The sequence below is a fragment of the Mustelus asterias genome, chromosome 8 (assembly GCF_964213995.1).
Source record: "Mustelus asterias chromosome 8, sMusAst1.hap1.1, whole genome shotgun sequence".
Classification (NCBI taxonomy): Eukaryota; Metazoa; Chordata; class Chondrichthyes; order Carcharhiniformes; family Triakidae; genus Mustelus; species Mustelus asterias.
The window spans coordinates 8,789,494-8,918,703 of NC_135808.1; the positions used below are offsets into that span (position 1 = coordinate 8,789,494).

Genomic DNA, 129,210 nt, shown 5'->3' on the forward strand with positions numbered 1-129,210 from the left:
GTCCAAAGATGTGCGGGTTAGGGGGATTAGCCATGCTAAATTGCCCCTTAGTGTCCAAAGATGTGCAGGTTAGGGGGATTAGCCATGCTAAATTGCCCCTTAATGTCCAAAGATGCGCAGGTTAGGGGGATTAGCCATGCTAAATTGCCCCTTAGTGTCAGGGGGATTAGTAGGGTAAATGAGGCTTACGGGAATAGGGTCTGGGTGGGATTGTGGTCGGTGCAGACTCGATGGGCCGAATGGCCTCCATCTGTACTGTAGGGATTCTATGAATTTAGCACAGCCAATCCACCTAACCTCCACATTTTTGGAAACTAAGGTGCAAATTAACATGGCCAATCTACGTAACCTGCACATCTTTGGACACTAAGGTGCAATTTAGCATGGCCAATCCATCTAACCTGAATATTTTAGGACACTAAGGGGCAATTTAGCATGGCCAATCCACCTCACCCGCACATCTTTGGACACTAAGGGGCAACTTAACATGGCCAATCCACCTAACTTGAACCTCTTTGGAGCGTGGGAGGAAATTCCACTTGTTAGTCACGTAATGAAAGGACAGATTGTTTAATTGTGTGACTAATTTACCAACAGATTGTTTAATGTCGAACTAACTTTTATACAGATAACAATCTTTGTGTTATGGGGCCAAGGAATGGGGTGGGGATCCGTGTGGTTTTCCGCAATGTGGGAGGAGGTTAAAATGATGTGGTGAGCCCCTTGCTGATAGAGCGTGCAATCTGAGGGACAAGTGTCGGCACGCAGAAGTTATCATGTTTATGGGCATCCAGTTACATGTTGTGAAACTTGACGGTAAACATGCACATTTTTGTACAATGGGAGAAGATGAACTTGAGCAAGAACTCAAAGCTCCCCAAAGCGCTTGGTAATCAAGTTGTTTCCACTGTTGGCGTGTGGTCGAACGTGACAACTGACTTTAGCACAGCGAGAGCCTACAATCAAGATTAGTGACCAGTTTCAAAGTTTATTTATTATTGTCACAAGGAGGCTTACATTAACACTGCAATGAAGTTACTGTGAAAATCCCCCAGTCGCCACACTCCAGCGCCTGTTTGGATACACTGAGGGAGAATTTAGCACGGCCAATGCACCTAACCAGTACATCTTTCGGACTGTGGGAGGAAACCGGAGCATTCGGAGGAAACCCACGCAGACACGGGGAGAACGTGCAGTCTCCGCACAGACAGTGACCCAAGCCAGGAATTGAACCCGGGTCCCTGGCGCTGTGAGGCAGCAGTGCTAACCACTGTGCCACCGTGCCATTTTCGAGATAGTTTAGGAACTTTGCAGAAAGTCCTTTGAACTGATTTGAAAAGTATCATAATATCCTTAATGCCCACTTGAACGGGTGAATGGGGCTAAAATATGGTAGTTCCACCGATGGCATGCTGCCTGGCTTTTCATAGAATCCCTACAGTGCAGAAGAAGGCCATTCGGCCCATCGAGTCTGCACCAACAACAATCCCACCCAGGCCCTATCCCCTTAACCCCATGCATTTACCCTAGCTAGTACCCCTGACACTAAGGGGCAACTTAGCATGGCCAATCCACCTAACCCGCACATCTTTGGAGTGTGGGAGGAAACTGGAGCACCCGGAGGAAACCCACGCAGACACGGGGGGAACATGCAAACTCCACACAGACAGTGACCCGAGGCCGGAATCGAACCCAGTTCCCTGGCGCCGTGGGGCAGTGCTAACCACTGTGCCACCGTGCCGAATGTGGAAGTTGAATCCTTGATCTACTGACTTCAAGGCACAGTTACCAGATTTTTAGTGGGTAGGGATATTGACGGATACGGAATCAAGGCAGATAAATGGATTCCAGATATATAGGTGGCAGAACAGGCTCAAGGGAATGAAATTGTAAAGGGTGCAAATAAAGATTTACAAGGATTTTACCGGGACTGGAAGGTTTGATTTATAAAGGAGAGGCTGGATAGGCTGTGGCTTTTTTTTCCCTGGAGCGTAGGAGGATTGGGGGGTGACCTTATAGAGGTTTATAAAATCATCAGGGGCATAGATAAGGTGAACAGCCCAGGTCTTTTCCCCAGGGTAGGGGGAAACTAGAGGGCATAGGTTTAAGGTGAGAGGGGAAAGATATAAAAGGGACCTGAGGGGCAACCTTTTCACACAGAGGGTAGTGCGTGTATTGAAGGAGTTGCCGGAGGGGGTGGTAGAAGTGGGTACAATTACAGCATATTTCCTAAACTGAACTAGTCCCATTTGCCCCGCGTTTGGCCCACATCCCTCTAAACCTTTCCTATCCATGTACCTTGTCCAAATGTCTCTCAAATGTTGTAATTTGAAAAGACCTGATCTATTCACCTTATCTGTGCCCCTCATGATTTTATCGACCTCTACAAGTTCACCCCCTCATCCTCCTACGCTCCAGGAAAATAGTCCCAGCCTTTCCAGCCTCTCCTTATAATTCAAACCATCCGGTCCCAGTAACATCTTTGTAAATCTTTTTTGCACCATTTCCAGTTTAATAATATCCTTTCTACAGCAGGGAGATCAGAATTGTACTCAGTACTCCAAATGTGGCCTTACTGATGTCTTGGACAGATGTAACATAATTTCCCAACTCCTGTACGAGAATGATCCCAGGAATGAAGAGCTTGTCGTATGAGGAGTGGTTGAGGAGTCTGGGTCTGTACTCGTTGGAGTTTAGAAGGATGATGGGGGGATCTAATTGAAACTTACAGAATACTGAGGGGTCTGGGGAGAGTGGACATGGAGAGGATGTTTCCACTAGTGGGAGAGACTAGAACTCGAGGGCACAACCTCAGAGTGAAGGGATGATCCTTTAAAACTGAGATGAGGAGGAATTCTTTCAGCCCGAGAGTGGTGAATCTGTGGAACTCATTGCCACAGAGGACTGTGGAGGCCAGGTCATTGAGTGTCTTTAAGACAGAGATAGGTAGGTCTTGATCAATAAGGGTCAAGGATTCCGGGGAGAAGACAGGAGAATGGGGATGAGAATCACATCAGCCATGATTGAATGGCAGAGCAGACTCGATGGGCCGAATGGCCTAATTCTGCTCCTATATCTTATGGTCAATGCTCTGACCAATGAAGGAACTCTTGCCTTCAAGGCAAGTGTGCCAAACGCCTTCTCCACCACCCTGTAATGCCCCTTTCAAGGTGTACCAGCAGCCTTAGGTCTCTCTGGGGATAGTGGGGGGAGGTGGCGGTAATGTCACAAGATCAAGGGAGGTTGAAGTTGAGGGTTCAGACTTAACAGCAGCAATAATAACCACGTAGATCGCCAACAATCTACTCAAAAACATTCAGCTTGGGGAACGGCTTCACATATCGTGTTGTTGCCTGCTCGGCATAGCTTACATTCTATTCCAATAGCTGAAGACATCTTTGAAACAAAGATAATCATTGTGGAATTTAAAACAGGGAGCGACGCCATAAAAGTTTGGCAATTAAGTGTCCCGACGGCAAACAGATCCACATACCTGATCTTCAAATATTTAATGTTTGGGGGAACTCATCCAGAAAGTGAGAGTATTAACTCTGGAACTCTGGAAAGCCGTCCTGTGAAGGTTTATTAGTGTATATGCGGAGTGTGTTATTTGCATCTGTGCATTTTAGACAATTGTATTAACCAGGAATTGTAATGGTGGCACAGTGGTTAGCACTGCTGCCTCACAGCGCCAGGGACCCGGATTCGATTCCAGCCTCAGGTCACTGTCTGTGTGGAGCTTGCACGTTCTCCCCGTGTCTGAGGAGTCTGGGTCTGTACTCGTTGGAGTTTAGAAGGATGATGGGGGGATCTCCGGTTTCCTCCTCCACTCCAAAGATGTGTGGGTTAGGTGGATTGGCCAAGCTAAATTGTCCCTTAGTTTCCAAAGATGTGCGGGTTAGGTGGATTGGCCATGCTAAATTTCCCCTTAGTGTCCAAAAGATGTGTAGGTTAGGTGGATTGGACATGCTAAATTGCCCCTTAGTGTCCAAAAGATGTGTAGGTTAGGTGGATTGGACATGCTAAATTGCCCCTTAGTGTCCAAAGATGTGCAGGTTAGGTTGATTAAGGGACAATTTAACATGGCCAATCAACCTAACCTGCACATCTTTGGACACTAAGGGGCAATTTAGCATGGCCAGTGTCGGGGAATTAGCAGGGTAAATACGTGGGGTTATGGGAATAGGGCCTGGGTGGGAGTGTGGTGGGTGCAGACTCGATGGGCCAAATGGCCTCCTTCTGCACTGTAGGACACCTCCAAAGATGTGCAGGTTAGGTGGATTGGCCATGCTAAATTGCTAATCAGGGGTGATCTTACAGAGGGTTATAAAATCGTAAGGGGCATAGATAAGGTGAATAGCCCAGGTCTTTTCAAATTACAACATTTGAAAAACATTTGGACAGATACATAGATGGGAAAGGTGTAGAGGGATCTGAGCCAATTAGTGTCAGGGGATTAGCAGGGTAAATATGTGGGGTTACGCGGATAGGGCCAGGGTGGGATTGTTGTTGGCGCAAACTCGATGGGCTGAATGGCCTCCTCTGTACTGGAGTGATTCTATTCTATGAAAAAAGTTTGACAATGAAGTCTGTATGAAGCTTCAAAGGCCCTCCTGTAATATTGTAAATTTTCTCTACCAAGAGATGTTAGTTCTCATAAAGTCGCAACCTCACTCTATATATATATAAATAGCACCTTTAACCTCATAGAATGCCCCAAAGAACTTAATGGGAGCACTCAACCATATCAGACGCTGAACAACACAAGGAAGTATTGGCGCAGGCGAACAAGGGCTTCATCTGAAATGTCAGATGTGTCCGAAAGGAGGGAATTGAGGTGGAGAGGTTGAGGGAGGGGATTCCAGCGGAGAGTGAAACCAATGGTACAACCAATAACACAAGTGGAAATGGTTGAAAGTTTCAAGTTTCTAGGTGTCCAGATCACCAACAACCTGCCCTGGTCCCCCCATGCTGACACTATAGTTAAGAAAGCCCACCAAAGCCTCTACTTTCTCAGGAAGCTAAGGAAATTTGGCATGCAGTTACGACTCTCACTAATTTTAACAGATGCACCCATAGAAAGCATTCTTTCTGGATGTATCAGAACTTGGTATGGCTCCTGCTCTGCCCAAGACCGCAAGTAACCACAAAGGATCGTGAAACAAAGTCAGAAAATGCTGGAAAATCCCAGCAGGTCTGACAGCATCTGTGGAGAGAGAATAGAGCCAACGTTTTGTGTCTGGGTGACCCTTTGTCAGAGCTGATGAGAAGGAAAATCGGACAAGGTTTATACCATGAGGGTTGGGGAGTGGGGGCTGTGATTGGACAAAAAGAATGTAAATAGTGATGATAAAGGCTGAGAAAGGTGCTAATAGCGGTCATTAAATGATGTGTGAATGGCAGAACAGAGGTACAGATTGTTATGGGACTACCTGAGGAATGTGGCAGTTGGCCCTGGTCGTGGTGGGAGAGGGGGGAAGGGGGGGGGGTGGTTTGAGACAAGGGGTGAGCGAGATTTCAGAAGTGCCAAAAGAAAAGTAAGGATAAAAAGTGATAAAGGTGGATGAATGAAACAAGAAGAAGAAATGAAACAAAGTAAATGGAAATGGGGTGAAGGTGGAAGAGGGAGTTCAGGCTCTGAAGTTGTTGAACTCAATGTTCAGTCCGGAAGGATGTAAAATGCCCATTTGGGTGGTGAATGTAGTCCAGTCCATCACGCAAACCAGCCTCCCATCCATTGACTCTGTCTATACTTCCCACTGCCTCGGCAAAGCAACCACATAATCAAGGACTCCATTTACCCCGGACACTCTCTCTTCCAGTTTCTTCCGTCGGGAAAAAGATACAAAAGTCCAAGGTCACGTACCAACTGACTCAAGAACAGCTTCTTCCCTGCTGCTGTCAGACTTTTGAATGGACCGACCTTATATTAAGTTGATCTTACTCTACACTGTAGCTATGACTGTAACACGACATTCTGCACCTTCTTTCCTTCTCCGCTATGTACTCTATGAACGGTATGCTTTATCTATATAGCGCGCAAGCGGCATAGTGGTACAGTGGTTAGCACTACCGCCTCACAGCGCCAGGGTCCCGGTTTCGATTCCCGGTTTGGGTCACTGTCTTGTGGAGTCTGCACGTTCTCCCCGTGTCTGCGTGGGTTTCCTCCGGGTGCTCCAGTTTCCAACCACAGTCCGAAGGACGTGCTGGTTAGGGTGCATTGGTCATGCTAAATTCTCCCTCAGTGTATCCGAACAGGCGCTGGAGTGTGGCAACTCGGGGATTTTCATAGTAACTTCATTGCAGTGTTAATGTAAACCTACTTGTGACACTAATAAATAAATAATAGAAACAATACTTTTCACTATGTCCCAATACATGTGACAATAATAAATTAAATCCATGATTTCATAGAATCCCTACAGTGCAGAAGGAGGCCATTCGGCCCATCAAGTCTGCACTGACCACAGTTGCAGCAAGACCTCCCTGCTTTTATATTCTATCCCCCTTGCGATAAAGGCCAACACTCCATTCGCCTTCTTGATCACCTGCTGCATCTGCAGACTGAGTTATAAAAGCAGGGAGGTTTTGCTGCAACTGTACAAGGCACTGGTGAGGCAGCAACTGGAGTACTGTGTGCAGTTTTGGTCCCCTTATTTGCGAAGGATATATTGGCCTTGGAGGGAGTGCAGAGAAGGTTCACCAGGTTGATTCCGGAGATGAGGGGTGTAGCTTATGAGGAGAGATTAAACAGATTGGGTCTGTACTCGTTGGAGTTTAGAAGGATGAGGGGTGATCTTATAGAGACATATAAGATAATGAAGGGGCTGGATAGGGTAGAGGTGGAGAGATTCTTTCCACTTAGAAGGGAAACCAGAACTAGAGGGCACAGCCTCAAAATAAGGGGGGGCCGGTTCAGAACAGAGTTGAGGGGGAACTTCTTCTCTCAGCGGGTAGTGAATCTCTGGAATTCTCTGCCCATTGAAGTGGTGGAGGCTTCCTCGTTGAATATGTTTAAATCACATGTTTAAATCACGGGTAGATAGTTTTCTGATCGATAAGGGATTTAGGGGTTATGGGGAGCAGGCGGGTAAGTGGAACTGATTCGCTTCAGATCAGCCATGATCTTGTTGAGTGGCAGGGCAGGCTCGAGGGGCCAGATGGCCTACTCCTGCTCCTATTTCTTATGTTCTTATGTTCTTATTATCAGAAATCACTTTAAATCAAAACATAACAGACAAGCCATTTCTTCATCACAGACAGTGATTCAGAGCAAACAAACACCTCAGGAAGCCAAGCCAAGGGTCAAGGCAGCTTTTAAGATAAGGAAAACCCGAAACAAAGGGAATAGATTAGCCTTAGGAAGAGCGGGAAAATATGAATGCGAGGAAACCAATTAACACCCGAATGAGCCGAAACCAACCATTGATAGATACAGACATGAGGAAATGTACCCATTCATTAGAACAATACTATGTTAAATGTCTATATCTGTTTGTACTTGCTTAAACGATGTGATAATGTTCGAATCACCGGTTTACCCATTGTGTAAAGCGTATAAAAATGGACCGCTCCCGACATTCTCAGGAGAAAAGGTATTCTACGAACTTGTGCCTTAACTCCCGGAGCTCTGTTAAATAAATCGTATTTTCTGAATCTCGAAGTCTGACTACTAGTGGATTTTTCCCACAACACAGCTCTCTGGAGCGAGCAACAAGATCTTCCGCAACTCCAACCCAAGGGGAGATCTTGAGACCCCCGCCACTGCTACCTGCCCTGTTGGCACTGAGTTCGGATCCCAGAGCAGGAGAGGCAGCCAACCCAGTAGCGGACGACACTGTTATCGAAGAGTCCGAGTGGACGGCCATCCACCAGAAAATGTGACCTTTGTAACAACACAAACCTTCTATAAGAAGAAATATCGTGTTTCCAACAAGGGAACGGAAACTCCGGCCAATGAAACGGCAGGTGACACAAATGGAAAAACATCCGAGACGACCACCTTCATGGGAGGGGTCACTGTCGAGCCGACTTCTGACAGCATCAGTCAGAGAGGTGATCACCCATTACCCCATTGATTGGTTGTTCTGCAGCTCCTGTAACACCCTCCTCCCCATGATCGGCTTCTCCAACATCCACATGGCCAAAGTGCCCCAGGTTATAAACATCAGAACCGGGTGTTGGCGCTGCGGCAAAACAGGAGAATATCAATCCATTCTAAGCCGGGGAGCTGTGCCAGTCAGTGGACCCCGGAACAAATTCCACAACTCCCGAGGGAACTCGAGCCGAGATTTCCAGGATGCCGGTACACCAATAAGGAAATTGGAAGCATCCTTCAAACTAAAACACTCAAACAAACCTCAGACACATAAATAAATACAGCATTCCAAATGAAATCATCTCGCCTCATTCGCAACTTACTTTGTCGAAGTAAGCTCTATCCCACAAGTTCGTCCCTAACAAGGGGGCGATATCAAACGCTATCAAATCATATCAGTGATGCGAGGCAGCAAACAAAACCATCGCCCACATTTCTGGTTGCTGCTCGTTTGTAAAGAACGCAATAATTAAACACCACAGCAAGGGATTCCAACAACTACATCTGTATGTGAGTAAGTACTGCTGAACATCTTACAATGAGCCAAGACTAGTGGCCAAGGACGGCTCCTTATGGAAACCTGACAAAATACTCACGGGAGATCAGAGAGTTGCAGTGGTGGGTGTCACAGTACGGTACGAAGACGACTGCAAGGCACTTGAGTTGTGTGGGACGAAAAACGGCACAAATACAGCCATCTGGGATCGGAGGTGAAGGAATTGCCGGGAGGTTCTGAGCCTGAGTACTTGGGCTTTGTGCTGAGCGCGAGAGGGAAATGGCTGGAAATGAACAACGCCTTACTTACATTTCTCAATATCAAGAAATACAAATCATTCGCCCAGGGAATATCCAGGCTCACAACATCCTTGACACTTGAAATGGTGCCATTTTTTAGCGACCAGTGAGTGAACTGGAGTTCCATTCTCAAGCCCACCATTTGGCTGGGGGAAGATGCCGACCCTTTGTGCAGGGCGCGGCTCCAAAAGAAGACAAGTATGGTGGGCACCGTCACAGGGTGCAGAAAATGGTGACAGAAAGAGAGGAATAAAATGTACATAAATATAAAAAGCGAAATCAAAATGATGGCGGATAATTCACAGAGCATGGTGATAATTTCCCAAGCTGTGCAGGAATTAATATGTCTGATGGGTGCAGTGAACACATGGTGGTGGGAACTACAACTTCACACATATCAAATGATGAATTAAAGGGAAATGTTCCCAGACTCCAACAAGAACTTTCCCTCGGACTCTGACAAGAACTTTTCCCAGTCTTACGCTTCTCCGAATTGGAAGTCGCCCGTGATAACTGACAGGAGCCACCCCGAAAACAAGATGGATATTCCCAATTAACTGGCTGCTCCTCAGTGAACTCCCCGCTTCAATTAACATCCGCACGGACCAGCCCTAGGCCGGTGGCAATGCTCGAGAATTCAAAATGTCGATGAGAGACGTAAAGACTCGGATAAAGCACTCGCCAGAGTGTTTCAAAACAGCAAATTAGAATTGACTTGTCCAAACCAGAGGCGGAACACCAAGACTGACAGTGATCCTGTTTATTTCCTGAGTTCTCCAATCACTTGACTCCACCATTACTGAACTGAAATTGTTCTATTAGAACTACACCACCTTGATGTCAATCATATTCTTGCAGCTGAAATCAAGTCCAGTTAAATGTTGCAGCATATATCAAAGCTTACACATTAAAATAAAATCATACTGCTTGTATATGTCCTCCATAATTGTAGATTTCAGTGTGGAGCTTTCCAGTTCATCTTTCCCAAGTGCACGGGAAGTTTCAACAACGGGATTGAATGAAATCAGTTTTCGAAGGGGAATTGATTAGGTCCCAGTAGCAGAATGTATTAAAATCATTGGATGGTCCAGCACAGGAGAAGACCATTTGGCTCAGAGTGTCCGTGAACCTTCAGAGACAGTCCCCACTTCTTGGGCCGTTTTCAATGGGGAATTCTTTCCTGCAGCACCGAGATTCTGTCAGCAGGTGGCAGCGGTGAACTCTGTAACAGTCAAAGACTTGAGTTCACACAGAGTCTCAACCCACCCCAGAAACTTACTGCACCCGCAATGAATCACTCGGAGCAGCAGCACCACCCTTCCTTCACAGTTAAATCCCACAGAATGTCCTCTGATAACGGCACTCATTTATCATCTTCATTAATCCTGCAAATAAAATGACACTATGAATTCACAATGAACAGTGCAGATATTTTCTCCGGTAAATACTGCAACAGATGAAGCGGGTTAAGTTGTTCTTGATGGTGCCGAATTTCATGTGTATTGTTGGAGCTGCACTTTACCAGGCCAATGGAAAATATCACTTCACAATCCTGGCTTGTGCCTTTTATAGGGGGAAAACTTTGGCTGATGAGTTCCCTACTGCAGAATTCCCAGCCTCTGATCTTGTCCAGCAGTTTTTATATGATCCATCCAGCTAAGTTTCTGGTCAATGCCACCACAGGTTGTTGGCGGTGAGGGACTCAGCGCCGGCGATGCTGCTGAATAACAAAGCTGGTTAGATTCTCTCTTGTTGAAGACGGCATTTGAGTGACACGAATGTTACTGACAACTTATCATCCCAAGTCAGAATGTGGTCCAGACACAGACTGTTTCAGTATCTGAGGAGCTGTGAATGGTACTCAGCACTGTGCAATCATCAGCGAACATCCCCACTTCAAACCTAATGTCGGAGAGAAGTTCAGTGAAACTCTCCACCTGGAGTCTGGAAGCCATGGGGAGTTTCAGCGCTTTCTCATTCAAATTGCTGAGGTCACATTTCTGTGGGTGAATCTCGCCCCAGTTCTCTTCAGCTCCCTGCTGTGTTACTGTATTTACTCTGCAGTGAGTGAAAGTTATATATCAGACATTAACAGACCCAATCCTTAATAGAAATATCAAATACAGGAAGCACTCAACATGTCAGGCAGCATCAATGGAGAGAGCAACAGAATTCACTTTTCAAGTGGATGGCTTTTCATTGCAACTGGAATATTTTACAGAGTAAAGAATTTCTCAGCTAGGACAGTGTCAGGGAAAAGGGCGGAGAGTAACAACGGGGAAAGCTCTATGAAATGGTGGAAGACAGGAGAGGTTAAATGTCTGAAGGTGTAACGGTACAAAGTAGAAGAGAATGGGGAATGGGACTGGTGAAGAAGCATAAAATGGTTCCAGAGCAGTGTCAATAGTTGCAGCAGAATTGGAACGGTGGTTAGAATCTGAACTTCCTGAATTCAATGCTGAGGCTGAAAGGCTGGAAAGGGCAGAATGAAAATATTCCTAATTCCTGTCAGGAACAACTAACACTGCATTACCAGAGCTGTGCATAAGCGGCTTTTGGAAAGACAGAAGTGTCGATGTCCTTTTAGAAACAGTAAATCAGTTAACAGTGAACTCAGTAAATGAGGAATAATCATTATATAAGAACGAACTTTAGATGGAACATATCGAGATCACAGTCGATTTTATTGTGTTCAGTGACTCTCCGTTCATCTGGGATGTCTGACTGAGATTCGTGGAGAGTTCAGTGTCCAACATTTCATCCAGCAGAATGAAACCCATTGCGACATTCATCAGACGAACAGACAAACCAGGAGTGCAGTAGATTGGAGTTGACTTGCACAAGGCAGAGACTTGATACCAGGTCTGCAGCGATCCTGTTCTCCAAACACTTGTGCTCCACGACTCCTGTTGTTAAATCCCCCTGTCAGCAGAACAATTTATAATTAAATGATTTTCATTGCGGGTTTCTAAGCCAACTAAATATAGCAGCATAAATTGAGTTATTGCAGAATTTTAATGCGGAAGTCCTTCTCGCAGAATGGTGAATATTAATATGACATTCTCCTGATAATCTTTCTCACTAATAGTCAGGGAACATCTCACAAAACAATGGGATTTACTGAATGTGATTTGTTAATCTGGATTTGATCAGATCCAAGTTTATGAATAAATAACAATCCCAGTCTGATACAACACAGAAAGAGGTTATTCGGTCCATCGAATCTGTGAACTTTCAGAGACAGTCCCCACTTCTTGGGCCGTTTTTAATGGGGAATTCTTTCCTGCAGCACTGTGATTCCGTCAGCAGGTGGCAGCGGTGAGCTTTGTAACAATGAAAGACTTGAATTCACACAGAGTCTGAATCCATCCCAGAAACTTACTGCACCCGCAATGAATTACTCACAAGAACAGGAGCAGCCGTCAAGTGGAGAGATTGTCACAAATGACAGAAACTTCCCAGATTTTTATTGGGTGGAAATGATTGTCAGTAAATTCCACTGGGCTCCGCACCTTGTCACCTGGAAAGTTACAATGTTCCCAATATCTATCCCCAGAGAGAATTCACATTTTCCGACACTTTAATGTATAAAATTGCTGTATGATTTCACACCTGAATGTCTCCGGTCAGGTTTTAACGATGAAAACAGAACTCCCCCCAGAGCTGATGATGGGTGAGAGAATTTCCCAAAATCGAGGAGAATTCCATCCGGCGGGAGGATTGTCGCCAATGACACAAACTTCCCAGATTTGCCGTGTGTTGAAATGAATGTCAGTGAATTCCGCTGGGCTGTGTAAGGGGTGTCCATGTCCCCCAGGACAGATTGTTTTTCCTGTTCTCCACACAGGAGCTGTTTAACACCTAGGCAGTAACAATAAAACCCAATGTTCAACATTATCAGATTTATGAAACATTTTACACCAGAATCACAGACAATATCTCTGCAATAAAACAAGACATTGATTTCCAATCCACATTGATCTCTGTACCTCCACCTGCCATTTTCCCAACTTTACAAAAATGCCTGTTAATGAATCTGATCCACCGGAAAACTTCGCAGCCTGTGGTTTTTCTTGCTGGAATAGCGCGAGTGTTGGGGGAAACTATTCAAATTCAATCCCAACAGGATGTCGTTTTACCCCCTCTCATTTCCATTGGTCTGTCCCACAGTCCTGCCCCCACACCCTGTGAAGTGCTTCCTCTTTATCAGGGACTGGGAGGGCAGCACTGTCAATGTCTCAACTCTCTCCCTCAACCACTCCATGTGACAGCGAGTTCCACATTCTCCCCACTCTGTGTGGGAAGAAACTCCGCCCAATATTGGAGGAGAGATTCCACTTCAAATGTTCCCTCATCAGTTAAAAGCAAATTACTGCGGATGCTGGAATCTGACGAAGAGACATCCAGACTCGAAACGTTAGCTCTGTTCTCTCTCCACGGATGCTGTCAGACCTGCTGAGATTTTCCAGCATTTTCTGCTTTTGCTCCGTCATCAGTTGATGTTTCTCTGGATCAGGGTCCCCGGGAGGGATTCATAAACATTTATGAAGCCGCAAGTTTTTCTTTCTCGAAATTAAACCAAACTTCACAGATCGAACCCTCTAAATATCTTCCCGATACCTGCTGTGTAAAATATCTCCTTGACATTTATAGTCCTTGATGTTTTAATGTGAGCGGCTGCAGTGATGAACACAATTCAGTTTCTGGATCTGGATCTCACACCGAGTTTCACCAGAGTGGTTTTAATCGGCAGTGGGTTCAGACTGGAGAAAAATTCATTGGAATCTCGATTCCTCCCGTCTGCACCTCTTTTCCCCATTCTATCTCTCCGGCTCTTTCTCTCTCTTTCCATTGTCAACATCCCCAGGAGCCCAACCCGCCCCCGACAGAGTTCAATGATTTCCCTCCGTTATCCTTCAGACTGCGCCAGTTTTTATCTCGAGTGTGAAAGTGGCGGGGACATGGCCCAGTCTGTAATAATAATTCCCTGACTATTGCAGTGAACTTCATTGGCAAATAGCTGAACTGAGGAGGTGCGGCAATAACATCGAAACTGAAAGCAGTTTGAATCAGGAAGTGCTGAGTGTGAACATGGCTTCCAGACAGCAGCTCCAGAGTTTGACCGAGGAGGCAATTTGTCCCATTTGTCTCGATTTCTTCACTGATCCGGTAACACTGGATTGTGGACACAACTTCTGTCGCTCCTGTATCACGCAGTGTTGGGAAAAGAAAGAGATAAATTCCTGTCCGGAATGTAGAGAGGAGTTTCCGCAAGAAAACCTTAGATTCAGCTGGGCCTTAGCGAATCTGGCCGAGAAAGCTCGACAATTAAACCTGAATCCGAAAGAGAAGGGAAGTAAACTTCACTGTGAGGAACATCAGGAAGAACTGAAGCTGTTTTGTGAAACTGACAAGAAATTGATCTGTCTGATTTGTAGAGATTCGCGGGAACACAAATCTCATAATTTCATGCCCATTAAAGAAGCTGTTGAAATCTACAAGGTAAAAGGGAAATATTATTTACCTGATAGTTTTATCACATTTTCAACATCCAGCACTTTCATTCTGTGACATTCTCTCCCAATCCCAGGATCAGCTGAAATCTTCCTTAGATTCTCTCACAAAGAAGAAATCGGCGGTTCGAGAAACGGAACAGAAACAGAAAGGGAAGATTTCTGAAGTTCGGGTAAGGTCTCCCTGCGCTGGTTTTCTGGGATCTCGGTTAGTTTTGTTCCCTTTATCGCGGGACATTAATTATGTTTCACATTTCATTGGGTAGGAACAGTCGAGCAGTCTGCACACCCACATCACATCCGAGTTCACTAAAATGCGCCAGATTCTCGCTGAGAAAGAGCAGCGTTTACTCAGAGATCTCAGGGAAGAAGAGGAGAGGATTCTAGAACCAATGGAGAAAAACCTTCGAGAGATTCAGGAGAATTTAAATTCTGTTGAGCAGAAACTCTCAAAGTTGCAGAAACAGATGGAGCGAAAAGACGAGCTGATATTTCTGAAGGTGAGGGAATATATTGCGGCTCAGTTCAGGGAAACTTCACACAGTCACTAAATAACTGATGCTAACTGTGAAATTAATATAGAATTTACTGAAAAATACTAACCGAATTGAACAGAATTTTGTGTCCCTTCCTGCACGGTTTTCCTGTTGTATCGGATCTAACGGCTCCCACACTGTCTGTAGATTCCCGGGAATACCTGTAACCTCCTGAGAATTAGTTTTCTTGATCTTCACACTTGCTTTGTGATTATTTCCGTGTTTCCCGAGTTTAATTTACTCCTGGAACTCCCATTGTAATCCAGTTCCAGTTCCATGTTGTGAGTGTGTGGGTGTGTCTGGTCCGGTGTGTGAGAGTCACTGGGGCCGATTCTCCCAAAACAATTCGAAGTGCTGAATTTGCATAAAAACTGGAGTAACTCCCGCTGGGTTTTTTATAGTGGGATTTTCAAAATGAATCGCCCAAACTCTGAGTATTGTCGAGTGCCTCAGCGAGATTCACGCTGAAAATCAGGGAGCGGGCCCCATTCCCGTTGGAGAGGCCGGCAGCATAGCGCTGAGTGGGCCACTGCACATGCACCGTTCTGTCAGAGCGGAGATCGCTGGCCAGCCCCGTGACCCCGCATCGCTGCCCCTTTGACCCCCCCCCAATCCCCCGATTGCTGGCCTCCTGGGCCTCTCCGGGCATGCGCCGATGTCTCCCCCCCACCCCCGCCAATTTCCCCATCAGCCCCGATCTCCTTGAACCCCAATCCTGCCAGCCACCCGCCCCCTCCCCCCCCCCCCCGAAACTGGATGGCCAGTCCTGACCACCCTCTTCCCTTTCTCTGCCACAGATCCCGATGCAGAGTGGCAGTGGGACCCATCCACCTCCCCCCCCAGCCCCACCCCCACTCCCACTGATCGCCCTTACAACAGGCCCCACCCTCATTGCCCTGCCCCCTCTGTCCCGCCCCATCGGCACTGCCCGATGGCCAGTGGGCATTGCCACTTTGCCCCTTGGGCATTGCCAGGGGGCCAGGCTGGCGCTGCCAAGCTGTCACTGCCCAGGGTGCACCCCCCTTTCCCCTGACCTCCTGGAGGGGCCTCCATGGTCTCTGTTCCCTCCAGTGGGGTCTGGCCGCCTGTTCCCGTTAGTGGGGGCTATTGTAAACCCCGCTGTCAGGGGGTGACACACTAGCCGGTCCGGAGACTATAGTCCCAGACCCACTAATTAGAAGTAAGCAGTAATTTTAATATGGAAATAAGCTCGGCGGAGCTGATGGCGCCACAAATCATCTTCTGGGAGACGCGTGGAGGCCGTGGCGCCGAGCGGGGAGGCCGCTAAATGACCTCCGCTGATGTCCAGCCCGTTGCATTGCTCGAGCATCGCAGTGGGCTGGGAGAATAACCCCCACTGTCTGTCAGCAGGACTGATATCCAGTTCCAGTTCCATGTTGTGAGTGTGTGGGTGTGTCTGGTACGGTGTGTGAGAGTCACTGTGTCTGTGAGTGGGACTGATGTTCAATTCCAGTTTATTTGACTCTCCACAATCTTCCTTCCAAAATGCATCACTTTACATTTCCGTGTGAAATCTCATCTGCTCTGAGTCTGCTCATTTCACCAGCCTGTCTCACTGCTCCTGAAATCTGTTACTGTCACCCTCACTGTTCCTGATTCATTTCTTTCAGGAGGAAGCTTGTCGGAAGAGAAGGTAGGACATGTTCTTTACTGAAACTCTGCCGTTTGGTAAAATAACTCGGTATAGTGTTATGATGTATTTATTTATTGGTTGTAGTCACAACTTTAAATGGTTGGTCATTGTTACCAAGACATCACACACAGCAGGAAATGATAAGCTCCGCGTATACACACTGATGAGAGCTTTATGATAACTCACTTTATTACAGTGATTTTACATCACTGTTCTATGATATTGTAATAAATAACCGGGATGTGTAAATAATACAATCTGGTTCCCAGGCCGGAAGTGATCACTTGCCCGATGTTGGCTGTTAGTGTCTGTGACCTTCCCACTGACCCTGAGAGAACCGCATGGTCCATGTTTCCAAGGAGTGGGTCACCCACGTCCCTGTATGGAGTCTGACCAACCCGAGAAAGTCTCACGTTAAAGGGGGGAACGGATTCTAATTTTATACTAAATACAAACTGGCTCTGTGTCCTTAACAAACACAACAGTAAACACTTGTATTCATATAAAACCTTTATTGTAAATTAATATCCTAAGGAGTTTCACAGGACCGTAATGAAGTAAATTGACACAGAATCAAATAAGGAAATATTAATCCGGGTGACAGAGGTGGAGAGCGTCTTAAAGGAAGAAAGAGAGTTAGAGAAATAGAGGTGATCAGGGAGGGATTCCAGAGCTCAGGACCTCGGCAGCTGAAGGTCCAGCTCCCAATGGGGGAGTGACTGAAATTAGAGATGTCCAAGGTGCTGGAAGTAGAGGAGAGCAGGATTCTGGGAGAGCTGTGGGCCCAGGGATTGCAGAATTGGATATTCAGCTTTGGGTTGTTTTTTTTGTTCTACAAACTTTGTTTATAATGCAGCAAACAGACAGGCTAAATGTTCATCATTTCCTGCAGTGTGTGGTGTCTGTCTATCAGGTTTTGAACCTTTTTCAGGACATGGGTGTTTCCATTCTCTGCCCTTGAATTTCCAAATTAACCGTTTTTCAGTTAGAGAAACTAGATTAACATTTCACTTTGTACATTTTCTCTATCATCAAAAATGCTGAAAACTTGACCATTTAAATACGTTCTAAAATCTTCTAACAAAGACAAATTCATAGCATCATTTTTACCATTTACAGGATTAGTGATGATCATCAAACACTCTCAGTATCTGCTGTCGCCCTGTCTATCGGAAAGTACAAAGGTGTTTTACAGTACCGAGTGTGCAGAGAAATGATAAACTTCATTAACCCCGGTAAATCTCATTAATTTTCCTGGTTATAAATCCAGTTGTGAATAAACTAAACAGGCTCCAAGGTTCCAGATTAAATATTCACATTTCCGGTTGTTAATATCTCGATTCTCCCCCTTCTCATATTTCTCTTTCTGTTGGTTCCTCTGGGTAAGTGTCTGAAGCCAGCAGCACTGTGCTTCAAAGCAGTGAAGGGATCTGTATAACCAGAGGAATAGAGCACCAATCTCAGGATGTGAAATGGAATTGCTCCAGGAGACTGGACTGGTCTCGTCTGTCATTCTGGGAAACATGTTTTTATCATCATTTATCAGGAAGACACACAGACATTAGAGAGCAAGTGTTAAACGGCAGATAATCTGTTTGGTGGAATTGGACATCATAATCAAGAACAGGGACATCAGGAACTGCCAGTCTGCACTGGATAAGGGAGGGAGTGTGGTGATCTTATTGAAATGTTCAAGGTTCGCAATAAAAGGGAGGTTATCAACATCCACAGGTTTAACACAGTCACAGAGTCTAGATCAAAGTAGGTATAGCTTTAAATCTAGAATAGGGAGGGTGACAGGGCAGTTTGGATTGAGGTTGAGTTTTTGAGTGACTCCATTGAGGTCGTGAACCAGTGAACCCACCGCTCACTCTATGAATTTGATCAGAGGCCCAATCCATTCTGAGGGCTGACCTTCAGAACAATATCACTGTCCAGTTTCCCAGTGGTTTGCAGTGTGGGGAAAGGTTCTGTTGTTCCTGAAGAGGGGATAGGGGACAAGAAATCCTCATGAAAAACAATGGGGGGTGAGAGAGAGAAAGGAGCAGCAAGCAACAGTAAGGAAAATAACTCACCTCTAGTCACAGAGAAATAATCAAATGCTGCCTTCATTCCCGCAGTGTTTGAATGTAGAAAATGAGAAAACCAATTTCCAAACAACAAGATCACAGGAACAGCATTGTGATAATGATAGTTTTCTGTTTTGATGATGCCATTAGGCAGGAAACAGAGCAAATAAACTCCTTACATCATTTCCAATGGGGTTTTCAGTGGTCCCTTTGAGACCAATGATTAAACCATTGTATAGATTGTTCCTCTGGGTGGGGCATCACTATCCAGTGGAAGATCAAGATTGTATTGAGTTTCCTGGTATGCCAAGTGCCTCCAGTTTGTACAGAGAATGTGACTTCTCCTTATGTTTAGTGTGGGAACACTGGATACCTATTTTGCTGCTGCTACATTATTGTGGGGGTTTGATCTCTGCTGTTCTTTATATTCTGATCAGTCATCTGACCTGCCATTCATCTTTGCTCAGTTATATGCTTTTAAATTTGAGTTTTTCCTTAAATTCTTTAGTGAACCACAGATGGTGGGTCCTCCCATTGGGGATTTTCTTTACAGTAGGAATATATTTATTACGAATATTCTGAAATATTGTCTTAAATATCTGCCATTGCTTCTCTATCGATATATCCCCAAGCCTGGGGACCCAGTTCACTACAACTAGCTTCGCTTTCATGACCAGATAGTTGCTTCTATTTAAGTTTAAAATACCGATCTTAGACCCTCTCTTTGCCCTTTCAAACTGGATTTCAACTTCAATCATATTGTAGTGGCTGCTACCAAGTGTGGCCTTCATTCTGATTTCACTGATTATTCCTGTCACATTACACAAAGCTAAGTCTAATATAACCTCCTCTCTGGTTAGTTCCAGGATGTGCTGCGATGAGAAACTCTCTCGAAAGCATTTTGTGAACTCCCCATCTAGGCATTGACAGCCTGATTTTTCCAGTTTATCTTCAGATTAAAATCACCCATGATTATTACTGTCCCTTTATCTGTGACCCACATTGTAGCGACTGTTGCAAGGATTGTAGACCACTCCCACTATTGACTTCTTTCCCCTGCTATTCCTCCTCTCCAAACCAATCTTATATCCGGATCTCCTGAACCAAGGTCTCCAGCTATTGCACCAATGAGTTCCTTGATAAACAGTGCTTACCGAGCTTCCGATCCTTCTTGAATGTCATTAAATGTTATCCTTTACTCCTGCAGCAATGTCTCTGTAAAGTTATCAGTTCATATTCATTTACTTCAATATGTGTTGTCAATTTGTTTACTTTGTTATGAATGTTGTGTGCGTTCAGATACAGAGCCTTTAGTTTCATCTTTTTATTATCTTTGTACCATCTAGTCTTGACTATTGGTGCATTCTTCGGTTTTATCTCTTTGTCCATTCCTGCTATTCTATGATCCTCATTTCCCATATTATTATGATGGTTTCTTGACTTGAATCAACCCCTGATTTACCCCAGATATATTCAAGGTAGCTAACCCTCCGTTTTTAGTTTGGAGCCGTTTTTACTTCCCGAGTTATGCAATTTGCGAGAACACTCATTCTAGCAGTTCAGGTGTAGACAGTCCCAACAATCAGGCAGCAAGCGGGGCGGCAAGGTAGCACAGTGGGTAGCACTGCTGCTTCACAGCGCCAGGGACCTGGGTTCGATTCCCGGCTTGGGTCACTGTCTGTGTGGAGTTTGCACATTCTCCGTGTGTTAGAATGGGTTTCCTCCGGGTGCTCCGGTTTCCTCCCACATTCTGAAAGACGTGCTGGTTAGGTGCATTGAACCGAACAGCTGCCAGACTGTGGTGATTAGGGGAATTTCACAGTAACTTCATTGCAGTGTTAATGTAAGCCTGACTTGTGACTAATAAATAAACTAACTTGACTACTGTCCGGTGGTTCTAATATCCATCATTATGAAATGCTTTGAAAGGTTAGTCATAGCATGAATCAATTCCAGCCTCCCAGATTGCCTTGATCCACGACAGTTCGCCTATCACCGCAAAAGGTCCCCTATCCTACATTCAAACCTGGATCACCTAGATAACAAAGACACATATGTCAGACTCCTATTTATTGGCTACAGCTCAGCCTTCAACACCATTATTCCGACAAAACTCATCTCCAAATTCCGTGGCCTATGGCTTGGCTCCTCCCTCTGCGACTGGATCCGAGACTTCCTTTTGTACAGACCACAATCAGTAAGGACAGGTAACGACATCTCCTCAATGATCATCCTCAACTCCAGTGCTCCACAAGGCTGTGTTCTCAGTTCCCTACGATACTCCTTATACACCTATGACCACGTGGCCAAATTCCCCTCCAGCACGATATTCAAGTTTGCTGATGACACTACCATAGTGGGTCAAATCTCAAACAACGATGAGAGGGGCTACAGGAAAGAGATAGAGAATCTGGTAAAATGGTGTGACAACAATCTCCCTCAATGTCAGTAAAACGAACGAGAGTCATTGACTTCAGGAAACGTATTAGAGGACATGCCCCTGTCCACAAAAACAGTGAGGAAGTGGAAATGGTCGAGAGCTTCAAGTTTAAATGTGTTCAGATCACCAACAACCTGTCCTGGTCCCTCCATGCCAATGCTATAGTTAAGAAAGTCCACCAATGCCTCTACTTTCTCAGGAGGGTTAGGAAATTCAGCATGACCAGCATGACTCTCACCAACCTTTATAGATGCACCATAGAAAGCATTCTTTCTGGTTGTATCACAGCTTGGAATGGCTCCTGCTCTGACCAAGACTGCAAGAAACTGCAAAGGGTTGTGAATGTAGCGTAATCCACCACGCAAACCAGCCCCCATCCATTGACTCTGTCTACACTTCCCGCTGCCTCAGGAAAAGCAGCCAGCATAATCAAGGACCCCGTGCACCTCTCATACTCTCTTCCACCTTCTTCTATCGGGAAAATGATACTAAAGTCTGAGAACACGTACCACCAACTCAAGAACAGCTTCTTCCCTGCTGCCATCAGACTTTTGATTGGTGCTTTCATATATTAAGCTGAGCTTTCTCTTCACCCTATCTGTAACTGGAACACTATATTCTGCATCCTATCCTTTCCTTCTCTCATATGTACTCTATGAACAGTACGTTTCATCTGTATAGCCTGCAAGACACAATATTTTTCACAGTACAAATGTGACAATAATAAATCAAATCAAACCAACCCCACCATCCCCAATACTGGTGCCAATGCCCATGATCCAGAGCCCATTTCTCTCACAGCAGCCTTTGAGCATTCATCTTTGTCATCTCATTTTCCCTCCGCCAGTTTACATGTAGCTCAGGTAATGATCCAGAGATTATTAACTTTGAGGTTCTGCCTCTTAATTGTTACCGAGCCTCTCATGGTGACGATGCCCTTTACAGACATCCCAAATATCCCTGCTTCCGTGACCACTTCCCTCCAACCTCAGTGTCCCCACCCAGCCCACAATATCACCCTGATTGAACATTAGTGGAGTGGACCAGGACAATTTTCTTTGCTTGTCCTGTCTATGTCTTTGGTACCTACACGGACCATGCCAACTGGATCCTCCCACATACAATGAAAATTCCTCTTCAGCTCTGAGCACATGCTCTGGTACTGGTCAAGCAACACAGCTGTCTGGGCTCTCGCTTTTGCTGCAGAGAACAATGTCTGTGCCCTGCACTATAGTGTCCCGTACTGCCACCACATTCCTGTTTGCTATCCTCCACTTGATAGGCTTCCTGTATCATGGTGCCATGGTTAGACTGCTTATTCACTTTGCAGCCTTTGCTTTCATCCACACAGATTGTAAGCACCTCAAATCTTTTCAACAACTGCAAAGTCTGAGGCTCCTCCATTAATCTCTGCTCAGTCCCTTTACCTGTCTCACTCTCGGTCACATCCTCCTGTCACTCACTGCTGACCAAAACAGAAAAGATTTGCCAGGATGTTGCCTGGTATGGAGGGCATTCGATATGATGAGAGGTTGGAGAAGAGGTGTGACCATATTCCGGAACAAATTGTCCAGGTATTTCTCCCATTCCCTTACATTGTGCAGTGTCTGCAGTTCAGCCTCTAACTCACTAATTCTGATCTGGAAGTCCTCCAGCTGCTGACACTTGCTGCAGATGTGTTTGTCATGGAACACCTGGACATCCAAAATCACACATTCCTCAGCTGCAACATAACACCTGTCTTGCATTGTTCCTCATGTTATCTCGTTAAATTTAATTAAATTACTCATTTAATTATCTTCGAATAATTCCAATGATAACCACATTTCTTTCCCCTGTGCATTTCATTCCCACATGAACCTAATTCGCCGCTCACTCAGTCTCCATCCCAGTGCAGCGCAGTCACCTGTCTCATGCACCTGTTACTGGCCATGCATTTTGAAAGGTGTGTCTTATTTATAGACCCTCTGATGAGTCGCTTGCTAGTTTTACTTCCTGCTTCACTGATTAACACTCATGAACCAACTGCTTTCAGGTGATTGACAGATAACTGCCACTCCAGATAGTTCTCCAGTTAACATAGAAACTCGAAGCAGGAGGAGGCCATTTGGCCCTTCGAACATGCTTTGCTTTTTATTTTGATCATGGCTGATCATCAAATTCAATATCCTGATCTCCCCCCTTCTTCCCATATCCCTTGATCCATTAGCCCCAAGAGCTATATCTTATTTCTTTTTGAAATCACACAACATTGTGACCTCAACTACATTCAGTGGTAGTGAATTCCACAGATTCACCACCCTTTGAGTGAAGAAATTTCTCCTCACCTCAGTTCTAATAGGTTTACCCCTTATCCTCAAACTATGACCCCTCGTTCCGGACTCCTCCACAATTGGGAACATTCTTTATGAATCTACCCTGTCTAACCCTGTTTGAATTTTATAAGTTTCTATGAGATCCCCTCTCACCCTTCTAAACTCCAGTGGATATAATCCTAACCGACTTAGTCTCTCCTCATATGACAGACGTGTCATCGCAGGAATCAGCCTGGTAAACCTTCGCTGTACTCCCTCTATAGCAAGGACATCCTTCCTCAGATAAGGACACCAAAACTGCATACAATATTCCAGGTGTGGCCTCACCAATGCCCTATACAATTGCAGCAAAACATCCCTATTCCGATACTCAAATCCTCTTGCGATGAAGGTCAACATATCAAAGAACAAAGAAAATAACAGGAACAGGCCCATCGGCCCTCCAAGGCTGCATCGACCATGCTGCCCGACTGAACAAAAACCCCCTACCCTTCCGGGGACCGTATCCCTCCATTCCCACCCTATTCATGTATTTGTCAAGATGCCCCTTAAAAGCCACTATCGTATCTCCTTCCACCTCTCCCGGCAGAGAGTTCCAGGCACCTATCAACCTCTGTGTACAAAAACTTGCCTCGTACGTCTCCTATAAACCTTGTCCCTCGCACCTTCAACTTATGCCCCCTCGTAATTGACTCTTCCACCCTGGGAAAAAGCTTCTGACTATCCACTCTGTCTATGCCCCTCATAATCTATCAGTTCGCCCCTCAACCTCCGTCGTTCCAGTGAGAACAAACCAAGTTTCTCCAACCTCTCGTCATATCAAATGCCTTCCATACCAGGCAACATCCTGGCAAATCTTTTCTGTACCCTCTCCAAAGTCTCCACATCCTTCTGGTAGTGTGGCGACCAGAATTGAACACTGTATTCCAAGTGCGGCCTCACTAAGGTTCAATAAAGCTGCAACATGACTTGCCAATTTTTAAACTCAATGCCCCGGCCGATGAAGGCAAGCATGCTGTATGCCTTCTTGACTACCTTCTCCACCTGCATTGCCACTTTGAGTGACCTGTGTATCTGTACACCCAGATCCCTCTGCCTATCAATACTCTTAAGGGTTCTGCCATTTACTGTATATTTCCCATCTGTATTAGACCTTCCAAAATGCATTACCTCATACCTCCACCCAAGTCTCCAACCGATCTATAGCCTGCTGTATCCTCTGATGGTCTTCACCACTATCTGCAAATCCACCAACCTTTGTGTCGTCCGCAAACTCACTCATCAAACCAGTTACATTTGGCTTCTTTACTGCCTGCTGTACCTGCACGCTTACATTCAGCAACTAATGTACGAGGAGACCAAGTTCTCACTGAGTATCCGCCTCTCTCAATTTACACTCACTCAAGTAATAATCTGTCTTCCTATTATTGCTACCAAAGTGGATGGCATGGTAGCACAGTGATTAATACTGCTGCTTCACAGCTCCAGGGACCTGGGTTCGATTCCCGGCTTGGGTCACTGTCTGTGTGGAGTTTGCACATTCTCCTCGTGTCTGCGTGGGTTTTCTCTGGGTGCTCCGGTTTCCTCCCACAGTCCAAAGATGTGCGGGTTAGGTTGATTGGCCATGCGAAAATTGCCTCTCGGTGTCCTGAGATGCGTAGGTTTGAGGGGTTAGCGGGTAAATATGTCGGGATATGGGTGTCGGGCCTGGGTGGGATTGTGGTCGGTGCAGACTCGATGGGCCAAATGGCCTCTTTCTGCATTGTAGGGTTTCGATTATTTTATGGATAAGTGCACATTTATCCACATTATACTGCATCTACCATGCATATGCCCACACACTCAGCCTGTCCAAATCACGCTGAAGCATTTCTGCATCCTCCTCACAGCTGGGCCTACATTCATTTTTGTGAATCTTTTTCTCTTCACATATCTATAGAAACTTTTACAGTCAGTTTTTATATTCCCCGTTAGTTTACTCCCCTACTCTATTTTACCCTTCTTAATCAATCCCTTGGTCCTCCTGTGCTGAATTTTAAACTGCTCCCAATCCTCAGGCCTATTGCTTTTTCTTGTCAATTTGTATGCATCTTCCTTGCGTCTGATATATCTCTAATTTCCCTTGTAAGCCATGGTTTGGGCACAATTCCCTTACCATGTCTTGCACCAAACAGGAATAAACAACTTCTGGAGTTCACCTATTTGTTCTTTAAATGCCTGCCATTGCCTGTCCACTGTCGTTCCTTTCAGTAATGTTCCCAGTCCATCATAGCCAATTCATCCCTCATACCATCATGGACACCTTTATTGAGATTCAGAACCCTGGTCTCAGAATCAACAATATCACTATCCACCTTGACAAAGAATTCAACCATATTATGGCCACTCGTCCTCAAGGGTTCTCTCACAACTAGATTGCCAACTAATCCTTTCTCATTGCACAACACCCAGTCCAAGATAGCTTGTTCCCTTGTTGGTTCTACAAGTTATAAGCCAGTTGTACAAGCCAGTATACCTTATTGAAGGTTGGTATCACATCCTATTTTGATTCTTAATCTATAGTTAAAAATGAAAAGGTGTTACCAGAACTTACCATGTGAATTTAATTTGCTACTCTCACACAGTTGCCGTCTCCATGAGACCACTGGAAATAGGAACAGGAGTAGGCCATTCAGCCTCTCAAGCTTGCTCTGCCGTTCAATATGATCCTGGCTGAGCCGACATTCCTCACGTCCACTTTCCTGCCCTTTCCCCAAAGCCCTTGTTTCGATTCCTGATCAAGAATCCATCTATCTCAGCCTTATATATACACAAGGACTCTGTCCCCACAGCTGTCTGTGGCAAGGTGTTCCAAAGACTCACACCCTCAACTCCACTTTCCCACCTTAACGCCATAACCCTTGCTTCCTTCTCTGATTAATAATCTGTCTATCTCAGCCTTGAACATGCTGTTCGACTCAGAATCTACAACTCTCTGCAGTTAAGAATTCAGATATTCATTACCCTCTGAGAAAAGAAATTCCTCTTCATCTTAGTCTGAAGCTGATGCCTCTTTTTCTGAGACTATGCCCTCGGTCCTAGACTCTCCCATGAGGGGGAACATCCTCTCAGCATTTACCCTGTCAAGCCCCTTAATAATCCTCTATGCTTCATTGAGATTACATCGCATTCTTCTAAATTCCAATGAGTAGAGTCCCAAATTGTTTCAACTTTCCTCATGATAATCCCTCCGTACCGGGGATCATCCTAGTCAGCTTTCTCTGAACTGCCTCCAATGGAATAATAACTTTCCTTAAATAAGGGGAACCAAAACTGCTCACAGTGCTCCAGATATGGTCTCACTAGTACCTTGTACAGTAGCAGCAAGTTGTCCCTACTCTTATATTCCATCCCCCTTGAAATTAGCCCAACATTCCATCAGCCTTCCTGATTTCTTGCTGCCGCTGTGTGTTAGCTTTCTGTGTTTCGTGCACAAGAACCCGCAAGTCACTTTGTGTTGCAAATTTCTTCCATTTTTCTCCATTTAAATAATACTCTGTTCATTTGTTCTCCCTTCCAAATTGAACAACTTCACATTTTCCCACATTCTGCTCCATTTGCCAACTTTTTGCTCACTTACTTAACCTATCAAGATCTCTCTGCAAACTGTTTCCCTCTTGCAACTTGCCTTTCCACCTATTTTTGTCATCTGCAAATTTGTTTATAGTACATTTGCTTCCTTTGTCCAAGTCACAGTAAGAAATCTCACAACACTGAGGAAACGGGCATGGAGTCTACGGAAATAGGGCAAACATGTAGGGAGGTCATGGAACTTTTACAGATTAAAGGGGAGGAGGTGCTTGCTGTCTTGAGGCAAATCAGAGTGGATAAATCCCCAGGACCGGACAGGGTATTCCCACGGACCTTGAGGGAAGCTAGTGATGAACTTGCAGGGGCACTGGCAGACATATTTAAAATGTCAGTATTCACGGGGGAGGTGCCGGGTGATTGGAGGGTGGCTCATGTTGTTCCGTTGTTTAAAAAAAGTTCCAAAAGAAATCTGGGAAATTAGAGCCCAGTAAGTTTGACGTCAGTGGTGTGCAAGTTATTGGAAGGTGTGATAAGGGCTAGGATCTACAAATATTTGGATAGACAGGGCCTTATTAGGGAGAGTCACCATTGCTTTATGCATGGTAGGTCATGTTTGACCAATCTATTAGAGTTTTTCGAGGAGGTTACCAGGAAAATGGATGAAAGGAAGGCGGTGGATGTTGTCAACCTGGATTTCAGCAAGGCCTTTGATAAGGTCCCTTGTGGGAGGTTAGTTAGGAAGGTTCAGTCGCTGGTTATACATAGTAAATTTGATCTGGCTCAATGGAAGAAGCCAGAGAGTGGTTGTGGAGGATTGCTTCTCTGAGTGGAGGCCTGTGACTAGTGGTGTGCCGCAGGGATCGGTGTTGGGTCCATTGTTGTTTGTCATCTATATCAATGATCTGGATGATAATGTGGTAAATTGGATCAGCAAATTTGCTGATGAGACAAAGATTGGAGGTGTAGTGGACAGTGAGGAAGGTTTTCAAAGCTTGCAGAGGGATTTGGACCAACTAGAAAAATGAGCTGAAAAATGGCAAATGGAATTTAACACAGACAAGTGTGAGATATTGCACTTTGGAAGGAGAAACCAAAGTAGAACGTACAGGGTAAATGGTAGGAATCTGAAGAGTGCAGTTGAACAGAGGGATCTGGGAATACAGGTACAGAATTCCTTAAAAGTGACGTCACAGGTGGATAGGTTCGTAAAGAGTGCCTTTGGTACGTTTATAAATTATAAATCGGAGTATCGAGTATAAAAGTTGGAGTGTTATGGTAAGGTTATATAAGGCATTGGTGAGGCCGAATTTAGAGTATTGTGTACAGTTTTGGTCACCTCGTTACAGGAAGGATGTAAATAAGGTTGAAAGAGTGCAGAGAAGGTTCACAAGGATGTTGCCGGGACTTGAGAAGCTGAGTTACAGAGAGAGATTGAATAGGTTGGGACTTTATTCTCTGGAGCGTAGAAGAATGAGGGGAGATTTGATAGAGGTGTATAAGATTTTGATGGGTATAGTTAGAGTGAATGCAAGCAGGCTTTTTCCATTGAGGCTCGGGGAGAAAAAAACTAGAGGGCATGGGTTAAGGGTGAAAGGAGAAAAGTTTCAAGGGAATATTAGGGGGGCTTCTTCACGCAGAAAGTGGTAGGAGTATGGAATGAGCTGCTGGATAAAGTAGTAAATGCTTTTAACATTTAAGAAAAACTTGGATGGGTTCATGGATGAGAGGGGTGTGGAGGGATATGGTCCAAGTGCAGGTCAGTGGGACGAGGCAAAAAATGGTTCGGCGCAGACAAGAGGGGCCAAAAGGCCTGTTTCTGAGCTGTCATTTTCTATGGTTCTAACACCAGTTTAAAGTCCAACAGGTTTATTTGGTATCACCAGCTTTCGGAGTGTTGCTCCTTCATCAAGTTCATACATTCGCTCCCTTCATCCAAGTCATTCATATATATTATAAACAGTTGCGGTCCCAGCACTGATCCCTGTGGAACCCCACACGTTAGAGGTTGCCAACCTGAAAATGAACCCCTTATCCCCAATCGCTGTTCCCTGTCCCTTTGACAATTCTCTACCCATGCCAATATACCACTTCCAACACCATGGACTTAACCATCTTATGACTTAACCTCCTGTGAGGTATCTTGTCAAATGCCTTCTGGAAGTCAAAATACAACACATCTACTGGTTCCCTTCTATCCACACTGCTGACTCAGCTTGATTAGATTATGATTTTATAAATGTGCCCCAATTACTTCCTTAATTGATAACAACATTTTTTCAACAATAGATGTTAGGTCAATCGGCCAATAGTTACCTGCTTTTTGCCTCTTTCCCTCTTTGTATAGCGGTGTCACATTGGCAGTTTTCCAATCCTCCGATACTTCTTCAGAATCAGAAGGGATGTTTGGAAAATTACAACCAATGAATCCACTATCTGTGCAGCTACTTCCTTTAGGATCACTCCGGTGCAGTCACCTCCCAGTCTCCAGCTGCACCAACAACTTGTTTCTGTGGCCATGAGAAAGCTTCTGTCCATTGTACTTTCAGAGAATACAACAAAGTCTCCAGGCTGGACCCAGAATTCCAAGCTGATGTGGGCAAACCATACAGAAGATCCCACATAACATTGTCTCCTCTCTCTGACTCTCTCTCACACCATCCTATTCTTCCTCCCACACTCCTGCTCTCATCAACTATCCTCGTTTCTTTTTCTCACACTCTCCCACTTTTGTATTCATGCTCTCTCTCACTCTCTCTGCCACCCTGAGTTCTGAACCCCTTCACCTTGATCTCACAGCCTCCCACACTACCTGCCTTCCAGATGCTCTCTCTACTCTGCCCTTTCTTTCTCACCCACTCTCCCAATCCCTGTCATCTGCTCTGCCGTTCTCTCTCCTGCTCCCACACTCAAAACGTCCCACTCTGACTTGCCCTCTTCCTCATCCCACTCTCTCTCTCCCTCTTTACACTCCTGCTCCCTCCAGTCCCTCTCATTACTGCCTGTTTTCTCTCTTCCCAACTGCACCCCTCCACCTATTTTCTCATTCCCCCTCCCTATCTCTCTGTCACTCACTCTCTCCCCTCTTCCCTGCCTCTCCTTCCTGGTCTATTCCCACTCCTCTCCCCTCCCTCTGGGGCTCCATGTTGCCATCCCATTCATGCTCCCACTCTCCCCTACCCCTCATTCTCCCCTCCCCCTCACAAACCTCTCTCCTCTCTTCCTCACTCCTCACACTCTCTCCCCTCCCCACCCCCTCTCTCTAAATCACTGACTGTGTTATTGTAACTTTCCCCCAGCTCCAGCCTCTCTGACTCTGGATCCGAACACAGCGAATCCCCAGCTCATCCTGTCTGAGGACCGGACCAGTGTGAGACTCGGAGACAAACGGCAGCCGCTCCCTGACACCCCGGAGAGGTTTGATTACTGGGAATGTGTCCTGGGATCAGAGGGATTCACATCAGGGAGACATTACTGGGAGGTGGAGGTGGCGGGGACAGAGTGGATTCTGGGAGTGGCCCGAGAGTCTGTGAACAGGAAAGGGGGAATCGACCCGAGCCCTGAGTCCGGATTCTGGATTGTGTGGCTGAGTCTCGGAAGAGGTTATTTAGCCCTCACCTCCCCCTCAGAGACCCCCCTCACCCCGAGTGTGAATCCCCGGAAGATCGGGGTTTTCCTGGACTATGAGGGTGGACAGGTGTCATTTTACAATGCGGACAACATGTCCCATCTCCACACTTTCACCCACACTTTCACTGAGAGAATCTTTCCCATCTTCAGACCGGGATGGAATATCTGGGAAAACTCGGAGCCGCTGACAATCTGCGGGGTTAAAGGTCACTAACAGATCCATCCCATAATTTCACACCGTCTCCCTGCCTCCTGCCAGCTGTAAACTGATGGAACCTGTTCATATTGTGGTTATTATATAGAATTATAATTTACATTGGGGGCTCCATGGTTACATTTGTAAAATGATTCTTCAAACAAAACAATCTGAGAATCACTGGAATAGAAACAGTTTTTCTCAAAGATTCCACAGCTCATCATTAAATCCAAGAAGCAGAAACTCTACATGTTGTTTGTGTCGTCACTGAGTGAGGGGGCGGGGTTCCGGGGACTGGAGAAGCCGATTGGCCGGAGCTTCTGTCACTCTGACTGAGGGAGGCGGGATTCCGGGGAATGGAGAAGTCGATTGGTCGGAGCTCCTGTCACTCCGAGTGGGTGGGGCGGGATTCTGGGGAATGGAGAGGCCGATTGGCCGGAGCTCCTGTCACTCTGAGTGAAGGAGGCGGGATTCCGGGGATTGCCGAAGCCGATTGGCGGGAGCTCCTGTCACTGAGTGAGGGAGGCGGGATTCCGGGGAATGGAGACGCCGATTGGCCGGAGCACCTGTCACTCTGCGTGAGGGAGGCGGGATACCGGGGATTGGGGAAGCCGATTGGTCGGAGCTCCTGTCACCCCGAGTGGGGGGGCGGGATTCTGGGGAATGGAGAAGCCGATTGGCCGGAGCCCCTGTCACTCCGAGTGGGGGGGCGGGATTCTGGGGAATGGAGAGGCCGATTGGCCGGAGCTCCTGTCACTCTGGGTGAGGGAGGCGGGATTCCGGGGAGTGGGGAAGCCGATTGGCCGGAGCTCCTGTCACTGAGTGAGGGAGGCGGGATTCCGGGGAATGGAGAGGCCGATTGGCCGGAGCTCCTGTCACTCTGAGTGAGGGAGGTGGGATTCCGGGGATTGGGGAAGCCGATTGGCCGGAGCTCCTGTCACTGAGTGAGGGAGGCAGGATTCCGGGGAATGGAGACGCCGATTGGCCGGAGCACCTGTCACTCTGAGTGAGGGAGGCGGGATTCCGGGGATCGGGGAAGCCGATTGGCCGGAGCTCCTGTCACTCTGAGGGACGGAGGCGGGCTTCCAGATCCTTGGAAGGTGATTGGCCTGAACTTCGTCGCGAAGAAAACCGGTTTCCGGGGAGTCTGAAAGCCGATTGGTCAAAGCGCCTGTCAGGAAAGTGAGGGAGGCCCATTTTCGGGGAATCCGGAAAGGTGATTGGTCAGGGCGCCTGTCATTCAGAGTGAAGGGGCGGGGTTCGCAGGCCCCGGAAACGGATTGGTCAGAACTCCTGTCACTCTCTGTCTGTCTCTCTGTCTGTGTCTCTGTTTCTCTCCTGTCACTCTCTCACTCTGTGTGCCTGTCTGTTCTCTCTGTCTCTCTGTCTGTGTCTTCATCTCTCGATCCTTCTGTCTGCATCTGTCTGTCTGTCTTTCAATACTATCCAGGTAGTTACAGGCCGGTGAGCCTTACATCAGTGGTGGGGAAATTATTGGAGAGGATTCTTCGAGAAAGGATTTATTCCCACTTGGAAATAAGTGGACATATTAGCGAGAGGCAACATGGTTTTGTGAAGGGGAGGTCGTGTCTCACGAACTTGATCGAGTTTTTCGAGGAAGTGACAAAGATGATTGACGAGGGTAGGGCAATGGATGTCTGCATGGACTTCAGTAAGGCCTTTGACAAGGTCCCTCATGGCAGACTGGTGCAGAAGGTGAAGTCGCATGGGATCAGAGATGAGCTGGCAAGGTGGATACAAAACTGGCTCGATCAAAGAAGACAGAGGGTAGCAGTGGAAGGGTGCGTTTCTGAATGGAGGGCTGTGACAAGTGGTGTTCCTCAGGGATCAGTGCTGGGACCTTTGCTGTTTGTAATATATATCAATGATTTGGAGGAAAATGTAACTGGATTGATTAATAAGTTTGCGGACGTCACAAAGGTTGGTGGATTTGCGGAAAGCGATGAGGACCATCAGAGGATACAGCAGGATATAGATCAGTTGGAGACTTGGGTGGAGAGATGGCAGATGGAATTTAATCCGGACAAATGTGAGGTAATGCATTTTGGAAGGTCTAATACAGATAGGAAATATACAGTAAATGGTAGAACCCTTAAGAGTACTGATAGGCAAAGGGATCTGGGTGTACAGGTACACAGGTCACTGAAAGTGGCAATGCAGGGTGAGAAGGTAGTCAAGAAGGCATACGGCATGCTTGCCTTCATCGGCCGGGGTATTGAGTTTAAAAATTGGCAAGTCATGTTGCAGCTTTATGGAACCTTAGTTCGGCCGCACTTGGAATATAGTGTTCAATTCTGGTCGCCACACTGCCAGAAGGATGTGGAGGCTTTGGAGAGGGTACAGAAAAGATTTACCAGGATGTTGCCTGGTATGGACGGCATTAGCTATGAGGAGAGTTGGAGAAACTTGGTTTGTTCTCACTGGAGCGACGGAGATTGAGAGGAGACCTGACAGAAGTCTGCAAGATTATGAGAAGCATGGACAGAGTGGATAGTCAGAAGCTTTTTCCCAGGGTGGAAGAGTCAATTACTGGGGGGCATAGGTTTAAGGTGCGAGGGGCAAGGTTTAAAGGAGACGTACGAGGCAGATCTTTTGCACAGTGAGTAGTAGCCTGGAACTCGTTGCCGGGGAAGATAGTGGAAGCAGATACGGTAGTGACTTTTAAGGGGCATCGTGACACGTACATGAATAGGATGGGAATAGAGAGATATGGTCCCCGGAAGGGTCGGGGGTTTTAGTTAAGTCAGCCAGTATGGTTGGTGCAGGCTTGGAGGGCCGAAGGGCCTGTTCCTGTGCTGTAATTTTCTTTGTTCTATCTCCATGTCCGTGTATCTCTCCAGTATTTGTGAATATTTGATCATTGTAATTAACAAATACACTTCTTTCATTTTAGGACGATGCAGAAAATCAGCATCTGAATGGTACCAATCTCAACCGAGATGAGAAGCAAAATCATTCCAGCTCTCTTCCAATGGACATCACGTCAGTCTGACTTGTCCCTGCCAATGAAAAGCTTTGCCTTTGAACAGGGTAAACTGGAACTGTCTTCACTGGATCTCAGATACTGGCTGACTGGATTGTTTCCTTTAAAATACTTCATTTCTTCTGCCTTTCTGATTGTATCAGACTCCAGAGAGCACTGTTTACGACAAAGATTGACAACACAAGTCTCTGGCACAAGGAACAGCCACGTCAGTCTGCGAACTTCTTGGTGTGAAGTGGATCGAGCGTCATCCCCTGTGGCTGGATTTTGCTGAGATGGGCAAATGAATGGAGTGAGTTGTCTGCTGACTTTCCATTGCTCATTGACATGTCACGTGATGAGTTTGTGTCAGTGGGATCCCCAAACAAGACGCCACCCTCGACCTGACATGGGGCAACTGGGAAAACAGAGCAAGCAATTGGGTGTCTCCGTAACCAATTGGCAGTAAACTGTTGCAAGTTGCTGATTAGGGTAATGGGACACTTGGGATCTTGAGGAATGATTTGGTTAACACTCCATGTTCCTGATCAAACAAGATCACAAGTATTAATTTTGAGATGTTGACAACAACTTACTGTCTCCGAGAGAGAAGTCACACTTTCACTTATTCCTTTTCCGAGTTGTACCTGATAAAGGCCACTGCTGGAATATAAATCTCCTCGATGAAAGGTACTTCTATTATTAAGTAGCAACTCTAACTTTCTGTTGTGAGTTTAGTAGGTGATTAACACGCAAAATACAGCAATTTCTTGAAATGGACAGGGAGAGAGTATCCTAAGAAAAAAAGATTTGCATTCTAATTAGTATTCTGTAACTTGATTTCTGTGTCTCTGTGCACTGTTGGAGAACAGATATCCACTCCATCTGACGAAGGGGCAGCGCTCCGAAAGCTTATGGTATTTGCTACCAACTAAACCTGTTGGACTTTAACCTGGTGTTGTGAGACTTCTTACTGTATCAGCCTCTGCTCAGCGACTCTGCGCTGTCGTGTGTTGTGAAGGCCGCCTTGGAGAACGCTTACCCGAAGATCAGAGGCCGAATGCCCGTGACCGCTGAAGTGTTCCCCCAACAGAAAGGGAACGGTCCTGCCTGGTGATTGTCGAGCGGTGTTCATTCATCTGTTGTTGTCGCATCCTTTCCTTCAGGTCCGCACTGCCCACATCCACTCTTTCAAGTCCGCACTACACACATCCACTCTGTCAGGTCCGCATCCTCGCATCCTCTTTCAGGTCCGCAGTTAAATCCTGTTTCAGTTTTTGCACCGGGATTCTGGTCAGTCTGCCTCCACTCTTTCAGGTCCGCATTTACCATCCACTCTTTCAGGTCTGCATCCCCTCCGCTCTTTCCGCTCCCTTTCCCTCCCTTGGTTCTTTCTGGTCCGCATTTCCTTCTACTTTTGTCAGTCCGGTTTCTCTACCTGGACTCTTTCAGGTCGGCATTTTCCCCTCTCAGCTCTTACAGCTCCTCATCTCCTTGATAAAGTGTCCTTAACCTTTCCTTCGGGAATCCCGTGACCGAGGTGGGCGATGAAGAAAAAATGCAAATTACTGCGGATGCTGGAATCTGAAACCAGAAGAGAAAACGCTGGAAAATCTCAACAGGTCTGGCAGCATCTGTGGGGAGAGAATGGAGCCAACGTTTCGTGTCTGGATGACCTTTTATCAAAGCTTTGACATCTGGACTCGAAACGTCAGCTCTTTTCCTTACAGATGCTGCCATACCTGCTGAGATTTCCAGCATTTTCTCTTTTGGTGGGAGATGGAGATATGGAGAGGCAGGTGGGGTGGGGAAGGGCGGGGGGGAGAGGGAAGAGGTAGAGTCTGACTTAACCCTGTCCTATTCTGCCCCACCTTCTCCACCCGCCTCTCCCACTGAATTCATCGCAATTCCACCCCTCTTCAGTTCTGTAGAAGGGTCATACCGACTCGAAACATTAACTCTGTTTCTCCCTCCACAGATGCTGCCAGGCCTGCTGAACTTGTCCAGCATTTCCTACTTTTATTAAATGTTGAGAGTTTCCACATGTTGAACAAGACAAACAGAACCTCTATTTTTTGACTTGAAACTGAGGGGAGAGCGTGAACACCCTCCTCCACAAACCACAAGTTTTTCGGTCGAGTATCCCACATTTGGGGACTTTGACATTCAGCCTACTGGAAGTGCAACCAGCTAGACTCGTCCAGATGAACCTTTTTTTCAAAAAAACTTTATTCCTTTCTCAGAGTTACAAAGCCAATGCGCAGAGTGAACTGGGCAAGCCCTTATTCCAACTCCTTGCTTCTTCCAAAAACAAATTCAAGTTCAAATTGAATCCAAATCCAATTATCTGGGAACAGTGTTCTTGCAGTCAGTGTCATCAGTGATTTGTACAATCTGTATCATTTTCCAAAGCATACAAGGCTCCGGGCCAAATGTCGGAAAATGGGATTAGAATGTTTAGGTGGTTTGTCATAGAGTCATAGAGGTTTACAGCATGGAAGCAGGCCCTTCGGCCCAACTTGTCCATGCCGTCCCCTTTTTTTTTAAACCCCAAAGCTGGTCCCAAATGCCTGCATTTGGCCCACATCCCTCCATACTCATCATACCCATGTAACTGTCTTTGACCAATGCAGATACAACAGGCTGAATGGCCTTTTTCTGTGCTGTACACACCTATGACTCATTTTCTCCAAGCTGACAAGAACAGACATTATTACATCAAATCTGGGGCTTGATCTCAGCCAAAAGACTGAGAAGCAAAAATGAGGAACTACAGATTGTTAGCCTTACATTAGTATTGGTGAAATGCTGGAATCTGTTATAAAGGTTCTGCCAAATGGGCACTTGAATAATAATGATCTGATTGAGCATACTTAATATAGATTAATGAATGGGAAATCATGATTGACAAACCTTTTGGAGTTCATAGATCATTGAATAGATCATAGAATCCCTGCAGTACAGAGGGAGGCCATTCGGCCCATTGAGTCTTTACCAACCACAATTCTGCCGCCCCCCCCCCCCCCCAGGCCCTAATCCCGCAACCAACATTTAGCGTACTAATCCCCCTGACACTTGGGGCAATTTATCATGGCCAATCAACCTCACCCACACATCTTTAGACTGTGAGATGAAACTGGAGCTTACTGCATCTGCATGAAAACTAACATGTAGACACAGTAAGCTATGAGGAAGGCTAATGGTATGACAGCCTATTTTGCCATTTGAGTACAGGAGTAGTAAATTATTGCTTCAATTGTACACGACCTTGGTTAGATCATACTTGGGATCACTGTGTGCAGTTTTGTCAAGTTACCTTAGGAAGGGTTATTACCCTAGAGGTGAGTGAAACAAAGATTAACCTAGGTTACAGGGTGGCATGGTGGCACAGTGGTTACCAGTGCTGCCTCACCAGAGACCCAGGTTCGGTTCCTGGCTCGGGTCACTGTCTGTGTGAAGTTTGAACATTCTCCCCGTGTCTGCATGGGTTTCGTCCGGGTGCTCCGCTTTCCCCCCACACTCCAAAGATGTATAGGTTAGGTTGATTGGGCATGCTAAATTGCCCGTTCGGTTAGGGGGGCTAGTTAGCGTAAATGCATGGGGTTAGGGCCTGGGTGGGATTATGGTTGGTGCAGACATGATGGGCTGAATGTCCTCCTTCTGCACTGTAGGAGTCTATGGATTCAGGTGGGACTGTCCTATGAAGAGATTTTGGTATTTGATTTGATTTATTATCGTCACATGTATTGGTTTACAGTGAAAAGTATTGCTTCTTGTGCGCTCTCCAGACAAAGCATACAGTTCATAGAGAAAGAAACAAGAGAGTGCAGAATGTAGTGTTACAAGTCATAGCTAGGGTGCAGAGAAAGATGAAGTTAATGCAAGGTAGGTCCATTCAAAAGTCTGGCAGCAACAGGGAAGAAGCTGTTTTGAGTTGGATGGTACGTGACCTCAGAATTTTGCATCTTTTTCCCGACAGAAGGTGGAAGAGAGAACAACCGGGGTGCGTGGGGTCCTTAATTCTGCTGGCTGCTTTGGCGAGGCAGCGGGAAGTGTAGACAGAGTCACTGGATGGGAAGCTGGTTTGCGTGATGGATTGAGCTACATTCACGACTTGGGCAGAGCAGGAGCTGTATTAAGCTGTGATACAGCCAGAAAGAATGCTTTCTATGGTGCATCTGTAAAAGTTGGTGAGAGTCATAGCTGACATGCCAGATTTCCTTAGTCTTCTGAGAAAGTAGAGGCATTGGGTATTCTCTGGAATTTCAAAGAATGAGTGGTGATCTCATTGAAACCTCCAAAGTACTGAAGGAATAGATAGGTTAGATGCAGATAAGATGTTTTCCCTGTCTTGGAGAGTCTAGACCTGTTGGACTTTAACCTGGTGTTGTGAAACTTCTTACTGTGTTTACTCCAGTCCAACGCCGGCATCTCCACATCTTGGAGAGTCTAGAACCAGGGGACAGAGTTTCAAAATAAGGACGAAGCCACTTAGAACCGAGACAAGGATTTGCACAGGGGGTTGTGGATCTTTGGAATTCTCTTTCAGCTCACAGAGAGCCGAGTAGTTAAAAAGATTTCTAAATACTGAAGCCTAAAGAGGGAAAGGTACCTCTTATCGGGGTCTGGGGAAAAGTCATTGAAATAAATGATCAATGGTTGTATTGAATGACTGAGCAGGCTCCATGGGCTGAATGTCTGTTCCTGCTCCGACGTAAGGAACCTTCAGTATCGTGTTCCAGTGATGAGTTTTGTCCCCGATTTCTTCTTTTGCTGTTCCTGGTATGGAATTCCTTCGCTTCTGCGAAGGATGTGTCTGTTGCTGCATGCCAGTAGTTTTCATCCTGGGATGCACTAATCCCTCCACTCTATCAGGTTTGCACTCCGAAACTCCTCTCTTTCAAGTCCGCATTCCCACATCCATATTTTTAGGTCCGCATTCCTCACATCCACTCTTTCAGGTCCGCACTCTAGGCATATGTTCCTTGAGGTCCGCATTCCCAAACTCCACTCTTTCACGACCGCATTCCTCAATTCTGCTCTTTCAGGTCCGCACCCCACTTATACATTCTTCCAGGCTCACACTCTGTCCACACTCTCTGAGGTCCGCCCTCTGTAGATCCACTCTTTCAGGTCCGCACTCCATACATACACTCGGGTCCACAGTCGGCACATACTTCTTCCAGGTCCGCACGATGTGCAGACACTCTTTCAGGTCCGCATTCTGTACAGCCACTCTTTCAAGTCCGCACTCCATACACACACTCTTCCAGGTCCGCATTCGGTGCGTTAACTCTTGCCGGTCCGCGTTCGCATACTCCATTCTTTCACGTCCGCATTCTCAGTGTCCTCTCTTTTAGGTCCGCCTTTTTCCTTTCTGCTTGTACTTGGGTTCATCCGCCAGCAGGAGGTGATATTGTACCATTTCATCAGAAACAAGGGAAAATCAAAGCAAAAATACTGCAGATGTAAACATTAATATTGCTTTGTACGAAACCTGTTCAGACCAATACTGCCTCCCTCAGCATAACAAGCAAGTTCTATTAATATTCTATTGCAAGAACTTTACAAATATTCCTACATGGCCATCACACAAAAAGGTTCTTTACATACATTTAGTCCGAAGTCTCACAACACCAGGTTAAAGTCCAACAGGTTTATTTGGAATCACGAGCTTTCGGAGCACTGCTTCTTCATCAGGTGAGTGAAGGAAACATTAGAACATAGAACATAGAAAAGTACAGCACAGGACCGGCCCTTCGGCCCACGATGTTGTGCCGAGCTTTGTCCGAAACCAAGATCAAGCTATCCCACTCCCTATCATTCTAGTGTGCTCCATGTGCCTATCCAATAACATCTTGAAAGTTCCTAAAGTGTCCGACTCCACTATCACAGCAGGCAGTCCATTCCACACCCCAACCACTCTCTGAGTAAAGAACCTACCTCGGACATCCCTCCTATATCTTCCACCATGAACCCTATAGTTATGCCCCCAAGTAACAGCTACATCCACCCGAGGAAATAGTCTCTGAACATCCACTCTATCTATTACCCTCATCATCTCATAAACCTCTATTAAGTTGCCTCTCCACCTCCTCCGCTCTAATGAGAAAAGCCCGAGCTCCCTCAACCTTTCCTCATAAGACCTACCCTCCAAACCAGGCAGCATCCTGGTAAATCTCCTTTGCACTCTTTCCAGTGCTTCCACATCCTTCTTATAGTGAGGTGACCAGAACTGCACACAAGATTCCAAATGTGGTCTCACCAAGGTCCTGTACAGTTGCAGCATAACCCCACGGCTCTTAAACTCCAACCCCCTGTTAATAAACACTAACATACAAGTGGTCTTCTTCACGGCTCTGTCCACTTGAGTGGCAACCTTCAGAGATCTGTGGATATGAACCCAAAATCTATCTGTTCCTCCACATTCCTCAGAACCCTACCTTTGACCCTGTAATCTGCATTCAAATTTGTCCTACCAAAATGAATCACCTCGCACTTATCAGGGTTAAACTCCATCTGCCATTTTTCGGCCCAGCTCTCCATCCTATCAATGTCACTTTGCAGCCTACAACAGCCCTCCACCTCATCCACTACTCCACCAATCTTGGTGTCATCAGCAAATTTACTGATCCACCCTTCAGCCCCCCTCCTCCAAGTAATTAATAAAAATCACAAAGAGCAAAGGACCAAGCACTGATCCTTGTGGTACACCGCTGGTAACTGGTCTCCAGTCTGAAAATTTTCCATCCACCACCACCCTCTGTCTTTTATGAGATAGCCAGTTATTAGAGAAATTTAACAATGTTGCAAAGTTATTTTACAGGTTGTCTATATAGAAAAAGTTGCACTCCGAGCTTAATATTCACTGTCTGCATTCGGTGAGTCATTCAGCCCAAGGGGGTTCTGCACCCCTCAGTTTACTGTGGGTGAAAGGTCTTAGACAGTGACCTTCCCCATTGCGCCTTGGGGCAGCAGCTGTCCCAAGCTTTAGTGCATCCCTCAGCACGTAATCCTTGGCTCTGGAAAAGTGCCAGTTTGTTTTTATTCATTCATGGGGCATGGGTGTCGCAAGCTGGCCAGCATTTATTGCCCATCCCTAGTTGCCCTTGGAGGACGGTTGAGAGTCAACCACATTGCTGTGGCTCTGGAGTCACATGTAGGCCAGACCAGGTAAGGACAGCAGATTTCCCTCCCTTGTTGGAGTAAAATCAAAATTAAAGGATACAAGATGGTTACCTGGCACAAAATGGACAATGGGAAAAGACATTAAGATGTGCTGACTTGGGCACAGACATTGCACAGTGAGTTAAAAAGCCTGTTAGTGTTTAAATTACTGCAGGAAATAGATCAGACCTTGAGGCACCTTAGCTTGAGATAAAGCAGAACCAAAACAACGAGTTCTGGTAATGAGATCAGTCATTGATGGGGACATAAATGCATAAATGTATCTACTCAATGTATAACGATGTGATAATTGCCAATGTCCATCCTTGTCTACTCAATGTGTAACGATGCGATAACGGCTAATGTCCGTACTGGACCATTATTTGAAAATGTATAAAGATGCTGAACTGCTATTGTAAAGTTGAGAAGGTGACTGCGCGCGCTGCGGACAGCCCAGCGCTTCTCCCAAAGCTTTGTCCAATAAAACTGCGTGTTGAATCTTTAGATCTGACTCCGAGTGGTGATTTTCCCACAACAAGCTGCAATTGGGTGCACTTCCTGCAGATATAGTCGTCCGAGACGCTGGAAGCGTCACGGATCTCCCACATCTTGCACGTGCAGCACTGAACCCCACTGACTGACATTTTGAGCACAATTAAATTATTTGAAAAAATGTATAAAACTCTTACCATCACTTTTACCTTCCCTTTTTTTTGGTTAGAGGAGAAGGAGAGTGGGAGGGAAACACTAATGTAGTGTTTCGGGCTTACCACTCCTTGAGACCAGATCTTCTGCTTCCCACTTCTTGGGAAATGTTGCTGCTCCGACTTCTCCCAGAATGCACCAGTGAAGTCCCTCAGCTGCTCCGACCAGATGGTTAGGTGCATTGGCCATGCTAAATTCTCCCTCAGTGTACCTGAAAGGCGCCAGAGTGTGGCGACGAGGGGATTTTCACTGTAACTTCTTTGCAGTGTTCTTGTAAGCCTTACTTGTGACACCAATAAATAATCTTTAAACTTTATCATTTGAAAGAATAAAAATATGGTTTTGAGTTACCATCCAGAGTTCCGAACATGTACCAGGCTAACACTTGGTGCAGTACTGAGGACGTGCCGCACTGCCAGAGGTGCTGTCTTTTAGCTGAAACGTTACCCCGAGGAACTTGCCAACAATCAAGGGCCTTAAAAATGATACATAACAGCATATTAGATAGGAGCAGGAGTAGTCCATTCAGCCCTTCGAGCCTGCTCTGTCATAGAGCAATACAGCACGAAAACAGGCCCTTCGGTCCAACTGATCCATGGTGCCCGCCCAGCTAGTCCCAACTGCCCTTATTTGGTCCATATCATAGAATTACATAGAATCCCGACAGTGCAGAAGGAGGCCATTTGGCCCATCAAGTCTGCACCGACCACGATCCCACCCAGACCCTACCCCCATAACCCCATGCATTTACCCTAGCTAGTCCCCCTGAGACTAAGGGGCAATTTAGCATGGCCAATCCACCTAACCCGCACATCTTGCGACTGTGGGAGGAAACTGGAGCTCCTGGAGGAAACCCACACAGACACGGGGAGAACGTGCAAACTCCACACAGAAAGTGACCCGAGGTCGGAATTGAACCCGGGTCCCTGGTGCTGTCAGGCAGCAGTGCTAAACCACCGTGCCACCGTGCCACTGTATTCCGCCTGGCAAATTTTCATCCACTCGCTTAGCCTCTCCAAGTCCCTTTGCAGCTTCTTTGTATCCTCCTCACAGCTCACACCGAGTTTTGTGTCATGTTGGAAATACCACATTTAATCCCCACATCCAAAACATTGTGAATAGCTGAAGCCCAGGTACTGATCCTTACAGGCCCAAACCCATCACAGCCGACCCACCTGAAAAAAGACCCATTTATTCCTGCTCTCTGTTTTGTGTCCCAGATTTCTCAACCCAAGACAGTGTGTTACACCCCCCCCAACCCCCCCCAGCCCCCGCCCCCCCAGCCTCCCCCCGCTCCCCCCAATCCCATGTATGCCAATTTTGCTTACTTTTGAGTGTGATGTCTCCAACAAAATGCCAGGAAGTGCGAGAAAGTAAGGTACATTTCTTAATCGTCACAGAGTATAGAGCCTTGGTGAGACCACACCTGAGGAATTGCCATAGAGGGAGTGCAATGAAGGTTTACCAGACTGATTCACAATCCCTTGATTCCCTATTATTTCTGGGGAGTTTTTAGCATTTCCTCTTTTTTTATTCATTGGACCAGCGCTGCCCTTGAATTAATTAGCTTGCTAAGCTATTTCAGAGGGTATTTCAGAGTCATCCACATTGCTGTGGCTCTGGAGTCACATGTAGGCTGGACCAGGTAAGGATGGCGGATTTCCTTCCCTGAAGAACATTGGTGAATCAGATGGGTTTTTCCGATCATCAACAATGGTTATCATTAGACTTTTAATTCCAGACTCAAGTTTCACCATTTGCTGTGGTGGGATTTGAACCCGGGACCCCAGGACATTACGCCGGGTCTCTGGATTGCTAGCCCAATGACGATACCTCGAAGCCACGGCCTCTGATGAAACAAGAACACATGAGAACCACCTCAGTAAATCAAACATTGCATGCGAGCAACACAATGTAATCTCGTCAGTCCAAACCAAACAGTGTCTTAAATCAACATTTAACAATTCGATTCATAGGACACCTTTGTGCCATTGGAACGGGCAACAAAGAAAATTTTTTTAAAAGCCCAGTGATTGGACACGCAGCAAACCCCATTACCAAATAGTCTGAATCAAACGTAAAGAACGAGATTCTTTGATTTGATTTGATTTATTATTGTTACATGTTTGAGTATACAGTGAAAAATATTGTTTCTTGCTTTCGATACAGACAAAGCATACCGTTCATAGGGAAAGAAATGACAGAGTGCAGAATGTAGTGTTACAGTCATAGCTAGGGTGTAGCGAAAGATCAACTTTATCCAAGGTATTTCCATTCAAAAGTCTGATGGCAGCAGGGAAGAAGCTGTTCTTGAGTCGGTTGGTATGTGACCTCAGACCTTTGTAGCTTTTTCCCGACGGAAGAAGCTGGAAGAGAGAATGTCTGAGGTGTGTGGGGTCCTTGATTATGCTGGCTTCTTTTCTGAGGCAGCGGGAAGTGTAGACAGAATCAATGGATGGGAGACTGGTTTGCATGATGGACTGGGCTACATCCATGACCCTTCAGTTTATTGCGGTCTTGGACAGAGCAGGAGCCATACCAAGGTGTGATACAACCAGAAAGAAGCTTTCTGTGGTGCATCTGTAAAAGTTGGAGAGAGTCATAGCAGACATGCCAAATTTCCTTAGTTTCCAGAGAAAGTAGAGGTGCTTGTGGGCTTTCTTAACTATAGTGTCAGCATGGGGGGATCAGGACAGGTTGTTGGTGATCTGGACACCTAAAAACCTGAAGCTCACCTGCCTCCAAGCCCCTTGTTTCCCGCAGGCGGGAGGTGGTGTGTTGTTTGTCAGCGGGATTCTCTGGTTCCCGCCGCTGTCAATGGGAATTCCCATTGATGTCACCCCATCCCAGCGGGAAACCCACGGATGGGGATGTGCTGCCAGCGAGACTGGCAGCGGGACTGGAGAATCTCGCTGGCGTGAATGGCCAGAGAATTCTGGCCATAATAGGGAAACTCAACCAAGCGAAACACCAACAAAATCCAGCGACCAACATTTTCATTGAGCTCATATATACAAATATAGATTGCGATAGATGCCAATCCTAAACCCTAAGTAACCCACACTACTCACTCAAACCCTAAGTCTGGCCATAAACCGAACCCTAAATCTCATCTTAACCCTAAATCTAACCGGAAAACTAACCCTAAACACAAACATAATCCTAAACCTAACCCTATATCTAATCTTAACCCTAACTCTAACCTGAAACCTAACGTTAAATGCAAATTTAATCCTAAATCTAACCTTATAAGGCCATAAGATGTAGGAGCATAGGTAGGCCATTCAGCCCATCATGTCTGCTCCACCATTCAATGGGGCGGCACGGTGGCACAGTGGTTGGCACTGCTGCCTCACAGCGCCAGGGACTGCTGTTCAATTTCTGGCTTGCGTCACTGTCTGTGTGGAGTTTGCATGTTCTCCACGTATCTGCGTAGGTTTCCTCCCGGTCTTCCGGTTTCAAAGATGTGCGGGTTAGGTGGATTGGCCATGCTAAATTGTCCCTTAGTGTCCAAAGATGTGCGGGTTAGGTGGATTGGCCATGCTAAATTGCCCCTTAGTGTCCAAGGATCTGCAGGTTAGGTGGATTGGTCATGCTAAATTGTCCCTTACAGTCCAAAGATGTGCGGGTTAGGTGGATTGGCCATGCTAAATTGTCCCTTACAGTCCAAAGATGTGCGGGTTAGGTGGATTGGCCATGCTAAATTGTCCCTTACAGTCCAAAGATGTGCAGGCTAGGTGGATTGGCCATGCTAAATTGTCCCTTAGTGTCCAAAGATGTGCGGGTTAGGTGGATTGGTCATGCTAAATTGCCCCTTAGTGTCCAAGGATCTGTCCTTAATGTCCAAGGATCTGTAGGTCAGGTGGATTGGTCATGCTAAATGTGCAGGGTTTTGTTGGGATAAGGGTAAAATTAATCTGGTTTATTCAACATGGGCTGGGGACACACATCCAGAGGGCGATGGTCCAAAGGTACAAGTGACCACAGCTATTTTGTGGGGCAAAGGGCACATTGATCTGTGCAGGTTTCATTCACCTATTTACAGATATAACAAACTTTTATTCTGAGCCTGTTATCACTGTTAGCATTAAACCACATTAACCAACAGATTACATCAGCAGCAATTGTTACTATTTATCTCGTTCCCAGCGGGAAGCTTTCCACCACCACCGCCCACCCCCACTCCTCCTAACACCCCCCCCCACTCCCCCCTCCCCCCAGCCCCCTCCCCCTCCCCAACCCCCACCCCCACCCAAGAACAGACACACACATCATCCTGATTTGGAATTTCGGGGAGGAATTTTCCATTCTGGGAACTAAGTCTGGTGGCGGGAGTGGGAAGTCTTCGAATCCCTACAGTGCAGAAGGAGGCCATTTGGCCCATCGAGCCTGCACCGACCACAATCCCACCCAGGCCCTATCCCCGTAACCCCATGTATTTACCTCAGCTAATCCTCCTGATGCTAAGGGGCAATTTAGCATGGCCAATCCATTTAACCTACCCATCTTTGGATACGAAGTGGCAATTTAGCATGGCCAATCCACCGAACCCACACTTCTTTGGACTCCAAGGGACAATTTAGTCTGGCCAATCCCCTTAACCTCCACATCTTGAGACTGCAGGAGGAAACTAGAGATTTTTGTCAAATCCCTTAAAGGCATTTTCTGCGGGGCTATGTCGGGAATCCCACTTTCATCCAGTAAATCCTCATTAATATTCCAACATGCCAGAATCTTGTGCAGCCGCACCGCCCCCCCTCCCCCCCCCCCCCCCCCCCCACCTCCCCTCACCTCCCCCCCCCCCCCACAGCCCAGTGACGGTGTACGTAATAATTGGCGCGTACACCTGGTGGGACAGACTTCTTCTGTGCCTTTGAGATTGGCAAACGTTGCTTCTGCCTTCCTGTTCTGGGGTTGGGTGCAGCAGGGGGATGGAGTGGGGTTGGGGTGGGGGGTGAGGTGCTGTTAGTGCAGAGATGGTGAGGGAGTCAGAGAGCAGAGTGGAAGAGCAATTCCTTGTGTGGGGCCGTTCAAATATGGCCCCTTAATGTCTAAAGATGTTCAAGTTAGGTGGATTGGCCACGCTAAATTGCCACTTAATGTCCCAGGATGTGTAGGTGAGGTGGATTGGCCATGTAAATTGTCTCTTAGTGTCCAAAGATGTGCAGGTTAGGTAGTTTGGCCATGCTAAATTGCCCTTTAGTGGCCAAAGATGTGTCGGTTCGGTGGATTGGCCATGCTAAATTGCCCCTTCTTGTCCAAAGATGTGCAGGTTAGGTGGATTGACCATGCTAAATCGCCCCTTAATGTCCAAAGATGTGCAGGTTAGGTGGATTGGCCATGCTAAATTGCACCTTAGTGTCCAAAGATGTGCGAGTTCGGTGGATTGTCTATGCTAAATTGCCCCTCAGTGTCCAAAGATGTGCAGGTTTGGTGGATTGGCCATGGAATGTCAGGAGAACAAAATTCTGAACTAATTTGCCGCCATCGGGAAATTCATGACAGCTACGACTCTCACCAACTTTTACAGATGCACCATAGAAAGCATTCTTTCTGGTTGTATCACAGCTTGGTATGGTTCCTGCTCTGGCCCAGACCACAAGAAACAACAAAAGGTTGTGAATGCAGCCCAATCCATCACGCAAACCAGCCTCCCATCCATTGACTCTGTCTACACTTCTTGCTGCCTCAGGAAAGCAGCCAGAGTAATTAGGGACCCCACACATCCCGGACATTCTCTCTTCCACCTTCTTTCTTCGGGAAAAAGATATAAAAGTCTGAGGTCACATACCAACTGACTCAAGAACAGCTTCTTCCCTCCTGCCATCAGACTTTTGAATGGACCTACCTCGCATTGAGTTGATCTTTCTCTACTCCCTCGCTATGACTGTCACACTACATTCTGCGCGCCCTTCTTTCCTTCTCTATGAATGGTATGCTTTGTCTGTATAGTGCACAAGAAACAATACTTTTCACTGTATACTAATACATGTGACAATAATAAATTGAATCAAATAAAATGGGGCGGTACAGTGGTTAGCACTGCTGCCTCACAGCTCCAAGGACCTGGGTTCAATTCCTGACTTGGGCCACTGTCTGTGTGGAGTCTGCAAGTTCTCCCCGTGTCTGCATGGGTTTCCCCCGGGTGCTCTGGTTTCCTCCCACAGTCTGAAAGACACGCTGGTGAGGTAGTTTGGCTATGCTAAATTGCCCCTTTGTGACCTGGGAGAGAGAAGGGAAGCAAAGAGAGAGAGGGAGAGAGAGGGGAAGTAGAGAGAGAGAGCGAACGCAGACAGAGGGGGAGGCAGAGAAAGAGAGAGAGTGAGAGGGGGAAGCAGAGCGGGGGAGAGAGAGAGAGGGGAAGCAGAGAGAGAGGGGGAGGCAGAGGGGAAGGCAGACAGAGGGGGAGGCAGAGGGGAAGGCAGACAGAGGGGGAGGCAGAGGGGAAGCAGAGAGAGGGGGGAAGCAGAGAGAGAGAGCGAGGGGAAGGCAGACAGAGGGGGAGGCAGAGATAGACGGAGAGAGAGGGCATTAGAGGGATTAGTGGCATAAATGTGTGGGGTTATGGGGAAAGAGCCGAGGTGGGATTCTTTGCACATTCTCCCCGTGTCTGCGTGGGTTTCTCCGGCTGCTCCGGTTTCCTCCCATAGTCTGAAAGACCTGCTGGTTCGGTGCAGTGATGTAGAGATGCTGGCGTTGGACTGGAGTGAACACAGCAAGAAGTCTCACAACACCAGGTTGAAGTCCAACAGCTTTATTTGGTGGCAAAAGCCACGAGCTTTCGGAGCGAGTGGCTTTTGCTACCAAATAAAGCTGTTGGACTTTAACCTGGTGTTGTTAAACTTCCACCTGCAACTCCACAGAGCAGAGTTAATGCAGGAAGTGTTACGTATACAGACTTTCCCCTTCTCCCAGCTGTCTGAGGGGAATCGAAACTTTGACCAGCTGCTCGGTGCTGGGGAGAGGCAGCAGCTGAGGAGATGGGGAGCATCCTGGATGGAACTATCTGTCCCGTCTGCCTGCAACTCTACGGGCACCCAGTGAGTCTGCCCTGCGGCCACACCGTCTGCCGGGGCTGCCTCCCCACCCTCCCTCTCCGGCCGGAGGAGGACGGCTTCCCGCTGCCCCAGCCTCTCCCCTGCCCCCTGTGCTGCCAGGAATTCACCCCCCCTGCCGTCCGACCCAACCGCATCGCCAGGAGGAAGGTGGCCAGGGCTCGGAAACAGCTGGGCAGCCTGGCCGGGGAGCGGGGAACCTCACCCGGCAGGGGAGACACTGGGGGGGCAGTGGGTCAGCCAGTGCCCAGGGCAGTTCCTGCAACCGTGCCAGCGAGAAGAGGTGCACGCAGAACCCGCCCAATCACCACCTCGATAAAGGAGATCACCGAGATTTACAAGGTACGGGGGGAGAGTGGGGGAGAGGGAGAGAGGGAGAGAGGGGCGGGGGGGAGGGCGGAGGGAGAGAGAGAGAGGGGTGGGGGGAGGCAGAGAGAGCGGGGGGAGGGAGGCAGAGAGAGAGAGAGAGGGGGGAGGCAGAGAGGGAGAGGAGAGAGAGAGGGGGAAGCAGAGGGAGAAGGGAGAGCAGGGAGAGAGAGAGAGGAAGCAGAGAGAGAGAGGGAGACGCCGATGGAGAGGGAAGAGGGGGAAGGAAGAGAGAGAGAGAGAGAGAGAAGGGAAGGCAGAGGGAGAGAGAGAGGAAGGGGGGGAGGCACAGAGAGAGAGATAAAGAAAGAAGTAAGGAGAGAAACAAATGGGAGAGAAAGAAATGAGTGAGAAAACAATAAGTGAAAGAGAGGGGAATATGGGTGAGGAAACGGTCAGGTTTTTATATTGAAGGTGTGAGGTGAAGGTTATAATGTGTGTCAGGTTTGATTCCATGTATCTTAGTCTCTCCCTGTGGCTAGTTTCACCTCGTACGAGGCCTTGCGAAGGCAGTGGCTCAGTGGTATTATCACTGAACGAGTAATCCAGAGACCCAGTGTAATGTTCTGGGGACCCGGGTTCGAATCCCGCCACGGCAGACGGTGGAATTTGAATTCAATAAAAAAAATCTGGAATGAAGAATCTTCTGATGACCGTGAAACCATTGTCGATTGTCGGAAAAACCCATCTGGCTCACTCATGTCCTTTAGGGAAGGAAATCTGCTGTCTTTACCCGGTCTGGCCTACATGTGAGTCTTAAATATCCCAGCAAGCCACTCGGTTCAGGGGCAATTAGGGATGGGCAATAAAAAATACTGGGTCAGCCAGCGACCCACAGATGGAATAAAAAATGAATCTGTGTTCATCCTGATCCAGGAAATGCTGCGGAATAAACTGGAATCTCTTCAGAAGCGGAAGGATTACCTTCACCAGTGCCGAGGTATAGAGGAGGCTAACCGAGACGAAGTAAAGGTAATATGCTGCACTGTCCCTCAGCGACCGAGATCTCACCATCGTTTATTTATTAGTGTCATTTATTTATTAGTGTCATTAATAGGCTTACATTAGTTACACTTCAACTTCCTTGCAGTGTTAATGTCAGCCTATTTGTGACTAATCCCCTAATCACCACACTCTGGCGCCTGTTCTGGTTCACTGAGGGAGAACTGAACAAGGCCAATGCACCCTAACCAGCAGGTCTTTCAGACTGTGGGAGGAAACCGGAGCACCCGGAGGAAACCCACGCAGACATGGGGAGAACGTGCAGACTCCACACAGACAGTGACCCAAGCCGTGGGCGGCACGATGGCACAGTGGTTAGCACTGCTGCCTCACAGCGCCAGGGACCCGGGTCAGATTCCTGGCTTGGGTCACTGTCTGAGTGGAGTTTGCACGTTCTCCCCGTGTCTGCGTGGGTTTCCTCTGAGTGCTCCAATTTCCTCCCACAGTCTGAAAGACGTGCTGGTTAGGGTGCAATGGCCGTGCTAAATTCTCCCTCAGTGTACCCGAACAGGCGCCGGAGTGTGGCAACTATGGGATTTTCACAGTAACTTCATTGTAGTGTTAATGTAAGCCTGCTTGTGACTAATAAATAATAAATCAAACCGGAATTAAACCCTGGTCCGTGGCGCTGTGAGGCAGCAGCGCTAACCACTGTGCCACCGTGCTGCCCCTAAATTTAGCTGGCCACCAAACTCTCCGACCTGGCTGCAGTGGAAGCGTGACGCAGACAGGCGGTAAGATCACTGCCCGGTGAGTTGGTATATAACGGGCGCAATCACCATGGCTGCCTGTCTCTGTTCCATCCAATACTCAGGCACACCAACTGGAGTAAAACCCAGTGTGGAACAGGGCGGCAAAAGACGACTTAATATTCTGTGTCGCTGTGCACCAGACCCCAATGTCAGTGACGCATTAAGTGAAGGAAAAGGCTACAATAATGTAATTTGTATTAAAAAGATCAGGCCCAGGAAACCATTGTCGTAAAAACACATCTGGTTCACTAACGTCCTTGAGAGAAGGAAATCTGCCGTCCTTACCTGGTCTGGCTGACATGTGACTCCAGAGCCACTGCAATGTTTAAGTTTATTTATTAGTGTCGCAAGTAGGCTGACATTAACACCGCAATGAAGTTACTGTGAAAATCCCATGTGGTTGATTCTTAACTGCTCCTCAGAAATGGTCGAGCCAGACATTCGATTCAAGGGCAATTAGGAATGGACAATAAATGCTGGCCCAGCCAGCGACGCCCATGTCCCATCAATTAACTTTTCAAAAATAATCTTATGATCTAACAGAGGTAATTAAGACAGGGTTTTGATAGCGTGGACATAGATAGTGTATTTCGGTGGCACAGTGGGTTAGCGCTGCTGCGTCACAGCAACAGGGACCCGGGTTCAATTCCCGGCTTGAGTCACTGTCATTATGGAGTCTACACATTCTCCCCGTGTGTGCGTGAGTTTCCTCTGAGTGCTCCGGTTTCCTCCCACACTCCAAAGATGTGCGGGTTAGGTACATTGGCCATGCTAAATTGCCCCTTAGTGTCAGGGGGACTAGCAGGGTAAATATGTGGGGTTACGGGAATAGGGCCTGGGTGGGATTGTTGTCGGTGTGGACTTGATGGACCGAATGGCCTCCTCTGCTCTGTAGGGATTCTATGATTCCTGAACAGGCACTGGAGTGTGGTGACTGGGGGATTTTCACAGTAACTTCATTGCAGTGTTAATGTAAGCCTACTTGTAACAATAAATAAACTTTAGACTATAAACTGAATCAGCCACTCAGTCCTGCAGCTCCCTTTCTAACAGCATGGTGGGTGTACCTACATCGCATGGACCGTCGCGATTCCTTGAGGGTGGCTCACCCACCGCCTTCTCCGGGGCAATTAGTCATCTCCAACCAGAAAGGATTTCGCCATTGCCCCTTGACATTCAATGGCATCTCCATCACTTAAATTCCCACTGCCATCATCCTGGGGGGTTACCATTGACCAGAAACTCAACTGGACCAGCCATATAAATACTATGGCTACCAGAGCAGGTCAAAGGCTGGGAATCCTGTGGTGAGTAACTCACTTCCTGACTCCCCAAAGCCTGTCCACCGTCGACAAGGCCCAAGTTAGGAGTGTGATGGAATACACCTCTCTTGCCTGGATGGGTGCAGCTCCAACACTACTCGAGAAACTCAACACAACCCAGGACAAAGTAGCCCCGCTTGATTGGCACCACATCCACAAACATTCATTTCATCCACAACCAACGAACAGTGGCAGCAGCTTGGGGCGGGGTCTGGAGCGGCTCTGAACCCTGAGGGATGAGACCTTGGGTGGGGCCATCCCACATCCAGCTTGGGTTTCCATGGTTTCTGTAATGACCGTTGAGTCCAATTCCTCCACCTTCCAAACCCACGACTGCTCCAAGGACGAGGGCATCAGATACATGGGAACACCTGGAGGTTCCCCTCCAAGCCACTCACCATCCTGACTTGGAAATATATCGGCCGTTCCTTCACTGGCGCTGGGTCAAAATCCTGAAGCTCCCTCCCTAACAGCACTGTGGGTGTACCGAAACCTCAGGGACTGCAGTGGTTCTAGAATGCGGCTCACCACCATCTTCTCAGGGGCAATTAGAGATGGGCAATAAAGGCGGGTCTGGCCAGCGATGTTCAAATACTAAATTCCAATTGGATTGGCTGGCAGCTCCCGAGGGCGGGGCTTCCTCCCCAGTGAGGGCCAGAAGGCCAACTGAGTGCCTCTCTGGACTGTTCATGTGGGATTCCCCCAGGTGGGTTTCCTCACCTCAGTCCTAAAAATTTAACCCCTTATCCTCAAACTATGACCCTTTCTGTGGGAGTGAATCCCACACATCCACCACTCTCTCGGTGAAGAAATTTCTCCTCACCTCAGCCCTAAAAGGTTTGCCCCTTATCCTCAAACTATGACCCCCTAGTTCTAGACTCCCCCACTATCTGGAACATTCCTTCTAAATCCACCCTAACCCTGTTAGAATTTTATAAGTTTTTACGAGATCCCCTCTCACTCTTCTAAACTCCAGTGAATATAAGCCGAACCGACTTAATCTCTCCTCATATGACAGACCTGCCATCCCAGGAATCAGCCTGGTAAACCTTCACTCCAGTCGCTCCATAGCAAGGACATCCTTCCTCGGATCAGGAGACCAAAACCGCGCACAATACTCCAGGTGTGGCCTCACCAACGCCCTGTACAATTGTAGCAAAACATCCCCTATTCCTATACTCAAATGCTCTCGCTATGCAGGCCAAGATGCCATTTGCCTTCTTTGCTGCCTGCTGTACCTGCGCACTTACTTTCAGAATAGAATGGCAAGTTGATAAATAGGAAGGGTTCATATGGGGAATTAACATGGTATCCCTGCAGTGCAGAAGGAGGCCATTGGGCCCATCAGGTTTGCACTGACTCTCCATCAGAGCACGTTATCCAGGCCCTGCCAAACCCTTCCATGGCCCAGAATGTGATTCCCGCCCTCTGCCCACCCTGCGTGCTTGACAGGCGAAGAATTGGGCAGCATGGTGGCACAGTGGTTAGCACAGCTGCCTCACAGCGCCAGGGAGCCAAGTTCGATTCCCGGCTTGGGTCACTGTCTGTGCGGAGTCTGCACGTTCTCCCCGTGTCTGTGTGGGTTTCCTCCGGGTGCTCCGGTTTCCTCCCACAGTCCAAAGATGTGTGGGTTTGTAGGGGGGAGGGGGGAATAAAATGAATCGAGCCTTGGAGACTATGTTGAACTTCAAGGAAAGTTTTTATTCTACATGCACGAGGGAGAGATGAAGTCAGGTCTGCAGTCCCAGGTTGCCTGCGAGTTCTCTCTGCCCATCGTAGATTCGTACAGGCTATTCAACATTTTCGAGTCGCCAAGCTTTACATTACCACATTAATTCCCCGTGTTGGATACGAGATGGTTCTTTTAATCTCATCGTGCAAATACATTGTTCAGTCCATCCCGCTAATCATTTAGAACAAAGAACAAAGGAAATTACAGCACAGGAACAGGCCCTTCGGCCCTCCAAGCCTGCACCGACCATGCTGTCTGACTGAACTAAAACCCCCTCCCCTTCCGGGGACCATATCTCTCTATTCCCATCCTATTCATGTATTTATCCAGATGCTCCTTAAAAGTCACTACCGTATCTGCTTCCACTACCTCCCCCAGCAGTGAGTTCCAGGCACCCACCACCCTGTGTAAAAAAACTTGCTTCGTACATCTCCTTTAAACCTTGCCCCTCGCACCTTAAACCTACACCCCCGAGTAATTGACTTTTCCACCCTGGGAAAAAGCTTGTGACTACCCACTCTGTCCACGCCCCTCATAATCTTGTAGACTTCTATCAGGTCACCCCTCAACCTCTGTTGTTCCAGTGAGAACAAACCAAGTTTCTCCAATCCCTCCTCCATAGCTAATGCCCTCTGTACCAGGCAACATCCTGGTAAATCTTTTCTGTAGCCTCTCCAAAGCCTCCACATCCTTCTGGTAGTGTAGGGCCCAGAATTGAACACTATATTCCAAGTGCAGCCTAACTAAGGTTCTATAAAGCTGCACCATGACTTGCCAATTTTTAAACTCAATGCCCCAGCTGATGAAGGCTTCTCCAGAAATTTATCTGGAAATTTCCGTTTACCCGATTAAAGTCAAAGCCTTGTGTTTGCCCAACCGATCAACAACAATGTGTTAGTTGCTCCCCCCACCCCTCTGCTCAGTGATCATGTCTTACAGAGGCCTATGACCTCCCTGGACTGTCTGGAGCCTGGCTGGTTCTCCCATTGTCGTAGTAATTCAGAAAGATCTCCTGCACATTACTGTTGTTTGAAGTTGATAGCATGCGTCAATCATTATCTGTCGGCAGAGTAAGCCTCTAGCTATCTGCGTTAACCCTTTCCTTTCCTCTGGTGAGGCCTGCCTCTCTGGGCTTGCTCTATATAAGTCTGCATATTAGACTGAAATCAAACAAAATATGAGCGGACGTATAAATTAAAATATAAAAGACACAATCCCTGATATTGCCCTGCAACAGTGTTAGGTTGATTGGCCATGATAAATTGCTCTTTGGTGTCGGGGAATTAGGAGGGTAACTATGTGGGTTTACGGGGATGGGACCTGGGTGGGATTGTGGTCTGTACAGATTCGATGGGCCAAATGGCCTCCTTCTGCGCTGTAGATTCTATGAATTAAGGCCCCAGGCCTGAGTTCGAGTTTGAACGAAACCTCGCGCTGACGGAACTCAAAACCCTAACTCCCCCAGAAATACGTCGAGGATCTCCGAGAGAATATCGTGTCCGAGTTTGCGGAATTGCTGCAGTTTGTCAGGAGCGAGGAGGAGGCCATGCTGGCGAGACTCGAAGAAAGGCACAAGGTGGTGTCGCGCAAGATAGAGGACAACGCGAGAAAGATTACGCAGGACACGGCCGCCATTAATCAAACGATACTGAACGTGGAGAAGGTGCTGGCTCTGCAAGAAACAGAGTTGCTTCAGGTATCAACACGATAAATAACCCACTCATCACACAGGCTTTCAGAGCTTTAACAATGTGGATGGAGGCTTTGGAGAGGGTGCAGAAAATTTGATTTGATTTGATTTATTATCGTCACATTTATTGGGATACAATGAAAAAGTATTGTTCCTTGCGCGCTATACAGACAAAGCATACTCTTCAAAGAGAGAGTGCAGAGAGAGTCTTACAGTCATAGTTAGGGTGTAGAGAAAGGTCAGCTTAATGCAAGGTAGGTCCATTCATAAGTCTGACGGCAGCAGGGAAGAAGCTGTTCTTCAGTCATGACCTCAGACTTTTGTATCTGGAAGAGAGAATGTCCGGGGTGAGTGGGGTCCTTAATTATGTTGGCTGCTTTGCCGAGGCAGCGGGACGTGTCAACAGAGTCAATGGATGGGAGGCTGGTTTGCGTGATGGATTGGGTTACATTCATGACCTTTTGTAGTTTCTTGCGGTCTTGGCTAGAGCAGAAACCATACCAAGCTGTGATACAACCAGAAAGAATGCTTTCTATGGTGCATCTGCCAAAATTGGTGAGAGTCATAGTTTACCATGAGGATGCTGCCTGGATTAGAGGGAATGAGCTATAAGAAGAAGCTGTATAAAACTGGGGTTGTTTTCTCAGGAGCAGCGGGGCTGAGGGGAGACCTGAGGAGGTGGATTTGAGACCAGGGAGAGAGCAGCCATGATCTGGTTGAATGGCGGAGCGAGCTCGAAGGGTTGAAAGGCCTACTTCTGCTCCTAATTCCTGATTAAAATCTATAAAACTGAGAGGCATTGAGAGGGTTGACAAAGAACATGGCAGCACAGTGGTCAGCACTGCTGCCTCACAGCACCAGGGTCCTGGGTTCGATTCCCGGACTCGGGTCACTGTCTGTGTGGAGTTTGCACGTTCTCCCAGTGTCTGCGTGGGTTTCCTCCGGGTGCTCCGCTTTCCTCCCACACTCCAAAGATGCGCGGGTTAGGTGGATTGGTCATGATAAATTGCCCCTTAGAGTCAGGGAGATTAGCAGGGTAAATATGTGGGGTTATGGGGATAGGGTCTGGGTGGGATTGTGGTCGGTGCAGACTCAATGAGCCGAATGGTTTCCTTCTGCACTGTCGGGTGTCTATGCTTCCAACAAAGTACAGCACAGGAACAGGCCCTTTGGCCCTCCAAGCCCGTGCCGATCATGATGCCCTAACCAAGCTGGAAAAAACCTTCTGCCCTTACTCGGTCGATATCCCTCTATTCCCTCCCTATTCATGTACCCATCCAGATGCCTCTTAAATGTGCCTGCTTCCACCACCTCCTCTGGCAGCACGTTCCGGGACCCACCACTCTCTGCGTGAAAAACCTCCCCCGCACATAAGAACATAAGAACATAAGAAATAGGAGCAGGAGTAGGCCATCTAGCCCCTCGAGCCTGCCCCGCCATTCAATAAGATCATGGCTGATCTGACGTGGATCAGTACCACTTACCCGCCTGATCCCCATAACCCTTAATTCCCTTACCGCTCAGGAATCCATCCATCCGCGCTTTAAACATATTCAGCGAGGTAGCCTCCACCACCTCAGTGGGCAGAGAATTCCAGAGATTCACCACCCTCTGGGAGAAGAAGTTCCTCCTCAACTCTGTCTTAAACCGACCCCCCTTTATTTTGAGGCTGTGTCCTCTAGTTTTAACTTCCTTACTAAGTGGAAAGAATCTCTCCGCCTCCACCCTATCCAGCCCCCGCATTATCTTATAAGTCTCCATAAGATCCCCCCTCATCCTTCTAAACTCCAACGAGTACAAACCCAATCTCCTCAGCCTCTCCTCATAATCCAAACCCCTCATCTCCGGTATCAACCTGGTGAACCTCTGCACTCCCTCCAATGCCAATATATCCTTCCTCATATAAGGGGACCAATACTGCACACAGTATTCCAGCTGCGGCCTCACCAATGCCCTGTACAGGTGCATCAAGACATCCCTGCTTTTATATTCTATCCCCCTCGCAATATAGGCCAACATCCCATTTGCCTTCTTGATCACCTGTTGTACCTGCAGACTGGGCTTTTGCGTCTCATGCACAAGGACCCCCAGGTCCCTTTGCACGGTAGCATGTTTTAATTTGTTTCCATTGAGATAGTAATCCCATTTGTTATTATTTCCTCCAAAGTGTATAACCTCGCATTTCTCAACGTTATACTCCATTTGCCATATCCTCGCCCACTCACTCAGCCTGTCCAAATCTCTCTGCAGATCTTCTCCGTCCTCCACACGATTCACTTTTCCACTTATCTTTGTGTCGTCTGCAAACTTCGTTACCCTACACTCCGTCCCCTCCTCCAGATCATCTATATAAATGGTAAACAGTTGCGGCCCGAGTACCGATCCCTGCGGCACGCCACTAGTTACCTTCCTCCAACCAGAAAAACACCCATTTATTCCGACTCTTTGCTTCCTGTCGGATAGCCAGTCCCCAATCCACTTTAACACACTACCCCCAACTCCGTGTGCCCTAATCTTCTTCAGCAGCCTTTTATGGGGCACCTTATCAAACGCCTTTTGGAAATCCAAAAACACCGCATCCACCGGTTCTCCTCCATCAACCGCCCTCGTCACATCTTCATAAAAATCCAACATGTTCGTCAAGCACGACTTTCCCCTCATGAATCCATGCTGCGTCTGATTGATCGAACCATTTCTATCCAGATGCCCTGCTATCTCCTCTTTAATAATGGATTCCAGCATTTTCCCTACTACAGACGTTAAGCTGACATCTCCCTTAAACTTGCCCTCTCTCACCTTGAACCTGCGCCCCCTTGTAATTGACACCTCCGCCCTGGGAAAAAGCCTCTGACTATCCATCCACTATCTGTGTCTCTCATAATTTTGTTGACTTCTATCGGGTTTCCCCTCAGCCTCTGTCTTTCCAGTGAAAACAATCCTCGTTTATTCAACCTCTCCTCATAGCCAACACCCTCGAAACCAGGCAACTTCCTGGTGAACCTTCTTTGCAATATCTCCCAAGCTTCCATGCCCTTCCTGTAGTGTGGTGACCAGAACTGCACGCAATACAGTCAGAATCTTTCACCCACAGTTGAAACGTCTAATATTAGGGGCGTGTGCGCTTAAGGTGAGAGGGGGAAAGTTCAAAGGAGATGTGAGCGGCAGCTTTTTTACACAGAGTGGTAGGTGTCTGGAATGCACTGCCGGGGGGGGGGGGGGGGGGGGGGGCGTTGGAGGCAGATATGATAGGGGCGTTTAAGGGGCTTTTCGATAAACACATGGGCAGCACGGTGACACAGTGTTTCGCACTGCTGCCTCACAGCGCCAGGGACCTGGGTTCGATTCCCAGCTTGGGTCACTGTCTGTGTGGAGTCTGTACGTTCTCCCCGTGTCTGTGTGGGTTTCCTCCGGGTGCTCTGGTTTCCTCCCACAGTCTGAAAGACGTGCTGGTTAGGGTGCATTGGCCATGCTAAATTCTCCCTCAGTGTACCCGAACAGGCCCCGGAGTGTGGCGACGAGGGGATTTTCACAATAACTTCATTGCAGTGTTAATGTAAGCCTTACTTTTGGCACTAATAAATAAATTTAAAATTTAAAGTTCAAAAATGAATATGGGATATGGACAGGCAGAAGGAATTAGTTTAATTTGGCGTCATGTTTGGGATGACATTGTGGGCTGAAGGGCCAGTTCTTGTGCTGTACTGTTCTATGTTCTCACAAGAATATTAACTGCTCAACTTGATAAAGCAGTGTGTGTACACAACCTGTGGTTAGACCCCAGCCTCCTTCACTGAATCAGTTCTATTGAACTGTCAGACAGAAGGATCTGGGTTCAAGTTGCACTCCTTGTGGACGAAATCCTGACTGACATTTCAGTACGGCTGTTGGGGGAGGGAGGGGGTTGGGGTTGGGGACCCTACCGTTCTGAGGAGAGGGGTGATTGCCTCCATCCTGCTGGCTGTCTCACCTGTGACAGGAAAGGTCACACAAACCCTTCACGTGTCCAAGTTGTCAGTTCACGGTGGTTCAGCAGGTTAGCACTGCTGCTCTCAGCGCCAGGTTCCCGGGTTCGATTCCCGGCTCGGGTCACTGTCTGTGCGGAGTCTGCACGTTCTCCCCGTGGGTTTCCTCCGGGTGCTCCGGTTTCCTCCCACAGTCCGAAAGATGTGCTGGTTAGGTGCATTGGCCGTGCTAAATTCTCCCTCAGTGTTCCCGAATAAGCGACGGAGTGCAGCGACTCGGGGATTTTTGCGGTAACTTCATTGCAGTGTTAATGCAAGCCTATTTGCGACAATAATAAATAAACTTTAAACTCACTGGCTTAGACACCCAGTCCTGCAGCTCCCTCACTAACAGCACGGTGGGTGTACCTACACCGCGCGGAACGTCGCGGTTCCAGGAGGGTGCCTCCTCCGGGGCAATTGGCCATCGCCAACCAGAAAGGATCTCACCATCACCCCTTGACACTCAGTGGCATCACCATCGCTGAATCCACCACTGTCAACATCCTGTGGGGGACGGGGGGGTTACCACTAACCAGAAACTAAATTGGACTGGCCATATATAAATACAGGTCAAAAAGTAGCAACCCTGCGGTGAGTAACTCACCTCCTGAGTCCCCAAAGTCTGTCCACCATCTTCAAGGCACAAGTCAGGAGTGTGATGGAACTCTCCCCTCTTGCCTGGATGGGTGCAGCTCCATCAACACTCAAGAAGCTCAACATCATCCAGGACAAAGCAGCCCCGCTTGATTGGCACTACATCCACAAACATCCACTCCCTCCACCACCAGCGCTCAGTAGCACTGCAAGAACTCACCAAGGCTCCTTAGACAGCACCTTCCAAACCCACAACCACTTCCATCGAGAAGGACTAAGGGCAGCAGATACCTGGGAACACCACCACCTGGACATTCCCCTCCAAGCCACTCACCATCCTGACTTGGAAATATATCGGCCGTTCCTTCACTGTCGCTGGGTCAAAATCCCGGAACTCCCTCCCGAACAGCACTGTGGGTGTGTCTACACCTCAGGGAGTGCAGTGGTTCGAGAAGACAGCTCACCACCACCTTCTCAAGGGGCAACCAGGGATGGGCAACGTTGAGATACTAAATGCTAATTCGATTGGCCGGCAGCTCCCAAGGATGGGGCTTCCTTCCCAGTGAGGACCAGAAGGTCCACTGGGTAAAAGCAAATTCGGATGCTGGAATCCAAAATCAAAAGAGAAAATACTGGAAAATCTGAGCAGGTCTGGCAGCATCTGTAAGGAGAGAAAAGAGCTGACGTTTCGAGTCCAGATGCCCCTTTGTCAAAGCTAAAAGGCGTAGAAAGTGGGAGACATTTATACTGCAGGGGGAGGGAATGAAAGATGAGTCATCGCTACAGAAGTAAGGGGAAAAGCTGCTAATGGCAGCCCATAGAGAGAATAAAGGGTGTGAATGGCCAAACAGCAGAGAAGCTAACATCAGAGGGTAAGCTGTGACAGATGAAGATGTGGGGATTGGCCGGGAGGTGGGGGGGGGGGGGGGGTGGTGGGCAGGAGATGGGTGGGAGAGAAGTAACATTGAGAAAAAGGGAGCGGGAAAGGGAAGCAAATGGGGAGAAAAGGTAAGAAGAGGGGGAAAAAAGGGGGGGGGTGGAAAGAGTGGGGGAGTGGGAAAAAGAAAGACCCACCTTCTATTCTCTCTATGGACGGCCATTAGTCCATTGGCTGTCTGTTTCGATTGCCTGTCCACACGCAGAGTTGTGGAGTGGGCTGGCGTCCAGTGAGTCTGTTCCATGCCAATGTTCCTTCCAACTTTCTCACCTCCAATATGGCCGCTTGAAATAACTCCTTACAGGCCGGTGTCCCTTCACCAGATTCCCTTTATTTACTCATGCGGTTCCACTCCTAAGGGAGCTTCAGGTACACAGTCAGAATCTGGAGTGCCAGTGGACCTGACATTCCCATTTTTTAGATATAGTGAGGCTCCCTGATTATGACCACAATCAGGGAGCTCATACTCGAAGATGTCAGCCTCGTGAACCTCGTGGAAGTCCTTACACTGCTCAGGCTGATGATTTGTCAGCAGATTTCAAGGCTGGGAGTTTCCAATGCAAATCTTTGCTGGTGGGACGGAATATCTGATGGACCAGCCAGAGGTCCGTTGATTAGGAATGCAACTTTCCTGCTCCCGAGTCCCGACTGTTAACTCCATCCCTCTCTCCACAGATGATTAGCTGCGGAGTATTTCCGGAATTTTCCGCTTTTAATTTCAGATTCCCACCTTCCGCGGTATTGCTGCTTTTTCAGTTTCGTTCTCATGTTGGCTCCTGTTTTTATTGCAGGATATGAGGTCCAATATCAGATGGTAAGTCCTATTTTTTGGTGCCCTTCACTAATCCACGCGTCCTTCTTCCATCCCTCTCCACTCCCCCAACCCGAAACCCCTCGGAATCTTTGCATTCTTCTGATTCCGGCTTCTTGGATAATCAGTTGCTCCCTCCCTGCTCTCCCACCACCCGCCCCCGGGGATAGCTATGTCCAAAATCAAATCTTGCTCTCTCCCTCCATCTCTCGCTTTCTTTCTCTCACTCTCACTCTCATTCTCTCTCTTTCTCTCACTCTTTTTCTCTCACCCTCTGTCTCCCATTCTCTCTTGGGCAACACAGTGGCACAGTGGTTAGCACTACTGCCTCACAGCACCAGGGACCCGGGTTCAATTCCCGGCTTGGGTCACTGTCTGTGTGGAGTTTGCATGTTCTCCCCATGTCTGTATGGGTTTCCTCCAGGTGCTCCGGTTTCCCCCCACAGTCTGAAAGACGTGCTGGTTAGGGTGCATTGGCCGTGCTAAATTCTCCCTCAGTGTTCCCGAACAGGCGCCGGAGTGTGGCGACTAGGGGATTTTCACAATTGCAGTGTGAATGTAAGTCTACTTAAAGTCATAGATTCATAGAGGTTTACAGCTTGGAAACAGACCCTTCAGCCCAACTTGTTCATGCCGCCCTTTTTTTTAAACCCCGAAGCTAATCCCAATTGCTCGCATTTGGCCCATATCCCTCTGTACCCATCGTACCCATGTAACTGTCTAAATGCTTTTTAAAGGACAAAATTGTACCCGCCTCGACTACGACCTCCAGCAGCTTGTTCCAGACACACACCCTGTGTGAAAAAATTGCCCCTCTGGACTGTAATGTATCTCTCCCCCCTCACCTTAAATCTATGCCCTCTAGTTTTTGACTCCCCTACCTTTGGGAAAAGATATTGAATGTCTTGCTGATCTCTGCCCCTCATTATTTTATAGACCTCTATAAGATCACCCCTCAGCCTTCTACGCTCCAGAGAAACAAGTCCCAGTCTATCCAGCCTCTCCTTATAACTCAAACCATCAAATCCCGGTAGCATCCCAGTAAATCTTTTCTGCACTCTTTCCAGTTTAATAATATTCTTTCTATAATAGGGTGACAAGAACTGTACACTTGTGACACGAACAAATAAATAAACAAACTTTATTTTACTTTGCACTCTCTTTCACTCTCGCTCTCTCTCTCTCTCTCTCCTCCTTCCCTTGATCGTCTCTCTGTCCTGTCCTGCCTCGGGATTCAGTAATGTCCCTGGATTCTCCTCCGATCACACCTCAGCACCCACAGATCCAGCGTCACTTTACGGATCTGCACCTTCTCACCCGCTCACCGCTGACAAATGTGCGTCTGCAAGGATTGGCAACGGGGTGGGCACAGATGTGAATACGCGAGGGGAGGGAGTGTCTGTTACCCGCCTCACTGGGGGATTGCCCCTTCAATGTAAAGCAAATTTGGGCCGTCCCCAGATTGACACTCATCGAACCCACTATTCCCAACCCCCCGCCCCTCCGCCCCCGCCAATTGTCCCACACTCAACATTTAATCACTTGAAAATGAATCAATTTCCACTGTTTGCTCAGGTCGGGTGTTGATTATCAGAGTCCCACACGACTTCCCGTGGATCTGACCCTGGGGGAGTTCAGCGGACCTCTGCAGTACGGAGTATGGAGACGCATGCTCAAGAAAATCAAGACAGGTAACATTGAGCCTCGAGGTTGCGAGTACAGGAGCAGGGATGTGTTGCTGCAATTATACAGGGCCTTGGTGAGACGACTAGGGGAGTTTTACAGTAACTTCATTGCAGCGTTAATGTAAGCCTTACTTGTGACACTAATAAATAAACTTTACTTTTTACACCAAGAATATTGTGAGCAGTTTTGGTCTCCTCTTCTGAGGAAGGATGTTCTTGCTCTTGAGGGAGTACAGCGAAGGTTTACCAGACTGATTCCAGGTTGATGTATGAGGAGAGATTGACTAGATTAGGATTGTTTTCACTGGAGTTCAGACGAATGAGTGGGGGGATCTCACAAAGAATTATAAAATTCCAGCAGGTCTGGACAGGGTAGATGCAGGGAAGATGTTCCCGATGGTGGGGGAGTCCAGAACCAGGGGTCATAGCTATGGCTTCCAATGCATTTACATTTTTCCTTAAATAAGGAGACCAAAACTGTGCATTGCTGGATATCACTCAATGACGTCTGTAGTATTTAGTAGTTGAACTCTATGTATGGATTAACTACAAGAGCTAGGTACATATGGGCAGCCTGGTGGCACAGTGGTTAGCACTGCTGCCTCACAGCGCCAGGGACCCGGGTTCAATTCTGGCCTCGGGTGACTGTCTGGGTGTTCTCCCCGTGTCTGCGTGGATTTCCTCCTGGTGCTCCAGTTTCCTCCCACAGTCCAAAGATGTGTGGGTTAGGTGGATTGGTCATGCTAAATTGCCCCTTAGTGTCAGGGGAATTAGCAGGGTAAATACATGGGGTTAGGGGGCTCGGGCCTGGGTGGGATTGTGGTCAGTGCAGGCTCAATGGTACGAATGGCCTCTTTCTGCACTGTAGGGATTCTGTGATGCACAGTTCAAGCTAGGAGCTGTCCCCATGCTGGCGTGCGTACACATCTCTGTCCAACACTAAAGTTACCCCTCGGTGTGGGTCATGTGTTCTCTTACATCGGTGTGTGGGTGGTGCGACCCACATTAACCCCATATGTGCCAGGCATCATAGTAACTATTAACGGTATCCCTGCAGCAAAGGGACTGGGGGTCATTTTAACCTAATTGGCTGGATGGGCATCACACACAATGCCAGCTTTGCCCAACGTTTACTTTAATGGGTGGGGGCAGGGGTGAGTGGGGTTCAAGTGCCACATCCACATTGCACCCGATTGCATGATTCTGCCCCCTGGGGCTTCAGTTAAGAATGGCGGCCAAAGTTGCCGGATAAGGACATCAGATTTCACTCCCCGAAGAACAGTCAGGAACCAGTTGTGTTTTTCATAGCAATCGAACAACCTCACTTTCATCGAATCATAGAACCCCTGCACTGCATTCAGCCCATCGGGTTTGCACTGACTCTCTGACAGAGCACCTTGTCTCCCGGCCGTGCGGCCAATTCTAACCGTCATCTGTTTCAGTTCCAGCGCCGCTGATTCTCAACGCCAAGACAGCGCACCCGCACCTCAGCCTGTCCGCCGACTGCAGGCACCTGCGCGCTGGGAGCGGGAAGCAGCGTACGAGGCGCCCGGCCCGGTTCGGCCACTGCCTCTGCGCGCTGGGCTCGGAGGGATTCGCGTCGGGGAGGATCTACTGGGAAGTGAGGGTGAGGATGAACTGGGAGTGGGCGCTGGGGGTGGCCACTGCGTCCGTCATCAGGAGGGAGAATGTCAAGCCGGAGCCCGAGGCCAGTGTCTGGGCCCTGAGGCGGTCCGGCGAGGAATATGCTGCCCTCACCTCGCCTCACACCCCTCTGCGTCTGAGCGTCAGGCCCCACAGGATCGGAGTTTACCTGGATTATGAGGCAGGACAGGTGTCCTTTTACATTGCCGAGGACATGTCTCACCTCTTCACTTTCACTGACTCTTTCACTGAGGAACTGTATCCTTATTTCTACACCGGTTGCAAAATGGACCCTCTGAAACTGGTTACCCTGCATGTTTGAGATAGGAACAGGAGATTCCTCGAGGCCCTTCAGCCCATCGAGTCTGCACCGACACATGAGAAACATGTGACCTCCCACCTAATCCCATCTACCAGCACTTGGCCCATAGCCTTCATGTGATGACGTGTCAAGTGCTCATCCAGGCACTCTTTAAAGGATGTGAGGCAACCCGCCTTCACCACCTTCCCAGGCAGCACATTCCAGACCCTCACCACCCTCTGGGTAAAACATTTTTTCCTCACATTCCCCCCTAAACCTCCTGCCCCTCACCTTGAACCCATGTCCCCTCCTGACTGACCCTTCAACTAAGGGGAACAGTTGCTCCTTATCCACTCTGTCCATGTCTCTCATAATCTTGTTCACCTCGATCAGTTCGCCCCCTCAGTCTTCTCTGCTCCAACGGAAACAGCCTAAGGCTATCAAATTTCTCTTCGTAACTTAAATGCTCCATCCCAGGCAGCATCCTGGTGAATCTCCTCTGCACCCCCTCCAGTACAATCACATCCTTCTAATAATGTGGTGACCAGAACTGCACACACAGTTCTGGCCTGGTGGCCTCACCAAAGTTCTCTACAACTCCAACATGACTTCGCTGCTTTTGTAATCTACGCCTTGATTGACAAAGGCAACTGTCCCATATGCCTTTTTCACCATCCTACCAACGTGCCTTCGCGTTCAGAGATCTGTGGACAAACACGCCAAGGTCCCTTTGTTCCACAGACCTTCCTAGTGTCCTACCATTCATTGAATACTTCCTTGTCAAATTACTCCTTTCAAAGTGTATCCCCTCACACTTTTCGGGATTAAATTCCAGCAGACGTGGCCATTCAGCCCCTCCAGAAACTCGGCGAATGGGATCCGGGTTCGAATCTCGCCACGGTAGATGGTGGAATTTGAATTCAATAATTAAAAAATACCAGGAATTAAGAATCTACTGATGACCTTGAAACCATTGTTGGAAAAAAATCCATATATATTACACAGAAAGTTGTGTATATTTTAGGGACCACATCAGAAACTCCAAGGTACTTTATGAAGTCAGCCCAGACCCTAACTTTTGCATTTGATTTTGGCATCAGGGTGAGCAGAATGGGTTTCCCTCCAGGTATGATCCAAGTGACCCACTCAGGAGCTTTTATCAAAACAAACTTTATTTAAGAACACAATTGGAATATAACAAAAAGAATTAGCATAACTTTTACCAATTAAAATACTCAAATAAGACAAGTTATAATTCTTAACAGCTAGCTATCTCTGTTGTTCCAATTGTAAGAAGAGTCCCACAGACATAACTCCCTTCTTCAGAACCAGTTAGCACCAAAAACCAATATGCTCCTGTTAATTTTTAAAAATGGTTTATTAGTGTCACAAGTAGGCTTACATTAACACTGCAATGAAGTTACTGTGAAATTCCCCCAGTTGCCTCACTCTGGCACCTGTTTGGATACTGAGGGAGAATTTAGCACCTAACCAACACGTCGTTCGGACTCTGGAGCACCTGGAGGAAACCCAGACGCAGGGAGGAGGTGCAAACTCCACACAGACAGTGACCTGAGCCGGGAATCGAACCCGGATCCCTGGCGCTGTGAGGCAGCAGTGCGAACCATTGTCCCTCCCATGTGGATGCTTGATTTCCAGTCTTTTAACAGCTCTGGACTGAGATCCAATCAGACACCTGCCTTTTGACTCTCATACAGGAGATTCTCAGAGAGACTTATTTCCTGGCTGATTTCAGTCTCCAGCTTCAAAGAGAGAAAAGAGAAGCACTGCTCTCTCACAACTCCAAGCAGCATCACATTTGATTTTTCCGTGTAAGCCTAGCTCCACCCAGTCATATAACCTGACTTATCAACCAACCCAATCTAGGCCTACTCTGTAAAATCCCAGGGGAAATCACGAAAAACAACAGAACAGCATTGGTTCAGATTGAAACAAACATTCTTGCAATTAGGAACAATTATGCTGCTGCAGTAACAACACAGGCTACTGGTTGCAGACCGAGTAGCACCGGTTACAATAGACTGTTAAAACAGATCCGACACAAAAATATTCCTTAAATACACAGTATCGTCACAATATATGTACATATATACACACATGTACTGATGTTGTCAGCTGTAATTATATTGATAAATTTCAGTATCAAGATTAGAAATGGAAATTGTAACATTTGCAAGAAAGAACATTTCAGCTTTGCAAATGAGTCATAGTTCACTTATGATTGGGAATCTTAGCTTGCCTTGCAAACTTTACTGCCCTTGTTAGACAAAGGATCATAGAATCCCTACAGTACAGAAGGAAGCCATTCGGCCCACCGTGCCTGCACTGACTCTCCAACAGAGCATCTTTCCCAAAACCTATACCCGTAACCTTACATATTTACGCCGCTAATCCTCCTAATCTACACATCTTTGGACATTAAGGGGCAATTTAGCCTGGCCAATACAACTAATCATCTTTGGAGTGTGGGAGGAAACCCACGCAGACACGGGGGGAGGAATATGCAGACTCCACACAGACAGTGACCCGAGGCTGGAATTGAACCCGGGTCCCTGGCAGCAGTGCTAACCTCTGTGCCACCCTGCCACCACAATTGTCAATATTGGACTGAGTATAAAACTGGCATCCCATAAGATCCACACACAAGGATGGCCTCAACTGGGAACTTGGGTTCATGTCACACTATCTGTAACCCCCACGACTTGCCTGGGCTTGCAAAATCTCTAACTGTCCTGGCTGGAGACAGTACACATCTCTTGATTACCTGTAAAGACTCATATTCCAACCATTATTTTGTAAATTGAGTTTGTGTCTTTATATGCCCTGTTTGTGAACAGAACTCCCACTTACCTGATGAAGGAGCATCGCTCTGAAAGCTTGTGGCTTGTGCTCCCAAATAAACCTGTTGGACTTTAATCTGGTTAAAGTGCAACAGATTTATTTGGGAGCACAAGGTGTTGTGAGACTTCTTACTGTGCTTACCCCAGTCCAACGCTGGCATCTCCACATCATGGATCCCACAAGATTCCATGGGATTCCCACCCTGAGAGTTGGGTTATATTTGCCACCAGGTACAGCAGTTCAATCAGATAATTTTAACATTGGAAGTCATTCGATCGATTCATAGAGGTTTACAGCATGGAAACAGGCCTTTCAGCCCAATTTGTCCATGCCACCCAGCATTTTACAATATTACAAACACCAATCTACAATTTTTCTACCCAACTTCGCAACACAAGATACTTATTGAGAAAGAGAAACTTTGGTACAGGAGACACTGAGGCTGCCTGGGGCTGAGTTCGAGTTCTCACATCTTTCTTACACATTTCCAGAACTAACACCACCCAAAAGAGAACTCCCTCTCTCTGGTGATCACTCACTCTTGGTTCCCATTGGTCCCTCAAGTCAGGTGACCCTCTTATGCTGTAGTGTCTTAAAAAGACAGGCACCACCTACACAACACATTTCAAAAGTGTTTCATGTGTTATAAGCAGCTTTAGGTTGTGCTGAGATCATGAAATGTTGTTAAAGCAATGCAGATCCTTTTTACTTTTTCTGAATCATTGTTCCTGTCCTGGATGTCCTGCCCCTTTAACTCAGATCAGCAGACAAGTCCTGAGTGTTCTGCCCCTTTAAATTGGAGCAGCAGAAAGGATCTGAGTGTAATACCCCTTTAAATCAAATCAGCAGACAAGTCCTGAGTGTAATACCCTTTTAAATTGGATCAGCAAAATAATCCTGAGTGTCTTGTCCCTTTAAATTGGATCAGCAGACAAGTCCTGAGTGTCCTGATTCTTTAAGTCGGAGCAGCGGACAAGTCCTGAGTGTCCTGCCCCTTTAAATTTGATAAGCGGACAAGGTCTGAGTGTAATATCCTTTTAAATTGGAGCAGTGGACAAGTCCTGAGTGTCCTGCTCCTTTAAATCAGATCAGCAGACAAGTCCTGGGTGTAATACCTGTTTAAATCGGAGCCGTGGACAAGATCTGAGTCTTCTGTCCCTTTAAATCGGAGCAGCAGACAAGATCTAAGTGTAATACCGCTTTAAATCAGATCAGCGGACAAGTCCTAAATGTAATACCCCTTTAAATTGGAGCAGCGGACAAGTCCTGAGTGTCCTGCCCCTTTATATTTGATCAATGGATAAGATCTGAGTGCAATGTCCCTTTAAATCGGATCAGTGGACAAGTCCTTTAAGTTGAATGAGCAAATTAAAACTTCCTGCTTCAGGTGAAAGTGAAACGACAGCAAAAGACGGAGAGAGAGTGAGAGAGTCAGAGAGAGAGACAGAGAGAGACAGAAAGAGAGAGAGAGAGAGACAGAAAGAGAGAGAGAGAGAGACAGAGAGTGAGACAGAGAGAGAGACACACAGAGAGAGACAGAGAGAGAGACAGAGAGAGACAGAGAGAGAGACAGAGAGAGACAGAGAGAGAGAGACAGAGAGAGAGTGAGCAGAGACAGACAGAGAGAGAGAGAGTGAGCAAAGACAGAGAGAGTGAGCAGAGACAGAGAGAGCAATGACAGATAGAGACACAGAGACAAAGACAGACGCAGAGACAGACGCAGAGACAGACACAGAGACAGACACAGAGACAGACACAGACACAGAGACAGAGACAGAGACGGGAGCCGCTGCATTAACCATGGAGCAGGAGCTGGAGAAGATGAGGAAGGAATCCCTCTGCTCCCTCTGCCTGGAATTCTATCGGGATCCGGTGACAGTGGAATGCGGGCACATCTTCTGCCGGCCCTGCATCCTCAGGCAGTGGGTGAGGGAGTCCGGCACTGTCCCCTGCCCTCAGTGCGGTGTGCAGCTCACCAGTGGGACTCTCTGGGATAACCGCTTGGCCACCAGCATGGTGGCCAGTGTGCGCAGACTGGTGGAGGGAAGGGGGGTGGTGGGGATGGGGTGGAGATGGGGGTGGGATCCCAGGGGGTGGGCTCCCTCTGCCCAGAGCATGACGAGATCCTGAAGCTCTTCTGCTGGGACCACCAGCGTGCCATCTGCGTGGTCTGTGCCAAGTCCGAAGCTCACCAGAACCATACCGTCAGACCCATGAAGGAGGCGGCTGAATTCTACAGGGTGAGGAGGAGGGAGGGGGAGGGGGGCGTGGCGGGAGGGGCGGGGGGGGGGGTCATAGGTATATGGGCAAGAGTTGGCACTGTTTGCCCAACCCTGACTGTCCCTTGAACGGTGTGGCTTCATTACAACACTAGTTGCACGTTCTCCCGTGTCTGCATGGGTTTCCTCCAGGTGCTCCGGTTTCCTCCCACAGTCCAAAGATATGCGAGTGAGCTGGATTGGCCATGTTAAATTGACCCTAGTGTTGAGGTAAATATGTGGGGTTATGGGAATAGGAGCTGTGTGGGATTGTGGTCGGTGCAGATTCGATGGGCCGAATGGCCTCCTTCTGCACTGAAGGGATCCTATGATTCTATGGATTTTATGAATCTTACAGTCAGAGCAAGGGTGTAGAAAAAGATCAACTTAATATGAGGTAGGTCCATTCAAAAGGATGAAGTGGAAATGGTCAAAAGCTTCAAGTTTTTAGGTGTCCAGAACAACCTGTCCTGGTCCCCCCATGCCGACACTATAGTTAAGAAAGCCCACCAACGCCTCTACTTTCTCAGAAGACTAAGGAAATTTGGCATGTCAGCGAAGACTCTCACCAATTTTTACAGGTGCACCATAGAAAGCATTCTTTCTGGTTGTATCACAGCTTGGTATGGCTCCTGCTCTGCCCAAGACCGCAAGAAACTTCAAAGGGTGGTGAATGTAGCCCAATCCATCACACAAACCAACCTCCCATCCATTGACTCTGTCTACACTTCCCGCTGCCTCGGCAAAGCAGCCAGCATAATTAAGGATCCCACGCACCCCAGGCATTCTCTCTTCCACCTTCTTCCTTCAGGAAAAAGATACAAAAGTCAGGTCACGTACCAACCGACTCAAGAACAGCTTCTTCCCGAGGGATTCTCTGTCAGAGGGCAGTTTAGAGTGAATCCCGTAGTCTGCAGTCACATAAGGGGGCAGACCGGGTACTGTTGTCAGACTAAGTCTTCCCTGAAGGACATTTTGTGTATCGATGGGTCTTGCTGTTCTATCCGTTATTTTTTCTCTGGAGCGACGGAGGCTGAGGGGAGACCGGATAGAAGTCTATAAAACTATGAGCGTCATAGACAGTCAGAATCTTTTTCCCAGAGTTGAAATGTCTAAGACTCGGGGGCGTGCAAGAAAGTTCAAAGGAGATGTGAGGGGCAGGTTTTTTACACAAAGAGTGGTAGGTATCTGGAATGCGCCGCCAGGGATGGTGGAGGCAGATACGATGGGGGTGTTTCTGGGGCTTTTAGATAAGCACAAGAATATGCCAGGAACAGAGGGATATGGATCAAGGGCAGGCAGAAGGGTTTAGTTTAATTTGACCTCATGTTCAGCACAACATTGTGGGCCGAATGGCCTGTTCCTGTGCTGTTCTGTTCTATGTTCTGTGAGGGTCTCTGCCTCCACTACCCTTTCAGGCAGTGAGTTCCCGATTCCCACCACCCCCTGGGTGCAAGTGTTTTCCCTCACATGGCCTCTGATTCTTTGCCATTCACCCGACGTCAGTGCCCTCGGTCTTGGCACTTTTCCCAGCCCAAACCGTTTCTCCCTCCCTGCTTCAGGGGCTAGATGGCCTACTCCTGCTCGAGGGGCTAGATGGCCTACTCCTGCTCCTATTTCTTATGTTCTTATGTAAACCGTTTCTCCCTCCCTGCTTCGTTTAAGCCCTTCATGCTTTCGCATGTCCGTGTCCAATCTCCTTCTGCTCGAAGGAGAATAGCCACAGTCCGTCCACATAACTGGGATGTTCCTCATCCCTGGAACGGTTCCCAGGAATCTTTTTCTCCAATGGCATCACGTCCTCCTGTTGGGTGACAGTGGATCCATTCAATGGTGATCTCTGTTTCAGGGCAAGCTGCGGGAAGCGATGGTTTCTCGAGAGAAGGAACTGGAAGCGATACGGATTGCAAAGGATGAAGATGTGAAGAGTCTCCAGCAGCTGAAGGTGGGGTGTTTGGATGTTCTGCGGTGATATCTCATCAGAAGAGACAAACTGTTCTAAAAGCAGGTGCCTGTTCGAAGAGTTACGTGAATTTTAGTTACATATCCGCTCCAACTCATCATTAATTCTTCTTTATTTATTCAAATTTATCTATTCAATTTCATTCATTCATTCATTCAGTCAATCGTCCCTCCCTCCATCCTTCCCTCCGTCCCTCGCTCAGTCCCTCTGCACGTCCGTCCCTCTATCCATCCATTAGGCATCGCTGGCTAATCCAGCATTTATTGCCCGCCCCTGGTTGCCCCTTGAGAAGGTGTTGGTGAGCTGCCTTCTTGAACCACTGCACTCCCTGAGGTGTAGGTATATCCACAGTGTTGTTAGGGAGAGTGCTCCAGGATTTTGACCCAGCGACAGTGAAGGAACGCCAATATATTTCCAAGTCAGGATGGTGAGTGGCTTGGAGGGGAACTTGCAGGTGGTGGTGTTCCCATTTATCTGCTGCCCTTGTTCCTCTCGATGGAAGTGATCGTGGGTTTGGAATGTGCTGTCTAAGGATCTTTGGTGAATTGCTGCAGTGCATCTTGTAGATAGTACACACTGCTGCTACTGAGCGTCGGTGTGAAGGGAGTAAATGTTTGTGGATGTGGTGCCAATCAAGCGGGCTGCTTTGTCCTGGATGGTGTCGAGCTTCTTGAGTGTTGTTGGAGCTGCACCCATCCAGGCAAGAGGGGCGTATTGCATCACATTCCTGACTTGTGCCTTGTAGATGATGGACAGGCTTTGGGGAGTCAGGAGGTGAGTTACTCACCACAGGATTCCTAGCCTTTGACCTGCTCTTGTGGCCACAGTATAGCAGACAGTCCAGTTTCGTTTCTTGGCCCTAAGCTCCTTCTAACCTATTATGTTGACCAAGGTTTGCCTTGTTTTAGATCTTCCCAAAACTATGGTCCGAGAAAGGTTTGTGAAGCACCGCCTTATTGTGGCCAATTGTCATCTTTTGTTCATGCAAAGCCCCTTGGGACATTGAGATCAGAGGTGCTATTTCAAGGCAAGCTCTTGTCATTAACAGGAGCGTGTCTGTAGACTGCGGACCAGAATTGAGGCTGAATTTGATGAGATGCTGCAGTTTCTGATCAATGAGAAGGCCACGCTGATAACCAGGCTGGACGAGAAGGAAAAGGCCACAAACAAGACTTCTATCAGGTCTCCCCTCAACCTCCGTCGTTCCAGTGAGAACAAACCAAGTTTCTCCAACCTCTCCTCATAGCTAATGCCCTCCATACCAGGCAACATCCTGGTAAATCTTTTTTGTACCCTCTCTAAAGCCTCCACATCTGCCAGCACTTGGCCCATAACCCTGAATATTATGATGTGCTGATCCAGATACTTTTTAAAGGATGTGAGGCAATCCGCCTCTACCACCATCCCAGGCAATGCATTCCAGACCATTACTATCCTTTGGGTAAAAAAGTGTTTCCTCACATCCCCACGAAACGTCCTGCCCCTCAACACGAGTGGGACATTCAGCCCATTTTTTCTTTCCATTCAAATACAGTAAGATTGCCACTGTGCGGCCACTCCATTTACCCGCCTTAATTACAGAATCGCCTTATACCCTGGATGTTCGACAAGAAGAAGTTCCACATTTCCATTCCCTTTTTTATGGGATGTGTACATCGATGACTGCACCAGCGTTGGTTGCCCATTCCTAATTACCATTGAACTGAGTGGTTTGCTGGACCATTACACAGGACAGTTAATAGTCAAACATATAGCGGTGGGGCTGGTGAAGATGGCAAATTTTCTTCCCTATGAGGTTGCGACAAATGGCTTTGGTTGGGGTGGTATGGTGGCACAGTGGTTAGCACTGCTGCCTCACAGCACCAGGAACCCAGGTTCAATTGCAGCCTTGGGTCACTGTCTGTGCGGAGTCTGCACGTTCTCCCCGTGTCTGCATGGGTTTCCTCCCACAGTCCAAAAGATGTGCTGGTTAGGTGCAATGGCCAGACTAAATTCTCCCTCAGTGCACCCAAACAGGTGCTGGAGTGTGGCGACTGGGGGATTTTCACAGTAACTTCATTGCAGTGTTAATGGAAGCCTACTTGTGACATTAATAAATAAAATAAAAATCTATACTCCAGATTTATTTATGTAATTCTGTGGTGGGATTTGAACCTCTGTCCTGAGATTATTATCCTGGGTTTCTCTGTGTCAGCTCTGGTGACATTACCACCATCTCCCCCCACGTACCAAAGAGGTTCCTGATTTCTCTCCTGAACACAGTCAGAAGTCTTACAGGTTGGAGTCCAACAGGTTTATTTGGGAGCAAAAGCCACCAATGACAGAGAGACAAAAGAAGATACAAATGACAGAGCTCTCATTCCGAAGATGATTCCCACTTATTCTGGACATGGCCCATGTCATCTATCGCCACCTGCCGCCTCTAGAGCAACATTACAGGCAGGAAGGTCACCGGGTTCCTGCAGTTCAGAGCTCATTCGACCCAGTAACTTCCTCTCTACAATTGAGCTTCTATTTGTCTTTCCTCCCCTTCCTTCTTTCCCCCAGCCCTGAGGGGTCCTTGCTGATCTTTCAATTCTCAGTTCCCATACAGGGTTTATACCCGGAATGTTAACCTGGCTTCTCTCTTACCCGTGACTGAGTCTCACACTCATCAATTTACAGCTGGCAGGAGGCAGGGAGACGGTGTGAAATTATGCGATGGATCTGTTAGAGAACTTTAACCCCGCAGCGGGGACCGAGGTTATCCCATCGCCATTCAGTTCCGGGACTGAAGATGGGAAAGATTCTCTCAGTGAAAGTGTGGGTGAAAGTGTGGAGATGGGACATGTTGTCCGCATTGTAAAATGACACCTGTCCACCCTCATAGTCCAGGAAAACCCCGATCTTCCGGGGATTCACACTCGGGGTGAGGGGGGTCAGTGAGGGGGAGGTGAGGGCAAAATAAACTCTTCCGGGAAACAGCTCCACAATCCAGAATCCGGACTCAGGGCTCAGGGAGATTCTCTCTTTCCTCTTCACAGACTCTCGGGCCACTCCCAGACCCCGCTCTGTCTCCCCCACCTCCACCTCCCAGTCATGTCTCCCTGATGTGAATCCCTCTGATCCCAGGACACAGAACCAGAGATCAAAGCGCTCGGGGTGTCAGGGAGCGGCTGCCGTCTGTCTCCGTCTCTCGCACTGGTCCGGTCCTCAGACAGAATGAGCTAGGGATTCACTGTGTTCGGATCCAGAGTCAGAGAGGCTGGAGCTGGGGGAAAGTTACAATAACACAGTCAGTGATTTAATTTCTTGCTGTGATTTATTCAAAATCTTTTTCCTTTTTTAACATGCTCACTCGGGTTCTGAATTGCTGCCACTCGAGGGTTCAAACACAAGAGATCCGGATTTACACCCGAGATTCACTGGAAATAGGAACAGGGTGAGGTGGATTGATGTTAATCACAGAGTGAGGAAGGAAGAGTTCAGTGTGGAGTGAGCGTGAGAGAGCACAAGAGGAGAGTGGAAAGTTTAGGAGAGGTGGTGGAGAGAGAGAGTGAGACAGAAGGAGGAGGCTGCCATTTCTCTGGAGATTGTTTTGTGTTTGTAATGTCCCTGGGTCAGTCATCCAGAGGCCCAGGCTAATGTTCTGGGGTCAAAAAACAAAGAACAAAGAAAATTACAGCTGCCCGACTGAACTAAAACCCCTCCATTCCCATCCAATATTAATATAATATAATATTCATGGGTTGAACGCCCCACCACAATGCTGTTTGAATTTAATCGTAATGAATATATTTACAATATAAAGCTAGTCTCGGAACATAGGAACGAGGAGCAGAATTAGGCCATTCAGCCCTTCGAGCCTGCTCCGCCATTCCATCAGATTATGGCTGATCCCTCCCTGGTCTCAAATCCACCTCCCCACCTGTTCCCATTTTAATAAATGCATTATTTTATCAGAAATGTGAAACCATTCAATGTTTCAGACTCCACCGCGGTAAGGGGCAGCGAGTTCCACAAATTCACCACCGTCTGCAAAAATTTAGTTCCTCCTCATCATAGCTTTAAATCGACCACCCCTCAACCTATACCTGTGACTTCTTGTCCGTGATTGCCTTGACCAATCAGGCAAATATGGAACTGAGTAAGAAGAGTCTCAGTGAACAGGGAATTGAGTAGAGATGTTGCAGGATTGTGTTATTGACCATGTCAATGGCTGGAGTGAGATTGGGGAGCAGGAGGAGAGACAATGTTCAAGATTCACTGTCAATGGGAGGGACATTTCTAAACTTTGTTTCATTCCGGGTCTCTGCTTCTGCTGAAAACATGGTTAGGTTCGACGACCGGAACTCGACCACCTCACCCACCATGGAATCGGAGCGGGCGGGGGTCCAACAACTCTCCGTTGACCTCGGGCGGGAATTTCCGGTCTCGTCCGACCAAGCTTGGAAAATCCCACCCGATGTTTCAGTTGTGGGAATACGGAGATGGATTTCAGGGATTAGGAAAGCTCCTAAGGGTGAGTACTTTTAGGAAGGTTTTTATGAAAGTGGATATGTAAAGGAATTAGACATAGCATGAGGAGAGTGAACCATGGACAATGTGAGGCAGATGGAACACAGGAAAGAAAGCTGTTAGAGAACAGTTCAGTGGGATGGGCAGTGGGAGAGGAGTCAATGGAAGAGGAGGGGGTTCCAATAAAGAAACAGTGTCACTGAATAAAACAGAAGCTCATGTGGAATTTACAGCAAACCCCAAGACAGATGGAGTTCATCTCGGGAGAGAGGTTCTGTCCAGAAGCTACACGGTATCAGAGTAAAACTCAGAGGGCAGCACTGCAGTGACATATTTTAAAATGTTTCCCTCAATTTACAGAGATTGAGTGAAAGACCAGAGACACCAAAATGAAGGAAAACTGGGGGTGAAATTGGAATTTCGGGGAGATGCAAACTCAGTGAAATTGCAGTTTCCCATTGTTCGATAACTTGTCAGATATTCTGTCCAAGGAGGTGAATGTTGTGCAGGGCGCAGAGAAGTGACTGATTCGCTGGCTATTATGCATTTGTCAGTTGATGGACAGAGGAGGAAAAGTCTCACCAACTTTACAGCAATATCCAAGTTCTGTATCACCAAATAGCTGTAAATAACTGAAACCAGATCAGAGAAAGTGGCTGAGAGTCTCGATTGAAGTGAGTGACAACGGTTGACCTGGCAAACATTTATCTCTCAAACAACATCACAGGAATAAATGATTTAGTCATTATCACATTGTGCAGAGACTGAGTGATCCCCACAGTACAACAATGAATATGATGAGTTTTGGTGAGTTGTCCACGGATAACAGCACGGGAGAATAAAAGGCAGGATGTATAAATATAGTTCTTTGTTTTTGTTGTCTCTTCTACCAGTTTATATTCAGAATGCGAATGAGTTATCCTGCTTGCAGCTGATCACCCCTCACCTTTCCAGACACATTCACAGCACTGTATTTCGCCCCCCGCCCCCCGCGCCCCCCGCGCCCCCTTTGTAATCCCAGTTTGATACAACACAGAAAGAGGTTATTCGGCCCATCCAATCTGTGAATCTTCAGAGACAGTCCCCACTTCTTGGGCCGTTTTTAATGGGGAATTCTTTCCTGCAGCACTGTGATTCCGTCAGCAGGTGGCAGCGGTGCGCTTTGTAACAATGAAAGACTTGAGATCCCACACAGTCTGAATCCATCCCAGAAACTTATTGCACCCGCAATGAATCACTCACAAGGACAGGAGCAGCCGTCAAGTAGAGAGTTTGTCACAAATGACAGAAACTTCCCAGATTTTTATTGGGTGGAAATGATTGTCAGTAAATTCCACTGGGCTCCGCACCTTGTCACCCTGGAAAGTTACAGTGTTCCCAATATCTATCCCCAGAGAGAATTCACATTTCCCGACACTTTAATATATAAAATTGCTGCATGATTTCACTCCTGAATGTCTCCGGTCAGGTTTTAACGATGAAAACAGAACTCCCCCCAGAGCTGATGATGGGTGAGAGAATTTCCCAAAATCGAAGAGAATTCCATCCGGCGGGAGGATTGTCGCCAATGACACAAACTTCCCAGATTTGCCATGTGTTGAAATGAATGTTAGTAAATTCCGCTGGGCTGTGTAAGGGGTGTCCATGTCCCCCAGGACAGATTGTTTTTCCTGTTCTCCACACAGGAGCTGTTTAACACCCAGGCAGTAACAATAAAACCCAATGTTCAACACTGTCAGATATATGAAACATTTTACACCAGAATCACAGACAATATCTCTGCAATAAAACAAGACATTCATTTCCAATCCACATTGATCTCTCTACCTCCACCTGCCATTTTCCCAACTTTACAAAAATGACTGTTAATGAATCTGATCCACCGAAAAACTTCACAGCCTGTGGTTTTTCTTGCTGGAATAGCGCGAGTGTTGGGGGGAACTCTTCAAATTCAATCCCAATAGGATGTCGTTTTACCCCCTCTCATTTCCCATTGGTCTGTCCCACAGTCCTGCCCCCACACCCTGTGATGTGCTTCCTCTTTATCAGGGACTGGGAGGGCAGCACTGTCAATGTTTCAACTCTACCTCAACCACTCCATGTGACAGCGAGTTCCACATTCTCCCCACTCTGTGTGGGAAGAAACTCCGCCCAATATTGGAGGAGAGATTCCACTTCAAATGTTCCCTCATCAGTTAAAAGCAAATTACTGCGGATGCTGGAATCTGACGAAGAGACATCCAGACTCGAAACGTGAGCTCTGTTCTCTCTCCACGGATGCTGTCAGACCGGCTGAGATTTTCCAGCATTTTCTGCTTTTGCTCCGTCATCAGTTGATGTTTCTTTGGGCCAGGGTCCCCGGGATTCATAAACATTTATAAAACCGCAAGTTTTTCTTTCCAGAAAATAAACCAAACTTCACAGATCGAACCCTCTAAATATCTTCTCGACACCTGCTGTGTAAAATATCTCCTTGACATTTATAGTCCTTGATGTTTTAATGTGAGCGGCTGCCGTGATGAACACAATTCAGTTTCTGGATCTGGATCTCACACCGAGTTTCACCAGAGTGGTTTTAATCGGCAGTGGGTTCAGGCTGGAGAAAAATTCAATGGAATCTCGATCCCGCCCATCTCCACCTCTTTTCCACATTCTATCTCTCCGGCTCTTTCTCTCTCTTTCCATTGTCAACATCCCCAGGAGCCCAACCCGCCCCCGACAGAGTTCAATGATTTCCCTCCGTTATCCTTTAGTCCGCACCAGTTTTTATCTCCAGTGTGAAAGTGGCGGGGACATGGCCCACTCTGTAATAATAATTCCCTGAGTATTGCAGTGGACTTCATCGGCAAATAGCTGAACTGAGGATGTGCGGCAGTAACATCGAAACTGAAAGCGGTTTGAATCAGGAAGTGCTGAGAGTGAACATGGCTTCCAGACAGCTGGTCCAGAGTTTGACCGAGGAGACAATTTGTCCCATTTGTCTCGATTTCTTCACTGATCCGGTAACACTGGATTGTGGACACAACTTCTGCCGCTCCTGTATCACCCAGTGTTGGGAAAAGAAGGAGATAAACCCCTGCCCGGAATGTCGAGAGGAGTTTCCGGAAAGAAACCTCAGGATAAATCGGGCCTTAGCGAATCTGGCCGAGAAAACTCGACAATTAAATCTGAATCCGAAAGAGAAGGAAAGTAAACTTCACTGTGAGGAACATCAGGAAGAACTGAAGCTGTTTTGTGAAACTGACCAGAAATTGATCTGTTACACTTGTGTGGTTTCGCGGGAACACAAATCTCATAATTTCATGCCCATTAAAGAAGCTGTTGAAATCTACAAGGTAAAAGGGAAATATTATTTACCTGATAGTTTTATCACATTTTCAACATCCAGCACTTCCATTCTGTGATTTTCTCTCCCAATCCCAGGACCAGCTGAAATCTTCCTTAGATTCTCTCACAGAGAAGAAATCGGCGGTTCGAGAAACGGAACAGAAACAGAAAGGGAAGATTTCTGAAGTTAGGGTAAGGTCTCCCTGCGCTGATTTTCTGGGATCTCGGTTAGTTTTGTTCCCTTTATCGCGGGACATTAATTATGTTTCACATTTCATTGGGTAGGAACAGTCGAGCAGTCTGCAGACCCACATCACAGCCGAGTTCACTAAAATGCGCCAGATTCTCACTGAGAAAGAGCAGCGTTTACTCAGAGATCTCAGGGAAGAAGAGAAGAGGATTCTCGAATCAATGGAGAAAAACCTTCGAGAGATTCAGGAGAATTTAAATTCTATTGAGGAGAAACTCTCAAAGTTGCAGAAACAGATGGAGCGAAAAGACGAGCTGATATTTCTGAAGGTGAGGGAATATATTGCGGCTCAGTTCAGGGAAACTTCACACAGTCACTAAATAACTGATGGTAACTGTGAATTAATATAGAATTTACTGAAAAATACTAACCGAATTAAACAGAATTGTGTGTCCCTTCCCGAACCGTTTTCCTGTCGTCTCGGATCTAACGGCTCCCACACTGTGCAGATTCCTGGGAATACCTGGAACCTCCTGAGAATGAGTTTTCTTGACCTTCACACTTGCTTTGTGATTATTTCCGTGTTTCCCGAGTTTAATTTACTCCTGGAACTCCCATCGTAATCCAGTTCCAGTTCCATGTTGTGAGTGTGTGGGTGTGTCTGGTCCGGTGTGTGAGAGTCACTGTGTCTGTGAGCGGGACTGATGTTCAATTCCAGTTTATTTGACTCTCCACAATCTTCCTTCCAAAGTGCATCACTTTACATTTCCGTGTGAAATCTCATCTGCTCTGAGTCTGCTCATTTCACCAGCCTGTCTAACTGCTCCTGAAATCTGTTACTGTCACCCTCACTGTTCCTGATTCATTTCTTTCAGGAGGAAGCTTGTCGGAAGAGAAGGTAGGACATGTTCTTTACTGAAACTCTGCTGGATGGTAAAATAACTCGGTATAGTGTTATTATGGTTTATTTATTGGTTGTTGTCACAACTTTAAATGGTTGGTCATTAGTTACAAAGACATCACACACTGCAGGAAATGATAAGCTCCGCGTATACACACTGATGAGAGCTTTATGATAACTCGCTTTATTACAGTGATTTTACATCACTGTTCTACGATATTGTAATAAATAACCGGGAAGTGTAAATAATATAATCTGGTTCCCAGGCCGGAAGTGATCACTTGCCCAATGTTGGCTGTTAGTGTCTGTGACCTTCCCACTGACCCTGAGAGAGCCGCACGGTCCATGTTTCCAAGGAGTGGGTCACCCATGTCCCTGTATGGAGCCTGACCAACCCGAGAAAGTCTCACGTTAAAGGGGGGAACGGATTCTAAGTTTATACTAAATACAAACTGGCTCTGTGTCGTTAACAACCACAACAGTAAAGACTTGTATTTGTTCAGAACCTTTATCCTCAGGAGTTTCACAGGAGCGTTACAAAAGTAAATTGACACACAGCCAAATAAGGAAATATTAATATTAATATTAAATATTAATCTGGTTGACGGAGGTGGATTTCAGAGAGCGTCTTAAAGGAAGAAAGAGGAATAGAAAGATAGAGAGGATCAGGGTGAGAATTCCAGAGCTCAGGACCTCGGCAGCTGAAGGTCCAGCTCCCAATGGGGGAGTGACTAAAATCAGAGATGTCCAAGGTGCCGGAAGTCGAGGAGAGCAGGATTCTGGGAGAGTTGTGGGCCCAGGGATTGCAGAATTGGATATTCAGCTTTGGGATGTTTTCAGCCTTTGTCTTTGTTCTACAAACTTTGTTTATAATACAGCAAGTGGACAGGCTAAATGTTAATCACTTCCTGCAGTGTGTGATGTCTGTTATCAGGTTTTGAATCTTTTTCAAGACATGGCTGTTTCCATTCTCTGCCCTTGAATTTAAAAGTTATTTCTTTCTCAGTTCGAGAAACAAGATTAACATTTCACTTTGCACATTTTCTCAGTCATCAAAAATGTGAAAACTTGACCATTTAAGTAAGTTCTAAAATCTTCTAACAAAGACAAATTCAAAGCATCATTTTTACCATTTACAGGATTAGTGATGGGGATCGCACACTCTCAGTATCTGCTGTCACCCTGTCTATCGGAAAGTACAAAGACCTTTTGCAGTACAGAGCATGGAGAGAAATGATAAACTTCATTAACCCTGGTAAATCTCTCATATAAATTTTCCTGATTATAAATCCAGTTGTAAATATATTGAATGGGCTCCAAAGATGCAAATTAAATACTCACATTTCCAGTTGTTAATACCTGGAGTCTCCCCATTCTCATATTTCTCTTTCTGTGGGTTCCTCTGGGTAAGTGTCTGAAGCCATCAGCACTGTGTGTCAAAGCAGTGAAGGGATCTGTATAACCAGAGGAATAGAGCACCAATCTCAGGATGTGAAATGGAATTGCTCCAGGAGACTGGACTGGTCTCGTCTGTCATTCTGGGAAACATTTTTTCATCATTGTTTATCAGGAAGACACACAGACATTAGAGAGCAAGTATTAAACGACAGATAATTTGTTTGGTGGAATTGGACATCTTAACCAAGAACAGGGAACGCAGAAACTGCGAGTCTGCACTGGATAAGGGAGGGAATGTGGTGATCTTATTGAAATGTTCAAGGTTCGGAATAAAAGGGAGGTTATAAACATCCACAGGTTTAACACAGTCACAGAGTCTAGATCAAAGTAGGTATAGCTTTAAATCTAGAATAGGGAGGGTGACAAGGCAGTTTGGATTGAGGTTGAGTTTTTGAGTGACTCCATTGAGGTAGTGAGCCAGTGAACCCACTGCTCACTCTGTGAATTTGATCAGAGGCCCAATCCATTCTGAGGGCTGATCTTCAGAACAATATCATTGTCCAGTATCCCACTGGTTTGCAGTGTGGGGAAATGTTCTGTCGTTCCTGAGGAGGGAACAGAGGACAATAAATCCTCATGAATATACAGCGGGGGTGAGAGAGAGAAAGGAGCAGCAAGCAACAGTAAGAAAAATAACTCACCTCCTGGTCACAGAGAAATCATCAAAAGCTCCCTTCATTCCTGCAGTGTGAGCCTAAACACTTCAGAAGCAGTGGAATCATTTTGAAGAACAGTCACTGTTCGAGTGTAGAAAATGAGAAAACCAATTTCCAAACAACAAGATCACAGGAACAGCATTGTGATGATGATGAAGTTTTCTGTTTTGATGATGTCGTTTCTGGTATAAATATTTAGCAGGAAACAGAACAAATAAACTCCTTACATCATTTCCAATGGGGTTTCCAGTGGTCCCTTTAAGACCATTGTATAGATTGTTCCTCTGGGTGGGACATCACCATCCAATGGAAGATCAAGATTGTACTGAGTCTCCAGTTATATCAAATGTCTCCAGCTTGTACAGAGACTGTGACTTCTCCTTATGTTTAGTGTGGGAACACTGGATAGCTATTTTGCTGCTGCTACATTATTGTGGGGGTTTGATCTCTGCCATTCTTTACATTCTGATCAGTCACCTGACCTGCCATTCATCTTTGCTCAGTTCTATGCTTTTTCCATGAATTTGAGTCTTTCCTTAACTTCTTTAATGAACCACAGATCATGGGTCCTCCCATTGGGGATTTTCTTTACAGCAGGAATATATTTGTTCTGAATATTCTGCAATATCGTCTTAAATATCTGCCATTGCTTCTCTATCGATATATCCCCAAGCCTGGGGACCCAGTTCACTACAACTAGCTTAGCTTTCATGACCAGATAGTTGCTCCTATTTAAGTTTAAAATACCGAACTCAGACCCTCTCTTTTCTCTTTCAAACTGGATTTCAAATTCAATCATATTGTCGTTGCTGCTACCTCGTGCGGCCTTCACTCTGAATTCACTCATTATTCCTGTCACGTCCTGCCAAGTCGAATATGACCTACTCCCTGGTTAGTTCCAGAATGTTCTGCTATGAGAAACTTTCTTGAAAGAATTCTGTGAACTCCCCATCCAGGGAACTACAGCCTGATTTTTCCAGTTTATATTTAGATTAAAATCACCCATGATTATTACTGTCTCTTTATCTGTGACCCACATTGCAGCTATTGTTGTGAGGATTGTAGGCCACTCCCACTATTGACTTTTTTCCCCTCCTCTTCGTCATCTCCAAACCAATTTTATATCCAGATCTCCTGAACCAAGGTCATCTCCAGCTATTGCACCAATGAGGTCCTTGATAAACAGTGCTACCCCTCCACCTTTACCGAACTTTCGATCCTTCTTGAATGTCATGAAATGTTATCCTTTCCTCCTGCACCAATGCCTCTGTAAAGTTATCAGATCATATTCATTTACTTCAATGTGTGTTATCAATTTGATAACTTTGTTATGAATGTTGTGTGCATTCAGATACAGAGTCTTTAGTTTTATCATTTTATTATCTTTGTACCATCTACTCTTTATTACTGGTGTACTCTTAGGTTTTATCTCGTTGTCCATTCCTGCTATTCTATGATTGTCATTTCCCATATTATTATGATGGTTTCTTGCCTAGAATCTATCCCTGGATTTGCCACACAAACGCAAGGTGGATTCTTCACCCTCCGAGTTTAGTTTAAAGCTCTCTGTACTTCCCCAGTTATGCAATTTGCTAGAACACTCATTCCAGCAGTTCAGGTGTAGGCCGTCCCAACAATCAGGCAGCATGGGGGGGGCGGGGGGGGGGCAAGTTAGCACTGCTGCTTCACAGCACTCGGGACCTGGGTTCGATTCCCGGCTTGGGTCACTGTCTGTGTGGAGTTTGCACGTTCTCCGTGTTAGCGTGGGTTTCCTCCGGGTGCTCTGGTTTCCTCCCACATTCTGAAAGATGTGCTGGTTAGGTGCATTGACCTGAACAGGTGCCACACTGTGGCAACTCGGGGAATTTCACAATAACTTCATTGCAGTGTTCATGCAAGCCTTACTTGTGACTAATAAATAAACTTTAACTTGACTACCATCCGGTGGCTCTAATATCCATCATTATGAAATGCTTTGAAAGGTTAGTCATAGCATGAATCAATTCCAGCCTCCCAGATTGCCTTGATCCACGACAGTTCGCCTATCACCTCAAAAAGTCCACAGCAGACGCCATCTCCCTGGCCCTACACTCAAACCTGGATCACCTAGATAACAAAGACACCTATGTCAGACTCCAATTTATTGACTTCAACACCATTATTCCCACAAAGCTCATCTCCAAACTCCGTGGCCTATGGCTTGGCTCCTCCCTCTGCGACTGGATCCTAGACTTCCTTTTGTGCAGTAAGGATAGGTAACGACATCTCCTCAATGATCATCCTCAACTCCAGTGCTCCACAAGGCTGTGTTCTCAGTTCCCTACGATACTCCTTATACACCTACGACCACGTGGCCAAATTCCCCTCCAGCTCGATATTCAAGTTTGCTGATGACTCCACCATAGTGGGTCAAATCTCAAACAACAATGAGAGGGGCTACAGGAAAGAGATAGAGAATCTGGTAAAATGGTGTGACGACAATAATCTCCCTCAATGTCGGTATAATGAATGAGAGTCATCGACTTCAGGAAACGTATTAGAGGACATGCCCCTGTCTACAAAAACAGTGAGGAAGTGGAAATAGTCGAGAGCTTCAGGTTTCAAGGCGTTCAGATCATCAACAACCTGCCGTGGTCCCTCCATGCCAATGCTATAGTTAAGAAAGTCCACCAATGCCTCTATTTTCTCAGGAGGCTGAGGAAATTCAGCATGACCAGCATGACTCTCACCAACCTTTACAGATGCACCATAGAAAGCATTCTTTCTGGTTGTATCACAGCTTGGTATGGCTCCTGCTCTGCCCAAGAGTGCAAGAAACTGCAAAGGGTTGTGAATGTAGCCTAATCCATCACGCCAACCAGCCCCCCATCCATTTGACTCTGTCTACACTTCCCGCTGCCTCAGGAAAAGCAGCCAGCACAACTAAGGACCCCGTGCACCCTGGACATCCTCTCTTCCACCTTCTTCCATCGGGAAAAAGATACAAAAGTCTGAGAACACGTACCAACCAACTCAAGAACAGCTTCTACCCTGCTGCCATCAGACTTTTGATTGGTGCTTTCATATATTAAGCTGAGCTTTCTCTTCACCCTGTCTGTAACTGTAACACTATATTCTGCATCCTATCCTTTCCTTCTCTCATATGTACTCTATGAACAGTACGTTTTATCTGTCTAGCCTGCAAGAAACAATATTTTTCACAGCATAAATGTGACAATAATAAATCAAATCAAAACAACCCCACTATCCCCAATACTGGTGCCAATGCCCATGATCCAGAGCCCATTTCTCTCACAGCAGCCTTTGAGCATTCATCTTTGTCATCTCACTTTCCCTCTGCCAGTTTGCATGTAGCTCAGGTAATGATCCAGAGATTATTAACTTTGAGGTTCTGCTTCTTAATTGTTACCGAGCCTCTCATGGTGACTTTGCCCTTTACAGACATCCCAAATATCCCTGCTTCCGTGACCACTTCCCTCCAACCTCAGTGTCCCCACCCAGCCCACAATATCACCCTGATTGAACATTAGTGGAGTGGACCAGGACAGTTTTCTTTGCTTGTCCTGTCTATGTCTTTGGTACCTACACGGACCATGCCAACTGGATCCTCCCACATACAATGAAAATTCCTCTTCAGCTCTGAGCACATGCTCTGGTACTGGTCAAGCAACACAGCTGTCTGGGCTCTCGCTTTTGCTGCAGAGAACAATGTCTGTGCCCTGCACTATAGTGTCCCGTACTGCCACCACATTCCTGTTTGCTATCCTCCACTTGGTAGGCTTCCTGTATCATGGTGCCATGGTTAGACTGCTCATTCACTTTGCAGCCTTTGCTTTCATCCACACAGATTGTAAGCACCTCAAATCTTTTCAACAACTGCAAAGTCTGAGGCTCCTCCATTAATCTCTGCTCAGTCCCTTTACCTGTCTCACTCTCGGTCACATCCTCCTGTCACTCACTGCTGACCAACATAGAAAAGATTTGCCAGGATGTTGCCTGGTATGGAGGGCATTCGATATGATGAGAGGTTGGAGAAGAGGTGTGACCATATTCCGGAACAAATTGTCCAGGTATTTCTCCCATTCCCTTACATTGTGCAGTGTCTGCAGTTCAGCCTCTAACTCACTAATTCTGATCTGGAAGTCCTCCAGCTGCTGACACTTTCTGCAGATGTGTTTGTCATGGAACACCTGGACATCCAAAATCACACATTCCTCAGCTGCAACATAACACCTGTCTTGCATTGTTCCTCATGTTATATAGTTAAATTTAATTAAATTACTCATTTAATTATCTTCGAATAATTCCAATGATAACCACATTTCTTTCCCCTGTGCATTTCATTCCCACATGAACCTAATTCGCTGCTCACTCAGTCTCCATCCCAGTGCAGCGCAGTCACCTGTCTCATGCACCTGTTACTGGCCATGCATTTTGAAAGGTGGGTCTTATTTATAGACCCTCTGATGAGTCGCTTGCTCGTTTTACTTCCTGCTGCACTGATTAACACTCATGAACCAACTGCTTTCAGGTGATTGACAGATAACTGCCACTCCAGATAGTTCTCCAGTTAACATAGAAACTCGAAGCAGGAGTAGGCCATTTGGGCCTTCGAACATGCTCTGCTTTTTATTTTGATCATGGCTGATCATCAAATTCAATATCCTGATCTCCCCCCTTCTTCCCATATCCCTTGATCCATTAGCCCCAAGAGCTATATCTAATTTCTTTTTGAAATCACACAACATTGTGACCTCAACGACATTCAGTGGTAGTGAATTCCACAGATTCACCACCCTTTGAGTGAAGAAATTTCTCCTCACCTCAGTTCTAAAAGGTTTACCCCTTATCCTCAAACTATGACCCCTCGTTCCGGACTCCACCACAATTGGGAACATTCTTTATGAATCTACCCTGTCTAACCCTGTTTGAATTTTATAAGTTTCTATGAGATCCCCTCTCACCCTTCTAAACTCCAGTGGATATAACCCTAACCGACTTAGTCTCTCCTCATATGACAGGCCTGTCATTGCAGGAATCAGCCTGGCAAACCTTCGCTGTACTCCCTCTATAGCAAGGACATCCTTCCTCAGATAAGGACACCAAAACTGCATACAATATTCCAGGTGTGGCCTCACCAATGCCCGAAACAATTGCAGCAAAACATCCCTATTCCGATACTCAAATCCTCTTGCGATGAAGGTCAACATATCAAAGAACAAAGAAAATAACAGGAACAGGCCCATTGGCACTCCAAGGCTGCATCGACCATGCTGCCCGACTGAACTAAAACCCCCTACCCTTCCGGGGACCATATCCCTCCATTCCCACCCTATTCATGTATTTGTCAAGACGCCCCTTAAAAGCCACTATCGTATCTCCTTCCACCTCTCCCGGCAGAGAGTTCCAGGCACCTATCAACCTCTGTGTACAAAAACTTGCCTCGTACGTCTCCTATAAACCTTGTCCCTCGCACCTTCAACTTATGCCCCCTCGTAATTGACTCTTCCACCCTGGGAAAAAGCTTCTGACTATCCACTCTGTCTATGCCCCTGATAATCTATCAGTTCGCCCCTCAACCTCCGTCGTTCCAGTGAGAACAAACCAAGTTTCTCCAACCTCTCATCATATCAAATGCCCTCCATACCAGGCAACATCCTGGCAAATCTTTTCTGTACCCTCTCCAAAGTCTCCACATCCTTCTGGTAGTGTGGCGACCAGAATTGAACACTACATTCCAAGTGCGGCCTAACTAAGGTTCAATAAAGCTGCAACATGACTTGCCAATTTTTAAACTCAATGCCCCGGCCGATGAAGGCAAGCATGCTGTATGCCTGCTTGACTACCTTCTCCACCTGCGTTGCCACTTTGAGTGACCTGTGTATCTGTACACCCAGATCCCTCTGCCTATCAATACTCTTAAGGGTTCTGCCATTTACTGTATATTTCCTATCTGTATTAGACCTTCCAAAATGCATTACCTCATATTTGTCTGGATTAAACTCCATCTGCCATCTCTCCACCCAAGTCTCCAACCGATCTATAGCCTGCTGTATCCTCTGATGGTCCTCACCACTATCTGCAAATCCACCCACCTTTGTGTCGTCCACAAACTCACTAATCAAACCAGTTACATTTGGCTTCTTTACTGCCTGCTGTACCTGCACGCTTACATTCAGCAACTAATGTACGAGGAGACCAAGTTCTCACTGAGTATCCGCCTCTCTCAATTTACACTCACTCAAGTAATAATCTGTCTTCCTATTATTGCTACCAAAGTGGATGGCACGGTAGCACAGTGATTAATACTGCTGCTTCACAGCTCCAGGGACCTGGGTTCGATTCCCGGCTTGGGTCACTGTCTGTGTGGAGTTTGCACATTCTCCTCGTGTCTGCGTGGGTTTTCTCTGGGTGCTCCGGTTTCCTCCCACAGTCCAAAGATGTGCGGGTTAGGTTGATTGGCCATGCGAAAATTGCCTCTCGGTGTCCTGAGATGCGTAGGTTTGAGGGGTTAGCGGGTAAATATGTCGGGATATGGGTGTCGGGCCTGGGTGGGATTGTGGTCGGTGCAGACTCGTTGGGCCAAATGGCCTCTTTCTGCATTGTAGGGTTTCGATTATTTTATGGATAACTGCACATTTATCCACATTATACTGCATCTGCCATGCATATGCCCACACACTCAGCCTGTCCAAATCACGCTGAAGCATTTCTGCATCCTCCTCACAGCTGGGCCTACATTCATTTTTGTGAATCTTTTTCTCTTCACATACCGATAGAAACTTTTACAGTTAGTTTTTATATTCCCCGTTAGTTTACTCCCCTACTCTATTTTACCCTTCTTAATCAATCCCTTGGTCCTCCTGTGCTGAATTTTAAACTGCTCCCAATCCTCAGGCCTATTGCTTTTTCTTGTCAATTTGTATGCATCTTCCTTGCGTCTGATATATCTCTAATTTTCCTTGTAAGCCATGGTTTGGGCACAATTCCCTTACCATGTCTTGCACCAAACAGGAATAAACAACTTCTGGAGTTCACCTATTTGTTCTTTAAATGCCTGCCATTGCCTGTCCACTGTCGTTCCTTTCAGTAATGTTCCCAGTCCATCATAGCCAATTCATCCCTCATACCATCATGGACACCTTTATTGAGATTCAGAACCCTGGTCTCAGAATCAACTCCATCACTCTCCACCTTGACAAAGAATTCGACCATATTATGGTCACTCGTCCTCAAGGGTTCTCTCAGAACTAGATTGCCAACTAATCCTTTCTCATTGCACAACACCCAGTCCAAGATAGCTTGTTCCCTTGTTGGTTCTACAAGTTATAAGCCAGTTGTACAAGCCAGTATACCTTATTGAAGGTTGGTATCACATCCTATTTTGATTCTTAATCTATAGTTAAAAATGAAAAGGTGTTACCAGAACTTACCATGTGAATTTAATTTGCTACTCTCACACAGTTGCCGTCTCCATGAGACCACTGGAAATAGGAACAGGAGTAGGCCATTCAGCCTCTCAAGCTTGCTCTGCCGTTCAATATGATCCTGGCTGAGCCGACATTCCTCACGTCCACTTTCCTGCCCTTTCCCCAAAGCCCTTGTTTCGATTCCTGATCAAGAATCCATCTATCTCAGCCTTATATATACACAAGGACTCTGTCCCCACAGCTCCCTGTGGCAAGGTGTTCCAAAGACTCACACCCTCAACTCCACTTTCCCACCTTAACGCCATAACCCTTGCTTCCTTCTCTGATTAATAATCTGTCTATCTCAGCCTTGAACATGCTGTTCGACTCAGAATCTACAACTCTCTGCAGTTAAGAATTCAGATATTCATTACCCTCTGAGAAAAGAAATTCCTCTTCATCTTAGTCTGAAGCTGATGCCTCTTTTTCTGAGACTATGCCCTCGGTCCTAGACTCTCCCATGAGGGGGAACATCCTCTCAGCATTTACCCTGTCAAGCCCCTTAATAATCCTCTATGCTTCATTGAGATTACATCGCATTCTTCTAAATTCCAATGAGTAGAGTCCCAAATTGTTTCAACTTTCCTCATGATAATCCCTCCGTACCGGGGATCATCCTAGTCAGCTTTCTCTGAACTGCCTCCAATGGAATAATAACTTTCCTTAAATAAGGGGAACCAAAACTGCTCACAGTGCTCCAGATATGGTCTCACTAGTACCTTGTACAGTAGCAGCAAGTTGTCCCTACTCTTATATTCCATCCCCCTTGAAATTAGCCCAACATTCCATCAGCCTTCCTGATTTCTTGCTGCCGCTGTGTGTTAGCTTTCTGTGTTTCGTGCACAAGAACCCGCAAGTCACTTTGTGTTGCAAATTTCTTCCATTTTTCTCCATTTAAATAATACTCTGTTCATTTGTTCTCCCTTCCAAATTGAACAACTTCACATTTTCCCACATTCTGCTCCATTTGCCAACTTTTTGCTCACTTACTTAACCTATCAAGATCTCTCTGCAAACTGTTTCCCTCCTGCAACTTGCCTTTCCACCTATTTTTGTCATCTGCAAATTTGTTTATAGTACATTTGCTTCCTTTGTCCAAGTCACAGTAAGAAATCTCACAACACTGAGGAAACGGGCATGGAGTCTACGGAAATAGGGCAAACATGTAGGGAGGTCATGGAACCTTTACAGATTAAAGGGGAGGAGGTGCTTGCTGTCTTGAGGCAAATCAGAGTGGATAAATCCCCAGGACCGGACAGGGTATTCCCACGGACCTTGAGGGAAGCTAGTGATGAACTTGCAGGGGCACTGGCAGACATATTTAAAATGTCAGTATTCACGGGGGAGGTGCCGGGTGATTGGAGGGTGGCTCATGTTGTTCCGTTGTTTAAAAAAAGTTCCAAAAGAAATCCGGGAAATTAGAGCCCAGTAAGTTTGACGTCAGTGGTGTGCAAGTTATTGGAAGGTGTGATAAGGGCTAGGATCTACAAATATTTGGACAGACAGGGCCTTATTAGGGAGAGTCACCATTGCTTTATGCATGGTAGGTCATGTTTGACCAATCTATTAGAGTTTTTCGAGGAGGTTACCAGGAAAATGGATGAAAGGAAGGCAGTGGATGTTGTCAACCTGGATTTCAGCAAGGCCTTTGATAAGGTCCCTTGTGGGAGGTTAGTTAGGAAGGTTCAGTCGCTGGTTATACATAGTAAATTAGATCAGACACTGGCTCAATGGAAGAAGCCAGAGAGTGGTTGTGGAGGATTGCTTCTCTGAGTGGAGGCCTGTGACTAGTGGTGTGCCGCAGGGATCGGTGTTGGGTCCATTGTTGTTTGTCATCTATATCAATGATCTGGATGATAATGTGGTAAATTGGATCAGCAAATTTGCTGATGATACAAAGATTGGAGGTGTAGTGGACAGTGAGGAAGGTTTTCAAAGCTTGCAGAGGGATTTGGACCAACTAGAAAAATGAGCTGAAAAATGGCAAATGGAATTTAACACAGACAAGTGTGAGATATTGCACTTTGGAAGGACAAACCAAAGTAGAACGTACAGGGTAAATGGTAGGACTCTGAAGAGTGCAGTTGAACAGAGGGATCTGGGAATACAGGTACAGAATTCCTTAAAAGTGACGTCACAGGTGGATAGGTTCGTAAAGAGTGCCCTTGGTACGTTTATAAATTATAAATCGGAGTATCGAGTATAAAAGTTGGAGTGTTATGGTAAGGTTATATAAGGCATTGGTGAGGCCGAACTTAGAGTATTGTGTACAGTTTTGGTCACCTCGTTACAGGAAGGATGTAAATAAGGTTGAAAGAGTGCAGAGAAGGTTCACAAGGATGTTGCCGGGACTTGAGAAGCTGAGTTACAGAGAGAGATTGAATAGGTTGGGACTTTATTCCCTGGAGCGTAGAAGAATGAGGGGAGATTTGATAGAGGTGTATAAGATTTTGATGGGTATAGTTAGAGTGAATGCAAGCAGGCTTTTTCCACTGAGGCTCGGGGAGAAAAAAACTAGAGGGCAGGGGCTAAGGGTGAAAGGAGAAAAGTTTCAAGGGAATATTAGGGGGGCTTCTTCACGCAGAAAGTGGTAGGAGTATGGAATGAGCTGCTGGATAAAGTAGTAAATGCTTTTAACATTTAAGAAAAACTTGGATGGGTTCATGGATGAGAGGGGTGTGGAGGGATATGGTCCAAGTGCAGGTCAGTGGGACGAGGCAAAAAATGGTTCGGCGCAGACAAGAGGGGCCAAAAGGCCTGTTTCTGAGCTGTCATTTTCTATGGTTCTAACACCAGTTTAAAGTCCAACAGGTTTATTTGGTATCACCAGCTTTCGGAGCGTTGCTCCTTCATCAAGTTCATACATTCGCTCCCTTCATCCAAGTCATTCATATATATTCTAAACAGTTGCGGTCCCAGCACTGATCCCTGTGGAACCCCGCTAGTTAGAGGTTGCCAACCTGAAAATGAACCCCTTATCCCCAATCGCTGTTCCCTGTCCCTTTGACAATTCTCTATCCATGCCAATATACCACTTCCAACACCATGGACTTAACCATCTTATGACTTAACCTCCTGTGAGGTATCTTGTCAAATGCCTTCTGGAAGTCAAAATACAACACATCTACTGGTTCCCTTCTATCCACACTGCTGACTCAGCTTGATTAGATTATGATTTTATAAATGTGCCCCAATTACTTCCTTAATTGATAACAACATTTTTTCAACAATAGATGTTAGGTCAATCGGCCAATAGTTACCTGCTTTTTGCCTCTTTCCCTCTTTGTATAGCGGTGTCACATTGGCAGTTTTCCAATCCTCCGATACTTCTTCAGAATCAGAAGGGATGTTTGGAAAATTACAACCAATGAATCCACTATCTGTGCAGCTACTTCCTTTAGGATCACTCCGGTGCAGTCACCTCCCAGTCTCCAGCTGCACCAACAACTTGTTTCTGTGGCCATGAGAAAGCTTCTGTACATTGTACTTTCAGAGAATACAGCTAAGTCTCCAGGCTGGACCCAGAATTCCAAGCTGATGTGGGCAAACCATACAGAAGATCCCACACAACATTGTCTCCTCTCTCTGACTCTCTCTCACACCATCCTATTCTTCCTCCCACACTCCTGCTCTCATTAACTATCCTCGTTTCTTTTTCTCACACTCTCCCACTTTTGTATTCATGCTCTCTCCGCTCTCTCTGCCACCCTGAGCTCTGAACCCCTTCACCTTGATCTCACAGCCTCCCACACTACCTGCCTTCCAGATGCTCTCTCTCCTCTGCCCTTTCTTTCTCACCTCCTCTCCCAATCCCTGTCATCTGCTCTGCCGTTCTCTCTCCTGCTCCCACACTCAAAACGTCCCACTCTCACTCTCCCTCTTTGCACTCCTGCTCCCTCCAGTCCCTCTCATTACTGCCTGTTTTCTCTCTTCCCAACTGCACCCCTCCACCTATTTTCTCATTCCCCCTCCCTATCTCTTTGTCACTCTCTCCCCTCTTCCCTGCCTCTCCTTCCTGGTCTATTCCCACTCCTCTCCCCTCCCTCTGGCTCCATGTTCCCATCCCATTCCTGCTCCCACTCTCCCCGACCCCTCATTCTCCCCTCCCCCTCACAAACCTCTCTCCTCTCTTCCTCTCTCCTCACACTCTCTCCCCTCCCCACCCCCTCTCTCTAAATCACTGACTGTGTTATTGTAACTTTCCCCCAGCTCCAGCCTCTCTGACTCTGGATCCGAACACAGCGAATCCCCGGCTCATCCTGTCTGAGGACCGGACCAGTGTGAGACTCGGAGACAAACGGCAGCCGCTCCCTGACACCCCGGAGAGGTTTGATCCCTGGGAATGTGTCCTGGGATCAGAGGGATTCACATCAGGGAGACATTACTGGGAGGTGGAGGTGGGGGGGACAGAGTGGATTCTGGGAGTGGCCCGAGAGTCTGTGAACAGGAAATGGGGAATCCCCCTGAGCCCTGAGTCCGGATTCTGGGTTGTGTGGCTGATCCCCGGAAGAGGTTATTCAGCCCTCACCTCCCCCTCACAGACCCCCCTCACCCCGAGTGTGAATCCCCGGAAGATCGGGGTTTTCCTGGACTATGAGGGTGGACAGGTGTCATTTTACAATGCGGACAACATGTCCCATCTCCACACTTTCACCCACACTTTCACTGAGAGAATCTTTCCCATCTTCAGACCGGGATCGAATATCGGGAAAAACTCGGCGCCGCTGACAATCTGCGGGGTTAAAGGTCACTAACAGATCCATCCCATAATTTCACACCGTCTCCCTGCCTCCTGCCAGCTGTAAACTGATGGAACCTGTTCATATTGTGGTTATTATATAGAATTATAATTTACATTGGGGGCTCCATGGTTACATTTGTAAAATGATTCTTCAAACAAAACAATCTGAGAATCACTGGAATAGAAACAGTTTTTCTCAAAGATTCCACAGCTCATCATTAAATCCAAGAAGCAGAAACTCTACATGTTGTTTGTGTCGTCACTGAGTGAGGGGGCGGGATTCCGGGGAATGGAGAAGCCGATTGGCCGGAGCTCCTGTCCCTCCGAGTGAGGGAGGCGGGATTTCGGGGAATGGAGAAGCCGATTGGCCGGAGTTCCTGTCACTCTGAGTGAGGGGGCGGGATTCCGTGAATGGAGAAGCCGATTGGCCGGAGCCCCTGTCACTCTGATTGAGGGAGGCGGGATTCCGGTGAATGGAGAAGCCGATTGGCCGGAGCCCCTGTCACTCTGAGGGAAGGAGGCGGGATTCCAGATCCTTGGAAGGTGATTGGTCTGAACTTCGTCGCGAAGAAAACCGGTTTCCGGGAAGTCTGAAAGCCGATTGGTCAAAGCGCCTGTCAGGAACGTGCGGGAGGCCCATTTTCGGGGAATCCGGAAAGGTGATTGGTCAGTGCGCCTGTCATTCAGAGTGAAGGGGCGGGGTTCGCAGGCCCCGGAAACCGATTGGTCAGAACTCCTGTCACTCACTCTCTGTGTCTCTCTGTCTGTCTCTCTCTCTGTGTCTCCATATCTCGATCCTTCTGTCTGCATCTGTCTGTCTTTCAATACTATCCAGGTAGTTACAGGCCGGTGAGCCTTACATCAGTGGTGGGGAAATTATTGGAGAGGATTCTTCGAGAAAGGATTTATTCCCACTTGGAAATAAGTGGACGTATTAGCGAGAGGCAACATGGTTTTGTAAAGGGGAGGTCGTGTCTCATGAACTTGATCGAGTTTATCGAAGAAGTGATGAAGATGATTGACGAGGGTAGGACAATGGATGTCTGCATGGACTTCAGTCAGGCCTTTGACAAGGTCCCACATGGCAGACTGGTGCAGAAGGTGAAGTCGCATGGGATCAGAGATGAACTGGCAAGGTGGATACAAAACTGCTTGGTCAAAGAAGACAGAGGGTAGCAGTGGAAGGGTGCGTTTCTGAATGGAGGGCTGTGACAAGTGGTGTTCCTCAGGGATCAGTGTTGGGACCTTTGCTGTTTGTAATATATATCAATGATTTGGAGGAAAATGTAACTGGATTGATTAATACGTTTGCGGACGTCACAAAGGTTGGTGGATTTGCGGATAGCAATGAGGACCATCAGAGGATACAGCAGGATATAGATCAGTTGGAGACTTGGGTGGAGAGATGGCAGATGGAGTTTAATCCGGACAAATGTGAGGTAATGCATTTTGGAAGGTCTAATACAGATAGGAAATATACAGTAAATGGCAGAACCCTTAAGAGTACTGATAGGCAGAGGGATCTGGGTGTACAGGTACACAGGTCACTGAAAGTGGCAATGCAGGGTGAGAAGGTAGTCAAGAAGGCATATGGCATGCTTGCCTTCATCGGCCGGGGTATTGAGTTTAAAAATTGGCAAGTCATGTTGCAGCTTTATAGAACCTTAGTTCGGCCGCACTTGGAATATAGTGTTCAATTCTGGTCGCCAGAAGGATGTGGAGGCTTTGGAGAGGGTACAGAAGAGATTTACCAGGATGTTGCATGGTATGGACGGCATTCGCTATGAGGAGAGTTGGAGAAACTCGGTTTGTTCTCACTGGAGCGACGGAGATTGAGAGGAGACCTGATAGAAGTCTACAAGATTATGAGAGGCATGGACAGAGTGGATAGTCAGAAGCTTTTTCCCAGGGTGGAAGAGTCAATTACTGGGGGGCATAGGTTTAAGGTGCGAGGGGCAAAGTTCAAAGGAGATGTACGAGGCAGATTTTTTGCACAGTGAGTAGTAGCCTGGAACTCGTTGCCGGGGAAGATAGTGGAAGCGGATACGGTAGTGACTATTAAGGGGCATCGTGACAAGCACATGAATAGGATGGGAATAGAGAGATATGGTCCGCGTAAGTGTAGGGGATTTTAGCTAAGTCGGGCAGTATGGTCGGTGCAGGCTTGGAGGGCCGAACGGCCTGTTCCTGTGCTGTAATTTTCTTTGTTCTTTGTTCTATCTCCATGTCCATGTATCTCTCCAGTATTTGTGAATATTTGATCATTGTAATTAACAAATACACTTCTTTCATTTTAGGACGATGCAGAAAATCAACATCTGAATGGTACCAATCTCAACCGAGATGTGAAGCAAAATCATTCCAGCTCTCTTCCAATGGACACCACGTCAGTCTGACTTGTCCCTGCCAATGAAAAGCTTTGCCTTTGAACAGGGTAAACTGGAACTGTCTTCACTGGATCTCAGATACTGGCTGACTGGATTGTTTCCTTTAAAATACTTCATTTCTTCTGCCTTTCTGATTGTATCAGACTCCAGAAAGCACTGTTTACGACAAAGATTGACAGCACAAGTCTCTGGCACAAGGAACAGCCACGTCAGTCTGTGAACTTCTTGGCATGAAGTGGATCGAGCGTCATCCCCTGTGGCTGGATTTTGCTGAGATGGGCAAATGAATGGAGTGAGTTGTCTGCTGACTTTCCATTGCTCATTGACATGTCACGTGATGAGTTTGTGTCAGTGGGATCTCCAAACGAGAGGCCACCCTTGACCTGACATGGGGCAACTGGGAAAACAGAGCAAGCAATTGGGTGTCTCCGTAACCAATTGGCAGTAAACTGTTGCAAGTTGCTGATTAGGGTAATGGGACACTTGGGATCTTGAGGAATGATTTGGTTAACACTCCATGTTCCTGATCAAACAAGATCACAAGTATTAATTTTGAGATGTTGACAACAACTTACTGTCTCCGAGAGAGAAGTCACACTTTCACTTATTCCTTTTCCGAGTTGTACCTGATAAAGGCCACTGCTGGAATATAAATCTCCTCAATGAAAGGTACTTCTATTATTAAGTAGCAACTCTAACTTTCTGTTGTGAGTTTAGTAGGTGATTAACACGCAAAATACAGCAATTTCTTGAAATGGACAGGGAGAGAGTATCCTAAGAAAAAAAGATTTGCATTCTAATTAGTATTCTGTAACTTGATTTCTGTGTCTCTGTGCACTGTTGGAGAACAGATATCCACTCCATCTGACGAAGGGGCAGCGCTCCAAAAGCTTATGGTATTTGCTACCAAATAAACCTGTTGGACTTTAACCTGATGTTGTGAGACTTCTTACTGTATCAGCCTCTGCTCAGCGACTCTGCGCTGTCGTGTGTTGTGAAGGCCGCCTTGGAGAACGCTTACCCGAAGATCAGACGCCGAATGCCCGTGACCACTGAAGTGTTCCCCCAACAGGAAGGGAACGGTCCTGCCTGGTGATTGTCGAGCGGTGTTCATTCATCTGTTGTCGTCGCATCCTTTCCTTCAGGTCCGCACTGCCCACATCCACTCTTTCAAGTCCGCACTACACACATCCACTCTGTCAGGTCCGCATCCCCGCATCCTCTTTCAGGTCCGCAGTTAAATCCTGTTTCAGTTTTTGCACCGGGATTCTGGTCAGTCTGCCTCCACTCTTTCAGGTCCGCATTTACCATCCACTCTTTCAGGTCCGCATCCCCTCCGCTCTTTCCGCTCCCTTTCCCTCCCTTGGTTTCCTTCTACTTTTGTCAGTCCGGTTTCTCTACCTGGACTCTTTCAGGTCGGCATTTTCCCCTCTCAGCTCTTACAGCTCCTCATCTCCTTGATAAAGTGTCCCTTTCCTTTCCTTCGGGAATCCCGTGACCGAGGTGGGCGATGAAGAAAAAATGCAAATTACTGCGGATGCTGGAATCTGAAACCAGAAGAGAAAACGCTGGAAAATCTCAACAGGTCTGGCAGCATCTGTGGGGAGAGAATGGAGCCAACGTTTCGAGTCTGGATGACCCTTTGTCAAAGCTTTGACATCTGGACTCGAAACGTCAGCTCTTTTCCTTACAGATGCTGCCATACCTGCTGAGATTTCCAGCATTTTCTCTTTTGGTGGGAGATGGAGATATGGAGAGGCAGGTGGGGTGGGGAAGGGCGGGGGGGAGAGGGAAGAGGTAGAGTCCGACTTAACCCTGTCCTATTCTGCCCCACCTTCTCCACCCGCCTCTCCCACTGAATTCATCGCAATTCCACCCCTCTTCAGTTCTGTAGAAGGGTCATACCGACTCGAAACATTAACTCTGTTTCTCCCTCCACAGATGCTGCCAGGCCTGCTGAACTTGTCCAGCATTTCCTACTTTTATTAAATGTTGAGAGTTTCCACATGTTGAACAAGACAAACAGAACCTCTATTTTTTGACTTGAAACTGAGGGGAGAGCGTGAACACCCTCCTCCACAAACCACAAGTTTTTCGGTCGAGTATCCCACATTTGGGGACTTTGACATTCAGCCTACTGGAAGTGCAACCAGCTAGACTCGTCCAGATGAACCTTTTTTTCAAAAAAACTTTATTCCTTTCTCAGAGTTACAAAGCCAATGCGCAGAGTGAACTGGGCAAGCCCTTATTCCAACTCCTTGCTTCTTCCAAAAACAAATTCAAGTTCAAATTGAATCCAAATCCAATTATCTGGGAACAGTGTTCTTGCAGTCAGTGTCATCAGTGATTTGTACAATCTGTATCATTTTCCAAAGCATACAAAGCTCCGGGCCAAATGTCGGAAAATGGGATTAGAATGTTTACGTGGTTTGTCATAGAGTCATAGAGGTTTACAGCATGGAAGCAGGCCCTTCGGCCCAACGTGTCCCTGCCGCCCCTTTTCTTTAAAACCCCGAAGCTAGTCCCAGTTGCCTGCATTTGGCCCACGTCCCTCCATACTCATCTTACCCACGTAACTGTCTTTGACCAATGCAGATACAACAGGCTGAATGGCCTTTTTCTGTGCTGTACACACCTATGACTCATTTTCTCCACAAAAAGGACATACTGGGTCCAAGCTGACAAGAACAGACATTATTACATCAATTCTGGGGCTTGATCTCAGCCAAAAGACTGAGAAGCAAAAATGAGGAACTACAGATTGTTAGCCTTACATTAGTATTGGTGAAATGCTGGAATCTGTTATAAAGGTTGTGCTAAATGGGCACTTGAATAATAATGACCTGATTGAGCATAGTTAATATAGATTAATGAATGGGAAATCATGATTGACAAACCTTTTGGAGTTCATAGATCATTGAACAGATCATAGAATCCCTGCAGTACAGAAGGAGGCCATTTGGCCCATTGAGTCTTTACCAACCACCCACAATTCCGCCCCCCCCCCCCCCCCGAGGCCCTATTCCCGCAACCATCATTTAGCGTACTAATCCCCCTGACACTTGGGGCAATTTATCATGGCTAATCAACCTCACCCACACATCTTTAGACTGTGAGATGAAACTGGAGCTTACTGCATCTGCATGAAAACTAACATGTAGACGCAGTTAACTATTAGGAAGGCTAATGGTATGACAGCCTATTTTGCCATTTGAGTACAGGAATAGTAAATTATTGTAGAAATCATAGAATCCCTACAGCGCAGAAGGAGGCCATTCGGCCCATCGAGTCTGCACCAACCACAATCCCACCCAGGCCCTACCCCCACATATTTACCCGCTAATCCCTCTAACATACACATCCCAGGACTCGAAGGGGCAATTTTTAACCTGGCTAATCAACCTAACCCGCACATCTTTGGACTGTGGGAGGAAACCGGAGCACCCGGAGGAAACCCACGCAGATACGAGGGGAATGTGCAAACTCCACACAGACAGTGACCCGAGCCGGGAATCGAACCCGGGACCCTGGAGCTGTGAAGCAGCAGTGCTAACCACTGTGCTACTGTGCCGCCCTTCAATTGCTTCAATTGCTTCAATTGTACAGGACCTTGGTTCGATCGTACTTGGGATCACTGTATGCAGTTTTGTCAAATTACGTTAGGAAGGATTATTGCCCAAGAGGTGAGTGAAACAAAGATTAACCTCGGTTACAGGGTGGCATGGTGGCACAGTGGTTACCAGTGCTGCCTCACCAGGAACCCAGGTTCGGTTCCTGGCTCGGGTCACTGTCTGTGTGAAGTTTGCACATTCTCCCCGTGTCTGCATGGGTTTCGTCTGGGTGCTCCGCTTTCCCCCCACACTCCAAAGATGTATCGGTTAGGTTGATTGGCCATGCTCCATTGCCCGTTCGGTTATAGGGCTAGTTAGCGTAAATGCATGGGGTTAGGGCCTGGGTGGGATTATGGTTGGTGCTGACTTGATGGGCTGAATGGCCTCCTTCTGCACTGTAGGAGTCTATGGATTCAGGTGGGACTGTCCTATGAAGAGAGTTTGGTATTTGATTTGATTTATTATTGCCACACGTATTGGTTTGCAGTGAAAAGTATTGTTTCTTGTGCGCTCTCCAGACAAAGCATACAGTTCATAGAGAAAGAAACAAGAGAGTGCAGAATGTAGTGTTACAAGTCATAGCTAGGGTGCAAGGTAGATCCATTCAAAAGTCTGGCGGCAGCAGGGAAGAAGCTGTTTTGAGTTGTCTGGTACATGACCTCAGAATTTTGCTTCTTTTTCCCGACAGAAGAAGATGGAAGAGAGAACAACCGGGGTGCGTGGGGTCCTTAATTCTGACGGCTGCTTTGCCAAGGCAGCGGGAAGTGTAGACAGAGTCAATGGATGGGAAGCTGGGTTGCGTGATGGATTGAGCTACATTCACGACTTGGGCAGAGCAGGAGCTGTATTAAGCTGTGATACAGCCAGAAAGAATGCTTTCTGTGGTGCATCTGTAAAAGTTGGTGAGAGTCGTAGCCGACATGCCAGATTTCCTTAGTCTTCTGAGAAAGTAGAAACATTGGGTATTCTCTGGAATTTCAAAGAATGAGAGGTGATCTCATTGAAACCTCCAAAATACTGAAGGAATAGAGATAGGTTAGATGCAGATAAGATGTTTCCCCTGTCTTGGAGAGTCTAGAACCAGGGGACAGAGTTTCAAAATAAGGACGAAGCCACTTAGAACCGAGACAAGGATTTGCACAGGGAGTTGTGGATCTTTGGAATTCTCTTTCGTCTCACAGAGAGCCGAGTAGTTAAAAAGATTTCTAAATACTGGAGTCTAAAGAGGTAAAGGTACCTCTTATCGGGGTCTGGGGAAAAGTCATTGAAATAAATGATCAATGGTTGTATTGAATGACTGAGCTGGCTCCATGGGCTGAATGGCTGTTCCTGCTCCTACGTAAGGAACCTTCAGTATCGTGTTCCAGTGATGAGTTTTGTCCCCGATTTCTTCTTTTGCTGTTCCTGGTATGGAATTCCTTCGCTTCTGCGTATGTGTCTGTTGCTGCATGCCAGTGGTTTTGATCCTGGGATGCACTAATCCCTCCACTCTATCAGGTTTGCACTCCGAAACTCCTCTCTTTCAAGTCCGCATCCCCACATCCATGTTTTTAAGTCCGCATTCCTCACATCCACTCTTTCAGGTCCGCACTCTCGGCATATGTTCCTTGAGGTCCGCATTCCCAAACTCCACTCTTTCACGACCGCATTCCTCAATTCTGCTCTTTCAGGTCCGCACTCTCTCCACACACTCTCTGAGGTCCGCACTCTGGAGATCCACTCTTTCAGGTCCGCACTCTCGCATGGACTCAGGTCCACAGTCGGCACATACTTCTTCCAGATCCGCACTCTATACATACACTCTTTCAGGTCCGCACTATATACATACACTCTTTCAGGTCCGCACTCTATACATACACTCAGGTCCATAGCCGTCACATACTTCTTCCAGGTCCGCACTATGTACAGACACTCTTTCAGGTCCGCATTCTGTACATACATTCTTTCAGGTCCGCACTCTATATATACACTCTTTCAGGTCCGTACTCTCCGTACACTCTTTCAGATCCGCACTCCATACACACACTCTTTCAGGTCCGCGTTCGCATACTCCATTCTTTCACGTCCGCATTGTCGGTGTCCACTCTTTTCGGTCCGCCTTTTTCTTTTCTGCTTGTACTTGGGTTCATCCGCCAGCAGGAGGTGATATTGTATCATTTCATCATAAACAAGGCAAAATCAAAGCAAAAATACTGCAGATGTAAACATTAATATTGCGTCCGAAGTCTCACAAATCCAGGTTAAATTCCAACAGGTTTATTTGGAATCACGAGCTTTCAGAGCACTGCTTCTTCATCAGGTGAGTAAAGGAAACATTAGAACATAGAACATAGAAAAGTACAGCACAGGACAGGCCCTTCGGCCCACGATGTTGTGCCGAGCTTTGTCCGAAACCAAGATCAAGCTATCCCACTTCTAGTGTGCTCCATGTGCCTATCCAATAACCGCTTGAAAGTTCCTAAAATGTCCGACTCAACTATCACAGCAGGCAGTACATTCCACACCCCAACCACTCTCTGAGTAAAGAACCTACCTCGGACATCCCTCCTATATCTTCCACCATGAACCCTATAGTTATGCCCCCTAGTAACAGCTACATCCACCCGAGGAAATAGTCTCTGAATGTCCACTCTATCCCCCTCATCATCTCATAAACCTCTATTAAGTTGCCTCTCCACCTCCTCCGCTCTAATGAGAAAAGCCCGAGCTCCCTCAACCTTTCCTCATAAGACCGACCCTCCAAACCAGGCAGCATCCTGGTAAATCTCCTTTGCACTCTTTCCAGCGCTTCCACATCCTTCTTATAGTGAGGTGACCAGAACCGCACACAATATTCCAAATGTGGTCTCACCAAGGTCCTGTACAGTTGCAGCATAACTCCGCGGCTCTGAAACTCAAACCCCCTGTTAATAAACACTAACATACAAGTGGCCTTCTTCACGGCTCTGTCCACTTGAGTGGCAACCTTCAGAGATCTGTGGATATTAACCCAAAATCTATCTGTTCCTCCACATTCCTCAGAACCCTACCTTTGACCCTGTAATCCGCATTCAAATTTGTCCTACCAAAATGAATCATCTCGCACTTGTCAGGGTTAAACTACATCTGCCATTTTTCGGCCCAGCTCTGCATCCTATCAATGTCTCTTTTCAGCCTACAACAGCCCTCCACCTCATCCACTACTCCACCAATCTTGGTGTCATCAGCAAATTTACTGATCCACCCTTCAGCCCCCTCCTCCAAGTCATTTATAAAAATCACAAAGAGCAGAGGACCCAGCTGGTACACCCCTGGTAACTGGTCTCCAGTCTGAAAATTTTCCATCCACCACCACCCTCTGTCTTCTATGAGATATGATGTGGAGATGCCGGCGTTGGACTGGGGTAAGCACAGTAAGACGTCTCACAACACTAGGTTAAAGTCCAACAGGTTTATTTGGTAGCAAATACCATAAGCTTTCGGAGCGCTGCTCCTTCGTCAGATGGAGTGGTCTCTGTTCTCCAACAGTGCACAGACACAGAAATCAAGTTACAGAATACTAATTAGAATGCAAATCTCTACAGCCAGCCAGGTCTTAAAAGGTACAGATCATGTGGTTGGAGGGAACATTAAACACAGGTTAAAGAGATGTGTATTGTCTCCAGACAGAACAGCTAGTGAGATTATGCAAGACCAGGGGCGAGCTGTGGGGGTTACTGATAATGTGACATAAATCCAACATCCCGGTTTAGGCCGTCCTCATGTGTGCGGAACTTGGCTATCAGTTTCTGCTCAGCGACTCTGCGCTGTCGTGTGTCGTGAAGGCCGCCTTGGAGAACGCTTACCAAAACAGTTCCGACGCGCCACAGCGAAAAACCGCACCGACCTCCTCAGAAGACAAACACGAGACACGGTGGACAGAGTACCCTTCGTCGTCCAGTACTTCCCCGGAGCGGAGAAGCTACGGCATCTCCTCTGGAGCCTTCAACATGTCATTGATGAAGATGACCATCTTGCCAAGGCCATCCCCACACCCCCACTTCTTGCCTTCAAACAACCATGCAACCTCAAACAGACCATTGTCCGCAGCAAACTACCCAGCCTTCAGGAGAACAGTGACCATGACACCACACAACCCTGCCACAGCAACCTCTGCAAGACGTGCCGGATCATCGACACGGATGCCATCATCTCACGTGAGAACACCATCTACCAGGTACACGGTACATACTCTTGCAACTCGGCCAACGTTGTCTACCTGATACGCTGCAGGAAAGGATGTCCCGAGGCATGGTACGTTGGGGAAACCATGCAGACGTTACGACAACGGATGAATGAACACCGCTCGACAATCACCAGGCAAGACTGTTCTCTTCCTGTGGGGGAGCACTTCAGCAGTCACGGGCGTTCAGCCTTGGATCTTCAGGTAAGCGTTCTCCAAGGCGGCCTTCACGACACACGACAGCGCAGAGTCGCTGAGCAGAAACTGATAGCCAAGTTCCGCACACATGAGGACGGCCTAAACCGGGATGTTGGATTTATGTCACATTATCAGAAACCCCCACAGCTCGCCCCTGGTCTTGCATAATCTCACCAGCTGTTCTGTCTGGAGACAATACACATCTCTTTAACCTGTGTTTAATGTTCCCTCCAACCACATGATCTGTACCTTTTAAGACCTGGCTGGCTGTAGAGATTTGCATTCTAATTAGTATTCTGTAACTTGATTTCTGTGTCTGTGCACTGTTGGAGAACAGATATCCACTCCATCTGACGAAGGAGCAGCAAGCTCCGAAAGCTTATGGTATTTGCTACCAAATAAACCTGTTGGACTTTAACCTGGTGTTGTGAGACTTCTTACTGTTCTATGAGATAGCCAGTTATTAGAGTCATTTAACAATGTTGCAAAGTTATTTTACAGGTTGTCGATATAAAAAGAGTTGCACTCCGAGCTTAATATTCACTGTATGCATTCGGTGAGTCATTCAGCCCAAGGGGGTTCTGCACCCCTCAGTTTACTGTGGGTGAAAGGTCTTAGACAGAGACCTTCCCCATTGCACCTTGGGGCAGCAGCTGTCCCAAGCTTTAGTGCATCCCTCAGCATGTAATCCTTGGCTCTGGAAAAGTGCCAGTTTGTTTTTATTCATTCATGGGGCATGGGTGTCGCAGGCTGGCCAGCAATTATTGCCCATCCCTAGTTGCCCTTGGAGGACGGTTAAGAGTCAACCACATTGCTGTGGCTCTGGAGTCACATGTAGGCCAGACCAGGTAAGGACAGCAGATTTCCCTCCCTTGTTGGAGTAAAATCAAAATTAAAGGATACAAGATGGTTACCTGGCACAAAATGGACTCTGGGAAAAGACATTAAGATGTGCTGACTTGGGCACAGACATTGCACAGTGAGTTAAAAAGCCTGTTAGTGTTTAAATTACTGCAGGAAATAGATCAGACCTTGAGGCACCTTAGCTTGAGATAAAGCAGAACCAAAACAACGAGTTCTGGTAACGAGATCAGTCATTGATGGGGACATAAATGCACAAATGTATCTACTCAATGTATAACGATGTGATGATTGCCAATGTCCATCCTTGTCTACTCAATGTGTAACGATGCGATAACGGCTAATGTCCGTACTGGACCATTATTTGAAAATGTATAAAGATGCTGAACTGCTATTGTAAAGTTGAGAAGGTGACTGCGCGCACTGCGGACAGCCCAGCGCTTCTCCCAAAGCTTTGTCCGATAAAACTGCGTGTTGAATCTTTAGATCTGACTCCGAGTGGTGATTTTCCCACAACAAGCTGCAATTGGGTGCACCTCCTGCAGATATAGTCATCCGAGACGCTGGAAGCGTCACGGATCTCCCACATCTTGCACGTGCAGCACTTAACCCCACTGACTGACATTTTGAGCACAATTAAATTATTTGAAAAAATGTATAAAACTCTTACCATCACTTTTACCTTCCTTTTTTTTGGTTAGAGGAGAAGGAGAGTGGGAGGGAAACATTAATGTAGTGTTTCGGGCTTACCACTCCTTGAGACCAGATCTTCTGCTTCCCACTTCTTGGGAAATGTTGCTGCTCCGACTTCTCCCAGAATGCACCAGTGAAGTCCCTCAGCTGCTCCGACCAGATGGTTAGGTGCATTGGCCATGCTAAATTCTCCCTCAGTGTACCTGAAAGGCGCCAGAGTGTGGCGACGAGGGGATTTTCACTGTAACTTCTTTGCAGTGTTCTTGTAAGCCTTACTTGTGACACCAATAAATAATCTTTAAACTTTATCATTTGAAAGAATAAACATATGGTTTTGAGTTACCATCCAGAGTTCCGAACATGTACCAGGCTAACACTTGGTGCAGTACTGAGGACGTGCCGCACTGCCAGAGGTGCTGTCTTTTAGCTGAAACGTTACCCCGAGGAACTTGCCAACAATCAAGGGCCTTAAAAATGATACATAACAGCATATTAGATAGGAGCAGGAGTAGTCCATTCAGCCCTTCGAGCCTGCTCTGTCATAGAGCAATACAGCACGAAAACAGGCCCTTCGGTCCAACTGATCCATGGTGCCCTCCCAGCTAGTCCCAACTGCCCTTATTTGGTCCATATCATAGAGTTACATAGAATCCCTACAGTGCAGAAGGAGGCCATTTGGCCCATCAAGTCTGCACCGACCACGATCCCACCCAGACCCTACCCCCATAACCCCATGCATGGGTTATTACAATAGAAATATTTTAAATCCAGCCCAAGGCCTGGATAGAGTGGATGTGTAGAAGATGTCTCTATTATTCGGGGAGACTGGGACCCGAGGGCACAGCCTCAGAGTAAAGGGACAACCCTTCAGAACTGAGATGAGGAGGAATTTCTTCAGCCACAGGATGGTGAATCTGTGCAATTCATTCCCACAGGAGGCTGTGTGGAGGGAGGGTCAATGAGTGTAATTAAGACAGAGACAGATAGGTTCATGATTGGCTACAGAATCAAAGGTTACGGGAGAATTGGGTTGAGAAACTTGTCAGCCATGATGGAATGGTGAAGCAGATTCGATGGACCGAATGGCCCAATTCTGCTCCTTGTGGTCTCATGATATAAAAGGCTTTTGTATTGGGAGGAATACCGGACATGCTGGGAGGTAGGAGGACAGCTTCCCATTTAGCCGTCCTCATGTTGGAGACTGACTTTAGTTTTCCCGTGTTCAGCATTTCCACCAAGGTGTGTTTGGTGTGGAGGATTATATTCCCTGTCATGATTACTGGCTCGCTAACCTTTATGGCCCAGGCGGCGCAATCCAAGGCGGCTGTGCACCTTGGCAGTCCGGTAACTACCGGCCCCTCTGCGGTGGAATAATATCCTATGGGTCTCCTCCTGTCGCCATGGTCCTGTGTTACTATTGCGGAATAGAACCCTTCCTCATTATTACAATAAATGTCGAAGTCTTTGTTAAGATCGGGTAAGCCTAGTTCGGGGGCTGATATTAGTTCTGTTTTTAATTTAGTGTAAGCTTCTTCTTGCTCGGGTCCCCACTCTACGGGGTCTAAAGCTGGCTTCCCCCTTTTAACGAGTCTCTGTATGCGTTCTGCCAGTTTTGAGAACCCTGGGATGAAACTCCGACTGTAGTTGAATAGTCCTCGCACCTTTCTAACCCCTCTTATACTAACCGGCCGCGGCATCTGTTGTATTGCCTCTTTCCTGTCCGCCGGCATTTCTTTAAGTCCTTGGGATATAAGGTGCCCTAGGAAAAGGACCTGTGACTTCCCGATCTGTGCCTTTTTGGGGCTGACCTTTAACCCTGCGGCTTTTAATTCGTTCAGTACTAGGTATAGGGCTTCTTGATGTCCTGACTTGGACTCTGAAGCTATTAGGATGTCGTCTACATATTGTAAGGTCGTGTTACCCTCTGGCAGTTCTACCCTATTTAGGATGTCACTCATCACTCGATGGAATATAGCGGGACTGTTGTGGAATCCCTGTGGTAAACGGGTCCAGGTGTACTGCTTGTCCCCTACTGTAAATGCAAATTTGTCTTGGGATTCAGGATCCAATGGTAAGGACCAGAATCCATTAGCTATGTCCAGAACTGTAAATATTTTATGCTCCTGTGACAGTCCATTCAGGATTGTCGAAGGGCTTGCTACAATGGGGTGCAGCTTGGACGTGACTTTATTAAGTCCGGTGTAATCTATCGTGAGCCTATAGCTCCCGTCAGGTTTACTCACTGGCCATGTTGGGGAGTTAGTGGTGCTTGTGGCTTCTCTCAGGATCCCCTTTACCACGAACCCTTTCACAATTTCTACTACAGCTTTCTCTGCTTCTGGTTTAATTGGGTACTGCCGTTGTGGCTTATGCTCTGGTCCCGGTACCTTTATTGGGTCCGTTTTGGTTAAACCGGTATCTAACTTTGTTTCAGCCCATACTCCGGCAACGGAAGCACAAATGGCTCCGAACCCTCCTGTCTCTAACTCCCATTTTCTGGCGGTGACTGTGGCCACCTTAATGGTCTCGAGGTGACTTGTGAGTTTCCCTATTCTAGTTTTTCGACCGTCCTGTCTTGGCCAAATTAATTCTCCCTTCCCACAATCTATCAAGATCTCATATTCTTTCATTAAATCGTTCCCCATTATGGTTCCCTCGTTATTTCTGCACACATAGAACTTCATTGGGATACATAGATTATTTATTTCTACTAATGTGGTCTCGCTCAGGTAGGCGGGAGTTTTGTTCCCTCCTATCCCGGTCAGATAAATCATTTTATTTGTAGTGGGTAAGGGGAGGTCGGTAACGGATATGGATGCCCCTGTGTCCACTCGCATCTCGCATTGTCTGCCCCCTACCAGTGCTGACACAGAAATCCTTCCCTCCTTTTTACCCTTGTGAACGGGGGCTGCAGACCGTCAATCTTGCTGACCCTGGGTGTTCTTTTCCTCCTGGAGTTCAGCTGGGGACATGGATTGGGCTGGGGGTCTCCCATGCTTATTCCAACATACTGCTTCCGTATGTCCGTGTTTATTACAGTGGCTGCAATGCTTACCACTGTTCCCAGTTTTGCTCTTTCTCCGTGGAGTCCCGCAATCCCTCGCAAAGTGCCCCTGTCGCCCACAATTGTGGCAAATCAATTTGGGTTTTGTTCCACTCCCGTTACTGTAGGCTGCTACTCTTTCTAACCTTGCTCTTGCCTGGGGTTTCTCTTCCACTGGGACGCCGCTAGCCCACTCCACCAGCTCATTGTAATTTTGGGACATGATCACTCCCATTTTCAGGATGATCTGGTGGGCACTAGAGAGTCCATCCTTAAAAGCTTGGATGAATGCTCGATCTCCTCGCCCTGGATCCCCTTGTCCTGAGCACTCTTGGTATATTCGGAACAATCGTTCCCCGTACTCAGAGGCTCCTTCTCCTTTTAGCTGATTTGTGGTGGTGATTCTGCTCCAGTTAGTGGGAGCATTCCCTAAGACCCTCTGAATTTCTTCTTTAAACTGTAAGAAGGGTGCCTGTTGGGCATCTATTTCTGCTGTTAGGGGGATTACATGTGTCCACCGTCCCCCACTATAATCCTGTGCTATAGGGGCAGCGGGTCCACCTACTACCTGCCTCCACTTATCCGCTGGACAGGCTGCCCTGACCAGCTGGTGTACGTCTCTTAGGTATAATTGATGTCCTACCCAGATTGCGTCTAATTCTTCCCAGAATGTAGTGTTCGCGCTTCTAGTTTGTAATTTGCCCAGGGAAGCCATTATCTGCTGTCTCTCCCCTGGGGTAAAGGGTTTATAATTTGCCTTTGGTCGCGCTGCTGTCCCCCCTCTAGTTATGGGCGCTAAGTTGTGTTCCAGCTGTTCCCACTCTACTGAGGGTGCCGTTGGCCCTTGCTGGGTAGACTCATAAGAAGGTAGAGGATCAGTTTCTCCTCCCCCTTGCCTTTCTAAAACCTGATTTCGTTTTTCCAATTCCCTCACTTGGGATTCTAGTTCTTTAATTCTTTCTTTGTCCTCTCTCCATTTCCTTGTAGAAGAAACTATTTGTTCAATTAGACCTGCTAACTGATGTGTTAACATTATTCCTATTTTCTTCGTTCTGCTTTTTTCTTTATCTATCCACTTTCTCTGCTGCTCTAAGGTTTGAGAAGTATCCCAGCCATCCTTTTGCATTCTCTTTATTAACTCCTTCCTGTCTGTCATGTAGATTTCAATCAGGGAACCTGCAGATCCCCTTTTAACTTCACTATCTGCCATTTCGCAGATTTCACTAACCCCGGCCAGGATTATTCTTTAGTAAAGTGTGCTAACTACCGTAGGGACTTCACTACCCCCGGCCACTATTACTATTCTTAGCAAAGTGTGCTAACTACCGTAGGGACTTCACTACCCCCGGCCACTATTGCTATTCTCACACCGTGTTTCACTGCCGTTACAGGGTTTCAAGTTATACTCACGGCTTCCACGATTACCACTTCGGCAATGTGCTTCTCCACCGGAGTCCGGTTTAGGTCACAGTTGATCAAACTCCTGTTCCGCCCCGCTTTTCACCACATTGACAGTACAGTTCCCAACTTTTCAATACATTCATGCAATCAGCTGGCACCTCTGCGTCTGTTCGCCACTACAGAGGGTGATGTTAAACCAACTTCTGCCCTTTTGTGCTTCACAATCCTTTAGTGCCCTTGGTGTCTCTCACTCACTTCAATTCCTGACCTTCACGTGGCAGATTTCTGCTCTTAATAGCCAGTCTAAGGCAGAGCTTTTGAGACAGGCACTACCTTGTCCTTTTGTCGATCAGCACAAATCACAGTTATTTATCCCTATCAGCAGTTAGTACTTATCACTATAACAAATACTATCACAAATACACAGTACAAATATTTCCCCTTATAAACCGTATTTTCCAATCCAGTCCGACTGTCACAGATTCCGCGATCTCTACCCCGGTTGCAACCGTGGCCAATCGGTCTCACCAGTAATAGGATCCTGCCGACTACGCCAATTGTTGTGGGAAAAATCCACTAGTAGTCAGACTTCGAGATTCAGAAAATACGATTTATTAAACAGAGCCCCGGGAGTTAAGGCACATGTTCGTAGAACACCTTTTCTCAATAGTATGTCGGGAGCGGTTCATTTTTATACCCTTTACACAATGGGTAAACCGGTGATTCGAACATTATCACATTGTTTAAGTGAGTACAAATATTTAACAGTTTATGAATGGGTACATTTCCTCATGTTTACAAAAGTACAAACAGGTATAGACATTTAGCATTTTATGAATGGGTACATCTCCTTATGTCTGTATCTATCAATGGCTAGTTTCATCTCGTTCAGGTGCTAATCGGTTCCCTCCCATTCATATTTCCCGCGTTCCTGTAACGTTAATCTAAGCTCTTTGTTTTGGGGTTTCCTTTTCTGAAAAGATGTTTGACCCTTGGCTTTGGCTTCCTGAGGTGTTTGTTTGCTATGAGTCACTGTCTGTAATTTGGAAGTGGCTTGTCTGTTAGGTTTTGGCTTGACGTTATTTCTGAACAGCGGGAGCCTGTGTCTGCTTTTCTGGCTTCTTTCCCAGTTAACCCTGTATGTGCCAGGCAGCCATTTTAGAGTGTGCTTTCTTGTATTGCCATTTTAAAGTGTGCCCCCCTTGTATTTTCCCCTTTACAATACCCCATCAGTTGAATTGGATTCCACCAAATGTTTAGGAAGTTCTTTCCAGGTTACTGTCTAGCACGTACAAAAATATTCTCAGCTGGTCCTTTTGCCAATTACCTTAAGTATGAACTGTGATGTTGACAAGTGTCATTCCCGAGTAAAGTACACCGGAATTCCACCCACCACGGAATCGGAGCAGGCGAGGGGCGGATAACGGAAATGTCCGTTGACCTCGGGCAGGAATTTCCAGTCTCGCTCGCGCGAGGTCGTAAGGTCACACCCATCAGGTTTTCCAGATCGCACACCAATCCCCCCACTCCCAGCATTTTCCTATATTAAAGGTGCTATATAAATGCAAGCTGTCATCCCTCTCATTCACACATACAGATGCCTTGCATTGTGTGGTGGATCGGGCTATGGATAAAATCATGGACTGCAGTTACTTCCTCACCAGCAGCTGGCTGTGGAAACAGGGTAAGGAAATTTGAAATCATTTTCCTTCAGAGAACGAGAGACAATGGTGGGCATAACTGTAACTTTGCGTGGTTCTGTAAAATGGGGAGCGTCGCGTTTGCTGTTATTGAATCTGTCCTGTTATAGAACGGAAATTGATCCCCCCCTGAGAACGAACACCGAAACTTCTAAAGAGGAGTACCTCACCCTATAATCTGTAAAAAGTGTGTGTGAAGTGGTGTGACCTGCTCTTCAGCAACCTCTAGTGGTTAAATCAAAATAAATCGCTGACACTCTCTCTAAAATCAACATCGCTTCTCGGCCTTTGGGCTAAGATCAAGTGTAGTATGGTCGGCAGCCCATGGTCGGCCGCACTTGGTCGAGGTCATTGGGTTACACTGAGGCTTCATATGTTTCATATGAAGCAATTTTTTAAAGCGGCATCTCGGCCTTTTGGCCAAGATGCAAATGAGCTCAAGTCTTGGAGAAGGAACCTCCCCCTTCTCCAATCAGCTTGTCTCATGTAGATCAGGCCCAGGACGGTCGCTCGCCCTGTCTTGTCAGCTTGGATCTGAAATGTCTCAACTTGTTGAGACTCTGAATTGGATTTGATTTGATTGAATTGGAAAAGTATAAAAAAAACATGTAACAATTTATTTTTCTCAGTGAACAAATTAACTAAACTATTAACAAGGCAAATAAACCCTTCTAACTCTGAGCTGTTCCCGAATAAAACAAGATTCTAATGGTTTGCTGTTCAGATAAATACAATTCCCACTCATTAACAAAATAGAATTTAGTCACTCTCTAAATTACAACCAGATTTTGTCCTCTAGGATATTCTGGGCTTTCTCTGTTGATTCTTCTGTCTGGAACTCCTTTCTTCTTTGCTACCTTTGCTATCTTGATGGTGCTTTGTCTTAAGACATAGATGAAGCTATGAGAGTTGAGAGCTGAGAGCTGTTAGCTCTGGCAGGTGGCAGTTGCTCCTCTCTTCTTTGTCCCTTTGTTTTATATCCCTAATGACGTATCAATATTTCCCACAATAGGATTGGTCCTAGGATGTCAAAACCATCAGATTTTAATTGAATAGGTTCTTGGTATCTAAGCACCTGATTCAATTTGATTGGCTAAATTCAAAAGTTTGTTGTCTTGGTAACACTGCTGCTTGGCCTTTTGATACAAATGTTTCAGTTTGGGCTCTCTGTATACTCACATTCTTTAAAAAATCTCTAAGCACAGGTAAAGCATCACCTTTAAACAGGACCACACAATGATTTCCCCCCGAGCATTTACAACTTGATAAACACTAAATTCTAACATCCTACCTCCCAAAATAAGGTTGAAAGAGTGCAGAGAAGGTTCACAAAGATGTTGCTGGGACTTGAGAAGCTGAGTTAGAACATAGAACATAGAACAGTACAGCACAGAACAGGCCCTTCGGCCCACGATGTTGTGCCGAGCTTTATCTGAAACCAAGATCAAGCTATCCCACTCCCTATCATCCTGGTGTGCTCCATGTGCCTATCTAATAACCGCTTAAATGTTCCAAAAGTGTCTGACTCCACTATCACTGCAGGCAGTCCATTCCACACCCCAACCACTCTCTGCATAAAGAACCTACCTCTGATATCCTTCCTATATCTCCCACCATGAACCCTATAGTTATGCCCGCTTGTAATAGCTCCATCCACCCGAGGAAATAGTCTTTGAACGTTCACTCGATCTATCCCCTTCATCATTTTATAAACCTCTATTAAGTCTCCCCTCAGCCTCCTCCGCTCCAGAGAGAACAGCCCAGCTCCCTCAACCTTTCCTCATAAGACCTACCCTCCAAACCAGGCAGCATCCTGGTAAATTTCCTCTGCACTCTTTCCAGCGCTTCCACATCCTTCTTATAGTGAGGTGACCAGAACTGCACACAATATTCCAAATGTGGTCTCACCAAGGTCCTGTACAGTTGCAGCATAACCCCACGGCTCTTAAACTCCAACCCCCTGTTAATAAAAGCTAACTATAGGCCTTCTTCACAGCTCTATCCACTTGAGTGGCAACCTTTAGAGATCTGTGGATATGGACCCCAAGATCCCTCTGTTCCTCCACAGTCTTCAGAACCCTACCTTTGACCCTGTAATCCACATTTAAATTAGTCCTGCCAAAATGAATCACCTCACATTTATCAGGGTTAAACTCCATTTGCCATTTTTCAGCCCAGCTTTGCATCCTATCTATGTCTCTTTGCAGCCTACAACAGCCCTCTACCTCATCCACTACTCCACCAATCTTGGTGTCATCAGCAAACTTACTGATCCACCCTTCAGCCCCCTCCTCTACGTCATTAATAAAAATCACAAAGAGCAGAGGACCAAGCACTGATCCCTGCGGCACTCCGCTAGCAACCTGCCTCCAATCCAAAAATTTTCCATCCACCACCACCCTCTGTCTTCGATCAGACAGCCAGTTACCTATCCAATCAGTAACTGCCCTTAGAGGGCAGTTGGACGTCAACCATATTACTGTGGCTCTGGAGTTAGATGTAGGCCAGACCGAGTAAGGACGGTTCCCTCAAGGGACATTAGTGAACCAGATGGGGTTTTCCGACAATCGACAATGGTTTCATGGTCATCAGTAGATTCTTAATTCCAGATATTTTTTATTGAATTCAAATTCCACCACCTGCCGTGGCGGGATCCGAACCCGGGTCCCCAGAACATGAGCTGAGTTTCTGGATTAATAGTCTAGTGATAATACAACTAGGCCATCACCTCCCCAATTTTATGATGTTTCAAGCTGTTAGCGCGAGTGGGCGAACACAACCACTTCGGACTCAGAGTCAGGTTCAACAGCGGTACAGTTTTATTAACATCGACGGAGGTGCAATCAGGACATACAAACAGCACTGTCCCGAAAGCACTCTAAAAGCCCGCCGCAATGGGCTACAGTTATACTCGAACTTTGACACGTTGTATGATTCAAATGTCAATGTTTTGTTTGCAGTATTTGACTCTGACCATTCTGTTTTGATGTTTTAAGTACCGTATCGATGTTTAGGTATGGTAATCGTTTCTGTCCAATGGGTTTATCAATGGTCTAGAATCTCCGGGGTTTCTTGAACAATGGGTGTTTGGCTGCTCTCAGGAAGTCTTTTGAGGCCAAGGAGGCTTCCTGATATCACTTGATTAGGTCAGTGGTGCTGATTTGATTAGATGAGGGGAGGGGGTACCTTTACTTTAGTTTCCTTTGGTGCCACCCTGTCTGGCTCCCCTTTGTGTGTTAGACCTTGTTTGCATTTTAAAAGCATGCCTTTTGCCTGCTTGTCTGGATCTGTCCCTTTTAATCTTTAATGGAGGGGTTCTGACTGCAGTTTGGCCTGTTTCATATTGTCTACGTAACTTCATAAATTTGTTATCCGCTAACAAAGTGCTCATCGAAATACTTTTTAAAGGTTGTAAGGTTTCCAGCCTCCATTACATTCCCAAGGCAGTGCATTCCAGATTCCCACCACCCTCTGAGTGAAAAAATAAATAATCTGATAATTTTTTCTTGTCTTCCTCCTCGACATGATGGTGGCTGAACATAAGGATTCTCTGAAGATGATGACGTCATAGCTGTTATGGGTAAGCAAGCACTTAATGAAGATTCGAAAGAATAACATAACTGATTTCTATGATCCCTATTCTCTCCATCCCCTGTGAACTATGCTGCTTTATATTCATTCCTGGGACATGGGCATCGCTGGCTATCCAGCATTTATTGCCCATCCCTAGTTGCCCGAGGCCAGTTGAAAGTCAAACACATTGCTGTGGCTCTGGAGTCACATGTCGGCTGAAGTTTACTGATTAGTCACAAGTAGACTTGCATTCACACTGCAATGAAGTTACTGTGAAAATCCCCTGGTCGCCACACTCCGGCGCCTATTCGGGTACACTGAGGGAGAATTTAGCATGGCCAATGTGCCTAACCCACACATCTTTGGACTGTGTGGAGCACCCGGAGGAAACCCACGCAGACACGGGGAGAACGTGCAAACTCCACACAGACAGTGAGCCAATCGGGAATCGAACCCAGGTCCCTGGTGCTGTGAGGCAGTAGTGCTAATCGCTGTGCCACCGTGCCGCCCCAGATAAGGACAGCAGATTTCCTCCCCTAAAGGACATTAACCTGTTGTTTAAAAAAAAACCATCTGGTTCACCAATGTCCTTTAGGGAAGGAAATCTGCCGTACTTACCCAGTCTGGTCTACATGTGACTCCAGAGCCACGGCAATGTGGTTAACCTTTAGCTGTCCTCTAATAAATCACTCATCTTTATCAGTAGAATTGGACAGTAGATGCTGATCTTGTCTTATATTAAGGATGGAAATTGTCAGTCCCTGATATTTTTAAAACACTGTTAAATCCGAGACCAGAAACTCCAAGGTGTTGTATGAAAATAGCCCAGACTCTAAATGTTTTACATTTGATTTTGGCACTAGGGTGAGAAGAAGGTGTTTCACCCCAGGTATGATTCAAGTGACCCAATAGGGAGCTTTTATCAAACAAAGTTGATTTAAGATCACAATTAAAATATAATAAAAAGATTTAACATAACTTTTACCAGTTGCAAGAATCAAACATGATACAATATAAACCTTAACAGCTAGCTATCTATGATGTTCCAAATCAAACACCATTCCACAAACTTACACCCCTTTCCAGACTTAGTACAGAAAGCAGATATGCCCATGTGACACTGGATTTTGTAGCTTTTTAACACCTGCTGTGAATTGATCCTTTGAACATTGGATCTGAGGCTTCTCAGTCCTGGAAATTTCAGCAAGCCTCTGGAGAGAGTGAGGGACGAGCGGGCAGCTGGTGCAGAGGGGGCACGGGGAAGGCGGAGGACCTCCTTGTGAACCTGCTTCTGGGCTTGGCCAGGCAGGTCCAGGCAGCGGGTGACCAAGGGGGTTGTCCAACCCTCTGCTGTGGCTACTTTCATGGCCCGGTGTCCCTGGAGAGGCAGCGTGTGGTATCCATGGGCACCGTCGATGCCTTCAGTGCCTGCTGGGCTCCGCAGGGGCCCATCTCTGATTGTCCTTCAGAGGATGGTGGTGAGCTGCCTTCTTGAACCGCTACAGTTCTCAGGGTGCAGATATACCCAGACGGCTGTTAACGAAGGAGTTTAAAGGTTATGACCCCTGACCTGTGACCTCCTGTGACCTGTGACAGTGAAGGAACGGTAAGGGCTTGATTCTCCCATCCCGACCCACAACTTTTCTGGCGTTTCGGGGTGGGAGATGCGCGTCACCGGCCTTGTTCCGGGATTTGCGCATGCGCTGGGAACGCACGGGCATCTTCCAGAGCTGGCGAACAGTCGCCAGTCAGACCATGCTGGAAACCGGCAGGAAGGCCGGTAAGTCATTTGAGTCTTTTTTTCATATGTTTTAAATGTCTTTTACATTTCATTATCGGGAACCTTCAGGTCCCGATTGAATCTCCCACCCGGCCAGGAGTACTTCATTCCGGCAGCATTCAAACTAGCTCCCCACGTTCAGGGAATCAGTGAGACACCCCGGCAGAATGAAGGGGAGGGGCAATCGGGGCCCCCCCAGGGGTTCGGGCGGTGGGACGGTGGTGCCCCCTGGGCATAAGCACCCTGGCAGTGCCAGCCAGTGCCCCTGGCACTGCCCAAGGGGCAAAGTGCCCATACTCAGGGGGCACCTCGGCACTGCCCACCGGGCGTTGGGCAGTGCCAAGGGGGCGGTGCCTATTGTGGGCAGGGCCTAGGGGCGGTTGGTGGAGGTGGAGGGGGGGGGGGGTTCCACTGCCACTCTGCATGGCGACCGGTCTGGGATGGAGGGAGGGCAGCGACCGGAGCGGGCTGGGGATGGGTGGGGTCTGACCCCAGGGTGGGTGGGGGGAGGGCTGCCGGTGGTTGGGGGGGGGCTGCCTCTGGCGGCGGGTCTCACCCGGGGGGGGAGGGGGTCAGCGGGGTGGGGAGGTTCTGCCGGGGTGAGGAGGGTTGGGGGGATGGCCACTGCCAGGCCGGGGTAGGGTGGGGGAGGGTGGGGGGTGGGGGGGGGGGGGGGGGGGGGGGGGGGGGGTGGGGGCGGAGTGGGGGGGGGGGAGTGGGGGGTGCGGGGGAGGGGGGGCGGCGAGGTGGGCTGGACATTGGGCAACTGGTGACACTCACTCATTTTGTTTCTGCTGCAGGTTTCACAGGGTGTACTTTTAAAATAATGGGCGCCGCTTTTCACGAATGTTTGGCCATTCAACACGACATTGTCAATGTGGAATTGTGAGGTAGGGAACCAATCATTCTCAGCCACATCAAGAAAACGTGCAAAAGTGCTTTGAAAAGCAAGATTTGAACATTGCTGTTTCATTTCACTATCAGAGAATGTACTTTATTATCAGAGAGTCCCTACACTGTAGAAGGAGGCAATTTGCCCCATTGAGTCTTTACCGACTCTCCGACAGAGCATCTTACCCAGGCCCTAGCTCCCTAACCACACATATTTACCCCACTCATCCTTTGGACACTGAGGGCGGGATTTTATGGCCTCGTTCATCCCGAAACCGTAAAATCCCACCCGAAGCCAATGGACCTTTCCATATTCCGCCCCTCGCCCGCTCCGATTCCCCCGGTGGGCGGGATGGTTAAAATCAGGCTTAAGGGTCAATTTAGCACGGCCAATTCATCCAACCCGCACATCTTTGGAGTGTGGGAGGAAACCGGAGCACCCGGAGGAAACCCACGCAGACACGGGGAGAATGTGCAGACTCCGCACAGACAGTGACCCGAGGCCGGAATCGAACCCGGGTCTCTCGTGCTGTGAGGCAGCAGTGCTAACCACTGTGCCACCCAGTGTCCCTATCAAATCTGCTCACAATCTTTTCTTCCCCAAGGTCAATAGTCACAGCTTCTCCAATCTGAAGTAAGTCTACCTTCCTTGGGTCCAAAGTCAGTGATCTCACACTTCCCCTCGTCGAATTCCATTTTCCAGAGTTCTGCTCCCTCAGTCTATCAAAGCCTCCCTCCAATTCCCTGCTCCTATCTGGACTATTCACTGTGCCATCTAACTTTTTTAAAAATTCATCTGTGGGACATGGGCATCGCTGGCTGGCCAGCATTTATTGCCCTTCCTTAGTTGCCCAAAGTCAGTTGAGAGTCAACCACATTGCTGTGGCTCTGGAGTCACATGTAGGCCAGACCAGGTAGGGATGGCAGATTTCCTTCCCGAAAGGACATTAGTGAACCAGATGGAGTTTTACGACAATCGGCAATGGTTTCATGGTCATCAGTAGATTCTCAATTCCAGATTATTTTTGTTGAATTTAAATTCCACCATCTGCCGTGGCGGGATTCGAAGCCAGGTCCCCAAGACATGAGCTGAGTTTCTGGATTAATAGTCTCGCGATAATACCACTAGGTTCCTCCTCCCTTAGTGTCATCAGCAAACTTAGATACACAGCCCTTTATTCTTGTAACAATCCCATGTGATAGATACACTGGGAGGTTGGGCAGATGTTCCTGGAGTGATTACAATGGCAGTAATAAATGTGTTATTTGTTTGAACAGATTATTCTGCATTACCGTCCACAATGGGGAAATCCCTCTTCGCTGGGGTGCTGATTCGTAATGCATTACTATCACATGAGGCAACTGCTTTAGAACTGGGGGGTCCTCACTCTACTAATGAGATGTCTACTGGAGGTGATCTTGTGTCTGACATTCATCTCCGTACACATGACAGGTTCTCCAGAAATGGACCATTTGTCCTGAGATGTATTTCCAGTTACAATTTGTGAATGTACGTTCCCACACAAAAGGTCATGAATATCACCCAATCCATGACTCAAAACCAGCCTCCCATCCATCGACTCTGTCTACACTTTCCGCTGCCTCAGAAAAGCAGACATAATCAAGGACCCCACGCACCCCGGATACTCTCTCTTCCACCGTCTCCCGTCAGGAAAAAGGTACAAAAGTCTGAGGTCACTGATGCACTATCAATTACGATACGAGGACTCCAGTGAGTGAGTGAATTAACAGGCTTTTATTCGCAAAGAACAGGAGCACACCCTTGTAGCTGACCTGGCCTAGACTGAGGCGAGGAGGAGGAACGATCACCTTTATACCTCGTTCTGGTGGAAAGGGAGGAGTGTCGGGTGGAAAGGGAGGAGTCTCGGGCCAGGTGCAGCATGGGTGTGTCCAGGCATACACATGTAGTTACAGTGGTTCACCACAGTCACGTCCCAACCGACTCAAGAAAAGCTTCTTCCCTGCTGCCATCAGACTTTTGAATGGACCTACCTCGCACTAAGTTGATCTTTCTCTACACCCTAGCTATGACTCTACACTACATTCTGCACTCTCTCCTTTCCTTCTCTATGAACGGTATGCTTGTCGGTAAAGCGCACAAGAAACAATACTTTTCAGTGTTTCCTAATACACGTGACAATAATAAATCAAATCAAAAACAGGGCAAGGCTCCAAGTTTAAGTATTAGTGTCACAAGTAGGCTTACATTAACACCGCAATGAAGTTACTGTGAAAATGCCCCCAGTCGCCACACTCCAACACCTGTTCGGGTACACTGAGGGAGAATTTAGCATGGCCAATGGGATGGAACGATGGCACAGTGGTTAACACTGCTGCCTCACAGCTCCAGGGACCTGGGTTCGATTCCCGGCTTGGGTCACTGTCTGTGTGGAGTTTGCACTTCCTCCCCGTGTCTGTGTGGGTTTCCTCCGGGTGCTCCGGTTTCCTCCCACAGTCCAAAGATATGCAGGTTAGGTTGATTGGCCATGGTAAATTGACCCTAGTGTCAGGGGGTATAGCAGGGTAAATGTGTGGGTTTAGGGGTTAAGCTTGGGTGGGATGTGGTCGGTACAGACTTGATGGGCCGAATGTCCTGTCAGGGTTCTATTCTATGTTTCTAACCAGCACATCCTTCGGACTGTGGGAGGAACCCGGAACACCCAGAAGGAACCCAGGCAGACACGGAGAGAATGTGCAAACTCCACGCAGACAGTGACCCAAGCCGGGAATTGAACCTGGGTCCCTGGCGCTGTGAGGCAGCAGTGCCAACCACTGTGCCACCGTCTTGGTCAATAGGGCAGCTCATGGGCAGGACATACCATCATTCTCTGTCCAACATTTCACCAGGCTGACAATCAGCCTTCTGATCTCTGGGATCCAGTACCCAGGAGGTACCTCAGAGGATACACTGGCGGACCCCCTGGAGGTCCCCATGTATTGTCTGCACAGAAATTTCCCAGAAAGTTCGAACTTCTGATGGCCAAACTTCCCTGCATTGGGAATCATCCGATATTCCAATTTAGATCAGAGACCTGGGATGGTTCTGACTATCTCACCAGAATAATTATCCAGGGAAAGTTAGAATTGAAATCACTTGTAATTACTGGCGAACGGTAGCACTGACAATGCCCTCCAATAACCCCCATCAAAGGAACGCCCCTAGACTACACTTCCCCCCACCCCTCCGACTATCCCCCCCTCAACTGCCCAACTGCCCTCCCCACTCCCCACTACCACCACCCCAGCTACAACCCCCACCCTTCCAACCAACAGCACCACCTGCATGGCTACCGTCCCAACCACACCGACTGCACCCCCACCCACCCAACCGACCCCTGACTGCCCTCTACCCTCTGACCCTGGTGGCACAGTGGTTAGCATTGCTGCCTCACAGCGCCCGGGACCCGGGTTCGATTCCCGGCCTTGGGTCACTGCCTGTGTGGAGTTTGCACGTTCTCCCCGTTTCTGTGTGGGTTTCCTCCGGGTGCTCCAGTTTCCTCCCACAGTCCAAAAGATGTGCGGGTTAGATGGATTGGCCATGATAAATTGTCCCTCAGTGTCAGGGGGATTGGCAGGGTAAATATCTGAGGTTACAGGGATAGGGCTCAGGTTGGATTGTTGTTGGTACAAACTCGAAGGAATGGCCTCCTTCTGCACTGTAGGGATTCTGTTCTATTCTATTCTGTTGTAACTACACTCCCACCCTGACTATCCCCAACCTGAATACCCCTGCAACCCCCGACTACATCAAGACACTCTGATAGATATCCCCAACTACCCTCTCAAACCTCCGACTCGCCCCCTCAGTCCCAATAATTCAAGTATCCCTACCCCCCGACTATATGAACCCACCCCGACCAAACAACCCCCGACAGATCATCCGACCCCCAACCCTAGGCTCTCACCATCTAACACCAGCTGACCATTTATACCCCCCAACCATGTGACCCCACCAGCATCCAATCTCCACCAGAGTATCTGATCTTCCCCCCGCTGACTAACCAATCCCCATGACCATTGAGTGGCCCTAACCATCCAAAACCCTCCCCCCTATTATCTGACCCTCCAACTATCCGACCCCTCCCCCCCCCCCCCACCTCCCCTCCCCCCACCGGTAACCAACCCATCTTAGTACCTGACCCGTCCTACCCATCTATCTTACACACTTATCTTCTCCCGGGCTTCTCAAGTTGGCAGGGACCTTTCAATCAACCTGCTTTATGATGGGGATTGGCATGACATAGAGCGGCAAGGTTCCCCCCCCCCCCCTCCCCCGCCTGCCCCCGCCACCTCCACTGACTCTGTCGCCATCGGGTTCCCGCCGCACTGGACCTTTCCCACAAGGCCCGAGTCGCAGGGTCAGAGGAGAAAGGTGAAGCTTTATCTGAGGAAATAGGAGCAGGGAGGTAATCCGACTGCCGCTTCCCGGAAGTTCTGGTCCCCACTCACGTTCAGTGAGTTCTAAATTTCCCCTCAAGGAGAGTTGGCAGAGTCACTGCAGTTGACAGCCCCTCTGGAGTTCCCTTGATGCTGCAAGGAATGGCCATATTTGAAATATTTCATAAGATATAGGAGCAGAATTAGACCATTCGGCCCATCGCTCCGCCATTCGATCATGGCTGATATGCTCCTCATCCCCATTTTCCTGCCTTCTCCCCATAACCTCTTTCAGGGTGGAAGAGTCAATTACTCGGGGGCATAGGGTTAATGTGCGAGGGGCAAGATTTAAAGGAGATGTACGAGGCAAGTTTTTACACAGAGGGTCATGGGTGCCTGGAACTCACTGCCGGGGGAGGGCAGTGGAAGCGGATACGGTCGTGACTTTTAAGGGGCGTCTTGACAAATATGTGAATAGGATGGGAATAGAGGGATATGGTCCCCGGAAGGGTAGAGGGTTTCAGTTGAGTCGGGCAGTATGGTCGGTGCAGGCTTGGAGGGCCGAAGGGCCTGTTCCTGTGCTGTCATTTTCTTTGTTCTTTGTTCTTCACCCTTCAACCCATTACCAATTAGAAATCTGTCTAACTCCTCCTTAAATTTACTCACTGTCCCAGCATCCACTGCATTTCAGGGTCGTGAACATAACAGATTCCACAGAAGTAGTTTCTCCCCAACTCTGTTTTAACGTGACGTCACAGGTGGAGAAGGTAGTGAAGAAGGCATATGGCATGCTTGCCTTTATAGGACGGGGCATAGAGTATAAAAGTTGGGGTCTGATGTTGCAGTTGTATAGAACGTTGGTTCGGCCGCATTTGGAATACTGTGTCCAGTTCTGGTCGCCACACTACCAGAAGGACGTGGAGGCTTTAGAGAGAGTGCAGAGGAGGTTTACCAGGATGTTGCCTGGTATGGAAGGGCTTAGTTATGAGGAGAGATTGGGTAAACTGGGGTTGTTCTCCCTGGAAAGACGGAGGATGAGGGGTGACCTAATAGAGGTGTATAAAATTATGAAAGGCATAGATAGGGTGAACGGTGGGAAGCTTTTTCCCAGGTCGGTGGTGACGTTCACGAGGGGTCATAGGTTCAAGGTGAGGGGGGGGAGGTTTAACACGGATATCAGAAGGACATATTTTACACAGAGGGTGGTGGGGGCCTGGAATGCGCTGCCAGGCAAGGTGGTGGAGGCGGACACACTGGGAACGTTTAAGACTTATCTAGATAGCCACATGAACGGAGTGGGAATGGAGGGATACAAAAAAATGGTCTAGTTTGGACCAGGGAGCGGCGCGGGCTTGGAGGGCCGAAGGGCCTGTTCCTGTGCTGTATTGTTCTTTGTTCTTTGTAAATTTGTTACCCCTTATCCTAAGACTATGACCTCTCATCCTCGTTACCTAGTAATCTCTTGGGGTGTGAGTTGGTTCTGCAGCATTGGCTAATGGATCACCAATTAGATTTGCTTTTCATTTTGCTTCATGCAGTTTTCAAATATTTGTATTATTTCTTGAGAAAATGCTTGATGTTTTGCGAACAAATAAATTTCCAGATCTCGTTTGCCGTCACTTATTTCAAAATAATAAACTTCACTCTTATTGCTTAGCCTTTTGCGTTCCTGGCATGGCTGAATTTACCTCCTCTGGGAGGTTGTGAATCATGTCTGCTTTCCGGATTGTGGAGGGAGGGGTTGGGCTGTCCATCCCCACTATGGAACTAGCAAGAGTGGGACAGCTACATTCAGGAGGGCTACACACCACCCTTCTCCCACACTGATAAATAATAGCTACAAATAGAATAGAATAGAATCCCTACAGTGCAGAAGGAGGCCATTCAGCCAATCGAGTCTGCGCCAACTCTCTCTGACAGAGCTATCTCACCCAGGCCCGCTCCCCCACCCTATTCCTATAATCCCACACCTTTATCATGGCCAAACCACCTAAATTACACATCTTTGGACACTAAGGGGCAATTTAACATGGCCAATCCACCTAACCTGCACATCTTGGGATAGTAAGGGGCAATTTAGCATGGCCAATCCACCTAAGCTGCACATCTTGAGACACTAAGCGGCAATTTAGTATGGCCAATCCCCCTAACCTGCTCAACTTGGGACACTAAGGGGCAATTTAGCATGGCCAATCCACCTAATCTACACATCGTTGGACATTCAGGGGCAATTTAGCATGGCCAATCCACCTAACCTTTACATCGTGGGACAGGAAGCGGCAATTTAGTATGGCCAATCCACCTAATCTGCACATCTTTGGGCATTAAGGGCCAATTTAGCATGGCCAATCCACCTAAGCTGTACATCGTGGGACACTAAGGGGCAATTTAGCATGGCCAATCCACCTAAATGACACATCTTTGGATACTGAGGGGCAATTTAGCATGGCCAATCCACCTAAGCTGTACATCGTGGGACATTAAGGGGTAATTTAGCACGGCCAATCCACCTGGCCAGCACATCTTTCGGACTGTGGAAGGAAACCGGAGCACCCGGAGGAAACCCACGCAGACACGGGGAGAACGTGCTAACTTCACACAGTGACCCGAGGCTGGAATTGAACCTAAGTACCTGGTGCTGTGAGGCAGCAGTGCCAACCACTGAGCCACTGTGCCACTCCTGCCACCCCTGCCACCGTGCCGCCCGTGCCACCGAGGAGAAATCTGCTGCTCTTCTTTCAAACAGCTGATTGAATTTAACACCAACAAAGTGGGCATCTTATAGTCTGACCCAAAAGGTGGTACTGCTGACAAGACAGCACCCCCTCAGTACTACAGTGGGATTGTCACCTTAAGTGCCAGCCTCAGGAGCAGTACTTAAAGTCCACAAACTTTCGATTGGGAGGCGAGAATGCTACGTGCTGGTTGGCAGCTGGTTCCTGGCGCTATGGGATTTCCACTGCCCATAACCAACCATTCCCGTGACCCATTTGTCTTCCAGTTCAACAAAGGTGAAAAATGGTTACTTCTTCTGGGAGACGATAGCTGCAACTGCCATCGTTCTGATGTTAGCCATCTCTCCTTTCTCCTTAGTTAGTGTTCCACAGTTATACAATTTCTTTCCGTTTATCCCCTAGTGGTGTTGGTCTTTGGTCGGTATCTGTCAATTTCCTTATCTCTCCACATTGAAGTTACTTTCTAAAGCCCCATTATTTTCTCCAGTCACATATGTAAACATTTGTTTTTCCACAATGGGCTTTTTCGCATCTCATCATTTCTCCAGAAGTCTGCCTCTAATTAACTCCCAGTTTGTATCCGTTCTTTCATTTTCATAGAATCATATCGTCCAAGAGAGGCCCTTCAGCCCATCGAGTCTGTACCAACACATTAGAAACACCTGAACTCCCACCTAATCCCATCTGCCAGCACTTGGCCCATTGCCCTGAATGTTCCGATGTGCCAAGTGCTCATCCAGATACCTTTTAAAGGATGTGAGGCAACCCGCCTCCACCACCCTCCCAGGCAGCACATTCCAGACCATCACCACCCTTTGAGTAAAAAAGTTTTTCCTGACATTCCTCTTAAACCTCCTGTCCCCTCACCTTGAACCCATGTCCCCTCGTGACTGACCCTTCAACTAAGGGGAACAGCTGCTCCTTATCCACTCTGTCCATCCCCCTCGTAATCTTGTTCACCTCGATCAGGTCGCCCCCTCAGTCTTCTCTGCTCCAACGGAAACAATCCAAGCCTATCCGACCTCTCTTCATAAACATAAGCTTTTCCCAATTTTGTTTTTAATCATAATTGTCCTCAGTTCGTAACGAACGTCACTTGTCAGCTGTGGAGTGATGTTTGGATCTTACCAGGACTGAATGATTACAGATATATTTCCCTTCCTGAAAGATGGTGTTTAATCCCTTGATGTGGAGATGCCGGCGTTGGACTGGGGTAAGCACAGTAAGAAGTCTCACAACACCAGGTTAAAGTCCAACAGGTTTATTTGGTAGCAAATACCATAAGCTTTCGGAGCACAGCTCCTTTGTCAGATGGGGTGGATATCTGCTCTCCAACAGTGCACAGACACAGAAATCAAGTTACCCCTTGCCCTTGTAAGTCCCTCCATATGGCAAAAGCACACAGGCTCAATCCTGCCTCTTTGCCAGCTCAGCGAAGCAGCCATTGCCCCCAGGAGGGAGATCCCGGTGTCATTGGTGGGACAATAGGCTGGCACGCCTGTCCAGGCACGAGGCATCACAGTCTCACCCCCTTTCCCTTGCTCAGTCAGTGCAGCCAAGCACCACGCCAGCTCTCTCCAACACGACCCGCCTGGAGTGACACCAGTCTTGTGCCTCCGGAGAGAAGCGCGTCCCATTGACGCTGCAGGCGTCAGGATAGATGCAAACATGGGAAACCACGAAGCAAGGTAGTTGCAGGCCTTCACCAGCAGAGGGCAACACCTTCGATCAGACAAGCACTCATCGATTTATAGAATGCCTGCAGCGCAGAAGGAGGCCATTCAGCCCATCGGGTCTGCACCAACTCTTACCCAGAGAGTCCCACCCAGACCCCGCTAATCCTCCTAACCCAC

General features: G+C 47.2%; 2 protein-coding genes and 1 long non-coding RNA gene across 5 annotated transcripts; 2 read left to right on the top strand and 1 right to left on the bottom strand.

Moving 5' to 3' along the window:
* Positions 1 to 13,961: 13,961 nt before the first annotated feature.
* Positions 13,962 to 67,784, top strand: LOC144497643 (uncharacterized). The gene is made up of 12 exons (XM_078219085.1): positions 13,962 to 14,395; positions 14,484 to 14,579; positions 14,673 to 14,906; positions 16,574 to 16,596; positions 17,716 to 17,831; positions 30,287 to 30,829; positions 48,614 to 49,065; positions 49,966 to 50,061; positions 55,363 to 55,593; positions 61,914 to 61,936; positions 63,509 to 63,624; positions 65,061 to 67,784. Exons 1-12 carry the CDS (start codon positions 13,985 to 13,987, stop codon positions 65,582 to 65,584), a joined length of 2,865 nt encoding a protein of 954 aa, XP_078075211.1. The 5' UTR covers positions 13,962 to 13,984; the 3' UTR covers positions 65,585 to 67,784.
* Positions 67,785 to 78,403: 10,619 nt separating this feature from the next.
* On the top strand, positions 78,404 to 99,200 carry LOC144496827 (zinc-binding protein A33-like). Of its 3 annotated transcripts, none has more exons than XM_078217392.1 (7): positions 78,404 to 80,478; positions 80,567 to 80,662; positions 80,756 to 80,989; positions 81,536 to 81,558; positions 82,701 to 82,816; positions 95,354 to 95,471; positions 98,183 to 99,200. In XM_078217392.1, the coding sequence occupies exons 1-7, from the start codon at positions 80,008 to 80,010 to the stop codon at positions 98,205 to 98,207; spliced, it is 1,083 nt and encodes a 360-aa protein (XP_078073518.1). In that variant the 5' UTR covers positions 78,404 to 80,007; the 3' UTR covers positions 98,208 to 99,200. The 3 variants fall into 3 exon arrangements, with proteins under 3 accessions (XP_078073518.1, XP_078073515.1, XP_078073514.1); XM_078217389.1 differs by lacking the exon at positions 98,183 to 99,200 and adding an exon at positions 95,620 to 96,128 and having other exon boundaries at positions 95,354 to 95,555; XM_078217388.1 differs by lacking the exon at positions 98,183 to 99,200 and having other exon boundaries at positions 95,354 to 96,128.
* Positions 82,810 to 95,104, bottom strand: LOC144496834 (uncharacterized). Its single transcript, XR_013498445.1, has 3 exons — positions 94,405 to 95,104; positions 83,661 to 83,857; positions 82,810 to 83,564 (listed from the first exon to the last, which is right to left on the bottom strand). It is a non-coding gene; the product is annotated as an uncharacterized LOC144496834 (long non-coding RNA).
* Positions 99,201 to 129,210: the final 30,010 nt, after the last annotated feature.

Coding starts and splice junctions, on each gene's coding strand:
- LOC144497643 (XM_078219085.1), top strand. CDS start 13,985: ATGGCTTCCAGACAGCAGCTCCAGAGTTTGACCGAGGAGGCAATTTGT. Junction 16,597..17,715: donor GAAGCTTGTCGGAAGAGAAG/GTAGGACATGTT, acceptor TACCATTTACAG/GATTAGTGATGATCATCAAA. Junction 17,832..30,286: donor GATAAACTTCATTAACCCCG/GTAAATCTCATT, acceptor ACTTTCCCCCAG/CTCCAGCCTCTCTGACTCTG.
- LOC144496827 (XM_078217388.1), top strand. CDS start 80,008: ATGTGCGGCAGTAACATCGAAACTGAAAGCGGTTTGAATCAGGAAGTG. Junction 80,663..80,755: donor GGAAGATTTCTGAAGTTAGG/GTAAGGTCTCCC, acceptor TTCATTGGGTAG/GAACAGTCGAGCAGTCTGCA. Junction 80,990..81,535: donor ACGAGCTGATATTTCTGAAG/GTGAGGGAATAT, acceptor CATTTCTTTCAG/GAGGAAGCTTGTCGGAAGAG.